The sequence below is a fragment of the Felis catus genome, chromosome F2 (assembly GCF_018350175.1).
Source record: "Felis catus isolate Fca126 chromosome F2, F.catus_Fca126_mat1.0, whole genome shotgun sequence".
NCBI lineage: Eukaryota > Metazoa > Chordata > Mammalia > Carnivora > Felidae > Felis > Felis catus.
Window position 1 is genome coordinate 60,438,852 of NC_058385.1, and position 144,179 is coordinate 60,583,030.

Here is a 144,179-nt window from a genome sequence, read left to right on the forward strand (position 1 = left end):
GATACAACTTTCACTACAAAGTTCACCTGATCTTAATCCCACTCTATTTTCCGATTAGAGAATTGATTATATTCAGATTACTTTCCTTTAATTCATGTTTCTTTTTCACTGTCTGAGATCCATGCTAGCTCAAGAGCTAAAATATTAAAGCAAAGAATTTGAGATCTTTCTGTATCCACTTATTTAAAGATAAATTGTTAGCATAGGAGAACTCACCGCCTGAATTTCTATAGTTCTAGCTTACATTTTCTGTTTCAATTTATGATTAGCAAAGCAAAATGAGAGCATAAAATGCTCAACACTTTCTGACCCATCCTAGTCAGTACTCTGCAAATACTTCATTCCAGGGTATGGAAGAATCTCCTAGGGATCCAGTTAAAAATTCAGCTTTCTGGTCCCACCCACAGAGATCCTGCTACGATGGGTTTAGAGTCAGGCCTAGGGATTTACATTTTAGTAGGCATTCCCCAGCCAACGCAGGCAGTCCCTACACCGCCCCTTAAAAGATAACAAATATACGTGGAATTTAAGAAACAAAACAAAGGAGCATAGGGAAAAACAGAGAGAGAGGCAAACAAAGAAACAGACCCTTAATTATAGAGAACAAACTGAGGGGAAGTTACTCGAGAAGGGGGTGGGGGAGGGAATAGGTGATGGGGATTAAGGACGGCACTTGTCATGATGAGCACCAAGTGTTGTCTGTAACTGATGAATCACTGAATTGTACACGTGAAACTAATATTACACTGAACGTTAACTAACTGAAATTTAAATAAAAACTTAATAAAATATATATCTAGGGGCTCCTGGGTGGTTCAGTTGGTTGAGCATCCGACTCTTGATTTTGGCTCATGACATGATCTCAAGATCTTGAGATCAAGCCCTGCATCAGGCTCTGTGCCGAGTGTGGAGCCTGCTTAAGATTCTGCCACTCCTCTCCCCAACTCACATTCTACTCCTCAACTCACACTCTCTAAAAAAAAACAAAAACAAAAACACCCACAAATATAAACTACTTACAGTGGGTTAATAAGCAAAATCTAATCAACTCCCCTTGCTTTTTGTCAGGACTGGAGAAGTTCCTAGAAAATGCAACCCAAAAGTCCTTTCCCAAACAATTTTTGACTTTCTGTATCACACAGCTAACTACTATGTCCCAGTTGCCCAAACCTGAGATTTTGCTGTGCTGCACTCTACTGATTTTTGAACAAGAATATTTTAGACCAGTCTATTTCTGATTATTAACAAATTTTATATTAATTAAAGGCCTCTGAGAGGTTTCTATGATGTTTTCTTTGTAAACATCTTTGAAAAGTTTGTCACTGTCCACAGTTTACCATAGTGGTGGAGGATTCAACAGTTATTCTTTGGAGACAGGCATATGGTGCTTTCATTGTCTTTTGTGGTTTGGTAAAAGCATGTATATATACCTGACAGATTAAGAGAAATGCTAGAAAAACTGAATTTTAGGCACAAGAATGTTACCGAATATGGCTTCACAGGTTTTAATAAAAAAGTCATTATCACATACTACATTATTTCCCTTTTATAAAGTGAAGGTCATTGGACAATTGACTTGGAGACTTAACCTCTGAAAATCATTTATCTGATACTATGGGCAACTAAGTAAGACGCTCTTTGGACTTGCTACTCTCTTTTCTGTTCATTACTGGGGTTAATTAAAGCTTGGACCTTCCTCCCACCTCAAACATAACTGGCTGAAACAATTAATAAGTATACTGTTTTCTTTGATTTTTTAGACTGTCCGTGTTTGGTAAAAGCAGGGTACAGAAGACAAAGAAATCATGCATGAGAACTACCTGTGGGTCTTTCCATCTTGTGCAAGCCTCAAGTAAAGAATTTCTACACACTAAAGACAATGTATCATCACTGAAGGTCAAGTGCTTATTCCAACAAACTGCCCCTTTGGGGACATTCACGCTGCCTCACATTCTAGAGACTTGTCTTTCAGTGTCTTGGCCATCACTAGAAGGAAGGCCTCTCAAGAATGTGGGTTTGGTGTGGTACTGTGTGGGAGCTGGATTTTGGCTGTGTTCCCTCTGATTGCACTAAAAGTGAAAACAATTGAAGGTCCATGCAAAGAAGAATAAACTCCAAACCACGCAACATAAACCCCATTGTTCTTATGATTATGATTAAAAGCCCAGCACGACACAGCTTCACATTCTTGTCAGCAAGTTTAATAATTCCCTATGCAACATTCACTTTAAAACATTAAATTCAAAAAAACAGATTCATGTTTATTTTTGAGAGAAAGAGAGACAGAGTGTGAGCAGGGGAGGGGCAGAGAGCAAGGGAGACATAGAATCCAAAGCAGGCTCCAGGCTCTGAGCTGTCAGCATGGAGCCTGCCGCAGGGCTCAAACCCACAAACCATGAGATCATGACCTGAGCCTAAGTCAGATGCTTAACCAATTGAGCCCCCAGGTGCCCCTCAAAACAAAGATTCAAAAGACACTTCCCTGTATATAATGTTGAGCCTCAATCCCAGATGAAATATACACACACATACACACACAATCTATGAGAATTCTGTACTTTCTGTTCCACTTTTTCATAAAGTTAAAACTTCTCTAAAACTCTACTAAAAACTGCTTTAAAAATCCACTACTGAATTGACATGATACTTACAAATATGCTAAACTGTATCTTGAAATTTTCTTGACTATGAATTACATTATCTCATCTGGATAGAAATGCTGCTCTTGAATCAAAATCTGCCAGGAAAAAGCACTGCAAAAGCCTGTAGTCATTTAAATAAAGTAGGTCTTCGGGGCACCTGCGTGGCTCAGTTGGTTAAGCGGCCAACTTCAGCTCAGGTCATGATCTCGCAGTCCGTGAGTTCGCGCCCCACGTCGGGCTCTGTGCTGACAGCTCAGAGCCTGGAGCCTGTTTCAGATTCTGTGTCTCCCTCTCTCTCTGACCCTCCCCTGTTCATGCTCTGTCTCTCTCTGTCTCAAAAATAAATAAATGTTTAAATAAATAAATAAAGTAGGTCTTCATTGGGTTGACAAGTGCTATAAGAATGAAAGAATGGAAACAAAAAGGGGAAGGGAAATTCTGATTTACTTCATTCCCAAGCACATGGAAGGATACAGAATAAGATAATTGAACATGAGAGCATCATTAAACTAAGAAGTCTGTCAGAAAACCGGCATGTCAAGCATGTGATACAATTTCTCTACAGCTTCTAGAAATTCTGGCCAAAAAAAAAAAAAATCATGAGTGGCGACTTGGAAAAGTTTGAAGTATCTACATAAAGTATAAAGCACAGATAAATACCAGTGGCAGAAAGCCAGGAGTCTATTACTCGTGGAGATACTTTGAGATATTAGTTGAGGAAAAGATAAGCAATACAATGTTGATTTATTCATTCACCTGTCAAATGTTTACTAAGCACCTGTTATTTAAGGCAGTGGTTCTCAAATTTTGCTGTGCATTAGAATCACCTGGGGAGCCTTAAAAAATTCTGATGGACAACTCACATCCCATACTAGCTAAATCAGGATACCTGGGGATGAGAGTCAGGCATTAGCATTTTTTTTTACAGATCATCACGTGATTCCAAAGTGCCTCTAAGGTGGACAGTACTTATCCACCCCAAAAAAGGACGTTGTGCATAGTTCTTTCTCTCAAGGAACTTGAAACCTAGGCAAGGAGATCAGTCATGTGCACAAGCAAATGTAAAGTGAAATGCAACACCATCTCATTTTGAGGTTGGCTCAACATGGTATCATTTCTCTAACCAAGCAGCTCTGTGACTCCACAGAGCCCTGTGGGGAATATATGTGTTATGATGCAGTCATTTCTGGGAGCCTCATTTCCAGAAAGAGGCAGACAAACTGGAAAGGGCTCAAAGAAGAGTAACAAAGTGATTATAGGCCTAGGGGGATGGACTTATGGGGAAAGATGAAAAGAACTAAATATGTAAAACCTGACTAAGTGACAATTAAAGGGGGGTCATGATAACAGTGCGCTAATACCTGAAGGGTGCAAACATCAAGGAAAGAAGTGAATTACTTTGGATAATGCAAAAGGTGTTAGCTAAGAGTAATAGGATGTATTATGAAAGAGAAAATGAAGGCACTGTGTCGGGTAATCTCTGCTGACTGAGCAAGCTACCGGGCCATGGAGCCAGGTTCCGAAAGAGAGGAAGCAGCCACATCACTCGAGTTCCCATAAAACAAGTTTGGACAAAGACTTAGGAAATTGCTCTCAGATTATTAAGAGCAATTTTCTATGACCTGGACAGTGGCAGGAGGTGGGGAAGCATGAAGAGAGGAGAGAGCAGAATTCAAAGCTTTTTCAACTCTAATAACAGAACGACACTATAACAAGCTCAGAAACAAAACAGAAATCAGGAAGAATCTTTTTCTTTAAATGTGATTGCGAATGAGGTTGATCCATTGACTGTTATTAATGCATTCATTATAAACTCAGGAATTGCATTTTGAGACATGCTGTGTATGTTTTATGTGATATTTTATCAGCTTTTTCATTTCATTTTAACACAAATATAATCATTACATGTATCACAGGCTTCTTCAAAGACATTTAAGTATAGAAATTTCTGCTATAGTTTTATAACATTCTTAAACTGGGACATCTTGTTCCCTTAAACCAAGGACATTACACTTCCTTTTATATGCAGTACTCCTAAATGCTACAAAATTGGGGATGATCATAACAGCTACTATTTTCAGAGCATTTTCTATGTGCCAGACACTGTGTTACAATCATTTCCAACATCATCTAATCTAAATTAATGATCACCACAACTCCGGGTAGGCACTAATGTTTTCCCATTATTTATATAAAAAGATAATTTTTAAGGAGGTTAAGAAATATATTCAAGGTCACATACATGGTAATGGTGTCATGGAATGAACACCTAATCCAATGTGGCTTCAGAGCCCACAGACTCTCTCTCCTATTTGTATGGAGTGCTATTAAACAACACAAAACTGAAAACCAAATAAAAATTGTTGTCATCCTACAAATCCCCCCCTCATAAACCTTATCTGTAATACCAGAATAATAATACTGAATACAGAGGGATAATACTTTTTTCGGGTTATTGTGATGAGTAAATAAGATAATTTTTAAAACATAGTTGGCACAGACTGGCACTCAGTAAGTTCTTAAGAAATGATAGCTTAAAAAAATAAAACAAATTAAAACTTAAGATCCACAAATCATTCATTTGGACACCATTTCTCCACGTGCCTTTTATATAAATCTAGACATGATCTTTTTCTCTGCCCCCTTCTCCCTGAGTTTGTTCCATAGTGGTAAGTTAACTTTCACTAGGCTGTCATGTCTTAGGAGTTGTGCCTTGAAGTTGAAAAGAATAATGATCTCATAGAGTAGGATGGTGGTTTCCAGGAGGTGGGAGGTAGGGGAGACGGAGAGATGTTGGTCACAGGGTAGAGACTTCCAGTAGTAAGACGAATGAGTTCTGGGGAGGTGATGTACAGCATGGTGAGTATAGTTACCAGTACTGTATTATATGCTTGAAAGTTGCTAAGAGAGCAAATCTGAAATGTCCTCAGTACACACACACACACACACACACACACACACACATACACGCACACAAATAGCATTATGTGAGGTGATGGGTGTGCTAACTGCCCTTACTGTGGTAATCATTTCACAATATATACCTATATCAAGTCATCATGCTATGTATCTCACATTTACAGTGCTATTTATGCTAATTATATTTCAATAAAGCTGAAAAAAATCAGGTGAAAAGGCATTGTCTAAATAATTCACTCATCTAAAAACTACTTATCAAGCACCTATTATAAGCAAGGAGCTATAATGGTGAGGAGGCAAGTGATGGCCAGACCTCCTGGAGCTTACATTCAAGCAGAGAAGACCCCGTAAACAACAAACTAACAAAGACGAGATAACCAAACATCAGTATAATATTATAAAATAAACAACTTGACGTTATACATGGTATGGAGAGTGGTGAGGAGGAGTTGCAGTTAGAGAGGGTGATCAGAGAAGTGTTCTTTAAAGAAATAATTGTTGAGGCACCTGGGCGTTCCAGTAGGTTAAACGTCTGACTCTTGATTTCAGTTCAGGTCATGATCTCATGGTTCGTGAGATGGAGCCTTGTGTCGGGCTCTGCACTGACAGCGTGGAACCTGCTTGGGATTCTCTCTCTCCCTCTCCCTCTGCCCCTCCCCAACTCATGCAGGCACAGGCTCATGCTCACTCTCTCTCTCTCTCTCTCTCTCTCTCTCTCTCTCTCTGTCTCTCTCTCAAAATAAATAAATAAGCATTGAAAAAATAATTGTTAAGCTGATATGTAAGAAACAAGAAGCCAGAGGCACACAAAGCCTAGGAAACAACTTTCGGATAGAGGTTATCAGCAACTGCCAAGTTCCTGCAGCAGGAAAGAGTTTAGAATGTTCTCGAAACTCAAAAAGGCTATGAAACACAGTGGGTGAGGATGAAGATGGCACAAAATGAAGTCAGAATATGCCAGACTGTGGTCATGTCATGCAGGGTTTTCTAGCTCATGGTAAGGAAGTGGGCTGGATTCTGAGCATGTTTGAAACCTTACAGCCCTAAAGACTTTTAAGTAAGGCAGTGATATGCTCTGCTTAATATTTTTTACAAGTTTACTCTAGCATATGTCAGGATTATAGACCCTGTCCTGTGCTGCAGGGCCGTGATGATGGGGGAATTGAGAAAATGGAAGAAGAGAAGAGTATTTCTAATTTTATAGCTTCTATATTCATTTGTTGACTCTTTTTTTGGTTGTTAAATAATTGTTGGTTTGTCATCTGTTGTGCCTTCCCCACACAGAGAAGACTGGGAGTTGGAACATCAGATAAGAAGTATTGATCTGGACTCACATGTCAGGAGCGGCTAGAAGGAGAGGTGGATAAACGTAAGATCTGCTCTGGAGGAAGTACTGAAAGGAGTGGCAGATGGGCTGAACATAGGAACAAGGAAAAGAAAGGTGCTGCCCAGGTTTCCAGCTTTATTTTTGGAGGTAGTATTTACCGAGATGCGCAAAGGGGGAGGACCAGGTTTGGGGATAGATTGGTGCTTCATTTTAGGCAGGTTAATTCTGAAATGCCCTGAGGCATCTAAGTGATGGTGCCAAGAGCAGCTGGAGAGATGAATATGCATGAGAGGGAGGTCTGGGAAGCAGACACCAATTCGGGGATTCGTGTATTAACTATGTTTTTCTTATTTTCTGTATTCTTGATGCTGTGCCATCTGAAGCCTCAGTGCCCCTCCCAGGGCTCGGGAAATCCTACGGATGGCAAAGTCTCCCTAAGAGCGTGCCTTTCATAGGCAAACCAGCTAATCCAGAGCTCACGCCCCACCCACCTCCTTTATCAGGCTCTCACTATCAAACCAGCACTCCCCTGTCCTAACCAGCCCACTGCCAGGCACCAGACAAGGAAGGGCCATCCCCCCAGCCAGAGCTCACCTCAGCTATTTCCGCTATCCCATCCTAAACCTGCTTCGCTTGCTGACACCGCCTCACCCTCCTTCCTATGAAAACCACAGGAAAGGTTCCTGTGCATGCTTTCCCCTTGCCCTTTCTGCTTCCTGGCAGACCCTGGTGCTTCCCCATGTGGCCCTGTGAAACATGGCAGGCCTTCCTCTTGGGAGCTATGAGTAACAAACCACCGTTCGGTGACATTTGTCTGTTGGCCTCACCGTACCTGAATAAAAACAAAGTCCTATTAGGTACATTTTATAAAGTATTTAAAGCTTTTAGGGTGATGGACATGACTTAAGGACAGAGTGTAAATAAAGAACAGGACACAGAAGGACCTTGGAGGAGCCCAAAGGAATAAATATCCGCACATTTTGATTTCAAGCTGTGTGGCAACGGAGTGGAAGAATTACTTTCAAGCTTTCTCAGCACCTCACAAATCATGCCACACAAGCCACTGCCTACTCTGTAGAAGGGTAAGGCTGATCCTGTTTCAGAATGAGTAATCTTCACTAAGCCCACAAGCATAGCTGAGTTATCTTACCAGAGAAACAACGTGAAGTTAAAAGCCATCTATAGGAAGGCATACCCATTAGGCAGAACTCTTGAGATATAAAGCAACCACCTCAGCATGCCCATAAGAAGGAAAAACACGTAAGGAAAACTCCTACAGTGATAGGCATCTGTGGTCTGTATTGTCAAAATATCAGGCATCCAAACAAATGCTGACCTATGTCCCCAAAGCAGGTCCCGTGTTCAGTCCCAACACAGAGTTCTCACAGGGTCTGGTATGAAATGAACAAGAGATGGCATGTTTTCAGTGAAACAGTGGATTCACTCTTGTAATCTGAGATTATGACCTTTCCTTTTCTGGTATTTATATGGCCTTCCTTTCATGAAATGATGGCAAAAGGAAGTACAGCTTGTTACTTTTTTCAACCTGATAAAAGTAAGGTTGTCAAATTTTTTATTGGACTATGAATTTAAGAACTTGGGGTCTACTAATCTAAAAGATGAAAATATCCAGATGTCTGAAAAATTCCCATCATTTATAACCATCCAGATCACCACTTTCCATTTTCATAGTGACTGGAGTCACAGGGACATAGCTTGAGTGAGATTTCCCAATCCCACCTGTGATACAGAGTTTCCATTCTGACAGGTTGGCCATGAGTGAGGAAACTCTTATCACAGTGTTGGAGAGAATGAGTAGACATTGTGAGCTAAAGTCTATGTTTTTTCAGATACTGACAAGTAAGGACAAAGGTTCAACAGTGACTAATGAACAAAATGTTAAGGTGGAGACAGGACCTAATTGTTTAAAAGCAGTCACTCGAGGCATGTAGCTGCATTCACTTTGAAACCAAATCAAGATACCAATGATATCCCAGTGAAATATTTATTTGTTCATTTAAACAACAACAAAAAGCCCTCAATGCTTAATCAAGGGCCACCACTTACTGCCTCTACTCTAAAGAGCTACTATAAAGAAGTATAGGATCAAATTACAGGATCAAATTTCTGGGCATGTTCTTCAATAAGTAGGTCAAGACTCAAAATGTTTGGATAGAATAGTTTAGGAGAAGCTGGTCCTGAGGAGGTGACTAAGAGGGGGAGGAGGGCGACAGCCAAAGCACAATAAGTGATGAATTATACAATAATTAGGCCATTCCTTCCTCTTCCTATTGGGGTTAAGAGATTAAACTATTCATCTAGCACTGGGCATCTGATCAGATGAACAGCAGTGAGAAAAAAAAAAAAACTTACACTGTTTTCCACAGAGTCAGGGATGCAAGGCTTGAGAAGTTGCTCCAGGATACCCTGCAGTCACTTCCACGGTGACCTACAGGGATTACACTGAACCAAGTCTATCACAGTGGAAGGGAAGACATCTACCCCTGGGCTGTCCACGTCTGACTTTCCTAACATCTTCACAAAGCAGAACAGAGAATGCAGACAGAGCTACCAGAGGGTCTGCACATTCTGTATAAAGAAAGAAAAGTGACCTCACTTCCTGACCCCGTTGGGGCTTTCACTCAATTGTAGCAGCAACAAAACATTGACATCATACCAAAGAAAAAAAGTTAAATATTTTGTTTATGTAAATATAAGCATATTTGTAACGGCATGCATGAATCATGTTTTCGTACGTGTGTGTATACATATTTAGAAAGGGGCCTGGGGAGAAGGGAAAACATAATCTCATTAGAAATTCAGAGTAGGAATTATTCTTTTCTGTTACAAGAAATAAAAGGTTCATGCAAAAAGTGGTCTGTAAAATGAATGTCCTTCAGCCTGAAGACAACAGTTTACCATACAATTATGAAGATACCTTGCTTACCTATCGTAAAATTCAAATGAGAAACATTTAACTTTTAATGCTATGAAAATCAAGTTGTTTGATCCCATCCTATATTTTAAGCAAATTTTCATAGAGAAGAGAAACTCACTAAATGGGGTTTTGCCCCCAGATCTCAATCCTAATTGAATCTTTCTTCAATTCTGAATCATCTCTCTTTCCGGTCAGACTTCCTCTCTCTCTCACTGACCCATACCTTACATAATTTCAAGTGCCACACTGGGGACAGAAAGAAAGAAGTCACAATCGGTTTGCATTATTTCCCAGAGAGTTCTAAAGCTCTGGTCGTGGAATGTGGATCTGCTAAAGAAAAGAAAAAGAAGTTGTCCCAGCCCCTATTTGAGCAGGTGGAAAACACGTAATTAAAGTGCAGAATTCAAATTAAAACTGAAATCTCTATCAGGCACTCTGCTAATTTAGAAGTCCAACAAGCAGAATACCAGCAAATGAAAGAACAAACAAAAGTAACTGCTCTCTCTCCTGGCAAACTGCTGAAAGCCCACAGGATTTATGATGACCAATTAAGGGTGTGGTAGCCTGGGAGAACAGAAGCAATAGTCTTTGTTACATGAAGATGGAAAGGAACATTACAAAAACACCCAATTTTAGAGCTCTCATTCTCTCCCAGCAAAAACAACTTGTGCATGCATTTAAACATGTACCTGTATATCTGAAAGTCTTCAGGTCTCTGATCTTAGAATTAAAACTAAAAATAAAAATGAGAGGGCCTATCAGCATATTGGATGACAAAGCAGGAACTCATTATGATAACATGTAGAAAATAAAAACCTGAATGAAATTGTGGTTCTCAAAGAGATAAATGTTATTCTTCCTCGTTAACTGTGACAAAATAAGTTCTACAGAAGTAATTGAGAAGTCCAAAGAGACCTTAAGAGTTGTTAGTCATTGAAACAAGTTTCAATAGCAAATCACTTAGAGAATGTTCTGCTATGTAGAATCTGTAACAATTAGACTCATCCCATCTCATTCCTCATCTTAAATCTGCCTAAAATATTCTAAACTAGCTAGATCTGATTATTTTAGAAAGTACTGGAGCCCTAAAGACTTCCCCTGTTCTGTATCATCAGGAAATGCATGACTCCATTCTCCCACCTCTTAAAACATGAGGGTACCACTGTGGCACCTGGGTGGCTCAGTCGGTTAAGCGCCTGACTTCGGCTCAGGTCATGATCTCAAGGTTCACAAATTCGAGCCCTGCATGGGGTTCTGTGCTGACAGCTCAGAGCCTGGAGCCTGCTTCATTCTCTCCCTGCTCATTCTCTCCCCTGCTCATTCTCTCTCTCTCTCTCTCTCTCTCTCTCTCTCTCCCCCCCCCCTCAAAAATAATTAAGATTAAAATAATAAACAAAACAAAACATGAGGATACCACCAACATCCCTACTGAAGCACGTACACTTTCTGTCCCATGTACAGGTTTCCCCAAGCAGCTCTGAGGCATGATCAGCTGCTGAAGCTCCATAGGCTGATCAGCTGAAGGGCTCTGCTGCTTAGGAGCAGCCACTCCTAGTTACGGGCGCTGCCTCGCTGAAAAGTGACACGTAGAGAGCAAAGAAGAGAGACTCCTTTATCCACTGAACAAAAATGGAAACTTACAGCAGAGCGGGCTGTCTCCCTCAGAGAGATTGGCAAGCGGACAAAAAAATAAATAACACCCAATTTAAAACAACAAAAACACGTGCACCTAAAGAATAAACCTCTTAACACCTTAATAATAGCAACACTTATCAGCACACTCAACAATGTGCTGGACACCACATGAAGCATTTTGTTGGCATCAACTAATTGAATCCTCTAAACCACCCTACGAAAACCGAAGCTTCAAGTATGACAATGACAAAGGCACTTGAACCTAACATATGTAGATTCCATCCTAGTCAGTCAATTCCAAGTTGTAGGACTCTAAACGAATTACATTTTTTCTCAGTTTTAACTCACTCACACTCAGAAAGGGGCTCTAGCCCTTCGAAAAGACAACCATAGGAGAATTTATTTTACCTCCAAAATACATCCTAAATATCTCCACTTTTCACCATCTGCTCAGCCACAACCCAGGTTGAAGGGCAGAGCCAGGTTTGGTAGAACCTGAGGCTTGTTAAATTTGAGAGGCCATATTTAAAGAGCTACACATACAAAATTAAGTTAAAGAAGAATATTATTTTTTTTAATGAGGAAAAGAAAATCACACACACGTGCGCATTTTTTAAGCTGAAAAATACTACAAAGTTTATTTAAAAACCTGGATAAATGACATACTATCTTTATTAGTTGAGATATTCACACATCACTATAATTTTTCCTACACAAATGGCTGCATACTCTTTGATCACCTCTTCATACGACAACAGTTTCATAAAATAGTTTTTGGTGAAGACCATAGATAATTCAGTCTTTCTTCCAACAAGGTGAGGATAGCTGCTGAGAGCTTAGCAGTTTTATGTCAGCATCACCGCGTGTTATTGTAGCTCTATGTACATGTTTCAGACTTTTGTCAAATTTTTATGGTTTCTTTTGTAGATGAGCTCTAAAAGTTCAGAGCATTTCAAGTTTTCTATATATTTAGTGACTCATCTTAAATACTCTTAGAATCAGCAAAACTCATCATGCAGTTTGTTGATGTTCTCATTGGGAATGGTATAGCATTCGTTTCATGTTCTCTTCCTTTTATCAAAACAGCAAGAAATTTACATCTTTTCCCAATAAGCCCACGTGATTCACTCCTCTTCATTAACTGGGTTATCAAACAATCAGTGAACTATCAATTACTTCTACTCAAAATTTATCTCTTAATGGATTAATGAAATTTGAAAATTTGAGGGTTACACAATTTGCTTCTACATGTCAGAATAATTTCTAGGGATTTTGTGGTTCATCTTTATCACTTTTGTTTCTTATTATTAGTTTTTAATCTGTATTTCTTTGGTTCCCCAATAAACGTAAAGATTATCAAAGAAGCATGCTTCATTTGTAAGATGGGACCATTCCAAAACACCTTTCCAAATTGTAGTTAAAATGACATATGCCCAACTCAACTTCCCCTTGACAAGATCCTAAAAATGCCTATAGCCACTCTAATATCACCCCATCCAAGTGAAAATACGGTGGACAGAAGGTCAGAATGGAAAGAAACAGTTGTCTCAACAGTTAATAGCTAAAATGTCTTATTTTGACTAATATCACCAGACACACGATGTCACGAATACATTGCTCAGGCTCTTCCCCAGCCTAAGAAGTAGCTTTTGAAGCAAGGGGCCCTGAAGATAAAGCTTCGTTAGCTCCAAGGTGAATACACGCAAGCCACCACCACTTCTCATGGAGGCTACTTTAGTAGCTTCCTAACTGGTCTCTATGCATTCACCCTTATCCACCCACAATCCATTTCCATGTGGCAATCTGGGAGATTTTCTAAAATGTAAATTAATTCATGTCACTCTCTTGCTTAAAACCTTTCAGTGGCTTCCCTTTGCATACATAATAAAGGCCAACTCCTCATCACCAAATACTTGCCCTGCAATGTAGATGCTGCATAGCTCACAGACCCAATCCACACCTCCTCCCCGTTACTCACATGATGGCGTTACACTGGCTTTGTTCCCACAGTTAGGTGCCCCACAATCACAGTGAAAACTATGCATGAATGTTTCATAAACTGTGAAGTGCTATATCCATATTAACTGTTATTACTATCAAAGTCAGGAATGGAATGCATGTGCTTAGGATGGTTGAGGAGGAAAGTTTTCAGATTTTGATTCTTGTCAAAGACAGTCCCATTTTTCTCTTTGCTTCTCCTATAAACACTATTCTGAACCTCCACAAATGGAACTGATACAAATACAGGTCCAAGTCTTACAGCCATATAGCAAGTCGCCATATGTGTGCATATGGTGCCCATGTATACATACAATATGTATCAGCAAATGGCAAGGGTATTTAGCTATAGTAGCTTGCCTACATTACAGATATTTTATCAAATTACAGTCTACATTTAGAAACCTAGCTAGTAATTAAAACACAACGTATGGCACAGTGTTGCTTAAATTAAAATACCAATGAAAAGTTTTAAGATTTTAGTCAATGATTTCTAGCAATCCTCCTTTATCAGAATGAGTCAGTGTTTTTCAACATTGTCTAGCAGTAATGTGGCTGCCCTCCCCAGGTCAGAGATGAAAAGACTGAAGAATAAAGAGCTGATTCAGGTCATGTGTAGTCAATAGAGCAGCCAAAAAAAGGTCTTGTTATTCCAGGTCTTGAGAGTGTTTCTTCCCTCACCACACTGGATTTATTTCCTGGATACAGCAACATCAAGCGTTTTTCAGCAACATAAAACAACTCAAAGACACACATGAAAATTTGGTGACCAGATGAATATAAAGAGAATTGATAAAAAGAAGAGGAAAACGCTGCAGAAGACCACACAGTCAGGAGACTGTTATAACAGGTCTGTTATCTGCCTAAAGATGAAGGCCACGGGGCTCACAGGACACCACTGACATGAAGTTTGGAAACATCCATAATAACTCTCATATATTATACATGACAGACTTATCATCTTTCAAATGTGGTTTGTGCAATATTAAAGCACTTTTCATTGTCTATTCTTTTTCCCATTGCTCAAATGTCCACTGATACGCTCCTACCACCTCTTGGTTGATCCATATTCCACTCACCCTCTAACACAACCTCAAATCCTTTTCCTTCATGCTCTGCCCCCATACTTCTATACAATGTCATTATCCAGAAACGTCTATAGGTCTGAAAACATGATTTTGTGTTATAATGTATACATTTCTCATGTGCCTAAGACTTTTTATGCCCACAAGATTGCAGACCCCACTAGAATGGAGACTTAAAATTCTCCATAATATCTATGCTTCAGCTAAGCATATGCAAGGCAGCCATTAGATATTAATTTATTTATCCCCTTAGCAAAATTACTCTCCACCTCTACCTTTTTATTTTCTAATTTTAGACATCATTTGATTCCACTGCAGTGCCTGGAGTCAGATTGCAAGGTTTAGCATCTTAGGCCCATCATTTACTGACTTTGCTACCCTAGACAAGTAACTTTACTTTTGTGGGCTCCAATTTTCTCAACTACAAAAAGAATGATCGTAAGAGTAGTTATGTTACAAGTTTACTTTCAGGATTAAACGTCTGTGCTCAGCATAGGATCTGACACACTAGTTGTCGATACATAACGTCTGCTATTACTAGTATTATGTTTATCATTACTATCTGTTCTTCATTCTAGACATTTATTATCCATGCTCATATGTACTCTACCAGTTAAATGCATCATTCTTACTGTAGTCACACATATTTATCTGCAAATTTGCATATTTTGCCACTTTATTCTTACTAAAATTACTTCTTGTATCTCATATCTCCCTATAGTCTCATGTACTTCCTTCTTGTAGGACATGTTTTAGACATTAGCTCTCAAAAAGTTATGGGGCAGAGATCTCTGTATGTACCTGTGACCCTATCAACGGATCCATGAGGTCAGAAGTATTTCCATAAAAACACTAAAAATTATTTGCCATTTTCACTCTACTCTGTCAGTGGGATCTTCCAGGAGCTACATGGCATGAGAAGAAGATACAAGAATCTGTCTCTTATTAAGCCAGATATTAGAGAGAGATGGAAAAATGTATAATAATGCCATTCTTCTCATTATTTTTTGAAAATATATTATTTTCATAAAAAGTATGTTACATTTACGTTAGCATACAGTAGCTTTTAAACTTATTGTCAAGTGAATTGATAACTACTATTTTTAATTTCTCCTTTTAAATCTTCATACTGTAAATATTGATAGATACAACCCACGTATACAAAAGCTCTTTGGGGATCTCAAAAATTTTCAAGAGAGTAAAAGGGTCCCAAAGACCAAAAAGTGTGGGAAGCATTGTTTTAAAAGTTCCTTAAAGGGGCGCCTGGGTGGCTCAGTCGGTTAAGCGTCTGACTTCAGCTCAGGTCACGATCTCGTGCTCTGTGAGTTCGAGCCCCGCATCGGGCTCTGGGCTGATGGCTCAGAGCCTGGAGCCTGCTTCCAATTCTGTGTGTGTCTCTCTCTCTCTGCCCCTCCCCCGTTCATGCTCTCTGTCTTAGAAAAAAAAATAAATAAACGTTAAAAAAAAAGTTCCTTAAACCAGTGATTTTGGTGAATTTCAGTAGTAAATTTTGTCTTCAGCTTCCATTTTTATGAAAGTGTCTTTACTGCACCCTCATTCTTGAATAATAGTTTTGCTAAGTATACAGATGAACGGTTCTTAAGTTACTTCCTTTCAACTCTTTGGGAACATTACTCCATTATTCCATTATGCGGAACTGCTCCTACTAGAAGCAGCTGAGAAAGACACTGTCACTCCACTTACTGTTTCTGTTTAATTGTTCTTTCTCTCTGGGTGCTTTTAAGGTTTTTTTGTCTTTGATGTTCTGCAACTGCACAACAATGTGTGAATTTCTTTTTGTTTATCCTGTTTAGGCTGCATTACTCTTCCAAAATCTGAGAATTCACATGTTTTTTTCATCAGGTCTGGAAAATTCACATCCAACTATCTCTCTTTACATATCACCTCTTTTCCATTCTCTGTGTCAGACCCTTTCATTCTAACTTTGGTTCTAATATGCTACCTGTAATAGTTGAGTTTTATTTTATCATTCTGTCAACAGTGTTTTACATATTTAGAGTTTTTCCTTTTCCATTTTTCCTTGTTCTTTCTTAATACATTTCTATTGACTGGTAACTTCTGCATCCTTTATGTCTTTAATTATTATATAGTTATTGCATGTAACATTTTATGTGATATTCTACATGTATACTCCGTATCTGAAAAAATTCAAGTATCTCAAGGTTCTAAATCTATTGTCTGTTAGTCCTAGAACTTTAAGTCAAAGTGGCTTCCTCAGACATGCAAGGATTTTTTATTAGGAGCTCATTTCTTAGTCTTATTTGTAGGAGTCCTTTAGTCCTTCATTGAGAACTGGGGAAACTTTTCTGCAGAGAAGATTTGCTCCTGCAGATAGCCAGAGGATGCAACTAAACTGGGTCAGCTTCAGGCCCCCTGAGTATCTCAATTCATTGTGGGAGATCCGCGCTCCCTCACTATTGATTATGATACCTGGAATTTCACCATCAAAACACTATACCTCAGGATTGTGAAGCCATGTATATTTTTAGTAAGTCTGTTAAAATGCAAATACCTCTGGCAGGGATAGTTCCCTTGAGTTATGAGATGCTTTCTATAAAAGGACCAGTTGGCAGGTTAATAAGAACAATGTCCTGTAAGACTGCTTAGAGCTGGTTTTCAGAGGACTTTTCTTATAATAGTAGAAAGATCTTTATACCTCCATAGGATAATGCTAACAAATTAATTTTACCTCATGTGCAACTCCAATCCAGAGACAGTGGTTGTCTGGAGTATTATATTGAGAAGGAGTCTGTTGCCTTCTGGGGCCCAGCAAAAACAAGTGTCATAAAAACTTGGTAATATAACAATAGCACTGCCTATATGTCAGGTGCTGCTCTAATTGCTTTGCATGCATTCATTAACTATATCTACACAACAATCTTATTAGCAGGTGTTGTTGTTTTACACTTACAGTCGAGGAAATGGGCACTAGTTAAATAACTTGCCTGAAGTCACACAGACAGCAAATGATAGAACTAAGTGATAAACACGGAAAGCCTAGCTTCAAGGCATAATCATTAAGCAATAATGCCCTATAAATTGAGCAGATAAAGAGAGGGAAAAGGACAAAGTAACTTTTCTCTTCTCTGTGCCTATGATGGTGCATAGCCAGGACTTTCAAGGGCTTTACCTTCAGATATCATGAGAAATGGATTCAGTTTCTTACCCTATCTGCTGCTCTCTGCTAGTCCAAATCTAGACCAGAAATAAAATGCTCTTCAGATGACAGATGTCAGTTAGGACAGGAAGCCCCCACGGCATGACTCCCAATGGATTCATGAGTGGCTAAAACTGAGGTCAGAGCCCTGAAGCTCGGGTCATTTGCTGGTGCTACCTGCACTTAACATTTAAAAACTTATCACACAGCTAGGAATTGTGTGGTACACAGCAATCTGTATTGGGTGGTTCTTCTTGGGCAAACGTTTTAAGTATCCTTCATCCAGAATCCAAGGTTAAAACAGCATCAGATCTTCAAATAGAACATTAAAAATATATGTATTTGTCACATTTTTGGTTTATAAGTATGCCTATTCCTCCGGACTAAGTCCTCAAGACTGAGTCTATGGCACATTCTTTTCTGTACTCCAGCCTGAAAAGCTGTTGGTTCTCAATTATTGTGCATGAAGTAAATGAATGGGTGGATGGATTATGTTCAGTCTAGAACCAGAGAATAGTGTATATAAATGCACCATTTTGATATTCATCCTAAGCTGCCAGTGGAGTTATCAGCTACTTTCGGTTCTTAAATTACAAAGAGTAAGGAGAGATACACTCACATACATACACCCACACACATACACACACTCAGTTTGATTTGGCTTAACAAAGTTACTAAAATACGTCCCACTGGCTAAGAGGAAGAGGAAACTGCAGGGACAAGATAGCTCTCCTATAAATTTTTCTCCATTTCAGAAGTATTTACATTTCCAATTTATATTTAATATTGGGAAATATAAAACAAACAATTTCTATTTTTAAAAAGTATAAGTAGGTGGAGGGACTTATCTATCTTGTTTTAATTTTGTAAAGAACTTGATAACATCAAGGCACACACACAAGAATTTACAAATGGATAAATACACATCTCTGGTTTCCTAGGACCACAAAAAGCAACCACGTGTTCCTCTGATGTTTCGCATTATGTCTTTAGGGCCATATGTGATGTGTTTCCCACACTTACAGCACCTTTATATGTTTCTTTTAAAGTTACTTATAAGGTATTTTTCTATCTGTAGCATACATATTTATATCTCCTAACACCCACTTATATCATTTATTCATAAATGCACTGAATAATAAATTGGCACGTATTTTGTTTTCCTCATTTTTACAGTGCATATATTCGCCTTTGGCAGAAGTTTGCAATTATGGGTCCTCAAAGGTATAAACTATGGAAAAACTATATGTATATGTATGTATATAGTTTTTTCCATTCTTATGTCACTTGAAGATATACAACAAAATTCAATTATCCAATCACAAGCAAATTAGTGACCTTTATACCAATTGTCCGGACAGCTAATGAAAATTTTAGTTCATTAAAAAATGAAAATATTCTTGAAAGTACTAAGTTATTTTCTGCCTTCTAAAATCAACTCTAGAAAACATAATTAATCCTTTGTTGTTAACTTTAGGATGAAAATTTCTTATTCTCTAATTTTACAGGATACCTATGACTGAATTTACTCACTCAACAAATGTCTAATGGTTATCTATTGTGTTCAATGAGCAAAGTTAGACTCTGTTCTGCAAACATTATAATAAAAAAAGTTATCTTACAATCTGGTGGGGAATAGAGCCTTATCTTCCTGGTTACTTACAATATGAATGCAACAGATCATACATTAAAGAAAAAATTTTTAAAAGAGGTGATATTTCACCATTTCACTTATTTCTCAAGAAATTAAAAAAACATTCCGGTAGGTAGAAAAGAAGGCAGAGACATCCTAGGCGGGGAAAACAGCATATGGCAAGGATAAGTTTGAAGGGATGACAAGAGGGAGAGAAAACAAGGGGAAAGATCATAAAGATGCAATATGAATGCCGGCTAATATCATGAATTTGGAACCAGAACAACCTCATTTATAATCCCAATTATTCCCACTTTCTTAACTTCATCCCTGGGTAGGTTTTACCCTTTCTGAGTCTGTTTATTCATCTGCAGTTGTTGTAAGAATTAAATAAGATAACTAATGTGAAATATATAGCCAAGGTCCTGGAACCCAATAAAGAATACTTGAAGTTAACTGTTACTGATTTATTGTTCCTGTTGCTGTTACTAGAAATGACCCATCTCTGTGTCTCAAGGATAGGTTTCTAATGGCCACAGCCCAAAGGGCATGCTCTGCTTCCTCGGGCAGCATGTTTGCCTCAATGGATCCTTGCCTCATGCCTCAGCTTTTTCCAGCCTTGTCTACCTACTGCCACTACAATAGGCCCCATTAGTAATACTTGAATATTGCTGATTTCTTACCTTGATCAAATATTCTCCTTCTATTTTGTCAGAGCTCTACTTTCCAAGAAAGAGGGCTCAAATTAGGAAAAACCTATCTGTGTTTCAACTGACTCAATGTTCCTACCCTTCTAGAATATTTCTATGCACTTTATAGGTGTTTTTACTGAAATGATGTCTTAGACAAAGAATTGTATGTAATGGTAAGAATTTCAGACACGAAAGCAGGCCTGAGGGAGAAACTGCCACACAGACACTTCCAGACCCTTCTAATGAAGTATGAATAGGTGGTTTCCTCTAGCAACATGAAAAGCCATTTCTGCACAGAGCACTGCAGTTGAGATACAGTTTTGCATTCCATGCATTTCCAGTTACGTGGGTGGAAGATTTCATGGCACCATCCAGTTTATTCTTAGCATGTGTAGGTCATGCGTTATTCAGCATGATGAGACATCTATTTGAATAATAAGGTTAAGATTTTTTTTTAAGGCTATGGCTAACGAAGCTGTAAATATTATTCAAAAGACAGAGCAGATGAAGCCATGAATCTTCATAAGACACAACCAATAAAGTCAAGAAATTTTTATAAGGGAGTTAAGAGGAACCAAACTGGTTCCTCCAATCCGGGAAACTCCAAATCTCACTGTGCCTGAAGGCCTTGGAGGGCCCAGATGTTGCCAACTCATCCTTCCTACAGAACAAGTGGGTGTCTTATCTGGCAACATTTTATTCTTCAGTAGCAATATTTCTAAACAACCTAGGAGTTTTCTAGGATCAGATAAGTGAAGTTACAAGTATCCATAAATAAGAACTTCTTAATTTGATTATGGGTCTTGCTTTGGAGGAAGAAAGAGATGCAGTGGAATGATCCTCAGCCCGGGTTGTTAAAATTATTCAGCTGCAGGTTACTTAATTTAGCAGCTCCTTACCCCCCACAACTTCTCCACAATAAGACTGGGCAGCCAGAGAGTATGGCTGAGTAATAACATGACAGGTGTGGCAGGCTGTCTCTAGGTGCTTTGATAAAAATACGTTTGTGCTAAAGACACTATTCATTATAAGCAACACAAGGGTGTGGTGTTTCAATGTTTCCATGTTTAGCAAGTATAAGCTGAAACTATTAAGTGCTTTGAAACCAAGCCAGAAAGCAGACAGACTGGAAAAAAAAAAAAAAGAGCTAGGCTACACCTCTCTTTACATACATCCTTCTTCTGATCTAGAGTTACAGCAAAATATCTTCAACTACTCTTACCATTGCCACATTATCATCTTAACATGTAAACCCTAAGCAAAAATAAATATTAAATTTGATAACCTCTGCTTCAAAGGGAAAGTGTGATATGAATGTAGAAGAAACAAACTATTAACACAAGTAAAACTAAATCTGTCCAGAAACCTTTATTTTAGAAAGGTTGGTATTCAAATTTTGATTCCTCATGTTGAAACAGATGGGCATAGCAGGAATAATTCTTACTGTATATCACTTAAAAATACACCATTTATATGAAGGATGTATGTTTTTAAAGTCCCAGTAAAATGCCTTTACTCTTCTTTTCCCACATGTCTGTGAACATTTCAACCACTTCTGTGGTCTCAACTATCACCCCAAGGTGAATTACTTCTCTATCCACATTTCCTCTTCCTCTTGCTTTAGTTTAACAAGGTTTCTGCCTCCTGGTTCTGCCAGCTGTGTCTCTCACATTAACCGCAAGCTCAAGCTGGTTGAAATGATTCATCCCCTTATCCAATAATGCAGCAAAACTTCTGGGCTTCTAATTGTTCTGGTTGAAATCTCCATGCCTGTTGTCACAGAGACTCAAAATTGCAAAGTCTCCTTTTTTATTTCTTTTCTCCTGTTTTCTACAGCAGGGTCTCTTTGACCTCTGCACTACTGACACTTTGAGCTTGAAAATTCATTGTTGCAGGAGAGCGAGGCTAGAACTGTTCTGTGCATTGTACAATTTTTGGCAGTATCCCCAGCCTCTCTCCACTAGTTGCCAGTAACAGTGCCCACTCCCCAAGCTGTAACGACCAAAAATGTCTCCAGACTGTGAAATATCCCCTGGGAGAAGGGGAGCAAAATCACTCCCCCTCCACCAGCCAATTAGTTGCCCTGTAGCCAATTAGTTCTATTTGTTCTCTTATAGTTCCACATGTCACTCCTTTCTGTCTCATCCCTGTGCCAAGCCCTCACATGGACAATCAGAGTGTGTGCTGTCTTTTTAGAGTAATTTTTTGAAATTTACTTGACAGTGTAGCAAGCCTTGTCAAAGTCAACAACCAACAACCAATACAGGGGAAATGAAAATTTTATAAAAGAAATCTGAGAAATGTTTCTGGTCATTCCAAAAATGTTGGGGTTTGAGGGGCTTCAATGTTTTGAAAGTCATGTATTAGAGTAGAAAGGACCAGATAAGAAGCTATCATGTAACTATTTAGACAATCTTAAATTGTAGTGTTCTGAACCAGAACATTGGGTTATAGCAAAGAATGTAAGTACGTACAATGAAAAGAAAATACGTTTTGGGTATTAGGTAGACTTGGTGTGAATCTTATCTTTGTTAATTTAATATTGGGACATAAGTATATCTAATTCTGCAGACTTGTTCTGGACTCGAATAATTAATTGTTATTGTTTCTATATTACACCTTTTACTGGAATAGAGTTGAGATCATTACAAATGTGAAATACCTAGCACATAGCAGTTGCTCACTAAATGTAAGCTGATAGTAACATGAATACTTCATACTGACGCTGCTGTAATAGCTGTAAGATGAAATTATGGGTGATACTGTAAAGAATCCCATTAAAATAAAGACGATAGCCCTCATGAAGTATTTAGCACTTTCATGGGAAAAAGAGAGGCAAGAATAGATCTGGAGTCAAATGATAGATGATCCTAGGTGCTTATACCACTATAAAGTAATGTTAATACAGTGACTTTGAAATTGATGATCAAAACTTTATTGGAATCCCATAGATTTTAACTGATATATTAGCTATTATAAAAATAAGATTAAAATATTTATATTAGATCAGTGAGAATCATCCTGAATTACCTTTCTACATGCCACAAAGACACAGCAGGAAGGACTTCTTGAGAGAAGCAGAAGTCACCAACTAGAGTGTGGTGTCACTGAAACCAAGGGAAGAAACACCTCTAATGGAGCAAATAGTCAATAGGATCAAGTGGTGCTGACTGATCGAATAAGCAAAGAATTAAAATTAAAATAAAAAAGTCAGATGGTGATGGTGGACACCAGACTTCAGTGTGCTGAGGAGAGAATGGGAAGCAGTATAAAGATGACAGGTATAGATCAGACTCTAATGAGTTTGGTAGTGAAAGATACAGGGGAGTTGAAAGGTACCGTAGAATTGAGGAAGGTTTTCCTAAAAGGTAAGAAAGAAAGACTAGATCACATTTAAATACTAACGGGAGGAAGTTAGTTGAAGTTACCAGGAGAGGAGGCATGCAGTAGAATACAGTTCCTGAAGAGGTGAAAGGGTGTGTGACAAGGAAGGTAAAAGGGTTAGACTTAGATGGCAGAATGAAGGGGGTAGACTCATCTTCCATAGCAGCAGGTAGGAAGGAGGAAGAGTTGGCTCCCTGGGCACGGAGGCAGTCACAGGAAGTTGAAGATGCATTTCACTCATAAAGAAGTTATTATTTCATCCATCCCTCTGACCCTCTTACAAATTAGATGGTATTTTTTTCTTTTACCTATTTTTCATTTGGAAGAAGAGAGGAACAAAAGTGACCAATGGTTAAATAACTTTGGTTCTTACACTTTGAGGTATTCTTTTGATAACCCATGGTTCTTTTTTAAATCCATGAACACACACACATACACACACACACACACACACACGCGCGCGCGCACACAAACACAGACGAATATGTACGCAGAACAATGTCCAAGCTGTGCTCTGACTCATTAGTGTTGTCTTGAATTGGTTAACATTTCTATGTAAGTTACAAATCAGTGTAGGATCCACTCAACACACGATTGTAGAGTTGAAGTGTTGAGGTAAATGGCTCATGCAAAGATCTGGAACTTCATCACAATGCAGTGTATTGGAGAATCACTTGCTAAAAGCATGGCCATCATTGTACAGTTTTCTGGGCAAAACAAAGGTACCTGATACTGTACCTTGGCGAAGCTGCCTTACCTGCCTTTGTCACTGCCCAGGTGTTTCCCATGCCTGTGGCAGACTCAGGAGGTGGAGGAGCCTGCCAGACCAGTTGCAAAGTGCAGAACATGCCTCAGGGCCTCCATTCACAATCCAATTTGCCTTCAGTGACTGTGCCCAGCCTTAGCACCGCAAGGCTGACCTTTCGACACAGGTAAGTTCAGCAACAATCACTTGGCTGCAGTCATCGATTCTGCCTAGTGCCAGAAATTCTGCAGTCTCTTGGGCGGCAGCCACTTGGCAGCAGTTTTCAGGAGATCTGCTCTGGCACAGAATGTGTGTGTGTGTGTGTGTGTGTGTGTGTGTGTGTGTGTGTGTTCTCCACAGTTCATGTGGGATGCTTGCTGAAAGAAAGAATGAGGAAAGATATAGAGAGTTTGAATAGAAACAGTGCCTCTCTTCTCTCTCTCTCTGCCATTGTCACAGCACCCTACCTATGCTAGACTTCAACAGCAGTTTGTAACCACAGGGAAATGGGAGGAGGGAGAAGAAAAGGCAGAAAGAAGGGACAATGCAAAAACACAGAGGCAAGGAAGGGCAGCAAATGAGAGGCTGAGTTAAAACATCCTCCCGGAATGTGCCTTTGGGTGAAATGCCATTTCACCTCTCCTGCGTCTACTGTTTTCCAATTCAAACTTTGGACTCACTGAGTTGGATACAAAGAGACCTCTATTATTTTTTTGTTTTAATTTTCAAACCTTCCATATGTATGATATTTGCATTCCTATAATAAATTTCTCTATATCGATGCAATAGCAAGCGCTCTTCGTGGCACTTTTTACTCAGATCTACACAACACAAAGATAATTCCTTGGTTACTATTACCAGGGGGACAGATAACTGGATATGAGGGCCAAAAATATTCCCTTGTCAGATGTCCACTTAACACCGAGCTGGGAAAGAAACAAAGAGGCAAATGCTACTAACACTCAAAGGCATCTCCTTTGTAAAGATACTCCTTTCTCGTATAATTTCCAAATTGGTTTTATAGTAAAAAGAAAGTCTACTTAACTGATATGACTTTCTTTGTGAAAGCAAGCTCCTCTGTTCTTCTTCTTCTTCTTCTTCTTCTTATTATTATACTATACCTGGAAATGATTTCAAGGGAGAAGTGAATCAAGGTAACTATCCCAGCCCAACATCAGAGGACCCCTTACTCCAACCTGGACTGGAAAAGAATTCAAAGTAACATCTATTGATATTCTTAGTGCAATACCTGGTACATAGTAAATGCTCACTAAATGTTAGCCATTTTTATCCAATTAGGAAAAAAGGCCAACTGGTATGAAACAAAGCCAAAGGTGTGTGCATATGGAAATATGCAGAGGGAAAAAGGAAAAGCCAATGGCTACTTGTAAGTAAGTAAAGATTTTAAAAAACACTAATGAAGTGATGAAAATGGAATCCAAATTCCAAGGAATTAAAGAGCAGTCAACAACAAATGTAAGGTGAGAAAATGGAGTCAAGTGTAGACTACTTTTGAGTATGCCAGTACAAAGACATTAACAGGTAGCATAATTTGATTACACACTCATATCATCAGGGCATAGAGTCTACACTATGACCAAATGATTACCCTTCAGAATACAACATTTATCCTTAAATCCACTAACCCTTTTACTTCCACAAACACTTCCCTCTATATGCATACATAAAAGTGTTTCTTTATTAATGACATACAGACACATTTGGTAGATAGATGAAAGTTGGAAACTCCAGAACAAGTAACCATCATATGAAGTCTCAAAAAGCACACGCTTTTTGCAACCCCTTGTTTTGTTTACTGCCAACAATATCTCAAAGATAGCTTGCTATTTTTTGGAGACCACTCCTCTTTCAAAGTTATCATGGTGGAATATGAATGTTCCATTCACAAGTGGCCACCACTTCAGCTCAATAGTTTACAACTTGTTTAAAATTTTTTTTTCAATGTTTATTTATTTTTTGGGGGACAGAGAGAGACAGAGCATGAATGGGGGAGGGGCAGAGAGAGAAGGAGACACAGAATCGGAAACAGGCTCCAGGCTCTGAGCCATCAGCCCAGAGCCTGACGCGGGGCTCGAACTCACAGACCGCGAGATCGTGACCTGGCTGAAGTCGGACGCTTAACCGACTGCGCCACCCAGGCGCCCCTACAACTTGTTTAAATAGCCTTCTATCTTCAATTCTTTGAACAGGCTCCTGCTTAGCCAAGTTCCTTTGGGATAACTTCTGGCTCTGACCCAAGTCTTTAGTGTTGATAACCTGCCTTGCTACTCAGCACTCAGCAAAATTCACAGATTAGGCTAGGAGAACTGTTCAAGAAGCTGGATGTGATTCAGGTCATGCATTGTCCCTCATCTCTCCATTTACCATGTGGCTGAATTTTAGTTGCTTTTTTTTTTTTTTACAATTTCCCTATGCAACTGATCTCCAAATTTCACTTGTGAACAGTGAATTTCAAGGCCGTCTAGGTATCTGTTCATATTCGCTTGACCTCCCACAGGAATGTTCCCCTTATGCTTACATATTTCTTTATCCACTACTTTGTTATTAACTTTCAACTTGACCTCCTTTTATTTTCTTCTTCTTCTAGTTCCATAATTTATCTAAATTTCTGTCTATGGGGTGGGGAGTGAAGTTTTGTATGCAGTAGGATTTACTTTTTAGTTATAATTTTTTATCATAAAAACAATTAAAACACATTACAAAAGAAAAATAGAACAATAACCACCAAATACATAATTACATATATTTCCTTCAGGCTTGTTTCCTTGTACATATTTTTTTTTACTTGGTTTCAAATCTTTTTTAAATAAACACACATATAATTAACATATATTTATAATAACAGTATGTACATAGTTTTCTATAAATTTTTCACTTAACATTAGGACATAAGCATTTTTCATGCTGTTAAATAGACCCCATAAGTATGAGTTTAATAGCCATGTAACACACTATAATATAAACTACCTTACTGTTGGACATTTAATTTATTTCCAATTACTTACTAGTATAAATAATGCTGCTATGCATATACTAGTGGACAGAGCTTTTCGTCCTGTATTTTTGACTATGTCCTTAAGATAATATTCCAGCAATAGAATTAGTTAGAAACACATATTTTCAAATTTCCTTTGAGAAGTTGTGTCATCTTGCTACCTTTATGTGAAGATAGCAGTTTTATTATATCCTCACAAGCATAGAATAAATTAGTTTCTTTTTTAATGAATTAATTTCTAATGCTAGTTTAATATATTAATATAGTACTTCAAGGTTGTTTCAGATAAACTTATCAATCTGATGCATTTCAAACTTCTTCCATGTTATTTCTTCACATTACAAACACATTTAGAATGTTTACCTTGAGTAAAGTACTAATTAATGTCAAGGAAAAAAGATAAACCCAAATAAAGTTTTTCTACTTTATTAAAATTTTTTAACATGTAAAGATACCGACTTGCTTATCATCTACCAATAGAACAGGGATCCTGTTATTCATATGTTCTCTTCCACCTGGCTATTATCAAGCATAAAACTCCATTAGGTCACCATTTCACATTTAAATAACCTGACTAATTAAAGCGTTATCAGTTAGAAATGATCGATGTGGTATGTTTAGTATAAAGACACTATAAAATCCAATACCTCTAAGTCTTCCATAATGTTTTATTATATGGAGCACCTCATGAGATGGACCGGATCTCTTAATTTTTCTTCAGGTATTTAAAGGTGATTAAATCACATAAACGTGATCTTTAAAATTGTGGCTATTCATTAACCCTTCCAATGGTTGCTCACATGCTAAGCAAAATGGCCTCAATAGCCTTCATGCTGTATTTGTAACCTCACAACAGTAACTGAATCAATATACGAAACCCATTTCCTGGGTCTTCCTGTATATCTTACCCCTCTTGGAAAGATGGGCTTAGTGGCTTATTGACCTAATAGAAGAATGTTGGGGAGGTTTCCATAAAAGTATCAAAGATGCTATGCAAACTTATCAGGTACATGAACTAACCTGTTGAATTTCCTTAAATTGTGTCACAGATGTTTCAGGAGAGAAGTCAAAGTTCTATTTTGCCTGTAACGTTGACAAATTTATAAGAATATGTTGGTGATGCTTATTGGTTCATTTCAAACTTCTTCCATGTTATTTTTTCGCATTACAAACATATTTGGAACGTTTACCTTAATCGAGTAAAGTACTAGTTAATGTCAAAGAAAAAAGATAAACCCAAATAAAGTTTTGCTGAATTATGAAAGGTACAAATAATTGACAAAGCTATGACTGTAGGTCAAAGGTTGTTTCAGCATGAGATAAAGAGGGTCCAAAAAATGTACACCCCATGTTTTGTGCAAGAGAGACTACAAAATCATTTCTTTTCAGCTTTTCATAGATATTTTTCTTTTTGTAGCTAACATTATACTTCTTACTGCTACTCCATGACCAGCAAATTCAGTCAAACTTTTTTTTTACTGACTGGTCTTTTGTGACAAGATTTTGAACTCTGGCAAAATAATAAATCTATAAATCGTAAACAAGGATAGACTTCTAAGTAATAATTAGCTCCAGAACAGCTATGAAATCTTATCCTTAAATAAATGCACCTGGATCTTATGAGTGCTTTACCCACAAGGTATAACCAGGGGTTCAGCTATGCTTTTTGTGTGGCAATTTCTCCAGAGGACATTTTCATCTTTGTCTATTTTCTGGTCAAATTCCTAAGTACAGTAATAGAGATTCTCTGAAGATGTGTAGAGACAAAGAAAAGACTATCACAAGACTAAAGTGTTTTGTATCTACTCACTATCTGTAGTGTTTCACAGAAATATAAAGGCCCTAGGAAGCTAAAAAACAAAACAAAACAAACTATTAATTCCCTTGCATCTAGACATGATCCTACTTAAATCGTTCCAGAAAGATTTATCCTATTCTCCAGGGGAGTGAATTTCACACTGTATTTTCACAGGACCCTCACATAAGTAACAAGATGGATTTACAAAGACTGCTTGGTGGTTATGAAATCTCTCACATTTCTTAAAGTTGACTCATTCTAGGAAAACAATTTGAATGAATTCATTGACATCACCACTTTGAAGCACCTACACAATTTGAATGACAACTACAGTTTAAAATTCCTGTAGTTTCCAAAAAGAAATAAACACTTTTTTTGAACTCATTCAACCTGATTTGTTTATACATATGTGAGTCCCCAGTTCAGCGAGTGCACTGTTCGCAGTCCCAGTTAAGCATGCTCCGCTTCTCATGAAAGCCTGACGCCATTTTCTTTTTACTCCTTGGGGAGGACAAGATTTCTTGACAACACATACACTTATCCAATGGTTCTCTTGACCACCTGGTCTGATACCAGACACTCTTCCAGACCCTCTCCTCTTTTGCTGGTCGGTGTTAAATAAAGAATGTATACCTCTTTCCTGGTGTTTCGTTCTCTAGAAAAAAGATTTTCTACAGCAATGCATAGATAAACAGAATTCTTATTCTCAATGTAGCTGAAATGAGCATTCTGACCTTGTCATTATCTCTGCCATATTTATGAGTAGTGTGTTTTGTTCTCCAGGAAGTCATTGGTTTTAGACAAGGAATAGGAATAGAAGAGCAAATACAGGAAACATTGTCATAGGCTTTTGTTGGCCAGTTTACTTCTACAGCAAAGCTGTCATCTAATATTTTAAAGTACTCAACACATTTTCACAAATGGACTAGTGCATGAAATGAGAAGAGGTGAAATCACTAACTTTGTGAAGAGTGCCAGGTCAGTTGATAACATTCCTTGGTGGTCAGGAAAGGGAATTCTCTAAAAGAGTTCCTTTTCTTGGTAAAAAGATTTAGTTATTATATGCATATTCATTATATTCTCAAATCTTAGTAACAGAGCCAAGGATATCCCCATTTAACAGCTATAAACTGAAACACAAAAAGATAGTACCTCATATCCCAAAGAAAGCCATCAGAAGGAACACATGGACCATGATTTCTTATTTTGCAACTCACTAGATTATTTTCCTTCCCATATGGCTGGCTTGGTTGCTATCCAAATGATGCAGGATCTTTTACCTAAAAAACAGCATTTTCCAATTAACCAAATACATAATAGAGAGAAGAGATTCTTTTGAGGAGTCAAGGACTGATCTCTCCTGGAGGCAAGCTACTGGATTTGATGGACCAGAGGCCAAATGGGTAATGACAAATTCCAGGTTTTCATGTTTTGCTTCCTTGAGTGTCTGAAAGCATATGGAATGAGATTCTTTTCTGAGACACTGCAGTGATGACAGAGAACAGAAGTGTTCAAACTCACAGGATTTAAGGAATTAAATGTATAGGGAGCTTTGGGGAAGACAATGGTAGAAAAAAAAGAAAGAAATGTAAAATCTGTCAGAAAATATCCTCAACTTCTACTATACAATTTTCTCTATAAGAAAAACAGTCTTCACTCAAAAAAGCTGATTTCATGGAAAAGGGTAACCGGCATGTAGCACCAATAAAGGAAAATTTATAAACAAAGTAAAGAAAAATGGAGGAGTAAATTAAGAGAAATACAAAAACAAGGTGTTCAAAGAAGTTTATGGGTTTCTAAGTAGACAGATATGAGTGTACATCACCTCTTGGTTTTCTGTGTATAAATTTTGGACAAATAAATTAATTTTCATTAGTTTCCTTCTGCCCAATGTGAAAATTAGGTATTTGAGGAGACAATGTGAGGTAAGTGTTGACGATCACTTAGCACAGTGCTTACCACATAGTGCCCAACAAATATTAACCTTTTTAGGATGTGAGTCTAATCTACAAGCTCATTTAATGGAACATAGCTTATATTCTTATTTAATGAAACATAGTTTATATAGCTGAAATATAAAATACACCAAGAAAGATAAGACAAGCAAGTATAATAAGTTGATGCCAGGTTCTAGTTCTTGCACTATAAGCCTCAAAACATAGGCAACATATTTATTTTAAGTAAGAACACATCTTTGGATATAATTCAGGACATCTCACAGGATATTCTTCACTTATATTACTGTAGCTATAGGAATGTACTTCCCTCAAAGATATTCTGTGAAAAGTATTCAGACTAATTCATTCATTTAAAAGCTGAGAGATAACATAAATAAGAGTAGTTAGAATTAGTCAGTTCTCAGTTCAGAACTACACTGCCCAACAGAGTGTGGGTCAACCATCTCTAGATTACTCAATATTTTTTTTCAGGATAAGACAAAAAACCCTTTTTATTACCTAAAATCTATTGAGTTGAGGGTTTTCTTAAAAATGTTTAACATTCCATGCTATGAAATACGCATATCAGTGCACTGAATGCAGTTGATGGGTCACTGCTTTGCAACCTAGGGTATGACATTATTTGAGGAAGGATGAGTTATCTGGTGTTACAGTAAAAATCTAAGCAGCAGCCCTTGAAAGTGAAAGGTCAACACCACAAATTGTTTGGTTACTTTTGAAAGGAAATCTCGGCAATTCAGTTTGCTTAGTAAATCAGTGTTAGTTGATTATGTGAACCCTCTTGTTCCCATGGACCCATCTAAGAACCTATAGTTTGTCTTAATTAGTTACTCTTAAAATTGTTAAACTAATAAACTATAGTTATTCCTCACAAAGAGATACCTGGTGTATTAATAGGAATCATTTATACATATCAGATATTTTAAAAGTATTTTATAATAGGAAATTGATATGAAAAATAGTTAAGTATTCTTACTGCTCTTTCAGTTTTCTATGACTGCTCGAAAAGAATTGCCCAAAGGATATCAGAGCACAGCTCCATTCTGAAGACAAATCCTTCCACCTAGTTTTCCCTAGTAGTGTTTCTATCCATTGATATATTAGTTCTAGGGTAACTCACCAAACATTAACTGGCCAGAAGCCTATTTACCTAAAATCATTGGGTTGAATAAAAAATTTGCTAACTTTTCTGTATCTTTATAATAATTGTTCATCTCTGATAGAGCAAATTTGCTTCTAAAAGGATAAAGTAGGTAAATTTTTTTTCTAATCTTTCCACTAATGCAAATAACAATCATAGAACATTATATATGAAAATAATATAAGAAAACAGTGAAAGAAAAAAGAAAGCAGACTGGCTAGGGACTTTGAAATTACATAGTGGTGAGCTCCCTGAACTTTTTTTTTTTTTTTTTTTTGCTTCATATATTCCAGATTTGGAACTTAAGACAGTGACAATCTAGAAACACCAACAATTTCAGATGGAAGAGAAGAGAAGAGGAGTCCCAACAAAGCCTGTTATATCCGGCCAAAGGACCAGGAAGGGGCAGCCTAGAAAATAACAAAACTTTTAGACTATAATCATTTTACTTTTGCCAAACACCATAGGGGAAAAAAAAAAAAAAAAACAACTATGGCCACAACCCCAACCCAAGCCGGCAAAGCCCTCGCAGAGATTTAGACTTCCATTCCAACTTGAGAGTAAGAAGGCACCCCACCTCTTTTCCACTGGAATGGTGCCAGAGAAGGAGTAAGCAGAATCAGAACTTTCACTACCACCCAGTGGTAATGAGGCCACTGGCACCCCCAGATGTATCAGTGGAAACCATGCAGCAAGCAACAACAAATCACTCTTACCCCTGCCAGACAAGGAGTTAATGGAGGTCTAGCATAGAGCTGGAACTTTCAATTCCTTTTAGTAGTATCTAGAAGACTCTCCCTCCCTGCTCAAGTGTTAATGAATGTCAGTGGGGAACCTGATCTCCACCCTTGCATATCATGAAAGAGGTGGCATCTCCTCTCCCTTCCCCTGCTGGAGGGGTGTGTCAGAATGAGCCAGTTAATATCGAAGGTTTAAATAAGATTCAGTCTCACATAACACAGTATCTGAAACTTGGGTTTCAGCCTAAGATTACAAATCAACAATCAGGAGTCTATCAACTGGAATTTAAAAAAATAATAAAAAAAATAAATAAATAAGACAATCAATAGATGCCAACACTGAGATGACAGGGATGTTAGAATTATCTGAAAAAGTTTTGTAAAGCATCCATTATAAAAATGCTTCAATGCACAAGTATGAATATACACTTGAAACAAATAAAAAACAGAAAGTCTCAGTAAAGACGTAGCTGATTTAAAAGGAACCAAAGAGAAGTTTAAGAATTGAAAAATACAAGAACCAAAATAAAAAAACTGAATAGATAAACTCAAGGGGAGGATGGAAGAGACAAAGGAAATAATCATTGAATTGGAACACAGAACAACAGAAATTACCCAATCTCAAAAAAAAAAAGAGAGAGAGAGAGAAAATAGAATGAAAAAAATTAACAGAGTCTCAAGGAACTGCTTTAACATTCACATCTTCAGAGTCCCAGAAAAAAAGGAGAAAGAAGATGTGGGGCTAAAAAAAGTACTCAAAGAAATAATGACTAAAACTTCCCCAAATTTGGCAAAAGACATAAATCTACAGATTCAAGAAATTAGTAAATATTAACAGGATAAATCCCAACAAATTCACATCAAGGCACATCATAGTCAAATTTATGAAAACTAAAAAAGAATAAATCTTAAATGTGTTGAGAGAGAAATACCTTACTAATAATGTGGGGGGGTGGGGGATTCTAACAATAATATATTTCTCCTCAGAAACCATGGAAATGAAAAGGAAATCACCAAAATTATTTTCAACTGCTGAATTAAAAGAACTGTCATCCCAGAATCCTATATATAGTGAAATATCTACTATAGAAGATACTTTCTTTAAAAAACAAAAACAAAAACCTGTAACTATAACATGACCCAGCAACTATACTCCTTAACATTTATCCTAGAGAAATGAAACGTCCACATAAAAACCTGTACACAAATTTCATAGCAGCTTTATTTGTAATAGCCAAAAATTAGAAACAACCCAGATATTCTTCAATGGGTGAATAGTTAAACTGTAGTAGGTCCGTATCATGGAATACTACACAGCAATAAAAAAGGAATAAAGTATTTATACACACAACAACCTCTATGTATCTCCTGAGAAGTGTACTGAGTGAAACAGGCCAATCTCACAAGGTTACAGACTATATACAATTTATGATTTGAAAACATATATATAGAAACAGACAACAGATTAATGGTTGCCAGGAGTTCAGGAGAGGGTGGGAGTTGGTGGGTAGAGGTGAGTGGATGTGGCTATAAAAGAGCAACATGACAGACCTTTGTGGGGATAAAAATGTTCTTTACCTTGACTGTATCAATATAAATATCAATATCTTGGTTGTGATAATGTACTATAGTTTTGCAAGAAGTTACCATTCAGAGAAACTAGATAAGGTTACATGAGAACTCACTGAATTATTTCTTTTAAATACATGTGGATCATCTAAAAATAGCTTAATATTTAAAAATAAATCTGATTGGACAAGACTCATTCTTCTTCAAATGACTTTTCTTGACCTTTCCTTATACATTTTACAGTAGCAATTCCATTACATTTCATGCAAGGGCTTGGAAGATAGAAGTTGTGGATAAATACTAGTCAGAATGGGGGGGGGGGGGGGGAAGGAGCCAAGTGATAACTACAGTTGACTGGTTTTCTGGTTTTCTGGGGATATATGGGCCAATTCTTTGGGGACTCCCCTAAATAACTGAGAAATGCTCTGATTATGGACTCTCTGGACTAGTAAGGGCTCCTTTGATCATTAAAAGTATTTTTTTTAATGTTTATTTATTTGAGAGAGAGAGAGAGTGAGCGGAGGGGAGAGGCAGAGGGAGAATGAGAGAATCCCAAGCAGGCTCCATGCTCGGCACAAAGCCCAACAAAGGGCTTGATCCCATGACTATGAGATCATGACCTGAGCTGAAATCAAGAGTTGGCCATTTAACCAATGGAGCCACCCAGGAGCCCCAAGTGTGACTGTATTTTAAAACCATAGGCTAGTAAAAATTAAAACATCCATGTTTTAACTATTCCAAGACTCTGACCAGCAGATTCATCTACCTAGCTAAACAAATGAAATTCTTCAAGGAGAATATTTTCCCAGGAAAGGATAATATAAATTCTCCATGGTGCAGATTAACAATTTCATTATTATCCCCACAAGCATTCACCAGTTCTTCTCTGCGTGTGGTATAAAACCAGGTACTGTACAAAAGAAGTAAAGAAAAGGAGTTGCTGCCTTTGAGAATTTACATAGAAAACCAGAAAATATGCACATGAAGAGATACAGGAAAGAAATAATCAGGCCAAAACACTGAACTGTGTTCTCACATGCACAAAGCACTACCAAAGCGACCAATGGCCCATGAAACTGTACTCCCTGCCTCTCCATGTTCAACTTGGTCTTAGTTCCTTCCTTTCCTATATGAGCCAGCCAAGCCTCACACCCATTTCCATAGCATATCTGTAGTGGTAAGGAGTAGTCATTGGTCCACATGACAATGGTTTACTAAGAGCTTACTGTGCATCATAGTCCATGGTAATATTAGGTTTGTAAAGAATAAAACATGGCCATAGCTCTCAAGCCTCAGTGTGGAACAGTCATGTCAACAAATAATGCAAATCAGAGTAATTGGTGCAACAGTACACATCTGGACAGGGTTTAGTAGAGGCATAAAAAGGAGAAAGCACAATTCTGCCACATAAGAAGCGACCAATTTATGGGCACTATCATCTGTACTTATGTCAGCCTCTTTCCTTGAAGTAGTAAAGCAAAATGTCATCATTGGTTTGACACCAGAATATCTGCCTATCTGCCAGGGAGATTATGAAGTCCTAATGTGTAAGCTACAAGGGGGCTAAGATATGCCAATTGCCATATATTTATCTGTAATGTTATGAAAGCCCCATGGCTTTTTTGCCCCTCATTTCCGTCATATGTAAAACAAGAGAATGTACTGGGCTCTAAAACAAAAAAACATCCAACCTGGAATTCTTTGCTTAATCACCATCTAGTATTTGTAAAAGGCAATCAAACCAATCCCAACTTCTCCACTTTTTAGCTATGTGAACTTGGGCAAGTCACTATTTCTCTATGTCTCAGTTTCCTCATCTGTAAAGTGGCCATTATCATAAGACATCTCATAGGATTGTCAAGAAGGTACAATGAGTTCATATATGTAAAGTGCTTAGAAGAGAGCCTAGCACATACTGCTGTATGAATATTACCTATTACTATTATTATTGTTTTTAAATTATTTTAGATTTCCAATGATACTTAAGTATTTCATCTACATGATTGAGATACTTGATTGTAAATATACAACTATTTGCATATTCTATCCAAAAGTCACCCTTAGGAATTCATAAATTAATAAATTAATTAGTCAGATTCTGCCAAAAGCATACTTCTGAAAAATAAAGCATGTTCTGGGGCACCTGGGTGGTTCAGTCAGTAAGCATGTGACTCTTGGTATCTGCTCAGGTCATAATCTCACTGCTCATGGGATGGAGCCCTGTGTAGGGCTCCACGCTGACAGCATGAGCCTGCTTGGGATCCTCTCTCCCTCTTTCCCTCTCTCCCTGCCTCCACCCCACTTGTGCATGCCTGCACATGTGCTCTCTCGCTCTCTCTCTCTCTCTCTCAAAATAAATAAACATTAAAAAAATAAAAAAAGGTTCTTTGGATTTTTTTAACATTTTTATTCATTTTTGAGAGACAGAGGGAGACAGAGCATGAGCGGGGAGGGACAGAGAAAGAGGGAGACATAGAATCCGAAGCAGGCTCCATGCTCTGAGCTGTCAGCACAGAGCCCAGTGCTAGGCTTGAACCCGTGAACCACGAAATCAAGACCTGAGCCAGTTGGACACTTAACCGACTGCGTCCCCCAGATGCCCCTAAAGCAGGTTCTTTGGGAAACCACATAACTTATAGGATGTTACTACGTTATTCAATCATAGATAAAATAATTCCCTCCTGACGACAAAAAAAAGGCATGCATACTTCCAAAGCTCTGTAAACTTCAAAATGACCTGAACACCTAACTTAGAATCTACCAGGTCCTTACTATTCAAGTATCACTGGCAGACCAGAAGCACCGGCACTTGATCCAGTAAGTCTTATTTGGAGCCCAAGATTCCACATTTGTGCAAGTTTCAAATGCTGCCAATCTGGTCCACAAACAATACTTTGAACAGCAAGACACTAAGCTATGGCAATCAGAAACAGACTTCAAAATAACTGAAATGATTGAATTAGTTGTGCCAAAGTCCCTGTAATTGATCAAGTCTGGAAAATGTCTTAATCAACACATCATACAATCACAATTACGTCTATAAAGTATTTCAGAACTTCTGTGGGACTCTTACATGAGTACATGTATAAACACAAGAGGTTCCATATTGGCAGACATGTTGCCTCTAATTTAATTATAAAATAAAATTTTCACAGTTACAGAGATGAGTTGACATAGACTTCGTAAGTGAGCACACATGACAAGAGAAATATCCCCTGATTTTCATCTGTACAACTCTGGGAAGGTCTTTATTTAAAGACATACTACAATCATTCTGAAAATGGGATTTCAATCAAAGTATAATATTAAGTGTGACTGTGGTATAGCTTCTGCTTTTTACGATCCTAGTTGACTCTGTGTTTCCCTAAGAATGGTGTGGATCCAACCCTCATCTCTGTACCTGTGAGAAGAGTGTTAGTTGTACAGTGTCTAAAGATTTACGTTTAAATTATATGTATCTGGTCAAAAAGATTTAGGATCAAAATTACATGTATCTGGTCAAAACAGTGGCCTAATTCCCAGCAGCTTCATCAACATAGTGCTAAGGGGCCCTACTCTTTGGGAGGACTTGAATTAGAATTCAGACCTTTTCTTAAAACAAATGGAAGTAGAATTTTGTTGAAGTGAAGACACAATGTAATGTGTAAAAGGAGGGTTGAGGAAGATGCGGAAAGCAAGCTATGTGATGGCTGCAGCTCTTAACCAGCTTGAGAAGAAAACCGAAGAGTTAGCTGCTTGCTACAAAGATGCAGCAAAGTCCCTGCCCCCCACGCTGCTGAGCATAGGCGATGCTTGAATAAACCCCCCTCTTAACCTTGGAAGATGTATGACTTTGGGATTTCAGAGGTTTCCAAAAATACACGAAATGCAGAAAACACTTCCCTCCTTTGCCAAAACACGTCGGCCCTTTGTTTACGTTACATTTTCCCCTTCTATATGTTGGAATTAGTAAGACCCCTCATAGCATAGATAAGACTGAACATAGGGTAAGGCAAGTGGGAGGCAGCTCAGTCCATTCTGTCTTGAAATCTTCCTTCACACCTCTCTCCGAAATGTAAATATGGCCTCGGTCCAGCTTTCCCAGTCCGAATGACTTTGGCTGAGGGCGGTTGGTATGGAAGTCATTTCCCTTCTAGGTGCAGTAGCTGCTTTCCACAGACTCAACAAAGACACGAAATATCATTAACATCTGATTCTGAAAAGGTTGACAACCACTTCTTTGTTTTACCCGGCAGTCTGGGGAAAGCTGCTGCACATTACTCTATCATGAGCAAAATTATACCTATTAGGCTCTGATATGAGTATTGGAATATTTCTCTCATTTGTGCACAGCACTGAAGCTTGAATATGCCTATTGTTTTCACAGTATCCATTACATATTTTAAATGGCATGGAATGATCATATATGTAAACATTACTTCAGCTGAGGCTGAGTGATGCTTGGCAAGGCAAGAGAGGCTGTCTGATCTCCTTGGGCCTTGGCTTCAAGGCAAAGGGTGCCAAGGGACTTTGGGGGGAGGGCTGATGGTTATGGAAAGGAGTGAGATGGATTGACCAATGGGTGCTGTTACATTAAAGAGGTCTGGATCCCTTCCTTTGACACACACAAAAAGCTGCAGGCCTCCAACTAGCTCCTCTATTTTGTGGCATACAGGAGGAGGATGAAAAGCTTGCCTGAGGGTCTGAAATAGCAAGAAGGAAGAGTAGAAGAAAGGGGAGACGGCTTACTGGTTGCAGCTTCAGGATTCATGAATAAGGAGGGGGGAAAATGCCTCCAAATTTAAAAGCACTTCTAAAATAGCCATTAATAATCACATTCTTCAAGATAAAAGCAAGAATCCTAAACTGTTTTTTTAAGCACTGATGTTTTTCTTTCAGTCTTCAGAATAGGAAATGGAATTAGCCTGAAAACATGAAATCAACTGATTAAGAATTCCTGAAACTTCCCAGGGTCATGAGAGGCACTGGATGGCACTTTCCACACTGTAGTAAACCTTGTGAGCAGAAACATTTCTGCACGCAGGATGTTGATGCTTGTAGCAACCTGTAATCTTAATCATTTACAGAGCTGACTGTGAGACTTCACCCCCAGATCTAAGCCTTGCAACCCTGGACTCAAGTTGGAATGTTTACTGATATTTTTCTAAGAAACACTCTCAAAATCATCCTGGCATTTTACTCACCATTAGTCTACATTTAGAGTACATTTACCCCCCTTTTTAGATTAGACTTGGATTTCCCTGATAACCAGGAACATAAACACAAAGAATAAGGAATATGTCCTTATTTGAAGAATTTGGGCCATATAGAGAGACAAAAAATTTCCTCTAGGCCAAATGTACACCAAAATGTTTATTGTGTTAAATAATTCTATTTCCTTGATAGATGGCTCACACTCACTTTTAGTCTGAAAACCTGGCCTTAGGCAACCTTACAATAACAAAATAATGGCTGTTTACTGCTTCAGAAAAGAGTAAAATTGCTTCTTACTCTACTGAAGTTACTCTATAGTAAATCAAGTCAACAGATACATTTTTTAGCGCCCACCCTATGTTGGCCATGCAACACTAAGAAAAAACAAGACACATAAGAGAATGGTCTTATCTCCAACTAATCTTGAGTTTCTAACCAGCAAAGACAAAGTCAAACTGAAGCAAAAGGTTTAAATGATGAGCAAAAGTCAGATCGAAACAAGACGAGATTCACTGGCAAATGAGTGATACAGACAACAGATGCCACTGGACAGCAGAGGCAAAAGAGATCCCATCATGGGGTCAGGGGAGGCTTTATCAAGGAAATGAGACTTGCCCACCAACGTAATCGTTGGCTACTTATCAGAATTAAAAGATTAGCCAAAGGTAGTAATGTTTTCCAAAACAATACTTTAAATAGTTTTCTTTCAGTCTGTCTGGCTTCTTTCCCTGTTAAGATTTTTTTAAATGCCCATTCTGCTTGTCAGTAAGCTGTCTCTTTTTAAAAACATGAGACATCTTAATGATCGATCAATCCAGTGACATTGAAAAAGATAGGCTATAGCACTAGCCATTTGGGGAAACTCAGCTGTGCTGTCTCCTGCCTAGTATGTTGAAATGAGGAGACAAGCTGTCCTCACTACAACCAAACACACTACCCCATGCACATCGGTACCACCACCCTTCCAGGTTCCAGGCCCTCCAGGCTTTGTTTATCTTGACAGAACTACATGCCTACTCACCCCTATCCACACACACACACACACACACACACACACACACACACACACACTGCATAATCTTGCTCAAGAAATATTCTAGCTAGTGCCCTTAAGTATAAATAGATATGTTTTCTTCTATTAGCAGAAGAGGGGTTCTATTTCTCTTCTTTTTTTAATGCAGACATTACTGAGCGTATACAAGAGTCCAATGGGTAAGCACCATACTTTCCAATGAGGTTATGGTTTTATTAGTCCCAAATAAAGGGCTATTGCACAGTAATGCTACAATTAGCTCACATCACCCAAAGGACAATGGTGGCAGTGTTTCCCAAGAACTGATGAGGATTCCAGGTGTTCTGAACTGGGGTGATTATTCTCCCAACTCTAGCGACTAGTCAAGTTGCTGTTTTAAGTCCCAAGTGCAAAGAATTTGTTGGTAATGTCCAAGGCAGGGCAACATCTAAATTATTTCGATAATGTTTTGCAAAGAAAAGAACTGCAATTTATTAGCTCTTAACAGGTGTGAAACAAAACAGTTCAAAATAACCGATTTGTTATTCAACCCAATGTGCCTTAAACTGGAAGGACTGTATAAAAATCTACTGCAATTCAGAGGAAATAACCCAAGGAGTTTGTAAATCTTCGCGAGCTCTTAAGCAATCTAGTCACATTTAGTAGCTCATAACACTGACTGATCTCTTTTCCATGAAATGAAATCTGAGCTAAATTCCATTAACACCTCTCCCCTAAGTCGACATTTCTCCTGCCCCTTGGCTCTTCTCTCTTCGGACCTCTTTCTCAAACTTCAGGTAGGAGAAGCACGACCTGAGGAGCAGAGATGGTTCAAGATTCAACTTGGAACAGGATTCTTGCCCAACTTTGTCCCAAAAAACAAACTGCTTTCACAAGTCCAGTTAATTCACTTCTTTGTCCCTCTGGATTAAAGGGTCACTTAGATCCCTTGTAACGCTAATATTATGTGTCTCCATACTTCTCTGAAAAGTAATCTTTCTCCTCTCCTCAGCCTTTCCCTCACTCTTCTTGGACTCGCCAGACATCGGAATGGAGCAATCTTACATCTCGTTTCTTGTACCTGGGAAGCCAAACTGGACTCTCTTCAGTGTCCCACCTTAATTAGGTGCTTAAGCCTGAAATAAAATGCATGGATTCAGAAGGCCAAGCAGTACCAAAATTCTAAACTCACCCAGCTTGGCCTGCGCAATTAGTATATAAAAGAGCAATAATTAAAGATAAAGTGTAGCTTGTAATGTTTTAAACTGACTAAAGAGGAAAAGCATGTGAACTTTTGAAGACAAGTTGTAACAAGGGTTTCATATATTACATTAGAATCAAGTAGAGTCTCGTGTATTCAGCAGCCAGTAGTTATACACCAGAAAAGAAGTTAGAACCCAAGCCCTGAAATGCAGAACATGCGTACATGCTTAGTTTATTTTCTCAGATTAAATGTCCAGCCCTAAAGTGATGCAATCATAATTGACATTTTCATAACAATCCAGACACAGTACCTTCTGCACGTTGGATAATATACAGTTATTTGATACCATGGGTAATAAAATTGTATTTTAAATACCATAGATGCCAAGGAAAAAGAAAGCTTCCACTAAAAATAAACCTCAATCAGAAGAAAAAAAAAAACACTAATTTTTTTCCCCAAAAAGCTCTCATGTTTTAAGCCCAGTGAAGGGATGACAAGATACTTTCTTATCTATTTACAATGCAAGTTTCTATTTGCCTTATATTGATTTAGGTACAAACTTTGTAGAATGCTCTGTACATAATCAAAGAAGGCACATACACACATAAAAAGCTACAGATGGTTACCCATCCCACAAGCTATGGAAAAGGAAAAGACAGTGGTCTCATAGACAGAGAAAGAAGAGGAGAAAAAAACCAGCAATAACATCTTTTGCTTCAAATCCTAATACGTATTAAGCACCGTCATTGAATGTTTGTAGAATTCAGATTCAAAGGCAAAGGCATGCAACAATTTATCCCTGCAAGATCATCACAGTTTATGAAATATTCTTCACTTGATGATCAAAGCACTGATGAACAGCAGTCTTCTCCCCACTTAAAAGATGAATGGAGGGCTCAGGTAGCCTAGCAATCCCTCAGGCTTCTATGACTAGTCAATGATGCAGCTACCCTGACCTTCCAACTCCCGGTCCAATGTCCTTTCCACCACACCTTGCTATTCCCATAAAAATGAAAAATGCATTCCAGGATTCCCAGTCTCTGCCATTACAGCAGCTCATTAGAAGATCTTAAAGAGCTGGGCACTTCCCCCTCTATGCCATTTTACTTCTCACCTGTCCAGAGCCTGTCACGGGTCTGCTTTGTAGGAGTAATTGCTCGGTGGCAATTTGGAAGATGGAAAGTATTTTCGGAGCTCTACTCTAGGCAAGTTCAAGTTCCCCTTGAAGCCCATTTCCCAAAATGAGGGTTAAGTAATACATAGCTCTTACTTCTTTTTTGTCTAATAGGATGCCACTGCCACTCTCCAAAAACAAAACAAACTAACAAATCTAAGTCCACATGAGGTGTGGAATTCTGGCTTTCTTTGCTTACTGTTTGTATTTTTCTTCCCTATTATTTGTGCAACCACTAATGACACACAAAAAATTAGCCACTTCTCGAAGAACCCCAAATATCTTCAGGTATAGTCGATTTATGCAAACCAACCTCTAACCTGTTAACTCGTGCCTTGCATCTGCACCCCCATTCCATCACCAAAAAAAAAAAGGCTCCTCTTCTCTTACTACCCACCTACCATCAAATCTACCAAATCAGAAACTTTGGTCACACCTGAGGCCTCCTTCAGCCTCCTTCCCCAACCTCCGCCCCATCTAATCAGCTTCCAGGGTTTTGTTTTGTATAGTTCTTTGACAATTCTCCTTCACAAATTTTATTTATTTAGCCCTTCCTCTCCATCTCTGCACTGATAATGAACCTCCATGAATTTCCCATGTTCACACAATGGGCCTTCTGAGCAAAGAACATGTTTAAATAGCAGACAGCTTAGAAAGCTCGAGACAGTATATCCCTCTGGAGAGATTTAGAGATGCATCTTTTCAGAGACATTTATTTACATCCCAGGGTTATAAACCTAGAGATGGCTTGCCCCTTTCACACAGAAGAGACTGGCTTACATGCCAGGTAATAAATAATCTCTCTCTCTGGAGGAAAGATGGGAAGCTATGCTAGTGATCCTGTAAAAGATCAGAGTGTACTAAAATTTGGGGTCTTCTCCTGGGGTACACCCCATTTACACACATAGGTAACACCCTACCCTTATGGAGTCACCCTGTGAGGACTGGGGCACAGGGACTGACACTGCTTGCTGTTCTAGCTGCTGTTTTTGCTGTAGGTAACAAAGCATCTGTCTCTAACTTCAAGGTTTATGTCTTCTGCCAGGATTTGTATGTTCAACTGTGGCAGACTAACTTGTTAGCTCACAAGTAGGATAAGGTTTAGACTCTTCCAGTTTTCTACATAATACCCTCTGTGAGTGCCTTAGCTTAGCTCAGAACCTACCCCTCACCTGTGTTTCTTTCAATTCTCCTCAGTCGTCTTCCAATTTCATTCTCCTTCCCTTGCTGAAAATGTCTGCCTTTCAGTCATCAGAGTGATTATCTAAAACGTAACTGTAACGCTGACCCTTCCCAGCTTAAAGCCTTTTAGAGGATCACTTGCTTTTGCCAAAGAGATTAAACTTCCTAGCGTGGCCCTGCACAGTGTGAGCCCATCCTGCCATGTCTCCAAATCCTGAGTGTTCTCTGACATGTGCACCAGTGCTATCCCAAACTTCCTTACTCCTCTCTGCCTGGAATACCCTCTACCACCTGCTTCCCCAACCCATCCCCCTTTCTACGTGATGAACACCTACTCACTATTTCAACACCCAACTCAAATACTACCTCCTCTGGGAAGCCTTCCTAAACTCCCCAGGATGTAGGCGTCTCTCTGCTCTCAGCTCATCTAGAACACTGCTATTTGGTTCATGTGACACACTGATTAATATTCTCTGTTCACAGTTTTGTCCGATCCACTGGATTGTTGAAACATTGAATTTCCCCTGTAATACAGAATATACATTCAGTTAACATTTGTTGAACAAATGAATGAACAGAAGAAGAAACGCTGAAATGTTTTCAAAGGTCTTAGTTCTCATCTATTTTTCATCTACATGAGCCCTCCGCCCATTCTTGTGATGATTTCCAACGAAGCCACACATGTTATCTTCGCAGGCTCTGTCGACACATGGAGAAGAATGACAAGCAAGGCTATTGTGCTCTTCATTACAAAGTGCATTTCACATTACATACTTTTGCCACCACTTCAACCACAGGCATCCCTCTAGCCCCAAACCGAAAGTGGCCTCGGAGATTTGGAAAACAGCAAACTGAATAACAGCTAACTTAGATAACTGAGTCATGTTTGAAATAGTTAAGGCTTTCGTTTATTAACATTTTATGTATAAAGACTTAATGACTCCCTCTTCCACTCAGTGGAGGAAATAAAGCTGTTTCACCCAGAAGTTCAGTCCATTCATCCAGCCCTCAGATCTAAAAGGCCAGTGAGTTTGATGAACCTGATTCTCAAGCTGGAAGATCAGCCTGTTTGGCTTTGTTGCTGGCTGCCAAAGGAAGAATAATTTCACTGGAAAAAGGATGAGCGAGGAGGCCACCAATCATGAAGGCAAAAACAGAGCAAAGACTGAAAAACTTAAAATAGGAGAAGGAGAATATCAGGTAACATTTTCATTGGGACTGAAACTTTAATTGGGAGGGTAAGTGTTCATTACAGACTTTGTCCCTGGAATACTTTGGCTAAGAGATTCCAATGAGTGTTAAAATCATTACCAAATGGCCTCAATCTAAACAAACACCCACCTTTTCCATTTCACACTGAGATGAAATTACTTTGCTGTGTACTACTGAAAAAAAAACGGGGTTGTCAGTTTCTCCTCTCCCAGAGGGATTGTGAAAGCTTTCTCTTTTGTCCGTATCCCTCTGCTTTTCAAATTTAGATGTGAGTCTTCTGAAAAAGTTTTCTATCAAGCACTCAGGCTAGTGCCTGACTTAAGTGACACCAGCATTTCTGTCCAGTGCAAAGCTGATTTTCCATATGAGCACACACAGGGCCATACCATCTGAGCAGAGGAGGCTCTGACAAGCACCTAACCTGGGGGAAACGCAAGCCCACAGCTTTTTATAAACAAGACTCATCACGGAGCAGAAGCCAGTTCAGCTGGAGGGAACAAAGCAGCAAGAATTGACAAAAAGGATGATACCCCAAATTCAAGAAAGGAATGGTTTCATTGGGGAAAATGTCTGTCCTCTATTTTCAATTATTCTAGTTGCCTGGCTCATTCCTAATTGACAGATCAGGAAATGCAAAGGCTTTCTCCAGTCAGTCAGTCAAGTTCATTAGCATGCAGGGACCCGAGGCTTTGTGTCTAGAGCAACTTTTTATTACAAAGAAGATAAAAATGATGTATTGTATATTATATTCCATCAGCAGAGATCATGAAGATCATAATACATGAAATACAACCTTGCCTTGCCCCACCTATCAATAGACAGATTATGCCAATGCGGTTCCAGGGCTTCAACTTGTCTTCCTTTTGATTTTTTTTTCAAGAAATGCACATAATGAAACCTGTAAAGCAAATCACTCAAAAGAGTGTTGGAAACAAATTAAAATGAGTAGTGTTTAAATAATTAACACCTGCCAAATGAGGAAAAGAGGCCTTATTGCTGATATTAAATCACATCCTTTAACGTCTGAAACAGATGACAGTAAGTAATTCCAAACAGTCAAGACAGGAAGCTAATTTTTAGTTCTTGGAAAGTTGAATGAGTTTCAATAAAGTTGACCAAAGAAGAAAAAAAAAAGAAGACTCATTTTGGTTTAGTTAATTCTACTGCATAAAACTGGGCTTGCATTAAAACTTTTCTTTGGTTTAATACACTATAAATGAACAGCTTTAAGTCATGGTTTAAAATATATTCATTATTCAGTAAGCTAATGATGTATGTTCCACCTGGTTGCCGTGGAATCTTGTAAGTAAAAATTGAGGGTAGTGTCTTGTTACTGAGAAAAAATATTAGTCTTGCCAAGTTTCCAGTCAATAAATATAACTCACAATAGTGCTGCCAGATAGGCAAATAAGGATGCCCCTTGCCTGCCCACCCACCAGCAGGAGAAAACCCAAAAGAGGAGTATTATCCTAGTCTGGACCAAAACTGAAAATTTTACAAGCACTAAGCAAATAATCCTTAACTCTATTAATGCATGAAGAAGAAAAAGGCAAAATACAGCTGGGTTTAAAGAGTAACTAATGAAAACTCCAGCAGTTCTATGCATTCCTATCTCACTTGGGGTTTTATATACAGTCATTGAAATAGACTTGAGGACAGTCTTCATGGCCAAAGGCTCCTGTCCAACTCGGTCCCCCAGGCTGCAAGAGTTGAGAACTACAGTGAGGTCCTCAGCTCGGAATTCCACCACTTTGTCCCATCCTGTCTACAAACTAAGTAACAGTAGGATTGTCTGTGGTCGTGTTTCATTTCTTATTGTTTTGTGGAGGGTGACAGTTGAGGAAAATAAGAGATGGTGATGACACTAGCTCCCCTTCACATTAATGTTACCATTCATTTTAATTGGACTTAGTGTTGCAACCACCTTCCTATAAATTAACAAGGTTCTCTCATATGCTTCATATTAAAACACATTTGGAAAGTACTCTGAACCTTAAATGGTCCATTTTGGGTATCTCAGCTGTTTAACTGGGCTTTTTTCCCCAAAAAAACTATACAGGGACATTATCTCCAACAAGAACTACCTGCTTCTAAAATACTTTAGCCTTATTAGAATCAGGACAATGACAACCATTATGATATGAGAAGCAATAAACCTGTTCTGCTGAATGTCTTTCAAACACAGCTTCATTATTAGAACATCTTTTGCAAAAAGTTACCATCTGATCTAATAGCATGTTCCCCAGAAAATGAGTTAGCACTGGCTATCATATGATCAGAAGTCATTGGTAATCCAATTACTTGGGGGGGGGGGGGGGGGGATATATGATGTCAGCTCCCTACTGTTTATTTTTTATTTCTTCTTTTGTAAAACTAAAACTCTTCAAATAATTACATTTTAACCATTTAGAGATTGTATCCCTGGTAGGTAGACCATAGAGCCTAAGGAAATGCTTCCAGCCAAAGGCTCCTCATTGACCACAGAGTCTGAAGAGTTTATTTATCTCCTCAAAAAACCCAAGCATGGGGTGCCTGGGTGGCGCAGTCGGTTAAGCGTCCGACTTCAGCCAGGTCACGATCTCGCGGTCCATGAGTTCGAGCCCCGCGTCGGGCTCTGGGCTGATGGCTCAGAGCCTGGAGCCTGTTTCCGATTCTGTGTCTCCCTCTCTCTCTGCCCCTCCTCCGTTCATGCTCTGTCTCTCTCTGTCCCAAAAATAAATAAACGCTGAAAAAAAAAACCCAAGCGTGCCTTTTTTTCCCCTATGAGGACAGGTTCACGAACACTATACAAATTGCTAGTACCACCTACTGGCAAAAAAACAGAACCAACCTAATAACTCTTACTCAAGTGTAGGCAAGAAATGATACCCAAAGACAGGACTTCTCGATGTTTGGTCAAATCCAAGGCCATCTAATCCCACAGAAAACAAGTCTTTAAAATATAATTCTCTCTTTATAAAAGGATTTTACATCCCTGATATAGGAGGATCCATTATTATTCCTATAATATAGATGAAAAGTGATGTGAACTACTCAAGTTAAAATAATAAGTCAGAAAGGGCTTTCAAGCTACCCTTCATATTCATTTACCTTTAATAAATGTATCATTATTCATTATACACTGTAAACCAGTGCCCATGGTTGAACCTGAAATTTTGCTTTGGGATCTGTGGACATATCAAAAAGCACAAGGTAGTTGAAGTTATGAAATGCTTTTTCTTTTCCATTTTCACCCCCAAATTCACAAATTACATAATGTCTGCAATGACTTAGTTTTCTCATGTGTATAGTGGGTATCATTACGTCTTCATAATCCACATAAAAGTTACAAGGTTACAATCACAAACTTGGAAATGGAAAAATAAATCTAAGAAAGAAGGATGAGGAAGAGGGGGAGAGAAGGAAAGGAGGAGGAAGGGGAGGGAAGGAGATGAAAAGGAAAGAAAGCAAACAGAAAGAGAAGGAGGAAGAGAGAAAGGAAGAGGAGGGAGGGTGGAGAGAGGAAAGGAGAAGAGAGGAGAACCCTCCTACCCATCCAAAGCATTACACTGCATTTGAACACTATGCTTCAGCAAATTAGAAATGTTGGTAATTTGGATTAACTGAAACTAATTAAAACTAGCATGAGGGTCATTCTCATATTGATATAATTTCAGTTTCTAACATAATGCTGTAATTTACAAGTTTCATGTTTGTGATTCCAAGGATGACAAGCTCTAGAGTGGACAGTATGAAATGAGATGCCATCCCACTTAATTTATCGTATTGCTGACTAATTATTCCATGAGAGTTAATCTTGCCAGTCTGCTCTTTTAGAGGGCAGAGAACTGGCATTGTTACAGCCTTCTGTTAGCCTCAAGAAAGTCCAAGACAAGTTCAGTCACGGAGTGGAGACCCACTATTTTTGCTTAATTAATAGCTTCAGATGAGTTGCTTCTTTTTTTCTGTTGTTTTTAATTTTTAATTTTTGAGAGAGTGCAAGCAGGGGAGGGGCAGAGCAAGGGAGACAGAGGATCTGAGGTGGGCTCCGTGCTGAGAGCGGCAAGCCCAACGTGGGGCTTGAACTCACGAACCATGAGATCATGACCTGAGCCATTCACTCAACTGAATGAGCCACCCAGGTGCCCCAAATGAGTGGCTTCTTCCACACTGCTGCTTTTCTTATGTTCAACCCTCATAATTCCATCTTTTCCTCGTCATTCCATTCCAGGCTAACTCACAGTGTAACAAATTAGTTAAAGCTTTGGAATTACATAGATTGGATTCAAGTCTCCATGTTGCCTTGTGACTTACAGAAATTCCTTCATCCTTACATTGAACAAATATTTATTATGTACCTACTATGAACAAGCAGTGCTCCAGGAAAATTCAGTGAAAAGAAAGATAAAATGCTGCCCTTGTGGAACTCACATACTAGTATGTCCCATCAACACCAAAAACAAAAATGAGTTTTAAAAGAATGCAATCTGGGTAATTCACTTATCTCAGTGCTTAAAACATAGCAAATGGTCAATCAATGTCAGTTCAAAAATTATGTCACCAAGAATGACAGCTACAACAGAGAAGCTCTGTCTCTTCCCCCATCCCTCTCTGAAAAGCACCAAGAGTTATATAACCATGACCTTCATTGGAAGTGATGGAGTCAGCCATATGACCAAAAGAACCACTGCAGCTGGTCAGTTCAAACAAAAGCCCCAGCCTGGGGCATAATACACCATCAAACCATCAAACGTCAACCACAGGTCTTACCATCAAGCATATAGTCACACAGGTTTTTTTCGGGTAACTATCCACTGAAAAGATATAGTGGGAGAGAATACAGCATAAGGGAATCAGCCAAGTATATTTAGGCTTCATGACCTGAGCCAAATTTTGTACTTTCCTTGAAAGGTGGATTATAAACCTACCAGTTGCATACCATTTTCTGTTTACTTTGCCTAAAATGTTCTCCCCAGATATCTGCTTGCCTTTCTCCTACACTGCTGAAATGTCCGCTCATCTTGGAGAACTTCTCTGCTCAACTATCTCAAATAGCAGTCCCTCATGCCGTCATTCTCTCTCCCCTTATCACCTCTCATTTATCTTCATGGCATGTCATGCCACATGGCATTATAGGTTTGCTTATTCGTTTGCAGCTTGCCTCTCCACTCCAGAATATTAGCAAAGATTCTGCCTTTTTGATTATTACTAAAACCCCTAGCACCTAGAACAGATCTTGATCCAAACAAAGTGCTGCTCTGCTAATAATTGTTTAAAAAGTGAATAAATACATTTAAAATTGCCTACAATTTCACTGGGATCTTGGATCTAGTGAATTCCACCCACTAGATGGTATAGTGGTTAGAAGAGTGCCTTGACCTCAAATTACAGATCTCTGTCTGAATCCCAGCTTTTGGAATGTTTGTCTAACATTCCAAATGGTAGGCAATAAACACTAGTATATCAAATATTGCTCTTGGATTTTTTGTTGTTGTTGTTGAGTTTCTTATACTGGAGAGACCTATAGTCCCCAACACTTTAAGGAAGGAACACTAAAAATGACAAGGAAGCCTGTTTATTCCCATGTTCTCCAAACCAGTGTTTCTCAAACTTTAGTCTGCTTCAAAACCATCTGAAAGGCTTATGAAAATGCAGATGGTTGGGCCCCACCCCCAGAGTCTCCAGGTTCAGCAGTCCAGAGCTAGGGCCACGTCTATGAATTTGCATTTCTAACAAGTTGCCCAATGATGCAGCTGCTGGTCAAGGACTCCTTTTTGAGATGCACAGCTGATTTCACAATGCAAAAAGCGAAGCAAAAAATCTCTGCTATAGCCCTTTACACTTTCATCCTAACTTTGCCTCAGTTGACCCTATAAGAAAAGCAATGATTGCATTTACTCCCTGATTTAACAAACTTGAAAGTTACGTTCTGGGAGTGTGAGCAAGTTTTGTGTTTTAATTCCATAATGAAATCTAGGCTTTAGCATCATTAACCAATCTGCTTCATAATGAAAATTAATTATTATGGTCATTAGACTAAATGGCTTCTGTCATCTGCAAAAACATAATTGGTACAGAAAATTGTTTCACAAGTATGAAATAATCAATCAGCAAAGGCTCGCGGTACCCATGATTTTTTTTTCTCTACTAGTTTCCAATGGGCCGGCCCAGAAGTCACTTAAGAACAGGAAGGGGTTGGGGGGATAACATGGGTTACTCTGACAAGAAGTGGGAGATATGTGCCCTATACATTCTAAGTGCGCTTTTCATAATTCCAGGGGAAAGACAAAACTGTAGGGAGACTAAGGTTGGGCTAGGGAAAAGTACTTTCTCCCTAAGGCACATTCTACAAAATGACACCCTTGAAACAGATTTACAGTAATATGGTAACATGATAGTGGGAAAGATGGTGGTAAAAAAGTAATGGAGGAAGCAATGGGAAATAGGCATAAATGAAATATCAGAAGTGAAACCATGAGATGCTTTGAGGAGAAAGTCACAGGGAAACACCTATTTTATGGACTCACCAGTGTATGTCCCACCTCTACACATGCTGCTAACTTTGCTTCATCTGATGACTACATCTCTCAGGGGAGGTGGTCATCAAGCCTGAGGAACTGCCAGAGGAACCTTGCTTGGCAATCCAAGTCCTTCAAAGGTTCAAACCGCTTTTTCATTTTTATTGGTTTTTACAACTTCACATAGTTGGAACTAGGCTCTCTCTCTAAGGGTATTTCCCTGTCTGTCTGAATACACAAATCTACAAAGTCATCCAGCAAATATTTATTTAATATCTACTTCCTCAGGGTGCAAGGTTTAAAAAGCATCTATTAGTAATTGGCTAGGGGAAAGGAACAAGGTTATGAAAGAAATAGAAACCTTGTTCTCTACTCTTAAGAGTTCAAAATCTGGTTGGAGAGGCAAAAATAAACAAACGGAATTACATGGGAACAATACAAATTAACATATCTCCCAGTAAGAATATAAAAGCAATTTAATTAGAGAGGAAAATTTTCCTTATGGATTAGCATGAAGCGATATCAAATGCAGACTCAGATGCATCTGTGGGTATAGATAAATATTCCTATGAATGAGAGGCTGATTTTGACCCCAGTATATGCACAAAAACAAATGGATGTTGACATGTGCGAAGACGACTGGGATCATTTAAGCTGATAAATAAATTACTAAATTAAGCTGCCTCAATCAAGCATTGTTTGTAGGAATACGATACTACCAAAGTTTATCATGTTTGCTTTGAAGAAAAGTTCTTCATGCAAAAATGCGGCTAATTGTACATTGTTCTAAATAATATCAGATGTAGAAGGTAGCAATTTAGGGAAGATTGCTCCTAAGATAACAATATTGAACAAACATATAATAATAACGGCCTATCATGAATTCAAAAATAAGGTCAGCTATTCTACGTAGGCGCCCATACTCCCCTACCTCCGGGCTAAGCAGGATGTAATGAACCAGGGCAAACTGAGCCATGCGTTTTCCATTTTGAGCCTACTTCTTGCCCTGACTGCAGTGTAAGCATTTGACTGTTTTTATTGCTTCATCAGTACCAACCAGAAAAGGACTTGAACACAGAGAGCCTGTGAACATGCGAAGTCTAACAGTCTTCATTAAAATGAAGGAACTGAGGCGTCCATCTATCTCAGTGGGAGTTAGTTGCTTACATATATCTGAGGGATTTGGCTGAGTACAACATTTTTTTCCAATCCCCATTGTTTATAACAAGTCTTTTATCATCTTGAAGTCTGAATTAACATTTCTGTCTCTACCAGCTTAGTTGTTTTTCCATTTGGCAAACTCTAGGTTTTTCCTGTTGTCTTCCCTTTGGGGCATGAATTAGCATAGTTGTGCAATGTTTATTGTTTGTTATTCCTTTATTTTTTGATGTCATCCTTGAAGATGTCAAATCCTCTTCCCTGAGTTGTACTGGAAAAGCCAAAGATTTCCATGAAGGGGGAGTTTGGGAAGATGGAATATTTGATAGAAGCCTGAGGCTTGATTGGTGAAGCTGTTTTGTTTTAAGCACATGCAGCAAGCTGTTCTCTTAAGGGCTATTTCAGGAGACTCCCCCACAAACCCTGTCCCACCACACACACACACACACACACACACACACACACACACACCATTGTTCTGACTACAGAGTCAGTGCAGCAATTGCAGATAAGGGACTTCCACATTATGGAAGCAGTAAGCCATACAGCTAGAAGTTCCACCTTTGGAGTGAAATTATCTCCTAGTTTTAAATCCCAGCACTGTCCCTTACCAGCTGTAACCTTGGACCTCTTATTCAACCACTCAGAACCTGAGTTTTTGCTTCTATGAAATAAGGGGAAAAATATCACCCAGGAATATTGTGAGGAATAAATAGTATATATAAAATGTTTAGCAGAATACCTGCTAAGCATACCACTAAGATACACAAATGTCAATAATTAGAGCTTGTTTTTTTAATTTTTTTTCAACGTTTATTTATTTTTGGGACAGAGAGAGACAGAGCATGAACGGGGGAGGGGCAGAGAGAGAGGGAGACACAGAATCGGAAACAGGCTCCAGGCTCCGAGCCATCAGCCCAGAGCCTGACGCGGGGCTCGAACTCACGGACTGCGAGATCGTGACCTGGCTGAAGTCGGACGCTTAACCGACTGCGCCACCCAGGCGCCCCTAATTAGAGCTTTTTAATAATTATGATAAAAGCTTAGGAATCAGTAACAATTTTTGATGATCAAGGGGTAAATTATTCTGTCTGTAGATTGTTCAGTAGCCAGATTCCTTATCCCCACAACCCTCATTTCTCTATTCATACAAACCATCTCATTTCTTATTCTGACAACCTCCCCTAGACTGTCAAAGGGACAGGAAGTAAAATCATTTCAGTACTATCTCATAGCTCTAATACAGGTGTATTGGGAAAGCAGTTGAATTAAAAAATGGGACATGAGCTATTAAAGATTCAATTATCTCTATTCTTCCTTCCCCCACTTGAGGAAAGTCAGCAATAAGGGGGAAAAAGGCATTGCACTAAAGTGCTTTAGGAATGTCTTGGGGAAAATAAATATGCAATCTAAATGCAAGGTATCATTATATTATTATCACACTGCATTCATTTAATAAGAGATTAAAGTGTTCCGGTTCACAGCAACTAAACTTGCTTCAAACTTTCCCATGGTTTCTTTGATATTCTTTATATGAAGGAGGCTCCCATTTAGGTCAATTGCTGCAATATGTTGGTTTTTAACTAAGCCCCTTTTGGAGACTGGAAGTACCCTTAATCCAATCATAAAATTAACTGCTCACTTGTTTTCTCAGATTCATTTCTTCCCAAGCTAAAGCAACCTCACCTCATCATATTAGGCTAATAACAACTAGGATATAACTGCAGCCCCTTACTCCACTATATTCTAGGGTACATTCCCTGACCCCTCCCTTCTGGAACTCTAAGAGGAAAGAGAGCTTGGGCAATCCCAGGGATGTTGAAAGTTCTGAAAAATCTGCCTGGCAGCATCTGTGGTATAGGTTGGCTTCTCCAAAAGCAGACAGTAAAGTAGTTTGGAGTGCAGAATTTTTATCAGAGATCACACTTGGGGAGGGAAGGCGACGAAACAGGATGGAGCAAAGGAGGAAATCGAATTATGTGGTAGATCCCACAAAGCCTCAGTCAACCTAGCAGGGAGCTCTCAAGCAGATATTTTGCCATCATAACATCTCCCGCAGCATGAAATGCCTAGATCTTTACATATCTGTCATGCTTAGTCATTCCACGTGACTGAGGACTGAGGCAACAAGTCCTTCCTTAAAGGAGATCTGGGTCCCGCATCCACTTGCTCCTCCCCTCAACACAGCTCTCCTTCCCCCAATGTATAAGATGTAAAAGAAGAGGAATGTACAGATGGATGGCCACGTTTTCATCACGATCCAAGATTGAGTCCTTTCTAGTTAAATATTCTGCCACTAGGAAGAAAAAAAGGACTATATAAGAGTAGAGATAAAGAGGGGCGCCTGGGTGGCGCAGTCGGTTAAGCGTCCCACTTCAGCCAGGTCACGATCTCGCGGTCCGTTGAGTTCGAGCCCCGCGTCCGACTCTGGGCTGATGGCTCAGAGCCTGGAGCCTGTTTCTGATTCTGTGTCTCCCTCTCTCTCTGCCCCTCCCCCGTTCATGCTCTCTCTCTGTCCCAAAAATAAATAAATGTTGAAAAAAAAAATTTAAGAGTAGAGATAAAGAAACAATGCTATTCTTGGCATCATCATTATCCACCTTCCTTCTAAACTTATTCCTTTTCCATTAATACTTACATTACTGAACAGATACCACCTTCTACCCAGTAGTCCAAGGTGGAAATACAGGGGACATCCTTGACCCTTTCCTTCTCCATCTCCCCACATTCCATCAGTTGGAATTCCACAGAATCTATCTTCTCCTACCCTCATTCTGTCATCTCTTCATCTGCTAACACAATCTAAGATCAGGTCTTATTGCCTCTCATTACACCTATACATCCTTCAAAATTCAGCAAGGGCTTCCCCCTTCTGGGAAGATGTCCCTAATTTCAACCTGTGCAGGTCTCTAGAAGCTCTTGCCATTTCTTATACAATTGTTGATTTATTTGCCCACCTCTTTACTGGACTTTAGCTCATGGAGAATAGAGACAACATCTTATTTGAATTTGTATCCCAGCATCTAACATGGCGACTCATACTCAAAAAGATCCTAAATATTTGTGTGCGATGTATCTACTGCCATCTGTTTTATGAGAAGCACTGTGCTACCTCAGGATGTGGGGCCACAAAGAAACAGCCTCTGCCCTCCAGGAGATTAAATTCAATCATACCAAAGGGGAGAAGGTAAGGAAAGCAAGCATCAAGGCACTAGACAGGATATCAAAATAGAACAAGACCAACAACAAAAATACATTTGAAAATGAGGCAACTGGGAGAGAAATATATTAGAGCGGAGTAAAGAGGATATAGAAGGGAAAGAAATGCTATAAAGACTTACTTCCCAAACTACTGACTGAGTGATGGAAAACAAATGTGGAAGAAAGCCAGAGGAAGGAATGGCCTACGCTAGCCATATTTAAAGTGACCAGAGACCAGAGTAAGTGAGGGAGCAAATGACCAGAAAGCATGAATCAATCCTTTGCAAATTTTGACATCACCCCTTATTTTGGCTTCTACTAAGTATGGCAGGCTTGGAAAATAAGTATCTACTATTTAAAATTTAGCAAAAACCTAGTCACACAGTTCAATTTCATGTTTCATGAGATAAGATCATAAGGTATAAGATAAGATTTTATTATACAGAAGCAACAACAGAAGAAGGCCCCAGCCCTGCAAACGCTGACAGTCTTATGTTTAACAAAATGAAAATCATACAACTCGTTAAGAAGAAAATGAAATGGGCTCTGTCTCCTTGCTGATATGAGACACACACAAAATGGGCCAGGAAATGCAGTATCATATTTTACTCCAGGTTGCAATGTCTTACATCTTGTTCATCTCCATAACCCCACATCAACTCAGAGGCAGGCACAGAATAGTGAAACCAAGTGATGAAAGCCTCTTAGGAGAGACAAACCCTAAGGTGACATATAAAAATGGAAAACACAAGGAGAGGAAATCTGTTTCATTCCTAGGAGATACGTAGGATATGAATTATCATTATCAATAGTATTGAAGCTATATAAGGGATGCAAAAATAGCTTGAAATATTTAAACAAAAAAGAACTTATTAGGATATTCTATTCCTTCTTCATATTCCTTATTTCTTCTCCATTTCCTCTAGTATATTTTCCCTTCTCAATTCCTAATTGTTAGACCTTACTAAGTTCTCAGTCCTTAGCGCTCTTGTCTCTCGTGACAACCTTAAATTACTTTAAAAATAATCCTAAAACTCTTCAGTTTGCTGCAGTGTAGCTTTTCCAAAAACCTCAGAATTTCAGATTGAGTCTATTCATTTGAAAGTTACATCTAGTGATTATCTTTTAAACTCATTTCTCCCTTTTTGTTTCCACTACCACGATCGAATTCAGACTGATCTCCCCTCTTCCATGTATTACTACAATAGCTACCCAAGTCTGGGCCGTGCTACAAGCTGCAGCTCCATCCCTGTGCTCAAGCGCTCCCTTTTTAGGATGCCCCCTGCTCAAATGCTCTTGTTCTTCACCCTAGACTCCAAACTTGGACCCCAGACTCCCAGCTCCTCACAGGTAATCAAGAGCTTCCATTATCTGGCTCTATCTACTACCCCACATTGTTAGTTGCTCCTGAAACAAAGCCTTCATCACAACTAGCTCACCAGGTCTCCGTCCATCTAGTGGCTTCGAAGTACACAGAGCATACTATGAGTGCTGTGAATAGTACTACTGAAGCTTAAATATGTTGGGTACTTCGATCAAGGACATGTTGTGGGAAGGAAAAAGGGGAGATTCAAACTCAAGCTTTTCTCACTCCAAAGCTGCCCTCATTGGTTCTTGAGTTTCTGTGCACCAAGAAGCTGGTGCTCTTAACCACTCTACCCTTTTTAATCAACTAAAAAAGTATAAATTGCGAACAGAAACAAAGAAGTCTAGCTCCATTAATAACCACATTAGCCAAGACTTACACATGGTACAATTTTCAAAGACAAGTACATATTTAAAGATTGATGTCTCACTTAAATATATATGCTAAAAATAGATGAAAGTATATTTAACTCATCTTAGCTCCTTGATATAAAACAAAAAAAAAAATGTATGAATCAAAGGCTTCTGTGAAATCAGAAAATATTTCTATGAGCTAATTAGACTTTGAAAAAGTAGCTCCTACGAGAAAAAACTAAATAGGTATATAATTCCACATTTGTCTTCCTCGCAAAGACAATGAGCTAGAGTTGGGTCTCTCTTTCATGCAAATATATGTACTTATGAGTTTCTGTCAGTTTCATTCTCTCCTTCTACTAAAATCAAAGCATATGTACAGCAGTTTCTCCTTTCTTGGTAGTGTTGAAGTCCCCGGAGCAGGGATCTATCCAAAGCCTGTAATACTCTGTTTGTCAGAGGTTGCAAAGTGGTGGCCCGAAGAGTCAATCTGGCCTGCACGTGTGCAGTCCTTTCCTTTAACTGAATTAGTCTCCAACATTGAAAATTCAAGATATTTCACACGAAAATCCAAATTTCTAGACTTGCAAAACACAGAGATCTGGGAACACTGGGCACACATCCCTCCTAAATCACTAGCCACTCCCTCTAGATGGCGGGTGGGCTACAGAACTCGACAGTCCCATTCAGCTGGTCCTTTACTCAGGGCTCCTGTCTTGTCTTGTAGGCATTTCATTCCACATCCTCGGGCTTTAAAAGTGACGAGAGTCTGGGGGCTCCTGGGTGACTCAGTCGGTTAAGTGTCCGACTCTTGGTTTTGGCTCAGGTCATGATCTCATGGTTGGTGAGTTTGAGCCCCACCTCCAGCTCTGCACTGACAGCGTGAAGCCCGCTTGGGATTCTCTCTCTCCCTCAATCTCTCTGCCTCTCCCTCATTATCGCTGTCTCTCAAAATAAATAAATAAGCTTAAAAAAAAAAGGCAACCAGAGTCTGGAAAAGCATTTGCAGAGAGGGAGAGCACAATGAAGAATGTAGGAAGAACAGAAATAGAAAACCAGAACATAATTCCAGGGTTTCTTGTTTTGTCTTTTGTTGTGTTTGAAATTATTCACTAGAATGCTTTTTTGTAAAGATGAAAAGTGCATCGCAGTTCCTCCTGCACTTCCTGCTCCCTTTTGTGTCTCATCTACTACTCATAAAATACACTTAAAAAGAAGAAGAAAACTAAAGAGATAAGACAACCCTTTCTAATACCTTTTTCTCACAATTCCTACCCCTGCTGCCCTCGCCCAATCCTCAGTTTGAGACACAATTATAGTTATAAGGTGATCAAATCATAGGATATTTAGAAAAGTCTGATATTTTAATAGTAACTTACAGAAATAAAAGAAAATGACACAATAATTTGAGGAAAAAACTAGATTATAGGCATGAAAAGTGACAATGACAAAATGGTAACCAAACAGAATGCTGAGGATTGAGGCAGGGAATATTCTTAAAACTAAATCAAGCAACAGAGAAGATCTTTAGTTTTAATGATATCTTTGGGAAAGATATTTTATTCTATATGTATACTTTTAAAAAAGCAGGCTCAGCAATTTTCAGGGGTTATTATGTCATTCCTTTCTATGTTGCTGAATAAAAGTAACCTGGGATTAAGTAGCAATTCATGATTTAAGGAACAGATAGAATTCATTGAACATTTTATAAGAGCATTTCTAGTGGCTTCTCACCTCTGAGGAGCTAGTTTCGATTTATACACTGTAATTAATCAGATAGCCAGAGCCAGAGAGAATTCATCAAAGCAAATGGAAACTTATTTTTGGGTAATTAGCTACTCCAGTGATTGATCAGTTAGTTACTTCTTTATTTTTTTCCGTTCACTGCCATTCCAACTATATATTTTTATCTTATTATCTAAGAATCTCCAAGTGGAAAATGCCTAATAATTTCTCAAGCCCTGCTTCGGTGTCACTGAAGAAGATAATAGGAAAAAAGCTCTTTGCAACATTGGTTTTCCAAACTTTGTATGTGGACTCCTTTTGAAATACTGGAATTCTATCCTGAATTTCCCATGGAAGTGGCTCTGTCTGAAAATATAAGGATAGAACAGCAGAAAAAGTAATGAATCACAGACTTATGAGATAATCAGGATATTAAAGAGAAAAGTGGGCTTTCTGGCTTGAGGTTAGGACAATCCATTCAAAATCTTCTGGAGAAGAACAAAGAAGAAACTTACTAATTTGAAAATTATTGCCATTCTTTTTTTTTTTTCCAGAGCTACCACCAATTCATTAATGTGCCTTTTGAAAATCTCTTAAATTTTTCATTTGGCAAACAGATTTTCTTTATTGCTTCATACTGATGGGGGGTAAGGGGGAGTGATGTCTTCTTGTGTATAAAGTAAACCATATGAATGTGTAAATTTAGACAAATGGGAAAATAAACGGATGGTTATTATGCAAATAGCAAAAGCCAAATGGATATGTGAAATGTCCTAGACCACAGTGGCGCCTTCTCAAAGAAATGTTCTCTTTGCTCTTGCCTTTGAGCTCCTCAACCCGTAAGAACCAAAATCAACTCAAGAGATCTAGCATTCAACCTTTAGCTTATATTTATTTCCCCCTTCTTCTTAGTCTTAAGTAGACTGGACAGTCTTCCCATATATGGGCATATATAGGGAAGATAAAAGAATTAAGAAACAGAATTTTGCCATAAAATGAATGAACTGAGTTTGTGTGGTTCTTTCAAGTGCACCAAACAAACATAAAACCAGTAGTAGAAAAGTACTTGCACCTTTTGATAATGTTTATGCTCAGCCCTTCCTGGCATGCAAAATACTTATCAGCTATGGAATCATGTTCTTTGAAAAGAAGAGGTTCTTAAAAGGTAGGATGGAGAGGCCCCTGGGTGGCTCAGTAGGTTAAGTGTCCGACTTCGGCTCAGGTCATGATCTCATGGCTGGTGAGTTCGAGTCCCGGGTCGGGCTCTGTGCTGACAGCTCAGAGCCTGGAGTCTGCTTCGGATTCTGTGTCTCCTTCTCTCTCTGCTCCTCCCCCACTTATGTACTCGCGTGCTCTCTCTCTCTCTCTCTCTCTCTCTCAAAAATAAACAAACATTGGGGCGCCTGGGTGGCACAGTTGGTTAAGCGTCCGACTTCAGCCAGGTCACGATCTCGCGGTCCGGGAGTTCGAGCCCCTCGTCAGGCTCTGGGCTGATGGCTCAGAGCCTGGAGCCTGTTTCCGATTCTGTGTCTCCCTCTCTCTCTGCCCCTCCCCCGTTCATGCTCTGTCTCTCTCTGTCCCAAAAATAAATAAACGTTGAAAAAAATAAAAATGAATTAAAAAAAATAAACAAACATTTAAAAAAGTTAAAAAAAGAAAAAAGGTAAGTTGGAGTAATACTTTTCAACAGACATATTTTGCAGTGAGCAGATTCTCCAGGGATGGTAACCACTAAGTTTAAATTCTAAAAATTTGAAAGTTTCCAAAACACTCATGCCCTTTTTAAATTATAAATTAACCTGCCCTCTCCTTTCATGACCACCTTGTCAAGTGAGAGCTGCTCAGGCTGTTGGCATGTACATTCCAATGAGACCCCTTCAAGCCTGTGGGCCTAGGAACCTGCATTTCTTCCTCTTTCTCCTTAAACCATACAAGTCTTGCTTCTTAGCCTTGAGCCCACTGAAACTGTGCTACTGATGACCATTAGTGACCTTTTAATAACCAAATCCAGAAGACTTTCCCCAGTTATCATTATTGTATGTCAAGTATCTCCGCTCCAAACCATTGGTCTCACCTATCTTTCAGCCCCTCTGGTAAGATCTGAGGTTTCAATATAACAATACATATTACAGTATATTACAACATATGTTATTATTTGGAATCAATCCCCCTCCACCCCGACCATTAGATTAACTTTTTCCAATCTCAACTACCTGTCACTTAAACAATAAATGGTTTTTGTAACTAATGGGTACTTTTGACAATCCTCTACACCAAGATAGGTGAAGTCTGAACCTCAGGCTCAAGAGACTCCCAAGGTCTTCTTTGTTTTCCCTCTTCTGTCCCCTATGCCCAAGCTTTAGAAGTTTCACATCTCTTCTCCCAAGCACATCAATAAAAGGGAAATCAGAGGCTAAGACCTACGCTGACATTTGGATCTGTGGTCTCTGACCCAAACCATTCAACCAACTTCTTGTGTGAGTTAACTTTGGGGCTTTTGTGGAGCTAAAAGACACCACAAATGTCCCCTGAACCCTCACATACCCATCAGAACATGTGACAAAATTATACGTCCAAATGCTTGGCAACCAGCCAAAGAAATGGGCATAATCAGCTATCATCTGCCGTTACTGCTTTCGGCTGTGGGCAATCAGGAGTTAGGATGAAATGTATCATCCAGGGAATAGGAGGAGAGACAAAGACTAAAACTCTTAAAAATGCCTATGCCACTCTTCAAGGTATCTTGTTTGACCCTTCAGATTTACTCCTGTTTTCTCCAGCCTGTTCTGTGCTAAAAGGCTGACCAGCATGGATCACACAAATGGGGCTCCAGTGTTCCCGTTTTCTGGCTAGCTTTGATTAAGGGGACCCTTTCCAGGAAATCAGGAAAGGGAAAAAAAGTAAAGTTGGCCCATTATTCTTCCAGCTCCCTCCCTACAAAGTTGCTTGGATGGATGCCTCCCTCAACACCACAGAAATTTAGGTAGACTTCAGCAATTGTCTCCTTCTCGATTCTAGTGACCCTTGCCTTCCATACCCTTCAGGCCTGGTGTTGACAGAGCTTCCGCTGCTAACCCGGAGTTCCTGCATTTCCCTTATGGCTCTCCTATACTGCACCCACATCTTTCTAATTAGTTCTCACAGAAATAAAACTCTAAGTTATCCTAATTTTAGCATGCCTTCTATTTTCATTTGGAAACCTGACGTTGCCAAAAAAATAATCTACAGAGTTTTTGAAAAATACATATTCTAGGCCTCAGCTGAATCAGAACCTTTAGAGATGAAGCGTGGGAAACCATTTCAACAAGTTCTTTAGTTGATTTTTAGAGTGTTTGTGAAGCCTTGGTTTAAAGCAGAGACGGGCAAACAATGCCCCACAGTCCAAATCCAACTTGCCCCTGTTTTGACACTGCCTGCGAGCTAATAATCATTTTTACATTTTTTAAATAGTTTTTAAAAATCTAAATAATTTGATGATGTGAAAATTGTATGAAATTCTGTCCATAAATAAAGTTTCATTGGAACACAGCCATGTTCATTTGTTTACATTTGGCTGTGGCTACTTTGGTACTGGAAAGGCAGAGTTAGGTAGTCGCAACAGAGATCATGCGGCCCACAAAGCCTAAAATACTTACTGTCTGGCTCTTTGCAGAAAATGTTTATAGACTCCTGGAAGGATATATTCTCATTCTTGATCTCCTCCTAAAACAACTCCCTATTATCTGTCTGGACTAAAGAGCAAGATAATTTCCCAAGTCATATAGGGCACTGATTATGCAAAGTAATGCTGTCCTATGCATTTGGAATGACAATTCCAGCCTTTATGTGGTTGTGGATGTATTTATTCCTAGTTACATGAGTATACATGGTATTTTAAGTATCTGAACCAGAGCTAACAAACACTACAATTTTTTACTTCTAAGCATCCAGATTTAGAATCTCAGCTCTGTTACTTATTTGTTGTGGAACTTTGGGAAGCTATTGTTTTTACATTTATATAATTTAAGACCTGCCCCCTACATAGTTTTGAGAAATAAAAGAGAACATTTTACGAAAAAGGTATTAGATAACCCATAGCTATTATTAGATAATCCATAGCTACTCATTCCTTTCCTCTACCTTCATCCTACCTTGTGGGGAATAAGTTTAGGAATTCCCTGAGCTTGCACCAATGGGTTAATAAGGCTTAAGACGAAAGCACCCAAGAATAGGTAAACAGGGCAAAAGCACCCCCAGCGAAAGCAGTGAAAGGAGAAAGTTGCTTCCACAGGACGAAAGCATCCAAGAACAGGTAAACAGGATGACAGACCACCGCAGCAGCAGCAGCAGCAGCGGGGTGAAATTGCCCAGAGCTAATTAACAAAAGAAAGGTGCCTTATTGACCCTGAGGTAGCATGCTCTATCTGTCTTATCCCCTAGGCAAGTTAAGATAAAAAGACACGGCACCTGGTGCCTACCATAAACAGCCATCTGCTGGGGGCACCGGGATTCTGTTTTGTATTGATTCAAACCCCTAACACCACGTATCTTCGAAATCCCCCTTTCTATCACACATGAGTTAATGATCACTGCTTCACTGTCTCTTTCTGCACATCTATCACGTTTGTAAGCCTTCTGATCCTAATAAATGCAAAGCAAGGACCCTTACTTGGGGCTCTTGTCTCCTCCTGGACATTAGCCTCTCTTGTATTTAATTATGGGCCCACTCTCTTGCTGGACAAGACAGAACTCCAGACTTAAAGTCTATGACACTACCTCACTAATACTTTTGTACCTTTACGCACGAAAAAGTCACGGGACAAGAACATACCCTTCACTGAGGACATTCCCCAATGAACTGAAAGCTTCCAGCTTATTTGGGAAGGCAAAACAGGCCTTAGAAATGCACTGAAGAGAAAATGAGCATCACAGAGGTTTTTATCTTGTCTAACACAATAGCCCACACCCTGTGGGCACTCCATAAACAGTAACTGAATTGGATTTTATTATGCTGTTAGACCACATCCAATTCCTTTGCTGCCTCCATCATCAGAAAAGCTGGCTTAAAGTCTATGGAAATAAACAATTTACCCATTGGTCCATGCTTTGAAAGTAAAACTCGCATGTAGCAGTTGAGACATTATACTCTGATAGATTCTACCCTTGGGCTCTGCTTTAAAAGTGTAACTTTAGTTTCTCTTTTATCAGTATACAAAAGTTTTCCAAGAAACATGAAGACTTTAAAGACTTGCCACACAGCATACATCATGTTATAGAATCACCACAGTACTATCAATTGAAATTGGCTTAAAGACAAACGAAGCCTTGCCACAACCTAAGAACGGAAGATTGGAAACAAGAGGCAAATCTATCACTTAATTCTACTTTTCCACATATGTTAAAAAATAAGAACCTGTATATGTAGTTCCAGAATTGTAAAATACCTTGGAGAGGACTTCTTCAAAGGGTTTTCACACTGGAGCCCTGGGGGTCTTTGACAATAACTTAGGAGACAGGGAGAGCCAAATTGGATGGATCCCTTCAATCCCAGCTACTTCTTCCACCATAGAAACTTTGTTTTTGTCTGTTTTGTATATTGGAGTTCTGCATAAGATTTACTTTAAAAAGTTAGTCTCGCCAGTTAAAAAACAAATGTTTGAAATCTAGTGACTTATCTCTCTTACACTATAGATCAGAGATCCATAACTTCTTTTCTGCAAAGAGCCAGATAGTAAATATCGTAGGCTTTGCTTGCCATACAGTCTCTGTCACAGCTACTCAACTTGACCATTATAGGTGACAGCAACCATAAACAGTATATAAACATAGGAGGGTAGCCATGTTCCAATAAAACTTTATTTACAAAAGCAAGTGGCAGGCTAGATCTGGCCTGTAGGCCATAGTTTGTTTACTCCATTGCAGATGATAAAAATAAGTTCTGAGTAAATCAAAATGATGAACCCAAATCACTAACCAGGTAGTGACAGCTAGGAGATCAGGATTCTTTCCACTACATTGTTTGTAGATCAGGAAAAACGAAAATGTCTAAGATCTCTTTTGAAAAGTAATGGAACCTATCAAGAAAGGTCCTATTCAATAAATATTTCACAAATGCCAAGCCTGTGGCTAGTACCGCACCCTGCCATAATCCAAATCAATACTTTTCTTATAATTTGCCTATCACTATACCCAAAAAATAATGCCTCAAGGTGAAAAAGAAAATGTGTAATGTTCATACAATCTGAGTCATTTAGTTTTGCCAATGTTGTTTGGTAAAAGGATGTATCGCTTAATTAACGATGGGTTTGATCTGCCTACCTACAGCATCTAATATGTTGTAAATAAAAATTTATTTAATGTCTGCAACTCAGTGAATAGATCATGACATGGTCATTCAAGCATGAAGCACTCCCTAAATGGGGATGAGTTGCTCTCTGTCTTTCTCTCCATCTTAGTACACATCTGGCTGTGAGGTCAATGTAACAGACCCTGACTACTAGCATTAAGGTACTTCTGCTAACAAAAGAGAGGCTCCTCATCCAGTTATCGAAGTCCCATTCATGAAGTCTCAATGCAGGAGATTTAGCTGCTGCTCTTGAGACCCTTGTCTCAAGGGTCTCAAGACCCTAGACCCTTGTCCCTTTAGCTGTTATCTAAACACAGGGAAAGAGAAGACTCAGAGAGCAACAGCAATTAATGCAATTCTGTCATCGATGCATTCTGACACTCCTTCTTTATCCCTAAATCCAGTAGCATTTTCACCTTTTCCACATCATGAGATTCAGTTTCTTGTTACATCCTTCTCTTTCACAGGTTAGTAAAAACCTAACTAGAAGGAGCAGTAAATTCAATCAGAGCATATGGGAAATACCATATACCCTGGTAATTCACAGAACATACGAGGCAATGAGGAACAGAAGAAACTAAAATTGCTATTATGTACATCTATTCTTATGACAGTTGTAATGAAAATGGAAAATAGTTTTAGCATAGCATTAGAGTTAAATCTCAAGATGGTTGTGTTGTGGTTTTCCCTAGCTGATCTGCCTACAGACAATAGATACCGGAGACTTCTTTAGAAAATAATTATGGTGATTCACAACTCCGCATGTCCATGAAACATACATCAGAGTTTTCAAACAATTTAAAGGGACAGTTCTTTTTTAAAAAACTTTTTTTAATGTTTATTTCTGAAGGAGAGAGAGAGAGACAGAGTGTGACTGGGGGGAGGGGCAGAGAGCGGGGGAGACACAGAGTCCGAAGCAGGCGCCAGACTCCGAACTGTCAGCACAGAGCCCGATGCAGGGCTCAATCCCAAGAAACGTGAGATCACGATCTGTGCCAAAGTCAGCCACTTAACTGACTGAGACACTCAGGCGCCCCTAACGGGACAGCTCTTATAAGAGGATTCACCTCACCTTAAGCCATGAAAACTAGGATTACTTCCTATCTCTCTAGCCAAAAACCACAGAAAAATATTTCCAAAAGAAAATTGAGCATTTGGTCACTTGCATTCTGCTTACTCTTTAGAAAGACGGGATCTTAAAGCTAGAAAGGATCTGAAAAGTTTCCCACTCAAATACCTTGATCTTATTCCTAAGGAAATGAGATTCAGGAAGATTAGTAAGTATTTTCCAAGATCTCATTGGTTGGCAGCAAATTCAGGTCTGGTACCCAGGTTCTAATCCCCTTTTGGAAGTTCTACCTGCTACACCATTTGGCCTTTTTCCATTCCAATCATATTTAAACGGTTATAGTCTTAGAATCTTTTTTTAAAAGTGTCTTTTGCTTTTAAAACAAAGCAATCCATAAATACATCTCAGCTACTTTCACAGATAAAAGATTGGCAAACAAAAACCTGGTGAAAATCGTTCAAGATTATTCAAGGAGTTTACAGTATAGACAGAAAAGGCAGTTTTCGTTTGTTTCCGTTTTCATTTTTTCCTTGTTTTTAATTTTCCATCTACATCTTGGGCCAAGCTATCACCTATCCTCAAGGAAGTGGTTGCTGGTTTCCATGAAGTTGTTTATGATTAGCTCACGACTACGAACATAGGTAAATCACCAGTACTTTCCCTCGCTAGCCTTTCCAACCCACTCCAGCAGATTGGTGTTAACTCTCGTACATTCAAAGCTCTGCTGCTTTTAATGTCCTTTTTAGTGCAGGCCTTCTTAAAAATTCTGCTTCCCATGAAACCTAATTAGACGCTCTTCATTATCACATTTCCACATTCTCTCCTCTTTGCTATAGCCCTTTGTTAGCACCTAGTTGGTGCCTCATTACTTATCTCTGCCCACCCTCCCCCTCACTGCAGTTAGTTGGCTTCAGGAAAAAAAAAAGTACCATACACAAACACTCGTGGAAACACTGAATGGTCTAATCAGGCAACCAGAGAAAAGCATGGCTAGAGGGAGAGTGAGTTAAAGCAGGGTCCCATTTCAACTGAACAAATATAGAAGATTTCTTTACTCCCTAGAAATTGAAGACCCTAAATTATTAATCCCCATCCTCCTGCCTATTGTGTTTGGTTTTTGAGTTTTGTTTTAATGAGGCATAAAACCTGTGTGGCCTCTTCCACTGCCAAACCCAATATTTTGTTTTTAATGAAAAGGTGCTCTGGCTTCCAGAGAGAAATTGAGTCACACTCAGAAGTTAGTTAACTCATGAGACAGGTTGTTGAGATAGTGGTCATAGCAAGAGCAATGGAATGAGTGTAAGCACTACTGAGTGAAACTACTTTAAAAACATTCAGTGCTTATTATGTGAAAAGTACTCTCTTCATACCCAATGCTGGTGAGGATGTGGAGTAACTAAATTCTCATATCCTGCTGGTAGGAGGGAAAGTGGTAAAGCCACTATGGAATATGGTTTAGCAGTTTCCCATACAGTTAAACATAACACTTACCATATGAACCAGGAATATCATTCCTAGTTATTTACACAAGTGAAATAGAAACTTGTAATCATACACAAACTTGTACACAAATGTTTATAGGAACTTTATTCTTAGTTTCCAAAAACTAGAAACAACCCAATGTCCTTCAGCAGGAAAATGGAGAAGCAAACCATGCTACATCCACACAGTGGAATACTACTCACCAATCAAAAGGAACAAACTAGCAACACATGCAATAACATAGGTGAATCCCAGATGAATTATGCTAAGTAAAAGAAACCAGACTCAAAAGGCTATATACCAAATGATTCTGTTTACATGACATTCCGAAAAAGGCAAAATTAAAGGGACACAGAATGGATCAGTGATTACCAGTGGCCAGAGGCTGGATGTTGGAGAAGAGGCTGACTATAAAGGACCACAGAAGAATAGTCGGGGGAGGGGTTAGAAGCATTCTATTTCTTGATGTGGTGGTGATTAAACGCCACATATGTGTCCAAACTCATAAAACTACATGCCAAAAAGGGTAAATTTTACTGTAAAGTATACCTTAAAAAACAAAAAGCTCTGTCTTTGACACTAACAAAAAGCACTATCTCGGTCCTCATATGTTAAAAAATTCATTTGGATGGGAGCCTGGTAGGCTCTGTCAGTGGACCATGCGACTCTTGATCTCAGAGTTGTGAGTTAGAGCTCCATGTTGGGTGTGGAGATTACTTAAAAATAAAACCTTAAAAAAGATCCATTTGGAAAGACAGAAAATTTTCCAAAAAAGATAGATAAGGATGTTTTGAAAACTATCCAAATTCCCAAATCAACAGCAGACCTAATTTTAACATCATTTAGGACTTGTGTTAAAAGTTGTCCTTTCAGTACAAGAACATAGTGAAAATACACGTGCATATACTGAGCAGCCACCAGGTTTGGGTTTGGAGCCACAGGTGGTCACCAGTGCATAGACAGAGGTGCAGAGGAGTTCAGAAGCAAAACAGGCCAAATAATAGTAGTTAATATTCAGCAAGCCCCTGCTATCTGCCAGGTAGGTGCTTTACATTTCTTACCTCATATAATCCTCTCTTCAATGCTGTGAGTAGGTATTATTCACCTTCATAGTGTAGATAAGGAAGAGAGGCCCAAAGAGGTCAGTCCCCTAGATCACATGGTAAATGATGAAACTAGGATCACTGTGGATTGTGAGTTGGGATGTTTGAAAAAAGGGGAAATTCAGTCCTTCAAAGGTACCTTCAAAGGTGTGACTAAGGTTCACAGGTATGTCCATATGTGGAATAAGAGGGAAAATAAGTAAACCAGCTCAACTGGAACAGGAGGTTTTCCTTAAGAAAATAATAGAAGATACCATCAGGAACTTAGGGAAAGAGTAACTTAACAGAGGACACTAAATGGAAGACTGATAAACTTGAAATTTGTTCTGTGGTTCCTTGACCTCATACCATTGGAGATGTCTGAAGAAACAGCAGCCAGTCTGGACAGCTAACTTGAAGACTGGAGTGAAATAATCTTTGCAGAAGATAAGCCAGACAAAGATAAGTGTCAAAGACAGAAGATAAGCCAGACAATGGTATCAGGGATGCCACCTGGGCTCCCTGGTGGCAGAGAGAAACTTCTATGCCATAGGTGTGGTAATAGGTGCTTTCCATGTATCATCTCACTTCGAGTCCACCTCAGCCCCTGGGGTAGGATCTATTATTCCCATTTACCAGTGGGACGATAGAGGCTGAAAGAGGGTCAATGATTTGCATTAAAGTTCACTGCTGGGCAGAGGCTGATCTGAGACTGAAGCTTAAGTGGACACGACACATATTCACAAGGCCAAGAGCTCTTGGAGGTGAGCAAACCCATCAGGGACATTCATAGTAGTTCGGGGCACTTAAGTAATGTTTCCTAAAATGGAAGGAAGGATCTTAATAGATAATGTGACAGAGGAACTGGCAGTATTTCCTAACTAGTTGGATATGATGGACAGGAAAAATCCAACGTATCCAAAAGGCCTGGGATATTTGAGGTCTTAATAACAGAAATATGCACTGGAATGCCATATAAATATCCCTTAACAGAACCTGAAACTCATGAATAAATCATTTAAGTACCAAATTTCTACTGATTTTATAAATGTGGAATAGCCTCACCTCTGTACCCATAGTTTCCATTTACTTCTCTTCCCCATCCCTAGCGCCTCTTGACTCCCTAAACAAGAATGCTAAGAAAAAGCAAATCCCCTTTAGACAAATAAGCTTTTCCATCTGCAGACTAGTGTGCAGAGAGAAGGAATGTACAAGGCCAAGTCAGCTGCCCAAGTCCTCAGATGCAAAATCATTAGACTAGAAAAGGTTGACTTTTATGATTTTTTCTAGAGTCTCTAGTTTCCCCCTGACTTCAGGAAATTAGAGTCTGCTGTTAATAAGCTTAATAAAGAAATACCCTTGGAAGTCATTCAAATACCAAAGAAATGAAAAAATTCAGAAATAATTATGTGTTTGGTTTTTTTTTTTCAACTTTGGTCACACATTTGTTCAACAGCAATTTACTGAACATTTACTATGGACCAGGCAATCTGCTTGTGTTAGGAATACAAAATAGTTTACCAATCTAGCCATCACAGAGCATAGAGTTTGGTTATCAAGAAGATTGCTAACAAAACCTTTGAAAAACCAAAATCTAAGTCTTCTAGAATCCTAGCATATCCTTTATATTAGAGGTCAGTTTGTTAATGATGATGCCTAAGCTTTCAATTTTACTTCTGGCACTCCAGCATTTTGCTAACAGTATTTGCTATTGTTTTCATGTGCTCTTTACTCTCAAGGAAGTGGAAAACGAATGTGGTACCATGACATATACGTGGTAGTCAGGAAAGCATGCCACTCAGGTCCCCTGTTGTGGGGAATGTAATTGACTGACCTGTCCCAGCTGTTAGGCTCTGAAAGCAGCCACCACATTCATGCTGAGACCATGCTTCCCACAGGCTACTCCACAGGCTGAGCCCTTTAGGTCTGCTAACACAGACCCCATCCTGTGAGGTAGAGGACCCCTCTACAGGAGAGTCTGGCTCAAGGGCTTCCCCTCATCCTCAATGCAAACCTTCTTATAACTGGGCTGCAGTCTGAGACTCTTCCTACCCACCTTTCTCTCTGCCTTCCCTCCCTCCTTCCCAGGGGGCAGACCTGCATGGTGCCCTGAAGGTCCTCCCACCTCCTCCAGCTCCTCGCCTGCCCTTTTCCCCTCGCACCCTTTTCTCCAGTCTCCTGTCTGTCTAATCCTGTCTTGGTGTCTGCTTCTCAGAGGACTCAAACAAAACACGCATAAGCAATAATTTTCAAACTTGCCTTCCACAGTAAACTCTTCTCATTAACACTCCTTAAAGGTATGCCCTTAAAATTCTAAGTACCTATTGACAGCATCTTGCTATTTTATTGCTTTCTAAGTATTTTTGAGGTAGTTTCAAGAGTAAATGCTTTGTTTTGGTGCAATGCAATATAAAAAAGAAGAAAGAGGAAAGAAAGAAAGAAAGAAAGAAAGAAAGAAAGAAAGAAAGAAAGAAAGAAAGAAAGAAAGAAAGAAAGAAAGAAAGAGAAAGAAAGAAAGAAAGAAAGAAAGAAAGAAAGAAAGAAAGAAAGAAAGAAAGAAAGAAAGAAAAGAAAAGAAAAGAAAAGAAAAGAAAAGAAAAGAAAAAAGAAAAAAGGAAAAAGAAAAAAGAAAACAACCTTATTTTAGTTCATTCAGAGAAAATCTTATTCCTTGGGTTCTGGTCCAAAACAAAGTTGAGGGGCACAGTGGTTAGTGGGCGGTTATGGGCCATGACCTCACGCTCTCCTATCCTGCTTCTTCTTCTTACTAATCATGACAGACAAACCACTTAACCCCTCTGAGACTGTTTCCTCTCTAATGTGGAGATAATAATATCCTCCTTGCTGACTTCAAAAGACTGTTTTAAGGATCAAATGATTTAATCATGTGAAAGTGCCTTGCAAACTAGAGCACTATACAAAACCAAGATATTATAATTATTGTCTTCTAATATTAATGCCAACCAACTTTCTTCATATTTCCTGAGGGACAAACACTGGATGCAAAACATACACATGTTAACAGCAGAGTGGGAAAAGTTAGGACATGGTGAGAGCACTGCATGTGGAGTTATGTGAGCCAATCTCATAGCATTAAATTAGGCTACAAAGCTATAAACCAAAAGCTCTCCTAAAATTACCTTAACTCCTATTGATGAAAGTGAATATAAGATGCCAGTTTAAGTGGAAAAAATGAAAAAAAATTCAAGTTTAAGATGATTTCCAAACCACTGTGATTTGGATGAACCTAGGAACCAAATATAACCCTTCCAACCTACTTGACTTTGGATAGTAATAATAAATCTCACCACACCAGTGACTTGAGGTTTTCCTTGGTTTGGTTATAAATCACTTTCTATAGTAATAAAGAAGAAAATTATTCTCAAGAGTCCATGGGTGTATGTGAATATATGTCTGTTTTCACCCCCAATACTGTGGTTGAATTCAGGTGTTTCCTGCAATGAGGAAGTTGGCATAAAAAAGGAAAAAGCAAAAACAAAAAAATAAAAAAATAAAAACAGGAAAAAGCACAAACCTACAGGGATATAGGTTGATATTTTGTGTGAGTATAAACCATTATAAACATTATAGAATGAAAACCTATGAGAAATTTCTTTATAATGCTCTTAATCCTGAAAGCAGTAGCTTGCATTTAAATTACAAATCTTCAGTCAAAACCAAACTTCAGAAAAATTCCCCTTTTCCTGGTTAACTGAAATATAAACAGATATCCTACAGGAGAAGGAGGCTGACTTTTTTGTTGACTGCCTTGAAATGAAGGCAAGAGGTGCTTGAGACTGTGCTAAAGTAACCATTTCCTTCCCTCGGTGTTTACTCTGGGTTTCCTGTTTCATTACCTATCCCAAGCAAGTCTCTCTACATAAGAAATGTACAAGGTGTACTCTCATCCATTAAATAGAAACACCATGCAACATCATCGGATATGAGAAACAAATTGATTTCTCCTTGTTTTCTTTTCTTTTCTAAATCTTCTACCAACAAAGGGGCACCTGTAACACAACAATCTAAGGTGGGCTTCCTCACTCTGGATGGAGGCAAAATGGAACCTCTTGCTCCATCCACCACATTTATGACATTTTTGAGAAAATCATAAAAAAAATTAGCCCAGTCCCTTGAGACAGCATGATATTACCTTGATGGATTGATTGATTGATTGATCGGTGATAGCTGAAGCTGACGTAAAGGAGTGATAGTTATTCCTCAACTGTTTGAAATCTAGACAAGTCAGTCCTTGGAAACTCTGCTCGAATATACCCTCCCAACCACCAACCAACTCCCTTTAAACATACTCTACCTAAACACCAGAACACTCATCAAACACCAAAGGCATATATGATCAGTCTATAAAATCAACATAAAAGAACCGAAGAGGTCTAGGAGTTTCTACTCATAGAATGTTCTGGAACAAGAATAAAAAGAGGACCAAAGGTCATTAAAGGTCACATTTTTTTTTATCCAAAATGCATTCTTCAAGGGAGAGCCAGTTTTCATCAGCTTTTTCAGGCTTCCATATCCTAGATCACCCCCATGTGCCCATCCAAACAAAGCTTTTAAATAAATACAAACAAATGCATTCTTAGCGGGGTTGCACTTCTAAATTAAACACTATGACTTGCTTATGTGCATGCAAATAAAATGTCATGCTCATCAGGGGAGCATACTTTGGCATCAAGTAGAATATGGTAAATGGCACATAATCTGATTGAGAGAAAACATCTCTATGCCTGAGGAGAGTCAATTTGGCTGGAATTGCTTGTGATAGAATCAACGTGTCAGACACCACAGGCAGAGAAAACCTTTCACATGCGATGACACACAGAACCTTCTCTACTACCAAAGTCAGACCTGCCCATGTTTTCATCCATTCGTTCATCCATCAAGTATATTCTGAGCACCTACTACAAACCAGGCACTTATATTAAAGATACAACATCAACATAATAAAACACTGTTCCTGCCTTCTGGGAGTTAAAAGTCTGGTCAGAACTTCACAATCTATGTAAAGAAGCAACTAAAAGCAAAAATATTCACAATGCATGGGAATGTACATAGCACAAAGCCTACCAAATAGTAGGTGCTCAATAGATGATAAGTGAATAAGGTCTTGAATAATTATTAAAAGAGGAACATGAATCTCCTGAGATATACAAAGCTTAGAATCATTCCTAGTACATAATAGATACCTAATAAATATTTATTGATTGAGTAAATAAAATAATAAATGCTATGAACACATTAGAAGAAAAATGACCTAACCTAAGCAATGACTTCCCTATGAAAGTGACATTTAAGCTAGATGAACAAAGTGTGAAGAAAATTCTAGGCAGGGAGAATAATAGTAGCTAGCCAGTTAGACAATGTATTGATTCACATGAGCTGAAGTATTAACTTCTGAAACTGGTTGCGCTTACTTCATGCCACTGATTTATGACTGCCTGATGCTCTGAATCATGGCCATTTAGCTAGTTTCATTGAAGCCAAGAAGAGGATCCAAGACTGCACCTTGAAGTATGGTGATAATCAATAAGCCTGTGACACCTTCCTTACAGTAAAGATCCATTTGTAAATGGTGAAATTCAGGGTATATCAAAGGGAATAGGACTGTGAATTTTCTAGAAAAAAGCCCACTAACTCACCAAAGAGGAAGAAGGTGGAATACATGGACAATAAAAGGTAGGAAAGAACTGAAGAAAGATACCTATTTTGAGTGGTTCTGTGAACAGTATAGAAAACCAGAAAAAAAATTGAGTCACCAATATTAAACCAAAACATTTAACAGCATAAAATCATTTTACAGCACTTCAAATACTTCAATTCAAGAATATGCTGTCAAGAAAGCTCTTCAAAAAGAAAATTGGTTTCATAAAAATGAATGCTCAGATTTTCCAAGGGCATATTTAACTTGGAATAGAAACAAGGCCGTAGAACCAGATATTTCTTGGGATTCTACGGGATAGATGTTGTAAGAGAGGGATATGCAATATATGGCCAGGGAAGGCTTCTCTGCAAGCAAAGTTTTAGTCTATTACATGTGACTACTATATTTGCTGAGAATTTATCTCTGGGGATTTTTATTATATATAAATATATAATGGAACCAAATGGAAAAGTTCAATTCAATTTTCCAAAATTTGCTTTACAGACAACCATTCAAGTAAGCATTTATTACTCCCCAATATTAAATTTGCTCTGTTTCTCTTCTCAAAGGAGTAGCAATTCTCAGTAGATGTTTCAGCTACGTGATGTTTTGACATGTTAAATTAGTTCCTAGGTCACACAACTGTCCATCCCTCAGTGACATACTTTCCTCACAATGACCAAGTCTCTGACAGATTAACTAATGAAATAGGGACTGTACACTCTGCTTGCCTTAATTCAAAAGAAACAGTGCTCACTTAGACATATTTTTCTTATACTTCCTGTTTACCAAGCAATTTGAAGAGGATATTGGTCTTTATGGTATCAGCTCATGTATGTTAATGGAATCTGTTTCCTTTTGTGCTGCCTCACCATGACTATTCCACTTCACAAGCATTAACTCCATAGACAAAAGAGAAAACATAACAAAAACAATCTCAAAACCACTATCGATAGTAGAAAGTAGTTTTCCTAGTTTCCATACTATTAAAAAATAATAAAATGATGGAAAGACAATAATCTTTTACATTTATTTTCTGCTTTACAGTTTAAAACAATTTCTCCATCACTATCTCTTTCAACCCTCATTAAATACCCCCAAGCAGGTGCTGCAGGTTAAAATAAAAATAATAAAAATACTGTTTAATTTCTGTTTCCAAGAAGATGGATATACTTTTAGTACTTCTCCCACTAAGAAGAGTTAAAAGCCCTGGGCATTATATATATATATAATATATATAATATATATATACACAAGGAAGTGGTGAATTCCTTGGGTTTTTTATTATATATATTATATATATTATATATATTATATATTATATATTATATATTATATATTATATATTATTATATATATAATATATATATAATATATAATATATAATATATAATATATAATATATAATATATAATATATAATATATAATATATAATATATAATATATAATATTATATATATATGTGTATATATAATATATATATACACAAGGAAGTGGTGAATTCCTTGCGTTTTTATTTTTCCTCATATACCCAAGACTTAGAGCTGAAGAGGTTTTCAATGTGGAAATAACAAAATATTCAGAAAAAAAAATCAAAAACTTGTTCCCTCTAGACAAAGGGAAATTCCAGTAAGACAGAAAACTTTTATTTATTTTTTTTAATGTTATAATTTTTATAAATATATGCAAGTACAGATTCTAACAGTTTTGGTAGCTTTATAAAAACTTTTCATGTGTTTTTATTTATTTATTTTTTTATTTGTTTTTCTTTTTTTTTATATATATATATATGAAACTTATTGACAAATTGGTTTCCATACAACACCCAGTGCTCATCCCAAAAGGTGCCCTCCTCAATACCCATCACCCACCCTCTCCTCCCTCCCACCCCCCATCAACCCTCAGTTTGTTCTCAGTTTTTACAGTCTCTTATGCTTTGGCTCTCTCCCACTCTAACCTCTTTTTTTTTTTCCTTCCCCTCCCCCATGGGTTCCTGTTAAGTTTCTCAGGATCCACATAAGAGTGAAACCATATGGTATCTGTCTTTCTCTGTATGGCTTATTTCACTTAGCATCACACTCTCCAGTTCCATCCACGTTGCTACAAAAGGCCATATTTCATTTTTTCTCATTGTCACGTAGTATTCCATTGTGTATATAAACCACAATTTCTTTATCCATTCATCAGTGGATGGACATTTAGGCTCTTTCCATAATTTGGCTATTGTTGAGAGTGCAGCTATGAACATTGGGGTACAAGTGGCCCTATGAATCAGCACTCCTGTATCCCTTGGATAAATTCCTAGCAGTGCTATTGCTGGGTCATAGGGTAGGTCTATTTTTAATTTTCTCAGGAACCTCCACTCCACACTGCTTTCCAGAGTGGCTGCACCAATTTGCATTCCCACCAACAGTACAAGAGGGTTCCCATTTCTCCACATCCTCTCCAGCATCTATAGTCACCTGATTTGTTCATTTTGGCCACTCTGGCTGGCGTGAGGTGATACCTGAGTGTGGTTTTGATTTGTATTTCCCTGATAAGGAGCGACGCTGAACATCTTTTCATGTGCCTGTTGGTCATCCGGATGTCTTCTTTAGAGAAGTGTCTAGTCATGTTTTCTGCCCATTTCTTCACTGGGTTATTTGTTTTTCGGGTGTGGAGTTTGGTGAGCTCTTTATAGATTTTGGATACTAGCCCTTTGTCCGATATGTCATTTGCGAATATCTTTTCCCATTCCGTTGGTTGCCTTTTAGTTTTGTTGGTTGTTTCCTTTGCTGTGCAGAAGCTTTTTATCTTCATAAGGTCCCAGTAATTCACTTTTGCTTTAAATTCCCTTGCCTTTGGGGATGTGTCGAGTAAGAGATTGCTACGGCTGAGGTCAGAGAGGTCTTTTCCTGCTTTCTCCTCTAAGGTTTTGATGGTTTCCTGTCTCACATTCAGGTCCTTTATCCATTTTGAGTTTATTTTTGTGAATAGTGTGAGAAAGTGGTCTAGTTTCAACCTTCTGCATGTTGCTGTCCAGTTCTCCCAGCACCATTTGTTAAAGAGACTGTCTTTTTTCCATTGGATGTTCTTTCCTGCTTTGTCAAAGATGAGTTGGCCATACGTTTGTGGGTCTAGTTCTGGGGTTTCTATTCTATTCCATTGGTCTATGTGTCTGTTTTGGTGCCAATACCATGCTGTCTTGATGATGACAGCTTTGTAGTAGAGGCTAAAGTCTGGGATTGTGATGCCTTCTGCTTTGGTCTTCTTCTTCCAAATTCCTTTGGCTATTCGGGGCCTTTTGTGGTTCCATATGAATTTTAGGATTGCTTGTTCTAGTTTCGAGAAGAATGCTGGTGCAATTTTGATTGGGATTGCATTGAATGTGTAGATAGCTTTGGGTAGTATTGACATTTTGACAATATTTATTTTTCCAATCCATGAGCAGGGAATGTCTTTCCATTTCTTTAAATCTTCTTCAATTTCCTTCATAAGTTTTCTATAGTTTTCAGCATACAGATCCTTTACATCTTTGGTTAGATTTATTCCTAGGTATTTTATGCTTCTTGGTGCAATTGTGAATGGGATCAGTTTCTTTATTTGTCTTTCTGTTGCTTCATTGTTAGTGTATAAGAATGCAACTGATTTCTGTACATTGATTTTGTATCCTGCAATTTTGCTGAATTCCTGTATCAGTTCTAGCAGACTTTTGGTGGAGTCTATCGGATTTTCCATGTATAGTATCATGTCATCTGCAAAAAGCGAAAGCTTGACTTCATCTTTGCCAATTTTGATGCCTTTGATTTCCTTTTGTTGTCTGATTGCTGATGCTAGAACTTCCAGCACTATGTTAAACAGCAGCGGTGAGAGTGGGCATCCTTGTCGTGTTCCTGATCTCAGGGAAAAAGCTCTCAGTTTTTCCCCGTTGAGGATGATGTTAGCTGTGGGCTTTTCATAAATGGCTTTTATGATGTTTAAGTATGTTCCTTCTATCCCGACTTTCTCAAGGGTTTTTATTAAGAAAGGGTGCTGGATTTTGTCAAAGGCCTTTTCTGCATCGATTGACAGGATCATATGGTTCTTCTCTTTTTTTTGTTAATGTGATGTATCACGTTGATTGATTTGCGAATGTTGAACCAGCCCTGCATCCCAGGAATGAATCCCACTTGATCATGGTGAATAATTCTTTTTATATGCCGTTGAATTCAATTTGCTAGTATCTTATTGAGAATTTTTGCATCCATATTCATCAGGGATATTGGCCTGTAGTTCTCTTTTTTTACTGGGTCTCTGTCTGGTTTAGGAATCAAAGTAATACTGGCTTCATAGAATGAGTCTGGAAGTTTTCCTTCCCTTTCTATTTCCTGGAATAGCTTGAGAAGGATAGGTATTATCTCTGCTTTAAATGTCTGGTAGAATTCCCCTGGGAAGCCATCTGGTCCTGGACTCTTATTTGTTGGGAGATTTTTGATAACCGATTCAATTTCTTCGCTGGTTATGGGTCTGTTCAAGCTTTCTCTTTCCTCCTGATTGAGTTTTGGAAGAGTGTGGGTGTTCAGGAATTTGTCCATTTCTTCCAGGTTGTCCAATTTGTTGGCATATAATTTTTCATAGTATTCCCTGATAATTGTTTGTATCTCTGAGGGATTGGTTGTAATCATTCCATTTTCATTCATGATTTTATCTATTTGGGTCATCTTCCTTTTCTTTTTGAGAAGCCTGGCTAGAGGTTTGTCAATTTTGTTTATTTTTTCAAAAAACCAACTCTTGGTTTCGTTGATCTGCTCTACAGTTTTTTTAGATTCTATATTGTTTATTTCTGCTCTGATCTTTATGATTTCTCTTCTTCTGCTGGGTTTAGGCTGTCTTTGCTGTTCTGCTTCTAGTTCCTTTAGGTGTGCTGTTAGATTTTGTATTTGGGATTTTTCTTGTTTCTTGAGATAGGCCTGGATTGCAATGTATTTTCCTCTCAGGACTGCCTTCGCTGCGTCCCAAAGCGTTTGGATTGTTGTATTTTCATTTTCGTTTGTTTCCATATATTTTTTAATTTCTTCTCTAATTGCCTGGTTGACCCACTCATTCGTTAGTAGGGTGTTCTTTAACCTCCATGCTTTTGGAGGTTTTCCAGACTTTTTTCTGTGGTTGATTTCAAGCTTCATAGCATTGTGGTCTGAAAGTATGCATGGTATAATTTCAATTCTTGTATACTTATGAAGGGCTGTTTTGTGACCAGTATATGATCTATCTTGGAGAATGTTCCATGTGCACTCGAGAAGAAAGTATATTCTGTTGCTTTGGGATGTAGAGTTCTAAATATATCTGTCAAGTCCATCTGATCCAATGTCTCATTCAGGGCCCTTGTTTCTTTATTGACCGTGTGTCTAGATGATCTATCCATTTCTGTAAGTGGGGTGTTAAAGTCCCCTGCAATTACCACATTCTTATCAATAAGGTTGCTTATGTTTATGAGTAATTGTTTTATATATTTGGGGGCTCCGGTATTCGGCGCATAGACATTTATAATTGTTAGCTCTTCCTGATGGATAGACCCTGTAACTATTATATAATGTCCTTCTTCATCTCTTGTTACATTCTTTAATTTAAAGTCTAGTTTGTCTGATATAAGTATGGCTACTCCAGCTTTCTTTTGGCTTCCAGTCGCATGATAAATAGTTCTCCATCCCCTCACTCTCAATCTAAAGGTGTCCTCAGGTCTAAAATGAGTCTCTTGTAGACAGCAAATAGATGGGTCTTGTTTTTTTATCCATTCTGATACCCTATGTCTTTTGGTTGGCGCATTTAATCCATTTACATTCAGTGTTATTATAGAAAGATACGGGTTTAAAGTCATTGTGATGTCTGTATGTTTTATGCTTGTAGTGATGTCTCTGGGACTTTGTCTCACAGGGTCCCCCTTAGGATCTCTTGTAGGGATGGTTTAGTGGTGACAAATTCCTTCAGTTTTTGTTTGTTTGGGAAGACCTTTATCTCTCCTTCTATTCTAAGTGACAGACTTGCTGGATAAAGGATTCTCGGCTGCATATTTTTTCTGTCTAGCACCCTGAAAATCTCGTGCCAATTCTTTCTGGCCTGCCAAGTTTCAAAAGAGAGATCAGTCACGAGTCTTATAGGTCTCCCTTTATATGTGAGGGCACGTTTACCCCTTGCTGCTTTCAGAATTTTCTCTTTATCCTTGTATTTTGCCAGTTTCACTATGATATGTCGTGCAGAAGATCGATTCAAGTTACGTCTGAAGGGAGTTCTCTGTGCCTCTTGGATTTCAATGCCTTTTTCCTTCCCCAGTTCAGGGAAGTTCTCAGCTATGATTTCTTCAAGGACCCCTTCAGCACCTTTCCCTCTCTCTTCCTCCTCTGGGATACCAATTATGCGTATATTATTTCTTTTTAGTGTATCACTTAGTTCTCTAATTTTCCCCTCATACTCCTGGATTTTTTTCTCTCTCTTTTTCTCAGCTTCCTCTTTTTCCATAACTTTATCTTCTAGTTCACCTATTCTCTCCTCTGCCTCTTCAAGCCGAGCTGTGGTGGTTTCCATTTTGTTATGCATTTCGTTTAAAGCGTTTTTCAGCTCCTCGTGACTGTTCCTTAGTCCCTTGATCTCTGTAGCAAGAGATTCTCTGCTGTCCTGTATACTGTTTTCAAGCCCAGTGATTAATTTTATGACTATTATTCTAAATTCACTTTCTGTTATATTATTTAAATCCTTTTTGATCAGCTCATTAGCTGTTGTTATTTCTTGGAGATTCTTCTGAGGGGAATTCTTCCGCTTGGTCATTTTGGATAGTCCCTGGCGTGGTGAGGACCTGCAGGGCACTTCCCCTGTGCTGTGGTGTATAACTGGAGTTGGTGGGCGGGGCCGCAGTCAGACCTGATGTCTGCCCCCAGCCCACCGCTGGGGCCACAGTCAGACTGGTGTGTGCCTTCTCTTCCCCTCTCCTAGGGGCGGGATTCACTGTGGGGTGGTGTGGCCCGTCTGGGCTACTTGCACACTGCCAGGCTTGTGATGCTGGGGATCTGGCGTATTAGCTGGGGTGGGTAGGCAAGGTGCACGGGGGCAGGAGGGGCAGGCTTAGATCGCTTCTCCTTAGGTGATCCACTTCAGGAGGGGCCCTGTGGCAGTGGGAGGGAGTCAGATCCGCTGCCGGAGGTTTGGCTCCGCAGAAGCACAGAGTTGGGTGTTTGCACGGAGCAAGCAAGTTCCCTGGCAGGAACTGGTTCTCTTTGGGATTTTGGCTGGGGGATGGGCGGGGGAGATGGCGCTGGCGAGCGCCTTTGTTCCCCACCAAGCTGAGCTCTGTCGTCAGGGGGCTCAGCAGCTCTCCCTCCCTTTGTCCTCCAGCCTTCCCGCTTTCCGAGCAGAGCTGTTAACTTATGACCTCCCAGACGCTAAGTCGCGCTTGTTGTCGGAACACAGTCCGTCAGGCCCCTCCGCTTTTGCCAGCCAGACTCGGGGGCTCTGCTTGGCCGGCGAGCCGCCCCTCCGCCCCGGCTCCCTCCCGCCAGTCCGTGGAGCGCGCACCGCCTCGCCGCCCTTCCTACCCTCTTCCGTGGGCCTCTCGTCTGCGTTTGGCTCCGGCGACTCCGTTCTGCTAATCCTCTGGCGGTTTTCTGGGTTATTTAGGCAGGTGTAGGTGGAATCTAAGTGATCAGCAGGACGTGCGGTGATCCCAGCGTCCTCCTAAGCCGCCATCTTCGACAGAAAACTTTTAGACAATAACCTTTCTATTCTACCCAAACACTTCAAAAAAAAAAAAAAAAGTGGTCCCACCTCCACCCATGGCAACAAAGGTCAAGGAGGAAGCATAGATTTCTACCCTCACATGGCTGTAACAAGGCACCCCATTGCTCACAACCACCCTCTTGCCAAGGTGTATGACAGAGGGCAGAATAGGGGGCTAGGGATTTCATCCCCATTAGATCCCTGTCAAAGTGTCAATAAAAACCAAGTGGAGAGTTTGGACTTCCAACCTCCCTAGGGAGCAATGACAGATTGAGAGAGAGAGAGAGAGAGAGAGAGAGAACGAAAATTAGCAATCTCAAGAATGAAAAAAAAGGCACTAACTGCAAAATCTGCATACAACAAAAGGATAATAAGGGAATACTATAAATTCTACACACCTAAATGTGACAACTTAGATAAAATTGACCAACTCTTTGAAAAACACAAATGACCACACCTCATCCATATGAAATAATATAAAATCACCCTATACCTACCAAGGAAATTAAATTCATAATTTAAAGTTTCCAAAAAAGAAATCATTTCCAGAAGCTTTCACTGAAATATATGCCAAACATTAAAGCGGACTTAAAACACAATGAAATCCCTTCCAGAAAACAGAATAGAACACTTCTCAATTCATTTTGCAAAGCTAATATTATCCTGATATCAAAATCAGTAAAAGATAATAAAAATATTCCTAATGAAAACAGATGCAAAAATTCAGAACAAAGTATTAGCAAATGGAGAACTTAGCAACATATAAAAAGAGTTATATACCATGACCAAGTACAATTTATTCCAAGATACAAGGCTATTTCAATATTTGAAAAACAATCAATACCATCCACTATATTTTGGCTAAAGGGGAAAAATTACATGATCATATCAATTGATGCAGAAAAGGCCTTTGATAAAATTCAACATTGGATCATGACAAAAACTCTCAGAAAAATAAGACTGGGGAGCAATTCCTCAATCTGATAAAGTGCATCTACAAAAATGCTTACAGCTAACATCATACTTAACAGTAGCATTCTGAATGTCTCCCCCTAAGATAAAGAACAAGCCAAGAATGGCTGCTTTCACTGCTTTTATTCAATATATTGCTGTTGGTTCTAACCAATATAATAAGAAAAGAAAATGCAGAGTTATCAGAAGAGAAAAATAAACCTGACCCTACTTGCAAATCGCATCATTATCTACATAGAAAACCACAATAAATCTACCTAAAAAAACCTCATATAAACTAATAAGTAACTTCAGCAAGGTAGCAAGATACAAGATAAACATAAAAACATTCATTTTATATGTATACACTAGCAACAAAGACATGAAAACTGAAAATAAGAATATACTTATAATCACTTAAAAATTAAATTCTTAGTTATAAATCTAACAAAGCATGTATAAAACTTATATGCTAAAAGTGATAAAATGCTAATGAAATAAACTAAGGAAGATCTAAATAAATGAAGATACAACAATATGAATGCATTAGAAGACAACACAGTAAAGATGTAATTCTCCCTAAAAGACAATATAGGTTTGATAAAATTCCTCCTAATATCTCAGCAAGATATTTTGTAGATATGGGCAAGATTATTCTAAAATTATGTGGAAAAGCAAAGAAAACAGAATTGTTAAATTAAAAAAATAAATAAATAAAAACATAGTGTGATGTAACCATCTACCCAGTATCAAAACCAATTATAAAGAAAGAATAATCGAATCGAGCCTGTGATACTATCAATGGGATACATAGTTCAGTGGAACAGAATATGTAACTCAAAAATAGACCCATACAAATATGCCCAAGTGATTTCTGACAAAGGTGTAAAAGCAACTTACTAAGGAAAAACCTTTTCAGCAAATGGCATCAGAACAGTTAAATATCCATAGCCAAAAAAAAAAAAAAAAAAGGAAAAGAAACTCAAAGTAAATCTAACACTTTATAAATTAATTCAGAATGGATAACAAATATAAAATGTAAAACTATGAAACTTTTAGAAAAAAAATACAGGAGAAAATCTTCAGGATCTGAGGCTAGGGAAAAACGTTCTTAGACTCGACAATAAAAGCATAAATCATGAAAGGAAACATTCATATAAACTAGGTTTTATCAAAATTTAAACTTTTGCTCTTTGAAAGACCCCATGAAGAAAATGAAAAGATAAGCCACAAACTGAGAAAGGACCAAAATGGAGACTAGAAAAAGAACTCCCAAAACTCAAAGTAAATAAACAATCCAATTAGAAAATGGGCAAAAGATATGAAGAGATATGTTACTAAAGAAAATACACAGATGTCATATAGCACATAAAATGACACCTGACATCATGGCACATTAGGGAAGCGATAATTAAAACAACAAAGAAATATCACTACATACTTATTAGAATGGTTAAAATAAAAAATAGTGAGAACACCAGATGCTGGGAAGTATGAGGAGAGACTAGATCATTTATATGTTGCTGGCATGGATATAAAATGATACAGCCACTTTGGAAAATAATTTGGCAGTTTCTTAAATACTAAACGTGCCACTATCATATGACAGCAGTAACACTCTTGAGCATCTGTCCCGAAGAAAAGATGATTTATATTCACTCAAAATTCTACACACTAATGTTTATATCAATTCCTTTCACAATAGCTCCAAACTGGAAACAATCCATATGCCCTTCAATGGACAAACAGCTAAACTCTAGTATATTCATATTGTGGAATACCAGTCAGGAATAAAAAACAATAAAGTATTTACACACATAGGAATCTGGACAAACCTCCAGAGGATTATACTCAATGAAAAAAGCCAACGCCAAAAGCTTATATTCGCTATGATTCCATTTATATATCATTCTTGAAATGGCACATTATAGAAATGAACAGATTTATGGTCACAAGGAAGTAAAGAAGAAAGTAGGGTGGGAGGGATGTGGTTGTTGCTATAAAAGGGCAACATGAGGGATCTTTGTGGTGATGGAAATGTTTTCCTCTTGGCTGCTGCTGTCAATATCCTGGTTGTAATTTGGTACTACAGTGTTGTGAGATATTACCTTTGAGGGAACTGTGTAAACAACACATGGGATTTTATCTTATTTCTTATAAGATGTGAATTTATAATTATCTCAAAATTTTAAAGTTTAATTAGAAAATGACCCACACATCTCTCAAGCAGAGGTAACAGAAGTACAAATAAACATACCATAAATATGTACAATCATTGACACAGAGATGAAATTCCTTGCACAGAACGGTAGCACTATGGGAGTCACCAGGTTTTTCCAAAGGAGCTGAAATCTGGACTGAATTTTGAAAGATGGGAGTGGTTTATCAGCTTTCCTTTAATCCTTGCAATCTTATGGGACAGATGTTATTACATCTCCTTACGAGAGGTTCAGAAATGTTCTATCAATAGCTCAATGTAACACAGTTAGTTTCCAATTGCAAGTTTATTCTCTGTCCATTTTTACCATAAGGTTCAATTTTCAAAATACAACATAATAGGACCAAAATGCCAGAGAAGTAATAAATTACAAAATATATTTTTTAGGAGCGCCTGGGTGGCTCAGTCAGTTGAGCGTCCGACTTCGGCTCAGGTCATGATCTCATGATTCGTGGGTTCGAGCCCCGCGTCAGGCTCTGTGCTGACAGAATGCACAGAGACTGGAGCCTGCTTTGGATTCTGTGTCTCCTCTCTCTGCCCCTCCCCCAATCGCGCTCTATCTCACTCTGTCTCAAAAATAAATAAATGTAATAAAATATTAATATATATATATATATATATATATATTTTTTTTTTTTTTTTTTTAAACAATCGGGACCCCTGGGTGGCTCAGTTGGTTAAGCCTGACTCTTGATTTTGGTTCAGGTCATGATCTCACGGTTCATGGGACTGTACTGACAGCACAAACCTGCTTGGGATTCTGTCTCCCTCTCTCTCTCTGCCTCTCAAAAATAAATAAACTCCCCCCCCCACCAAAGAAGGGCATTCATCTATTCAAGCAGTTAGTTAGGTACTGAAAATATTCCTGATATAGGTTAGGCTTGTAGATATGTGCTAATGATGAGATATAAATCATATGCCTCAGAAAGGAAAAAGGGAACCATTCAACATCCACTGTGTCTTAATTTTTTTAATGTTTATTTTGAGAGAGACACAGAGAGAGAGAGAGAGAGAGAGAGAGAGAGAGGGCACGAGGAGGGGAGGAGCAGAGAGAGAGGGAGACAAAGAATCCAAAACAGGCTCCAGGATCTGAGCTGTCAGACCAAACCAACAAACACGGCTCAAACCAACAAATGCAAGATCGTGACCTGAGCCAGTCAGACGCTCAACAGACTGAGCCACCCAGGCACTCCAGCATCCACTGTGTTTTATAGCCAGTGGTTCTCAAACTACTTCTTGGCTGCATGCTATTTCTTACACAAGAAACTCCCATTTGTAATATCTCTTAATGTGTGCAGTGATTTTAGGGGTGGTGAGAAATAGACAAGAAGACAAATTCAGGATCATGTAAGAAAAGTAGAAGCACATGTGTAGTTTATAGAAATTTTTCCAAATAATTTAAAGAGTCCTTTCAACAGGGAATTTTGACCTTTCCCACAGAATATAAAGCACTATGCAGACCATTTCACATTCTTCATAACAATTTTATTAGTCTATTAAAGGATTTCTCAACATCAGCCTTTTTGATACTTTGGGCCAAATAACTCCTTGTAATGGGGCCTGTCCTGCACATTATATTTAGCAGCATCCTTGGCCTCTACCCACTAGATGTGAGTAGTATCCCCACCTTGAGTTGGGATAACCAAAATATCTTCAGGCATTACCAAATGTCCCTTGGGGGTTGCAAAATTGCTCCCCTGTGAGAACCACTGATCTAGTAGTGTTACTGCCATTTTGTAAATGAGAACTGATGTTTAGAGAAGTTCAACAGGCTGCTGAAATTATACAATGATTAATCGGTGGAACCAAGAACAGAACCTAGATCTCCTTGATTCTAAAGGAATCTGATTTTCTTCCACTACACCTAGCTTCCATAAAGAGCTCACTTCCTTATAAAGAGTTCATGGAAAGACACAGCCATAATCCAGCATTACAAAATTAGGTGACTGGGGCTCTCATTAAGGAGAGACCAGAAGCCTATAAGAACCTAAAGGACGAAACAACTACTTCTGCCTGGAGTAGAAAAAGAAGACTAAGTATGGTCATTTTCTAGTGTTGCAGAACAAAATTAGCAGCTAAAAACACAAATTTATTATCACACATATTCTTAGGTCAGCAGTCCAGGTACAGATTAGCCAGGTGCTGAGGGTCTCACCAGGCTGAAATCAAGGTGTTTTCCAAAGTTATGGTTTCATGTGTGAATTGGGATCCTCCTCCAAGCTCACTGCTACTGGCAAAATTCATTTCATTGCGACTGTGTAACCAAGGTCCTTATTTTCTTGCTGGCTGTCAGACAGGGACCACTCTTAACTCCTAAAGGCCACTCTCAGTTTCTTGTCATATGGACCGCTCATCTCAAAAGGCAATGACCTATTTCTTCAAGAACTGTTGGAGATTCTACTGCTGCTTTTTGTCTCTTATAAATAGGGCTCACCTGGTTAGGTCAGTCCCACCCAGGATATTTTCCCTTCTGATCTACTCATAGTCAACTGATTAGTTGACCTTAATTATGTCTGTTAAATCCTTTCCCCATATATCACCACATAATTATGAAAAAGAAATTCTATCATATTTGCAAGTCACATCAACACTCAAGAGGAGGGGATACAAGGGCATGGATCAATGGGAGGTTATCTTAGAATCCTGCATAAACATGTTTCCTTCCTGGCCAGCCATGGTAGTGCCTGATTTGGCATATGCCTGATTGCCCCCACAAACACCTCCCAGTCCTTTTATGTGATGGCCCCATCCTGCTTATATTATTTGCACATAATGTTACCTCCCAGATCCTGGGCAAAACTATTGCATACTTGAATCTTCCTTTAAAAACTTGGCTCTTCTCAGGCACTTGGGTGGATCAGTCAAGCATCTGACTCTCGATTTTGGCTCACGGTCCATAAGTTTGAGCCCCACATTGGGCTCTGTGCTGACAGTACAGAGCCTGCTTGGGATTCTCTCTCTGCCTGTCCTCTGCTTGCTCGCTCTTGCTCTCTCTCCCCCCCTAAAACTTGCCTTTTCTCTAAATTTTTCCTCTACCCTTATGCATGTAATAATTCCTGTGTATTCTGAGCCCTGACATTTAAACAAATAGTTATAATGTTAGGCAATTTTGCATGAGTCATCTTAATTCACATGTGATCTTATGTAATGATAACCTCATAAAATATGTCTTATCCCCACTTTTTTAAATAAGAAAAATTAGTATCAGAGTGACTAAGCAGCTTTCTCAATGTCCCACAGCTCTGTTCAAGGATATGACAGAGACAACCTCACGTGTCTCCAATTTCACACTCTTTCTGGTGTGAACTTTCACTTTATGGAGGCCAATGGAAGAGAAGTGACTGAGAATTTATACTTCTTTTGCCCTGCATCTATTCAGCACTTCTCACCTCAATTATCATCACTATCTAAATAACTCCCGTTTTGGCTCTTTTTCTAATTGATACTTTTATTCAAAATCTCATCTTCTCAATCTTCCCAAATCTTTTAGAGCAGGAACCATGCTCCTGTGTGGTCTCACGGGTGCCTGCTCAGCCTTGCCCAAATGACAGCCCTTGAAAATTACTTGCATACATGACAAATGAATTTTCTTATCACCCAACTAAATACCATCATTCAGAAAAGATCTATAAACTGAAGAGAGGAAAGAAATGTGTGCACAAAACATTCTTTCCACTGTGCCTGCTTTCCCCATACTTCTTTCCCTGGCTTGTACCCTACAAGAAGCTGTACATCAGTTCTGCTCCACTTCCACTACCTGCAGACGAGAGATGGAACTTCATGCTCCAATATCTCTTAATAATATTTCATTAAATCACAATAATCTAGGTTTCCAATGGCATTTCTATACAAGAACCTTTCCTATGCCCAACACAGACTCAGATGTATAGATAAACCTATATCAAGATCTAGTGTTGAATTGTAGGGAAAGGGAGGAGCAGATTTAAAATCATGTATTGATTTAACAGATATTCTTTAAACAGTGATTATGTGCCACTCTGCTAGGTACTGGAATTATTCCCTGCTCTGAGAGTTTACAGTCAGCAGGTGATGTCAACAAGAAAATAGAAATTGGAATTCACACGAGAAATCCTTTGCAGAAACTGGTGCAGAAAAGAAAGTAGCTTAAAGATTTCATCATGGCAGGGCGCCTGAGTGGCTCAGTCAGCTGAACAACCGACTCTTGATTTCAGCTCAGGTCATGATGCCAGGATCATGGGTTTGAGCCCCACATGTGCCTCCATGCTGAGCATGGAGCATGCTTAAGATTCTCTCTCTCTCTCTCTCTCTCTCTCTCTCTCTCTCTCTCTCTCATTCTCTCTCTCTCTGCCTCCCTCCCTCCCTCTCTCCCCCTCTTCCCCATTAGCACTCTCTCACTCTTTCTAACATAAAAAAAATAAAAATAATAAAAATGATTTCATCATGGCCACAGAATGGAGGGTTGGAGTGGGGTGAGCCTATGTCAGGAAGGAAATCAGGAAACTGTAGTGATTATCAAGTAAGAGAAGAGGAAAAAGCAGTGCTAGACACATGTGAGCAACTTTAGGATTCAGCAGTCATGGTCATCATTAGATACAGAAATGAAGATGAGGGAAGGAAATGGATTAAGAATGACACGAGGGCTCTGGCACAGTCACCTGAGTAGACATTGATGCCATTAACTGAGTTGGGAAAACCAAGAGAAAAGGCAGATTTTGGAGCTCAGAAGTTTAATGTTCAACATGTTGCATTTCAAGAGCTGATTCTGAGTTACTGCTGGCATGTAACCCAAGATGATGGTGACAACAGCACACGACTCTTTCTTTTTCCTTGTTAGGTGTTTCAGGACAGACTTTATAACCAGGATGCTATCTCCCCAACTAACAAGGCCCATTTGCCTAGCTGTTTAATATGACTTAACTTTAAATGTACTTGGGTTCAGAGGCGCCTGGGTGGCTCAGTTGGTTGAGCGTCCAACTTCGGCTCAGGTCATGATCTCGTGGTCTGTGAGTTCAAGCCCCGCATTGGGCTCTATGCTGACAGTTCAGAGCCTGGAGCTGCTTCGGATTCTGTGTCTCCCTCTCTCTCTGCCCCTCCCCGACGCATGCTCTGTCTCTCTCTGTCTCACAAATAAATAAACATTAAAAAAATTGTTTTAAATGTACTTGGGTTCAAAAGACCTTACCTCTCAACCAAAATGTGAAATCAAAGCACTGCATAAGTTAACTGTGTCTGTCTGCACAGATGTTGCACCCACCACATCAAAGGCATTTTGCACTTGCCATAAGGGATGGCTTCGTGACCTTGGAAATAAATTTGAAGTGTATGGGCTCCCTGAAACCAGAGAGTTGACAGAATATGACTTGAATTATGATAATGCATTATAGTCACCATGGGAGAAAGCCAGTGCAAATTGTTGAATTTGACTGTTTTTAACAAAAGAAATGAGACCTATAACCAAAATTATTAGATGACCATTTTCAAATCTTCAAATAACAAACAACAGATAGATGGATAGGTAGGTAGGTAGGTAGATAGACAGATAGATAGATAAACAGAGGTAGTAAACATATAGATATATATAGATAAACAGGTCTACAAAAATGTTCACTCAGACCATAACATTTTTACTAGCTTTCCTTACATTTATCAATATCAGCTTCACTTCTTTATCATATCCACACTTTCTTGCTGGAATAATGGTTGTGAAAAATGCTTAGAACACTGTAATGCACTGAATCAAACGAAGTTTACTTATAACATTAACACAAGACCACATCTACTTGTTGGTAGCCAAAATAACATATTTTTTAAAAGAGCCTTTCTTCTTCCAAATATAATATTAAGTTAACCATGTACAATGTTCAATTTTGCTTTTCTTTCTGCAAGAGTTTTGGGGAGCTAAGAAATGCATTCAAACAGCAAGTGAATAACCCCATTCAGTCATGAAAATGACCAAAAAGATCCCATTGTCTACACAGAAATTAGATCCATTCTTCTAACCATCTTGTAAGAACTATTTGGAAATTTACATGACGTCTTGGTATGGAATAACCCTGTGAATATTTCTTCACTCTGATCAAATTATAGTTTTAAACCCTAGATAACTTTTTAATAACAGACAATATTTATGTAGATTGTACCATTTGATAGGTACCATGCCAAACATTTATATGCATTACCTTGTTTAATCCCTAAAATTCTATAATAGATATTAATTTCATTTCCTAGATGGGGCACATAGAAGCTGAGTCTAAGGTCACACAGCTAGCAAAAAAAAAAAGCCACAAATTTAGCCCAGGTTTGCCTAACTCCAAAGGCTTGTTCTCAACCACATTATTGCCACCTTGGTTTGTTGTTGTCTGGAATAGATATGCAATTAATCAAAATACATAAATTTGCTTACTGTGTGTATGCTTATGTGTGTGAATGTGTATACCTAATTTGTGGTAACTCTGAATATAACATTTAATAAATGATATTTATATATTTTGTATTTCAATATCTAATGTTTAATAAATGATATTCTAATAAAGATGAAATATATCTATACTTTCCATCAGATTGAGAGGATTCTACAATTTAATTGGTTAAAAACTTTAAAAAGTGTAACTTTAGAAAGATTCGTTGACTCACTATACACAGAACCCACTATCAGAGTCAATACAAACATGTACTAAAGTCAAAAATGTAAACAAAACACTGAAGCCACTATATTTGCTTTCACAGTAATATCAGCTGTTCTTTAGAGAGTGTTTAGATATATGAAGATTGATATTTACTAAAACTTTCCCCATATTGTCATTTCTAATGAGTCCCTAATAAAGAAGGTATTATTATCCCCATCTATCTATCTATAGATAAGCAAAGTTAGGCTGAGTACAATTAGGTAGGTTGCATAATGTCATTCAGCCAATAAGAAATGGCCCTAGCACTTAAAGGTAGAGATTTCTGATTCCATGGGCTTGTGCCCATGAAACCTGATGCCACAGTATGACCCCCAAAAACATTTTATAAAGCTCAGGTACTTCCCCAAGATGTTGTTGAAAAGCCTAGGTAGCTGAAAGTCCATTTTATGCCTTCCATGTGTTAGCAACACTATAAAAGTTAAATTCATCGACATCTGTAATATAAGAACTAATGGGATCAGTATTCTTTGAAAATTATGCTTTTTTTCCAAATGTCACCTTATGTTCCACACATATTTTCAAAAATGAATGCTCAGGTTTTAAAGAGGGACTAAACAAAATTGACAATGTAATTTTATACAGGTACCAAAAAACACATTCTCTTACCTTATGGGTTACTCTACCAGTCAGGCCGTGATAATAATTTACTATTCTGGAATACAGTTATTCTTCCAATTTTGACATAACTGCCATGTTATTTCACTCACATATTCCTCTGTCTATCCCAGTAGCCAGGGGCCATTTTTCATGCCGTTCATTTGCATCAGAAATTATAGGTTTTGATACCACTGCCACAGCCTGTGTTTTAACTTTGAAATATATTGTAGCTAAACCTCTAATGTGGCTAATCTAGTTCATGATTCAATATGACTGCAGTTATGGTTCCCTGAAAGGGCTGCTGCTGACAAAAATACCGCCCTGTGCTTGTGCTGAGGAACTCCACAGGCTCAGCTCCCTCAGCTCAGGTTGAAAGATTTCCCTTAGTAAATAGTCGTCTGAGGCTCTTCCTATCCCAATCACCAATTTATTGTATGACCTTGGCACTGTTGAGCCTCCTCTCCAGGCGCTCTACCTCTCTCTCTCACCATAAATTAGAAAGGCACAAACATGGTTTTCTTAATTTCTTTCTCCCTTCTACCATTCAGACTCCCACAGACGTGAAGAGATCTTTCCCTGGAGCCATCTCACCAGCTCCAGCTCAGGACCAGGGTTTTCCTCTGGTACTCACAGAGCACATCTCAGTCATCCAAGAGGACAGGGTATAAGTGGAAACTGCCCACAGTGGGAGGAGTCATATGCTGGAAAGTTGGAAGGACCTTGAAATCATTGGTCTACTGCTCATTTTTCAGAGGCACCAAGACTCATCTGAGCTGCTCAAGGTCACCCAATGTGTCCCCAACTAGTCAATTCATGAATTCCTTCATTCACCAAACATCTAAGCACCCGGTATGTCCTAGACCCTACATAGGATGCTGGGAGTCTAGAGATGAGTGAGACACGGTCGGCCCTGGAGAGAACACAATCTGGTAGGGAAGTTAGGTGAACAAAGAAGTGCAATCAAGAGGAAGTATAGCCATACAACCTGGTTGGTCCAGAAAAGTCCCAATTTATCCCTGTTCTAGTTTAATTGTCAGCAGCAGCCCTTTCACTCTCAAAAGTGTCTCTGGATGATTGGATGATAAATTAAACCAGCACTTCAGTTGTTGGTGATTAAGAGAGAAGGACATGAAGTGAAGTCACAAAGAAGAAGATACTGCTTTGGTTCATTCGCTAATAAACCTTACTAATGTTGTTCCATGGAGGCAAATGATCCAGTCTCTGCAAGGTAATACTATAGTGCCACTTTACAAATGAAAAAAACAGACAATCTCGGAACTATATGACTTGCCATGCAAGCAGTGAATGGCAGAGTCAGAACTAAAACCCAGGTCTGCCTTGCCTCAAAATGTCACCTTTTCCACTACAGGTCACCGCTTACCCTGTTTTATTCCACTCCTCAAGGGGAAAAAAATTTGTTAAAAACTCCTGAAGAACAATCATAATAGGGCTCAATAGGTACTAGTAATGAATTAAGGCATTTGTGGAGAAACAGAAGCATGAGACACAGACCTGCTCCCAAGAGTTGTAAGCTCTTTGGGCAAATAAAGCATGCACACACACACACACACACACACACACACACATGCATGAACACACACACAAATGTACTAACCACATGGAACAGAAAGTGTGAGTACAACATAGCAGACTCCAAGTGCCACAGGACTCCAAGGCAGAGGAGACCAATATGGTGGTCAGGGAAGGTCATCATAGAGGCAGGTTTTAAATCACAAATGAGGGGCGCCTGGGTGGCACAGTCGGTTAAGCGTCCGACTTCAGCCAGGTCACGATCTCGCGGTCTGGGAGTTCGAGCCCCGCGTCGGGCTCTGGGCTGATGGCTCAGAGCCTGGAGCCTGCTTCCGATTCTGTGTCTCCCTCTCTCTCTGCCCCTCACCCGTTCATGCTCTCTCTCTGTCTCAAAAATAAATAAACGTTAAAAAAAAAAATTATAAATCACAAATGAAAAGGAGGAGGGTTCCACGTAGCCAAACTCTGGGGTAGAATACTCCTTAAAAGGCCCTGCCACAGTCAAATCCAGGAAGGAATAATTAGATATGCAGAGCGAATGGAATGGAGATGATGTAGTTAAAGTGTCACAGAATGATGGTCAGGAGAAGTGGGGGTAGCAAATCACTTACCCCTTGGATCTTAAGTTCCTCATCGGGAAAATGGGAAATGGGAATAAATTTGCCTACCTTACTAGGTGGTCAGAAGAACTGAAGGAGCTGAGGTATCAGAATCACTTTAGCATAGGAGATGCTCATGGATTCATTTGATAAATTGTAGCTCTTATTATTACCTTATGATGTTGGCAGCCATCTCACCAACTTCCAGTGCCTTGTTGATGCTGTAGGTAAAATGAAAATAGCCTCAAAGGGTACACTTTAGTCAAGAAATATCCAGCAACTCACAATTAACATGATTCATCACATCAGTAAAAGAAAGGACAAGAACTCTATGATCCTCTCAATAGATGCAGAGAACACATTTGACAAAATACAGCATCCTTTCTTGATACAAAACCTCAGAAAAGTAGGGATAGAAGGATCATACCTGGAGATCATAAAAGCCATATATGAATGACCCAACACTATGATCCTCAATGGGGAAAAACTGAGAGCTTTCCTCCTAAGGTCAGGAACACTCTTGCCACTGTTATTAAACATAGTATTGGAAGTCTTAGCTTCTGCAATCAGACAACACAAAAAAATAAAAGGCATCCAAATTGGCCAGGAGGAGGTCAAACTTTCACTCTTCACAGACGACATGATACTCTATACGGAAAACCCAAAAGATTCCACAAAAAACTGCTAGAACTGATTCATGAATTCAGCAAAGTTGCAGGATATAAAATCAATGCACAGAAATCGGTTGCACTCCTATTCACCAACAATGAAGCAACAGAAAGAGAAATCAAGGAATTGATCCCATTTATAATTACACCAAAACCCATAAAATGCCTAGGAATAAATCTAACCAAAGAGGTGAAAAATCTATACACTGAAAACTATAAAAAGCTTATGAAAGAAATTGAAGACACAAAAAAAAATGGAAAAAGATTCCCTGCTCCTGAATAGGAAGAATGTATATTGTTAAAATGTCAATACTACCCAAAGCAATCTACATATTCAATGCAATCCCTATCAAAATAACACCAGCATTCTTCACAGAGCTAGAACAAACAATCCTAAAATTTGTATGGAACCAGGAAAGACCCTAAATAGCCAAAGCAATCTTGAAAAAGAAAAACCAAAGCAGGAGGCATCACAATCCCGGACTTCAAGACATATTACAAAGTTATAATCATCAAGACAATATGGTACTGGCACAAGAACAGACAATGGCAGAACTCAGATCAATGGCACAGAATAGAGAACCCAGAAATGGACCCACAAACATATGGCCAACTAATCTTTGACAAAGCAGGAAAGAATACCCAATGGAATAAAGACAGTCTCTTCAGCAAGTGGTGCTGGGAAAACTGGACAGCGACATGCAGAAGAATGAGCCTGGACCACTTTCTTACACGATACACAAAAATAAACTCAAAATGGATGAAAGACCTCAATTTAAGACAGGAAGCCATCAAAATCCTCGAGGAGAAAGCAGGCAAAAACGTCTTTGATCTTGGCCACAGCAACTTCTTACTCAACACATCTCCAGAGGCAAGGGAAACAAAAGCAAAAATGAACTACTGGGACCTCATCAAAATAAAAAGCTTCTGCACAGCAAAGGAAACAATCAGCAAAACTAAAGGGCAACCGACGGAATGGGAGAAGATATTTGCAAATGACATATCAGATAAAGGGTTAATATCCAAAATCTATAAAGAACTAATCAAACTCTACACCCAAAAAAACAAATAATCCAGTGAAGAAATGGGCAAAAGACATGAATAGCCACTTCTCCAAAGAAGACATCCAGATGACCAACCAACATATGAAAAAATGCTCAACATCACTCATCATCAGGGAAATACAAATACAAATCAAAACCACAATGAGATACCACCTCACACCTGTCAGAATGGCTAACATTAACAACTCAGGCAACAACAGATGTTGGCGAGGATGAAGAGAAAGAGGATCTCTTTTGCATTGTTGGTGGGAATGCAAGCTAGTGCAGCCACTCTGGAAAACAATATGGAGGTTCCTCAAAAAACTAAAAATGGAACTACCCTAGGACCCAGCAATTGCACTACTAGATATTTATCCAAAGGATACAGGTGTGCTGTTTGAAAGGGACATAAGCACCCCAATGTTTATAGCAGCACTTTCAACAATAGCCAAAGTATGGAAAGAGCCCAAATGTCCATCAATGGATGAACAGATAAAGAAGATGTGGTGTATATATACAATGGAGTATTACTCAACAATCAAAAAGAATAAAATCTTTCCATTTGCAACTACATGGATGGAACTGGAGGGTATTATGCTAAGTGAAATTAGTCAAAGACAAATATCATATGACTTCACTCATATGAGGACTTTAAGAGACAAAACAGATGAACATAAGGGAAGGGAAACAAAAAAAATATAAAAACAGGGAGGGGGACAAAACATAAGAGACTCTTAAATATGGAGAACAAACAGAGGGTTACTGGAGGGGTTGTGGAGAGGGAGGATGGGCTAAATGGGTAAGGGGCACTAAGGAATCTATTCCTGAAATCATTGTTGCACTATATGCTAACTAACTTGGATGTAAATTTAAAAAATAAAAATTAAAAAAAAAAAAGAAATATCCAGCAACTCTTGCAAACTCTGCAGTCTTCCGGGGACAAAAAGTCACAGCCTTTTCCCACCAGATGTCAACACCTCAGAACTCGGGGTAACTGGGCTGCAGCCTCTGGTATTTACTCCAGTGTGCAAATCAAACATCATTTTCTCAGTGTACCATTATATAAAAAGGTTCGAGAAGCACTGCATGAAAGACCAAAGCAAGGCAACACAGCTTTATGCAAGACTGGTAGGTGCTTATTTGCACACGTAGGTCTCTATTAGGTATCTGCATTTTAAAGGAAGGAAATAAGGATTTATTAAGCACTTACTTCTTCTCAGACACACTTAATTTTATCTTTTTTTCCACTCCTCAGAGTGTTCACAGAAATACTGTAAGCAGCATCTCATGGATTTGCTTCTATCTGAAATCCCGAAGATACATTTCCATTTTGATTTGAGAAAATTACAGCCAATAACTACCCTCCCTTTACATTTTCTGTTTCTTCCTCTCCCTATTCTGTAGAGCAGAAGTTATTAACTTTGGCTACACATTAAAATTATCTGGATGGCTTTCTAAAAATTCTGGCATCAGGGTGCCACTCCAAAATTTTTATTGTAACCTTTGGGATTTTCGTGTAGGCATCAGTGTTTTCCAAAAGTCTGACCTACCTCCCAGATGGTTCCAGTGTACAGCCAGGGTTAGAATCTCTGAAAGAGGATTCTACAACCTTCTAGAGTGTGCACAATCAATTCCTCCAATTTAAAACCACGTTCAAAGGCTGATTATTTGAGACTGGTCAATACCTGTTTCACAACTGAAGGAACACTTGAACAGAGATGCCACTTCACAACATAAGGAGATATAGCAGCTACCATTTAAATCCCCTGGGAATTTTTTAATCTATATCTATTCCTCCCCCACCCCCAACACACACACCATTACAAATGCAGGAGTATGCAGTATGGCCACAGCTCACATGCCTCTAAGTAATAATGTCTTGATTTATAGTTTGTACAAATTGCAATAAATGGCATTTTCTGTTATGTGGGAGGGTAATAGATTGTTCTGGAGTGAATACAAGTCCATAATTCATTCAAGGGCTATGCTGATGCTATAAACTAAAGCTCACAATTTCAGCAGTTAATCCATGGTAGTTTAATGCTGAGAATGAGTTTTGGGGTGGTATTCAATTTGGTGACCATCTATTATTTTAGGTGAAGCATAATTAACTTGACAAATAGAAGAAGAAGCAAGAGAAATGTTTTCAGGGACTTCTCTCCCTTGTCCTATCTTCTTAACCTCTTGCTGCATCTCCATGTTGCTCTCCAGGATGGTCATATCCTGCTTCAGTGCAGACTAGGAATAAGGAGTGGTTGTTTCAGGGACGACTGGCACCGTGTGGTTTCCATTACTGAGCCATGGGTTAGGGAGAACAGGCTAGAAACTTGTATTTGCTACATTCCATCAGATCATCGGCCTAGCAGAAGTGCAGTAGAACTGAGTGACCAAAACTTAAAGCTGCTAGGGAAAGGAAAGACTCTTTCTTAGGCTGTGGTTTCCCTCACTCCCACAATATCTTTTTTCTCTCCGCTCATCTTTTTTGGCCTTCTGTGTCACAGGTAGATATCCTCTCTCTTCCAGAAACTGTACCAGTCTTCTCACCAGCAGGGTTGAAGGACAACCAAAGCAGATGAAGCCCTTGGACAAGGATCCTGGAAGCTAACTTCATTCACTTGGAATCCATTAACTAAAATTAAGTCTTTTAAAAACAGACAATTCCCACCACACTTTTAGAGAAAATGTAGCTACTCATGGGCCCCAGCAAATGTCTGTGACTTCACTGGACTAAAAGTTTCTCAGTGACCAGCTCTTCTAACTTTTCTGTTTAAGATATAGTCAAACAGGTGATATTGGTTCAACTAACATTCAGAGTCCAGACCTTTACAAAGCAGCTTTGCAGAAAGAACACAGGGGCAGTTGGGTGGCTCAGTTGGTTAAGTGTTCAACTCTTGATTTTGGCTCAAGTCATGATCTCACAGTTCATGGGGTTGAGTGTTATATTACTGTCAGCTCAGAGCCTGCTTGGGATTCTTTCTCTCCCTCCCTCTTGGTCCCTCCCCAGCTCATGCTCTCCCAAAATAAAATAAAAAATTTTTTTTCAATTTTTTTTATGTCTATTTACTTTCGAGACAGGGAGAGACAAAGCATGAGCAGAGGAGGGTAGAGACAGAGACACACACACACAGAATCCGAAGAAGGCTCCGGCTCTGAGCTGTCAGCACAGAGCCCGATGCGGGGCTTGAACTCACAAGCTGTGAGATCATGACCTGAGCTGAAGTCGGACACCCAACCAACTGAGCCACCCAGGTGCCCCTAAAATTTTTTTTAATTAAAAAATAATAAATAAGGGTGCCTGGGTGGCTCAGTAGCTTAAGTGTTCGACTTCAGCTCAAGTCATGATTTCACAGTTCATGGATTCAACCCCGATGTCGGGCTCTGAGCTGACAGCTTAGAGCCTGGAGCCTGTTTCAGACTCTCTCTCTCTCTCTCTCTCTCTCTCTCTCTCTCTGCCTCCCTCTCTCCCTCTCTCTCTCTCTGCTCCTCTCCTGCTTATGTGCTCTGTCACTCTCTCTCTCTCAAAAATAAATAAATAAACATTTCTACATAAATAAATAAATAAATAAATAGGCATGATATAATCAGGACTAAGTCTACATTCAAAAATCCATAATGCCCTAGACATATTTTTCTCAGATTACATACACCAATTAAAAAATTAAATTAAACTATGCAATTGAAGAGACATTACATAATGATAAAAGTGTTAATTCACCAAAAAGATGTAATAATTCTAAATGTGTATGCATATAACAACAAAACTTCAAAATACATGAAGCAAAAACTGACAGAACTCAAAGGAGAAATAGACAAGTCCCAGGTATACCTGGAGACTTAAACACTGCTCTCTCTGTAGTAAGCAAAACTAGAAGGAAGAAAATCAGCATGGATAGCAACTGAATTACACCATTAATCAAGTAGATCTAGTTATATACAGAGCTCCACCTAAAAGCAGCAGATAATCTATCCAAAAACATCTTGAAAAAACAGACATTTTTTCCAAGTTCACATGGAACATTTACGAAGACAGAAAACACTCTGGGCCAAAAACAAACCTTAACAAACTTAAATGAATTGGAGCCATACAAAGTATGTCCTCAGATCATAACTGAATTAAACTAGAAATTAATTATAGAACTACAAGAAAGTCACCATACACTTGGAAATAAAAACTAAATTTCTAAGCAACCCATGGGTCAAAAAAGGAGACTAAAGGAAAATTAGAAAAATATTAGGAAATATTTTGAACTGAGCAAAAATGCAAATACAACATATCATAATTTGTGTGATGTAGCTAAAGCAGTGCTTAGAAATGTGTAGCATTAAGATCTTATGTTACAAAAGAATAAAGATCATAAGTAAAAAATCCAAGCTTCCACCTTAAAACAACTGAAAGCAAAGAATAAGGGAATTAATGAAAGTAACAGCATGTCAATGGAACTGAAAACAGAAAGCCAATTGAGAAAATAAATGAAACTAAGAACTGGCCATTTAAAAGATCAATAAGATTGGTAAATCTCTACCAAGACTGACAAAGAAAAAGAGAGAGGTCACAAGTCACCAATATCAGGAAGAAACTAAAGAACTACAGTTATGTTGGTGTCTCCCACCAAGCCCGAACTCCATAAGCCACTGAGCTTTCCAACTACACGTTAGCCATCAGATTTGGCTACAGGGAAGAGTAGCTGTGTGGTAAGTAGACTTTGTTTTTTGGTGGAAAGCCCCGAGATGTCTAAATGTGGAGTGGCCAGGCCTTACCTTACAGACCTAGATAAGGAGAGGTTGTGAAGATGCCGGTGCTGTCAAGAAATTAGACCAAATATCCTCTTTTAAAAAATAATTGCAAAGCTCTAAAGGACATAATCACAAACTTCCAATAGTAAGTCATGACTAGGTCCGAATCAGCTTATGATGTATTTCTTTGGGGAAAATTGAAGAACGAGAGTTAAAAAATGGGAAAGAAGAGAGAAAACTCATTTTGAAGCACTAGTACAGTTTCTGGAAAGCAGAGCTGAATGGAATTCTATAGTCAAAATAATCAAGACTGACAGATAACCCAACTGGGAGGGGGAAAAATGGGCAGAAGACTTGAACAAACACTTCACAAAAAATTCAAATGGTGAATAAATACAGGAAGGAGCATTCAACCTCATTACTCATCAGGGAAAAGCAAATTAAAACCACAAAGAGATACCACTACACACCCCCAGAATTTCTAAAATGAGGAAAGCAAATTTCAAATGTCAACAAAGATGTAAAGTAACCAAAACTCTCATCACTCTAGTGCAGAGTATACATAAGTATAACCACTTTGGAGACATATTTGATATTATCAACTAAAGCTGACACATGCATATCCTGTGATTCAGCAATCTCCTCCCCAGGGATATATATTCTAAAGCAATATGTTTGTATGTTCACCGAAATACAGGTACTAGAATGCTCCTAGCGGCTCTACCCATAATAGCCCTGTATTAGTTTACTATTGCTGCTGTAACAAATTACCACAAACCTCATGGGTTACACCCCAACACGCTATCTTACCATCCTGCAGGTCAGGATTCCACATGTGTCCTAGGGCTAAAATCAAGATGTCAGCATAGCTACATTCCCTCTGGAGGAGCTAAGTGTGAATCTGTCCCTTTGCCTTTTCCAGCTCCTAGAGGCCACCTGCCATCCTTACGTTGTAGCTTCAAAATGCATCCCTCCAACCTTTGTTTCCATCATAACATCTCCTCTCTGACTTTGACTGTCCTGCCTCTCTCTTATAAGGAGTCTTTCAATTACATTGGACCCACCTGGATAATACCTCTTGCCATGTCAGGTTACCATGTAAGGTAACACATTCATAAGGATTAGGATGTGGACATCTTGGCAACCATTATTCTGTCTACCAAAAACACCTATTCAACTTTCTAGCTACTAAAGAATGGATAATTGTGGTTTATTCATATACTGGAACACTATATGTCAGTAAGAATGAAATTTCCTCAATGACTTGCAGTATTATAAATGAATCTCATGAACATAATATTGAGTGAAAGAAGGCAGAAACAGATGACATGAGTCTAGGTGTAATAAATTCAGAAAGAGGCAAAATTAGTGTATGACAGAAGTCAGGATAGTGGTTACTCAGGAGGTGGGAGTCTGTGACTGGACAGGAATATGAGAAACACTTGGGGATGTTGATGATCCTTTGTGTCTTGATCTGGGAGCTAGTTCATGGATATGCCCAGTCTGTGAAATCTCCATCGAACTATACCCCTAAAGTACCTGTGCGTTTTTCTGTTGTATATTTTACTTCAACGAGAAGTGTAACTTTTTTATTGACAAAGAGGAAGGATAGGGTCCTGTGAGCCTAAGTAGCCCCCAAACTTTTACAACTTGATGCAGTAGGAAAAGTTAAATCTTTAGCATTGGATAGGTAAGACCTAGACTCACAACTTTTTTACTAATTCTCTGCTATTCTATAAACTATTTAATCTTTTTTATTCTTCCTCTAGAAAATGGAGATAGTAACACTTCCTGCCTCACTAGATATGTAACATATATAAAGTAAACTATGTGAAAACAAATTGAACATAACAAGAGCTGAATAAATACTTACTCCCCTCAGTTTTGCTCTTAAGTCTATCTTTCAACAGAGCAAATACACCACAGAAAAAAAACAAAAAACCAACCATCTCAATATCTCTATTTTTCTTTTCATTTTCACTGCCATGATTAAAGTTATTTGTCCAGAATTGTATGAGAAGTTACTCCATACCTGTAAAATTGGGAAAGTAGTAGTTTTCTTTATAAAAACTGCCTATTTCCATATAAAACTTATGAAAATTCATTTACAAAATTGAGCTACGTGAGATCATGAAAGCATCAAGCATCACTTCCACTAGCTATAACATCTGTAGGAAAATTTTGAGGGAAAAGGTAGAAATACAGCCACTCCAGACTTCTATCTACAAAGCAAACACAGCCTAGGGCATTACACATCTATCCTTGTGACTAGAAGGAATATCTAGAGAGCAAACCAAACTTACACTTCAATAGGCACCTCTAGTCCTCACTGCCCTGCAGCAAGGCACAAAGTACAAAGATAAAAATAAACACAGGTGAAAAGTGGGTTTCCCTTGAAATATAAGAACATGGCATGTTTGAGATCAGAACTGAGATCTGGAGTCTTAGAGACTGCGTAAAGAGTTTTGGGCACTTGGAATTACTGAGCTTGGTCAAGGTCACTCAGACCCACACACAGTTTGGTTTACAGTCCTCTTCCGAGGGGATTTTAAGTCATGGTTTACATTTCTCATTCCTAGCCAGAGCATTTTATTTGTAGTGCTTGGTTCTCTTTATCTGTATTTTTTTCACCCCCAATTTTATTGCTACGGGTATTATTTCAACATCATTTAATTTTTGATCCAGACTTGACCTACTTTTCCCACCCTATTTTGCACCCCCCACTCTTCTTAGCTCCCCAAATTTCCCGACTCTCTCTCTCCCTGAATGCCTTTCCACTCCTACTCCTCCACGCTGGGCTGAGTCCTCCCGAGGGCTGCTCGGTCAGCACCTCACTGGGATGCTTGCCTGACTCCTTGAGTCTATACCATTTCATCACACCTTCAGGGAAACCTGAACCACTGCATTTATCACACACACTCTTTTTGTTTATCTGTCTCATGCTCTAGACGGTGCTCTCCTTCAGAACAACAGCTGTATTATTCACTCCTGCTTCCAAGTGTCTCGTTTAGAAAGTATTCCAGAAACGTTTGTTGAATGAATGAATGTCTATCTGGTAGTCACCAGCTAGAGGACGCAGCTGAGGCTCTCTTGGGTTTCTCTGTATCTTTAGGTCAGCAGTCTCTTGTTTTAAGTGTCATGAAATTTCATGTTAACATAATGGTGCTTTATTTACCCAAAGAACTATTACCACGAACTGTTATTAGCCCTTTGTTTTTACTTCTCTCTCCCCTCAATCAGAGCACATTCCTTATTCTAGAACAATCTCCATGATATATTTAGACCTCTCCTATCAAATCAGCGACTTTAAACCAAGTATAAAAAAAACTGCTCATAAGCCTTTCAGGTAACTGGTGAAGCAATACTGCTTTATCCTTATCTCAAAGTCGAACAAAAATCACTTCCCCACAGACCTGAGTGATCATTTGGTTCTGTGTGTACAGAGATTTTTAATAGAAAAAGCTGAAGAGCTGTGAATGGTAGCCAGCCATTATGTGTAAATAGATTTTTCAGTTTGTGGTGGTTGTTCTTCTTGTTCTCTTCATTTTACTAGAAGAAAAATCTAAATTCCAAAACTGGAAGTTATTCTACTCAACGGTATACCAGCTCAACTGAATTCCATAGGAAAGACAAGACTTTGTGTCAGACATGAGGTCCAATTGGAAAAATAAAAGCAAATGAGATGTCTCCCCCAGCAGAGCTGATGTAAACTGCAGCAGGGTGTAAATCAGTGCTTGAAAGGACAGTATGAAAGCAGTAATCACTTTTTTTCCAGAGAACAGCAGAGTAGTGATAAGGCCAGTCTTGCTCTCATTGGAACTGAACCCAGGCAGTCTGGTTCCAACGCTTCTGCGGCCTCTCAGGAAAACAAGAGCAGTCCAAATGATCTTTACTAAGAGCCTGTAAGAACAGACACAGACCACTCTTTTCATAAATTTAGCAATCACAGGAAAAGAGAGAGATAGGGAAGTTGCATGAAACGAAGTGGGGCCAAGGAAAAGTCTTTTTAGAGAAGGAGACTTTTGAGCCTGGTTTTCACTTGACAGGAAAGAACTAAGGAAAGATTAAGATACGAGGGAGCGAGTGGCAGGTGGCAGAAAGTCCCTCACCCCCGCCAGAAGGCTATCATGCATGGAATTCAGAAGAGGGATAGACAGACTCCACTTTTCAAGGCTATGAGACTCTGAAACAAGGAAGAGGAATGAGCAGAAAATGGATGAAGATAAAAATAAATTTTGAGTCAGAGAGAAGGGAAGTTGAGAGTTCACCGTATATGGCTTCAAGGATCTCTGTGAATAGGAGGTAATTTCATCTGCTGAGAGGGAGGGAAGTAAAGGGCTGAGGTTTGAACAGTGTAAATAAGGACTCAGAACACCTGATCTGAGGAACAATTTGTGAAGGTAAGAGAGATACGAATGAGGCTTGCTGAAATTCACTCAAGGCCGCAATGCGAGAGCAATCACACTTGTGCTTTGGTGAGCAAGGCCCTGAGAAAAAGGAGTTTGAGGCTTGACCCTTTTTCTTTTCCATAATTGCTGCTTGATACGACAGAGTTTATTAAAGCTCTCTTGCTTCATTTCCCCTATAAAACAAGTTAATAATCCTTGCCCCCTTCCTACCCCATAGGACTTTAACAAGCATTAATTAATATCTTCAAAGTTGTACCAAATGCCTTGGGAAAGCACTACACAAGGACTTTTTTCATCACTTTTATTATTCTTGCAATTGCATTTCCCCACCCTCTGTTTAGAAGTGAGTCAAAATACAATCTCAATAACTTCCTGCACTTGTTTCCAAAATTTGTGTGCTAACCCCACCTGAAATCAGCCATTGAAGCATCAGATGCAAAAAAAGAACAAAATCTAAAATGTTGCCCAGATGCTATGAAACCAAAAAAATAATTACTTGAAGTTAAGCCACATCAAAATTTATAGTCTTTATAGAGCTCATTGAGATCTATTCAATACAATGAATGCAAGCTAAGGATTTCAAACTGGCCCTTCCCTCAAAAAAAAAAAAAAAAAAAAACATAGCCCTAGTGAAAAATACAACATGATAATGAACATCTTAATGCTCAATGTAGCAATGGCTCAATTCTAAGGCATCCATCATTCCACATACTTTTTCTATCTTCTTTTACTGATATAATCCCAATTCTTTCCTTCATTTTGTTATTCAACAAATTTATGCTGATCATTTGTATGTGCAGGCACTGTGTTAGGCCTAAGAATATGCTAGCATCCACCTTGCCACACACACACACATTTCCCCTTTTGGATAATGGTTCTCTCATTCTCTAAAATACTATAGTTCCTTTACTTTCATTTATTTTTGATTAGAGCATAGATAAAATAAAGCTGAAATTCTATACCATCTCCACATTGACTGGGTTGACATTATTTATCGGTATTAAGACATAAAGAGTACAGAGCAGTATCTCTGATATCAATAACTTGCTGACCTTCATCCAAATGACTGCTTTCAAGTGCTAATTAGCCCATGGGTATCATGGGCTATGAAATCACTTGTATGAAACATCAGAACTCCATTTTGGGGTAAAGGTTACTTTTCCAAGTTCATTTCTGATAACAGCAGCTACTTGTTACAGGATGTGGTTTCTATGGTGATGTGGAAGCAGTGAAAATTTTTACTTTACATAAAGTTTTGTCCAAGTTTGCTCCTTTGAACTTGAGACACTATGTGGTCTAGCTGATTCCCATGATACAGGGTTGAGTTTTAAGTCAGTAGAGTTTCTTCAGAATCTATAAAACAAACTTATCTTTTATTCTTTGACATTATCTGACAACCCCCATCGAGGCTATAGTTGGCTGAATGTAGGGACTGGGGTGGGGGAGACAAAAAGGGAGTCCTGGTACAAGGAACAAAAGGAATTTCTCAAAGCTGAAGTCATAGCATTGTCAATACAGTATGTCTAGTCCACAGATTTAACATGGCCTATGAATTAGGTTTTGTAGGGTAGGGCCTGCCTTGAACCCCCAAAACAATGTGGAGAGAACTCAAAATTCTTGTGGCCATTCCATAACTGGAAACATCTAGAAGCCTGCATGTGTGGCTATGTGGCATGCTCACAATTCCTTTGACAATTCCCCAAATTTGTATCATCTAAAACTATCAAAAACCCAGTATTTTCTGTGTCTTACATTTGAATCATTGTGTTGCTATGTTTAGAACAATTCTACAATCACTTTAACCCTGATGGAAATCAAGTTCAGATTTTTTCCCAAAAGGTCCCACAAGATAAAATTATCACCAGTGTCCAGCAATTTTGCCCCAATAAATGATAGTAAAAGTGAGGCCAAAGCAAGAGGTCAGAAACGTGCAAATATGAGAACAAATCCAAGAAACCCAGGAAGCAAAGCCAATTATATACCCAACACAGTTTATATATGGAGAAGGCAAGGACTTCCCATGTCCAAATTGTGGCAGACTATTTTCCTATGGCAATAACAGTATGCTTTCCAATCTCCCGTTCCACATGCTTTCTTAGAACTTTGCCATTCTCCTATCAACAGGTGAAGTCTATGCCCCATCCCCTTGAGCCCAGGCAGGTCCTTGTGACCACCTTGACCAATACAGTATATCAGAAATGACACTGTATGACTTCTGAGACTAGGTTATACAAATGTCATACACATCCACCTTGTGTTCTCAGTATGCTCATTCCTAGAACCCAGACACCACATTCTAAGGAAGGCTAAGCAGATCCACATTGGGAAGAACTGAGTTGCTCGCCCATATCCTTAGTTGCCTCCCATATATTTTATATATTACATTCCCCATTCCATTCTAATGACCTATTGGTCTCTTTGCTTTAATTATCATTGCTTTATAAAATGTTTTAAAACCTGTAAAGGCAAGTGCCACACAAGCTTTCTTGTCAAATTATATTAGCTAGTTTTAGCACTTCAGTGTCCAGATCAACTGTCGAAAATATTATAATTATATACATGCATATATGCAGGTAAATATATACAGTGTTAGTTTCCCAGAGCTGTTGAACCAAAATTTTATCTTTTTGGAGAACACAAGTCAATCCAGAACATGTATATGTACACACACACACACACGCTTTCTAGAAATGTTGCTACCTAAGCGATGAGAATCTCAACTTTTTTTCTAAATGATTAATCAACTTTCCCCAAACAATAAAATAATTAAGTAACTTCTCTCCCTCTCATTATGGTTATCTGCTTTACCACATATTAAGTTTTCATATATTCTATAGTTTGGATTTGAATACTACATTACAATCTATTTTTCTATCTACCTGTCCAAATACCAGATTGCTTTACTTATTACACTTTTATAATGTTTTATTAACTTTCAGAATAAATATCCTCATTACCCTTGTTTTTCAAAATCACATTAGCTATACTTACCTGTTTATTATTCCAGGTAATTTCAGAGACATTTTCTTAAGTTTCACCAAAAATTAGGACTATATTAAAATTGCACTAAATGAATAACCTAGGGAAGGTATAAATTCTCATTTAACATGAAAAATAACTGTCTAGACAGGTAAAGCTGAGCAGATAGGCCTGAGATTTTAATTCCCTTTAGACACTGGAAACCTACCTCCCATCTCCTGCCCCAGACTCTTGTTGGATTAACTGGTGGCACTGACCGCTCCTGTCTGCAGTTCATTCAGGTTCCAGGGAGCCTACCGGGCAAGTACTTTATCCTTCACCTTTGTGAGTCCCATCCACAGTGTACCAAAGTTCCCTTTTCTCTACAACCTCGCCAGCATTTTGTTATCTGTTATTTTTTTAATAATAGCCATCTTAACAGGTATAAGATGATAGCTCACTGTGGTTTTTACTGATGCTTCCTTGTTGACTCGTGATGTTGAGCACCTTTTCAAATACCTGTTAGCCATTTGTAGGTCTTCTTTGGAGAAATGTTTATTCAGGTCCTTTGACAGGTGAGTTGTAGGAGTCCTTCATATATTTTGGATATTAACCCCTTATCAGATATATGGTTTGCAAATATTTCATCCCATTCTGTAGGTTAAATTCCCATTGTGTTGTTTCCTTTGCTTTTGTCTGATGTAATCCCACTTGTTCATTTTTACTTTTGTTGCCTGTGCTTTTAGTGTCATACCTGAAAAATTATTTCCAAGACCAATGTCAAGGAGCTTTTTCCCTAAAGTTTTACAGTTTCAGGTCTCGCCTTCAAGTCTTTAATCCATTTTCAGTTGATTTTTGTTCAATGTGAAACAAGAGTCCAATTTTATTATTTTGCATATGGATAATTCCATCTTCCCGACATCATTAATTGAAGAGACTGTCCTTTCCTCCTTGTGTATTCTTGCTGCCCTCATTGAAAATTAGTTGATAGTATATATGTGGGTTTATTTCTGGGTTCTCTAGTCTGTTCCATTGATATGTCTGTTTTTATGTTAATACCATACTGTTTTGATTACTATAGCTTTGTAATATGGTTTGAAAGCAGGAATTGTGACACCTCCAGCTTTGATCTTCTTGCTAAAGATTGCTTCAGCAATTTGGAATCTTTTGTGACTCCATGTGAATTTTAGGATTTTTACAATGCTTTTCCATTTCTGTGAAATATCCATGGCATCCTTTCTTAACCATATGATGACACAGGATTGCTGTTAAAAAGGCCAAGCACTTGTCACTTCTCCCTTCCTGCCACTGCTAAAAAAAAAAAAAAAAAAAAAAAAGTTTAAAAAGAAATCAGTATCCTATCAGCTTCCAGACCATTCCACCCCCTCTTTCAGTTTCCTTATCACAGAAATGGACCTAATGAGTTTTTTGTTTTCTCTCCTGCCTACACACTGAACTGGACAACTGATCACCCCAGACAAGACATTTTTCTTTTCCATCTCTTTCTTCTGCCTTCCTCTTCTCCTTTGTTCTTTTGATTTAGAGCTCTATGATGCTTAATGAACAATACACTTCCCAGCAGCCATAAAGCAAGAAAAATTCAGTTAGGATTATAATCACAACTTCAATTATTTACACATGTTAGAAAATATTGCCATTGGGTTCTCAGAGTTATTTACTTTGGTGTTTTCTTCTATTTCGAAGTGCTAAAATATTAGCTCTATTCATTACCAACTGATTGTTTTTAACATGATTCTTCCCCTCCCCTCACCCTGTCTGAAATCCAATTTACAGCCTGCTAAAGGCCTCATAAGTTTTTTATGGATTATTTCCTGGGGTCACATTAATCTGGCTCCTTGTTACTTCACACTAATTTCACTTTGCCACAGTAAAGTAACGAGATTCGATCTCTTAGGAATTAATCCATAGAGACCTCTTAATGAGGCAAAGCCAAAACGGAGCGCATCTACTGTATTTAATTCCCCCAAGCACAGTGGAGAAGAAGGAAGAGTCGTCCTGCCCTTCTGTGCAGTGTAACCTGGGCCCCCAGTCTGAAAAGAGATCAGGGCAGGGGCAGAAGCAAGCGGAGAAGACACATAGGGAGAGCAGCCGGAAGCTGGGTATGGTGCCAGGCTCAGTGCTTCCCCTGCCTCCGGTTTCCTAGAACCAGGACCATGTGCTCGCTTGGGCAGCACATATACTAGAACCAGGACCACTGTGGGTGGGGATGCAGGAAGAGCAAAAAGAAACATCAAAGGAGCTAGATGGGAGGGGAACAATTTTTCTTTGTGTTTACCAAGCATATGTTGACACACAGGACATCTCTCCTCCAGCCTGCTTGCTCCCTGAATGCACTGTTTGCTCCCTTTATTGGCGCTTGTTTTCAGAGAATGTCCTAGTGTTGAGAAGACTTAAAGATCCGTCCCCCTTTTCTCTTGTGCAGGATAACTAGGGTCGTTAAGATGTCCTTTCCCAAGAAGCAAAAACAACAGATTCTTGCGAAGTTTTGCAAAGAGTTGAAGTGAAAAACTTAACATGTATTTGAGAGGAAAACAAACAATTCTCTCAAGTTGTAAACTCAGGATAAGAATAACCTGGATACAGTTCTAATTTTTATGGAGAGTTGATACAGAAAATAGAGTAAGCATTTAAAGAGAATATGTGTTAAGAAAATATGGAGAAAATACATGTAAAGCCCCTAGCACAGTGGCCTGATATGAAAAGGAATACATAAAGGGTGGCTGTTATTACTTACATTACTATTATAATCTCTAAGCAAATTTTTGTCGTTTAGCAACAATTGGCCACTGGAAACACACTTAGGAATGTGCTTCATAAAGCACATTCATTTGTATTACTTTATTGAATTTTTACACCCAGCAGGTAAAAAGAGCAGGTAGTATTGTCCTTGTTTCTCAGATAAGGAAACAGGCTATTGAGGTTAAGTAACCCATGGTAATCAGTAGCCCAGAGATAGGACTAGCATGCTTCTCTGAGATCCTTCCTATCTCTTCTCTCCCTAAGTACCTTCCTGAGCAAATGTAAGGGGTTTCCATCTGGGAAAACCTGCATTTTTCCTGCTGTGTCAGAGACAGAAGGGGCAGTGGATGTAAAGTCTGTCTATTCAGGGTTGAAGTATCAGCAAATTCCCTTGGCCAAAAAAATAAATGTCACATGCTCCAACTTGTTTATCAGTGATAGCACTGACACAATTCATTGATGTTTGTCTATCTTATGCCTGGATCCAACTTTATAACTGGAAGAGCAAAAAAGGTGGGTTATGTACTGAAACCCTTTTCTCCCCCTCAAAAAAGCACCAACCTATAAAATATCAGTGAAAACAAGGCATCACTTGGGAAGCAGACTCTGTTAGATGGTGGAGAAAACTGCAAATTGCCGAATCTTGACATTAACATGAAGCCAGCATTCAAGCTAGGAAGACTGCGTTACTCCAACTGTTATCTCAGAAGATAATTTCATTTTGTGGAGACATTAAAAGGGGAAGATATAATTTTGAGGGTTTATGAAAGAGATTGTTAAATTGTGGGCTATGGATATGATCAAAATCTATCAGGAATTCAAATCATTGTGTAAGAAAAAAGTTAGAGACTGACTAATATGATAGCAAATTTAAAAGTCATTATCATGATGATGGTGTTCATATGTAGTATAATCAAGGGCAGCTTTGAGTAATGATAATCCAATGACTTGTTCTACACCAATAAATCCACTCACATCACTCAGATAAAATTTAGGCCAAGCCTGAATTGTAAAACTACAATCTGTAAAGTTCCCAGTTCTCCTCAATTCACTCATCAGTTCTCCCCAAAAGATTTTAATAGCAAATCATTCATTAATCACTCTTTAAAATGTTGGATGCATTACATGATATACTTTCATCTCTCTTTCATTTAGACATAGTTGCCAATTTACCTTTGGAACTAAAATTAATTTAAAGACTCAAATTCAGTGATTGGGAATTGTTCCTGGCATTTGAATTTGTGTGGTAAAGTGATGGGGGAAAAAAAGTGATGGGAAAAAAATCAGTAATTGATATGTTTTCCTAGCATTGAATATTTCAAACTAAAACAAACAACTCTCCAAGAAGATTTCAATGCAAAAAATTCCTTCATCTGAAAGGAGTTCCCCATTTGTTAGAGAGAGAGAAAGCATTGGAATTTTGGCATGACCAATTGTCCCACAAATTTATCCAAACTACAGTAGGAGCTAGTTTTCAATGTGGAGTCTCTGGGACAGAGAAAAGCAATCAAAAATTGAAAATGGATAGTGTCTACTCATGGGAAAAGGAATGTAAATAGTATAAGTTTGGAAAAAAATTCAGCCTCATTAGTCATCAAAGAATAAAAATCAAAATAAGTTCTTATTTCCAACTATCAAATTATTTCGCATTTTTAAAAAATGGATAATTGTCCGGATTCCATTCACAGCAAAGGGTTCAAGGCTTACTAAAGAAATCAGAATGAAGATCCAGGATCTAGAACAATGACGTGGACCCTCAACTGAACTGACTGGAAATAAAGGGTCAGAAAGGTAAGCCAAATTAGAATCTGGGGAGAAAAATCTAAATTCAAATACCAAGAAAAAGATGGTGAAGAGAGCAGTAGATCTTGGCAGGGCCAGAGGTAGGGATCAGAGTTAGAGCACAGAGCCAGGAGTTTGTGAAAACACAGTTCTGATACAAATAGACCTCAAAATCAGTGAACAAAGTTCTATTCCTGGGCAAGAAGGAGTAACAAGAACTGAATTTAACCTCTCACCTTAAACAATTAAAATTCCAATAAAATATGTGAAATAATAGTTTTGGACAACTGGCATTATAGGACAGTAATGTCTGGGAGAAGGGAAATCAATACCTACAAGTGCTTAACACCCGGGTAGCACTTCTTGACCACAGCATAGAGATTGAGGACCCAAACAGAGCTTAACTGTCTCCCTGAAATGAGTAGATAGAGTTCTAGATTCAAAGAGCCCAAGGTGGATAAAATTTTGGAGCAGAGTACTAGAGAGGAGAAATCTTTACTGGAAAAGCCCTGGATATATTCAGAGGGTTACTGTGGAATCTTTAGGTAACTACTGATTAGCACAAACATGTGAGAAAACTACAAAGGACAAAGAAAGAACCGTCGGAAAGAAGCAGGCAAAACAATCCTCAGGGAAAATACAGGGTGAAGAGGAGTTGCTACCCTCACCAAACAGGGTACAAAGAACTCCCATCACACAAGGTATTGAACAGGGTCCTCAGAAGAATATTGCCTCAGGAGTAGGACCAAATTAACCCTAGACTAAAGGCTGTTACAGATTTCCCTTAACAAAACTGCCAATAAGTAACTGTGTCCCAGAAAAAAAGTCCAAAATTATTTAAATAAATAAAAAACCTAACAACTACACAATATAAAATTGACAATATCTATAATGAATCAAAAATTATCACACATGCAAAGAGAGGAAAATATGGCTCATAATGAGGATAAATGTCAATCAGTAGCAACAGACCCAGAAATGACACAAATGATAGAATTAGTAAAAGGAAACTAATCAGCCATAGTAAATATACTTCATATATTAAAAAAAAGTAGAGAAAAGTCTATTTAAGATGAGATGATGTGGAAAGTATGAAAAGATACAAATCAGACTTGTAGGAATGAAAACATAGTGTCTAAATGAAAAATAACCCTGGGTAGGATTACCAACAGATTAGACACAGCAGAAGTAGTAGATGCAAGACAGAGCAACAGAACTCTACAAAATGAAACACAGAAAGGATACCATGGCAAAAAAGGAATAAACAGAGAATTGGTGAGCTGTGAGACAACATCAAATGAACTAATGTGTTCATAATTGAAGTCTCGGAAGAAGGAGGAGACAACAAAAATATCTGAAGAAATAATAGCTCAACTTGATGAAACTGTAAACACAAAGATTGAAGAACCTGAGTAAACTCAAACAAAAGAAACGCAAAAAGAACTGTGTCAACACAAATGATAACTGAATCTCTGAAAACTGTTATCAAAGAGAAAACCATAAATGCATAAAGTTACATAAAAAGGAAGAAAACCAAAAATAACAAGACTTCTCATGACAAACAATGCAACCCAGAAAACAATGCGGATGTGTCTTTAAAATATTGGGGGGGGGGGGACTGCCAACCTAGAATTATATAATCAGTGAAACTATCTTTTAAAATGAAAGAGAAATAAAGAGGGAAAAAGGAAAGAGAGAAAGAGACTAGACACAAACAAACATGTCCTCTGTCATAAGAAGGAGAGACAAAGGGATAGATAAATGAAAATGCAAGGAAAAGGCGCCCAATCATATAAATGGTTCAGGAAAAGACCTCCCTGAAGAGGTGACATTCAAAAAGTCCTGAGGGCGGCAGTCATGAGAATATCTGAGTGAAAAGAAATTCAGGCAGAGAGAACAGCAAGTGCAAAAGCCCTAGGCAGAAGTGTGCTTGGTGTGTTCAAAGAAAAAAAAAAAGGATGCCAGTGTGGTTATATCAGAGGGAAGGGGAGAATAAATAACAAAAGGTGAAAGTGGTAGAACAAGGGTGCGCAAAGCATTTACGAAGCAGTTGCCACTGTGCAGTGGAGAAATGATGGGCTTAAAAAGCAGGTCAGTAGATGTGGTAGGTAGAATAACAGCCACCCCAAAATATCACATCCCAATCCCAGGAACTTGTAGTATGTGACATGTCACCTTACCTGACAAAAGTGGTGACCTGCAAATGTGATTAAGTTAAAGACCTTGAGGTGGAAAGATTATCCTGGATTATCTACATGGATCCAGTCTAACCACATGGGTCCTTAAAAACAGAGACCCTTTCCCAGCTGTGGGCAGAGGAAGGTGGCACTGTGGAAGCACAGTCACAGAGATGCAAAATTGCTCCTCTGAAGACGAAGAAGGATTACGAGCTACAGAACACAGACAGCCTCCAAAAGCTGCAAAGACCAAGGGAGAGGTTTCTCCCTAAGAGCTTCCAGAAAGGAACACAGCCCTGCCAAACAGCCTGATTTTAGCCCACTGAGACCCATGGCAGACTTGTGACCTAGTAAATTTGTGTTGGTGTAAGCCACCAAGTCTATGGTAACTAGTTATGGGAGCAATAGAAAATTAAGTTAGTAGGGAGGAAGATAGAAATGTCACTCTGGCTGCAGTGGAAAAGAACTGACTAGGAACCAGAAGGGGGAAACCGAAGGCAGAAAAGCAGCAACAATCAACGTCATGTTTTCTGTGTCAAGAGTTCAGCTCTCGCATTTGGCCCTTATTTAAAAAGAGTTATATTAATGTGCCAGTCATAAAAAGAAATTTTCACCATCCTTTTACATTTAGAAGAATAAAACATGCTTATCAAAAGGTGGTATGTGTTGAAAGTCCAGCCAGAAAAGAGACCAACCAGACAGGCTGACTGAAGAAAAGTGATTATAGGAATAACCACTGTATTTAGGATCCCATCAAAATAACTTTAATAACACCAAACAAAAGTCACTAGAGATGATTTCTGCTTAGGCAGAAATCTCAAATCACTCCCCATTGAAGCATCTCCAGTGGTTTTTGCCGCGCGCCCATCTGGGGGTAGCACGAGGCAAGTCATGTGAAGTAGGCATCCATCACTAGGGCGGGCTGTCATCTACAGATACTCTTTTTGCTCAATTGGGAGGATTGTCAAGACCACCCCTTGAGTCCCAGCCTCCATGTTTCCAGAACCCTGAAGTCACTCCTAATAATCTTAGTGAGATCAGTCAATATTCTTTATGCCCACATGGATGAAAGTCATGGCATAACAGTCACTTCATTGAGCCTAACGTGTCTCTACAGATTTTCAGCATCTGGCCTGCATCTGGGCCCCCTCAGGAGGGTGTCGCTGATCACTAGAATTCTTTTCTTCTTGGAGCCGCCTTCACTAGCCCATAAACTTCCAATGTCTCCAGTTCTTGTTCTTCTTTTGTGGAAACAGATTTATTTTTCTGTGGAAGCAAGATACTGAGAGGATTTAGGAAAAGGTTCCTCCTCATTTACAAATAGGACATATAGGACATAACCAAAGCAGCAGAGGACATGGGTTTATGCCATAAATAATCAATCAGTGCCTCCTTTTAGAGAAAGCAGGGTCACAGACAACAATAACTGATGCCAAATTTTGAGCACTACTATGCACCAAGCACTGTGTGTAGCACTCTACATATGGTAGAGGATTTAATCCCAACAATCCCACTTTGAAGAAGGTATCATTATCTCCACTTTAAAGACGAAGAAACCGACCTGAAAAGCTTAGACAACTTGCCAGAGTTCTCATAGCTAATATATAGCAAAGTGAGGATTCAAACCCAGGTCTGTCTGACTCCACTAGGCTGAAGCACTCTGGCAGTTACTGAAGAGAACTCCAGGATCCCCTGACATCTCTGTGTCATGTTCAAGCACTGGAATGCCAGGTTGAAACACGTACAGCCTATAATGGAACTCAGATGCCTTATGTAACAACTGCTGCCTCCAACAGTCTCATCGAGAAAAATATCAACACATTTTTGTACCTGGAGCTATGGGTTACAATGAGACCAAATTATCTAGAAATAAAGAAGAACCCAAATTTTCTTGGAGAGTTTCATTTTCAACTGCACTGGCACATTTGTATTTCTATAAACCTGGCTGTTTCCTCTCATATAGCCACACCTCCTATGAAACCAACCTTTTGGTCCGTGCAGCCAGTGATCCTTACCCTTTGAGTCACTTCTAGTGATGTAAAAATCCACCCAGATCACTATCAGTAACTTAAGCACTAATCCTACCAGTAGAAAATATAAGTCAAGAATGAGTGATTTGGTGGAGGACAAACTTGGGTTCAAATCCCAGCTGTGTCACTAACAAGCCCTACACCCGTGGGTAAGTCACAGCTTTCCACACCTCAGTTTTCCCATTTGTAAAACAAGGATAGCAAAATTTCAGAGTTGTAATAAGGATAATGAGGTAATGTGAATAAATCTCTTAGCACAGTGGCACATAGTAAGCAGTCAACAAATGTTAGCTATTAGTCCTATTGCCACATAGCTCAGGACACAAGTGGCAATTGAAACCAAGGACAAACAATGCAGACCAAAGCAATGAGCCCTTCACTCGCTGTGACTCCAGAGAGATCTTAGCAGCGTGTGTGCCTCAGAACTGAGCTGAAGCTGGGCAACACAAAGAGGAAGGCACAACGTCAGCACATCTAACATGTGTCCATACATCCCCAGGTGTTGTACTCCATCCAACTAGTCATGGCCTGTCACACTAGGCTCCTCTCCTGCCCCTGTTCCCCTACTCCATTTCAGTGGTCCCTCCGGTGGGAGCATAAGGAGATGGTCCATGAAGATGATTCATTGAGGTGAGAAAAGAAAATATTAGGATTTCCATTTATTATTTCATGGTCAGTTAAATTTATATTTAATATATTTTAAAATACAGTAATCTACATGAATATTTGTATTGAATCTAAAAATATACAGACAAAATATTTGGGATACATGCTCAAGTTTTCTTTTCACTAACAGGGAGTGAAATCTGAAAAAACTTGAAAATTAAGAGTTCTGTCCAGTTCTTAAAGGGATACAAAGTTATAAGCACAAGTGCCTTATAGGTAGGCTATGCAGGTAGCCTGTGCCTACCTGCAGGCCGTGCAGATAGGTGAAATCCAGGGGCTAAAGGGTGCAGTAAAGAAAGTACAAAAGTAGACAGCTCCCGTCCTGCCTTCTTCACACCAGTTTGAACATCTGTAATTACTTTTTTAAATAATATCTGCTGAGCAAGACAAGATGGCAGGCATCATTTGGCCCAAAAGGTCCAGGTGGGAAAGCTCTACCTCACTGCTAGCAGCTGAGCACTCGATGGTCCCTACTGAGGTGTTCCTTCTACAAGTCAGCTCAGAGCCCTAACCCAGGTCCTCAAGGTAGCTTGGACTGGGACTGGGACTCAAAATTCCTGGATTCAAATCCTAGCTCTGCTCTTTACTCATGTGACACGTCACTGGGTAAGTCATTTAACCTGAGATTCAGTTTCTTCATCTCTTTGTGGAATAATAATACATATCTCAAAGGGTCACTGTGAACTCTAAGTGAGGTGATACATGCCCAAGGGCTTCAATGATTTCAATCACAATTGAATCTAAACCATTCATCTCTGTGGCAGCTTAGTTGAGAACAGTGATGCTTTATGGATTAACACTAGTCAATTGTCTGCTATGTGGAAGAGGAAGCAGAAGTGCTTCATATCATCCTGGATGGGAAAATCCAATAAAAGGAAGAATTTATGGAACAGAACTAAAATCTGCACTGCCTTTTCAAATCATGGATTCACCATCACAGACATTGTTTAAGATGAGGCTGTATGTCTAGAGATTTTGTAAACCAGACTCATTTTGAGTGAGAAGTCTATAGTATACAACTTTCACCTTACCTTCACACACCAAAACTTTATCATTCTCACCCAAATAAAATGAGAATCAGTAAAAGAGCAATGCAATGGCCAGTAATTTTAGGCCCTCTGGCAGGTCAAGAGGAAGAATACAGATACTTGCATACAGAGGTACCTTTCGATATCCTGCAAATTATACAGCTCCCTAATTCATCCACATGAGACCTGAACCGCCTCCTAAAGTTCCCTCAAATTCCTGCCATGCAGAGTTAGTTGTTCAACAGTTCACTTAGCTTGCTGTCCAAGACCACTGGACTCATCCCTACTTACAGAGATGTCATTCTGGAAAGACACTGAAGAGGAATAGATCGTATTAGTATCAAAACTATAAGCAATTCATTCACAAATATTTTCTCTCCAGCCCAAACCTTGCCTTTGAGGGTCAGACCCAAGAGTCCACCTATAATTGAACATCTAACGCCAATACTTCCTAAAATAAACTTACCATCCTCCCCTCTTCCCCACCTTCTAGCATTCCATCTCTGTGAATGGCACCACTATTCAGTTATTTTCCCATTCAGAAGCCTGGAGTCATCTTTGTTCCCACGTCTTCCCTTCCTCCCCATATCCTGTCATTTTTACATTCTGAGAACCTCTTGAATATATCTACTCCATTTTCCTCTCTTCTACCACCCAGTATATTAGACCAAGCACCTATTGTCTGTTGCCAGGACTATTACAGTATTCCCCAATGGTCTTCTTCACCCACTCTTGCCTCTCCCGTTGTTTACTATATGGACTTCCCATTACCCCAAAAACAAAACTTCAAAATGAGCTACGAGGTGCTGCAGAGTCTGATTCTAACTCACTGATCAGCCCATCTTCGTCCTGCTCCTTCTTTCCCTTCATTCCAACCAGACTAACTCTTTCAGTTTCTCACACTTTCATGCTTCTATCCATCACAGGGTCTTCTCCCATGCCCTTCCCTCTGCCAGAAAGACTCTTCCCTCCTTGATATGTCTTGTTGGGTTTTACTCGCCCTTCAGATCACTGCTTAGGCATTCTTTCCTCAAGGAAATCTTCTGTTACCTCTATGACCAACTCAAATTGGCCTATGTTGGGCTCTTAAGGCATCATGTAGCGCTTGTCAGATATGAAGTTGTATATTTGTGTATGACTATTTTCATTGTTGTGTCTTTCCCTAGTAAACTATAAAATACACAAAGGCAGAAACTGGCATTTTTTTTCACCACCAGGTTCCAGAATGTTCAAGAGTGGCCTGGAATATAATAGGTCCTTGAGATAAATAGATAGATAGACCGACCAATAATGATGAGTGAAACTAGTAATAAATGCCATATATTCTTGTGCAAGTGACTTCATCTCTCCAGTTCTGATTTTAACTCTGTTAAAATTTGGGATTAACAGGGGGAGCCAATGAGAAATGAACACAAAAAGGAATTAGAACTGCCTGGAACTGCCAACTACTCAAATTCTGTAGTTCCAAAATGCAAAAACTAATAATAATAATAATAATAATAATAATAATAATAATAAACATTTAACTTTAGAGAGAGAGTGGGGAGGGAGGGGAGAGGGGCAGAAGCAGAGAGAGACAGAATCCTAGGCAGACTCCACGCTCAGCACGGAGCCTGACATGGTGCTTGATCCTACCACCCTGGGATCATGATCAAGCCAAAATCAAGAGTCAGATGCTCCACTGACTGAGCCACCCAAGTACCCACAAAATACAAAAAAACTTTTAATTCTAATGAAATAAAATATCCACAAAGAAAGCTGTGCTCATGCTGAGCTCACAAATACATGCTTTCTTCCCCCATAAATAGAACCAACAGATGCTATCTGCAAGGCCCACAGCACATCTGTGCGGATAAAGCAGCAGCACTTGAAGTGTCCTGGGAGACAAGTGATTTACATGTTTGCTCTCTGACGTGCACACCCTCACACGTTGTTTCCAGAGAGCCCTGAAATGGTCACATTCAGAGAATCGAGGCTGTGGTTTGGGATGTATTCTTCCAGTTCACCTTCAGTCAATGTGTTTGAGAAATATTCATGTGAAAAACAATTTTAAAGAAAGAATTGCTGGCTGGAGGGCTTCTTCCCTCCCCGACACCCTCCCTTTCTCAAGCTTTCACATTTAAGTGTTGTCAAGTTATCATGCACTAACTAATCAAAACAAAGGGAATATGAGAAATGTCTAAAAGTTTTATGCCAAGTATGAAAACTGCCTGAAGGATGTGGTGGCACCAGCCATTCAAAAGACTCAACTTCTTACTGACAAAATAAGACTTTGATGTGCTTACAGTGTTTTCTTCTGAGGATATCGAAATCTTTTTCTTTTTTTAGGTATTTAAAAAGGTTACCTGGTAAGGAGTTCTCTTAAGTAAGGTGGACAAACAGGCATATAATAGGCATATAATGTACTTTTTTAAAACAAGACAGTAGCTGACACAAATTGAAAGTGATTTCTTTATTCCCACAAGAGACAATGCTAAGAGGTGGGAATGGGAATTATTTGCTCTGGGAGCCCTGGCCACAGAACAGTTTAATCTAATTTGCATATGAGACTGGGAGTTCCTGGAATTGCATTCCCTTGTGGCCCTTACACTCCCACCCCTATTTCCACCAATGACTACGTGCTGCTTTTTATGGTAACTTAGCTTAGAAAAAGCAGCAAAGTTCAGCTAATCACATAGAAAACCCACCAAATATACCATAAAATGGTGCCATCTTCAAGAACCTTCGGAAGTTACTGAAATAAACACGGAATACTGTATCTACTGACAGCTAAGCCAAAAAAGAAAAAAGTTAATGTTTCCTACTCAATATATTTTCTCCTTTCAAAATTCAGACAACTTCGCCCTGCCACACCCAATGACTTGTGACTGGTTCCAAACAGTGACACCAGCTGATGAAAGATGACATTCTTGCAACTCTTTCCCTCAAAGGACTCATGGTGAGATGGCCCTTCTCCAGTAGACTATATGCTTCATCATCTGTGTCCATCTTTCTGTCCCTGGAGAGGCAAGTTCCAAAGGGAAATCATCTTTCCGAGGCAGTTCTGGATCAAACCTTGGGAATTAAAACCAGGATGTGCAGATCAGCCTGGACTGCTGGCTACCCCCTCGGAAGCTGAGTCACTGACCTGGCGGTTCATTTAATCGCTTGGAAAGTGGTTACACTGAACAGGACATGTAGTGATTAGTAATTCAGACTGGTCTCAGAGCTTCGTGTTTTTCACTGTGAGACGCCAACTGCAGCCTCTCTCTTGGAGTCAACAGGAAGTAAGAATGGCAAGCCAAATTTGACACCACTTGACGTAACCGGGGATAGACTTCAGCCCTTCTTTCTCAACCCAATAACACAGAGATTTTGAAAGTGAGTCCTTCTAGCTAAACATATCAACCAAGTACCCGGGCAGAATAAAGAATTAAGAATTGAAGAAAATCCATTCTGATAACTCAGATTTAACCCTTTACTCTTACCTGGCTTCCATTTATTTAAAAAAGTGAATTTTAAAAAATTATTTAATTCTCAGATACAGGGCTGAAGATGGTATGAATGAAAAGAAATAATATTTATTAAATAAGCTATTCCTTACACCAATCAGAAAAAGACTGTGACGAGGCAAACACAAACTCTATTTTCCTGATTGTTTTTTTCATCATGCTGCATCATGGAATATCCTAAACCAGGCACGGTAAGACATGGCCACTAGTCAAAGTGAAACAAACAGATTTTTATGAAACATTTCCTATTTCTGGTTACAACTCCTGGTGCAATGATTGGTTCATGTTCAGCTATTTCCAACTTGTGGTACTAGCAAGGAGACATAAAATTTGATCATTTCACATGGTATATTTGGTAAAGGAAACTAATGTGGTTGTCTTTAAACTCACCCCTATTTTTGCTCTATTTTCTGTCTTTCCTCTCCAATTCATCCTATACCTGGTCCCCAGAGTACTATTCCTGAAATGTAGCTTCTGTGCATTTATTCATTTGAAATTGCTTGGACCCTGACTGCATGTCAATGGTCACTTAGCTGAGTGCAGAAAAGAGAAGACAAACATGATGCTCTTGTACTTGCAGAGTTTATGGCCAGTGATATGTCTCTAGTCAAAAGTCTTCTGGTTCTCTCTGGGAGTGTGAGATCCAGTTTGAACTTTAACTTGATATTCTTAAACTCCTAAATTTAGCCTTCACCAGAAGTATCTTCTCTTAAAGTGCCCACTGTCAAGCTCACACTTTTGATTCTCCATCTCTTAGCCTCAAGGGTCCCTTCCTTTGCATACCCAAATTACCCTAAAACCCAACTCACTTACTTTAACAAAACCATTTCTTTCCCCCTTCTTACGTTCCAATAGCCCATTTTATCTTTACCAATTTTTCAGCTTGACACTATCCCACATAGCCTGTCCCACAAAAAATTCAGCTGTAAATGCATAAATACAATACATAGATACAAACATACGTACATACATACCTACGTGTTAAGGAAAAGGGAGCTGGATTTGGGACATTCATTCTATACTGAAATGTGGGCCAAGTGCTCCATTGGTGTCATGAAACCAGGATTTTTATTTCACAAGAAAAAGGTCGGGGGGGGGGGGCAGGGGCTGTGTCCCAAGCCATTTTATTAGAAGGAAAATAAATTTCTCATGTAATCCGGATAGTATGATCTTTAGAACAAAATTAATTCTTAGCATAGGAAGCTTTGCTTATATCAAATTCTTCATGAGAAAACAGTAACTCCCTGAAATAGAAGCCCTGGCTCTTTCCCCACATCCCTCTGCAAGGTCCCAGAGTTTCTCCTTCCTGCTCCTCCACCCTAAGCCTCCACTACTCACACCTCGACATCACCCCAAGGAGACATCAGACATAGCACCTCCCCCTTTCTTAGAGTCAAAAAAGGTTGAGTGGAAGGAAAGTCTACCAAGGGCTTCCTTTTTGGTAAGGACAGTGGAGTATCCTCAGGAAGGAGGACATCAAAATGTGGAAGAATCAAACAGGAAAAGTCTCCTGGTGCAAAGGAAAGTGGGAGTAGGAGTGTCCATGTGGAAAACCCTTGAAAAACCTAGGCAATATGGCCCCATCAATTCATGTGGAACAAAGAATTAAGCTGTCTAGGGACCCGGTTCCTGATTCTCCCATCTCTTCCTCATAATCTAGGACACTGAGGAAGTTAGTTACCCAAACTTTTCAGTAAAAAAGAAAAAAGACCAACAGTCACAAGTGTGGATTAAACCACCAAGGGCTATCCCTGTACATCGCTGCTCATTATAAATCACTGGAAAAGACATCCCTGACGGTGACTAGGAGTCTAGGAAATTGCAAAGCTGAATGCCACCCTGCTCCCCAGCCCCACTCCCGACTTCCACCATCTCCAGCAGATATCCTGAAGGCTGAGGTACACATACGCAGGTTCCAACAGTGGAGGAGCAAAGACTTCCTTTGATTGTGGAAAACTAGGATATTTAAAAAGAAGCCTTCCTTTGACTATTTCTGTGTCTCTCCACTTGACCACTGATGTTTCAATCACAATGTAAACAGTTCCATCTGATGAATAATCTTCAGTCTTATGAATTACTGTGTCAAAATAGTTTCTTAAAATATGTCCTGAATACATGTCACTTTGGAAGAAGTACTCAGGAGCAGCTACTCTATCCAAGCTATATTTCTTTTTTTTTTTTAATTTTTTAATATTTATTTATTTTTGAGAGAGAGAGAGCACAAGCAGGGGAAGGGCAAAGAGAGAGGGAGACACAGACTCTAAAGCAGACTCCAGGCTCTGAGCTGTCAGCACAGAGCCCAACACAGGGCTCAAACTCATGAACCTGGATCATGACCCGAGCCGAAGTCGGACACCGAACTGACTTAGTCACCCAGGCACCCCCCCCTTCCCTCAGCTATATTTCTACCTATAGATCACAGAGGCCAGCCTGACCTTGCAATAATTTTAATTTCTTCTTTCTAGGATCCCCACAACTTTGAAGCCAAGTGTCATTCAACTTGGTATACAAACCAAACAGTATCAAGCATGTGGTATACCTATAGTTACAGCCTTTGTCAGGTATGCCTGCCATAGTCATTTAAAATATGTGCCAGGATTCACTAGGTCCTTAATCATTTTCTTTATCTGTAAAACAAATAATAATACATACCCACAACCATACCATTCTAAGGATAAAATGAGCTAGTATGACCGTATGTATTTAGACCAGGCATTAGAAATTTTTCTGTTAAAAAAACAATGTATTTTAAGCTTTACAGGTCATACAGTCTCTGTCTGTATTCACCTCTGTCACTGTTGAGCAAAATTAGGCACAGACCAATGACTGTGGCTGTGTTCCAATAAAACTTTATTTACAAAAGAGGTGGTAAGCTGGGTATGGCCCACAGACAGTAGTTTGATGGCCCCAGACTTAAAGGATAAGCGTTCAATACATTTATTATTCTCACACGTGTTATCCCAATCAATAATGACAGTTCTGCATTTTCTCACTTTGCTTATCTTTTCTAGTAATATCTATAACTGAATTCCAAATACCTCGACTTACCTATTATCACTGTGGCCACTGATGAAGACAGGAAAGTAGGAGGATTTTTATCTTGCTTATACATGCATATCATCTAGTGGTAGAAAAGTGTCATTGCAAGATTTTTCTTTTTTCAAACGTCCCTGACCTTGTTCTAGCACATCCCTGGTAAGAAGGCAGCTTCCACAGTCTGCCCACAGTGGGCATCTGCAACTAAACTACCAAGACCAGTTTGATCCACCTGGTTTCAAGGACCTTTCTAATGGTCCTTTGATGGGGGTTCTTATAACTCAAGGTTTTATGGAGACAACACAAAGTGTTCACTGAGGTGGGGGGGTGGGGAGTGAACCTATTTAAGAAATAAACTATTATTTATTAACCAATTAACTATGTTACATGTTGTGTGTTTAATGATACTAACAAATACTTCAGAAAAACAATACAGTATACGTATGTTTTCATCTTAAAATTAGCCTTCACTAAAGTATGAATGAACCCTTAGCTTGAAGTAGAGGCAACTCTTTGAATCCAGGTCAGACTTTACTCTTACATCCTTGGTCTATAGAATCTAGTGATCACCTTCTATGCCTCACACTTGTCTACATGCCATGCTGACCCATACCACTCTTGCTCCTGCCACTTATCACTGTCAATAGTACTAACCATTGAGAATTCTCAGTCTCTCTTTCTACAACCATGCAGAGGCTAGAACTTGAATAGATAACGTTTTCACAAAAGCCAGCATGCTAGAAATCTGGCTCTTCGTTTTAAATATTTTCTGCAGAGATTTTTTTCAATTTTTTAATGTTTATTTATTTTTGAGAGAAACAGAGTACGAGCAGGGGAGGGGCAGAGAGAGTGGAAGACACAGAATCTGAAGCAGGTTCCAGGCTCTGAGCTGTCAGCACAGAGCCCGAGGCAGGGCTCGAACCCACAAACTGTGAAATCATGATCTGAGCCGAAGTTGGACACTTAACCAACTGAGCCACCCAGGCATGCCTAAATGCCATTTTTAATAGAAAAAAAAAAATTGTCCAGCTCTATATTTCCTTGATGTGTCTCCCTCATTAAACAAAAGTCTTTTATGGACATTTTGGGGGGGTTACTTTATAAAAAGAAGTCTGACCTGTAATAATCTGATTTTTTTTTTCTTCCCATGGAATCAATAAGAAATCATTGGGTTTATATCCCATTAGCAAGTTCATATCCCAGCAGTGGGCATGGCTGAGGGATGAAGTTGGGATGCTTTGTCAGTATTGTCATAGAGACAGCCTCTTGCTTCTGCAACCCACCTCACCTCCAGACGGCTGTCTATTCCTCTTCTTCCTGAGAGTCTTAAGTATGGTTTCTCAAACCTTCTCTTACCACCAGCACCACCACCACAACCAAAGCAGCTGGCTAGCCTTTGGACTTGCTTCCCTATCTTTCTTCTGATACTCTCACTTCCTGAACATCTGAGCTCTTTTCCCTTCATTCCTATTGCCTTGACTTAGAAGGATCTCCCTCCTCTGCTTTTGAGGAAATTCTCAACTCCATTCTACATTTCCAAACAAAAATCCCAGTTTTGTTTCTCCCAGATCTTGAAGCTGACCAAAAAAACTGGATTGAATTGGCCACTGAGCTATTTGGACTCTCTTTGTGATTTTTGGCTACTTGCTCTTCCTGGTAGTTTACACTGACATGTCATATTTTCCACAGTGGTCATGTAACATGCCCATTCCTCCTTACTCCTACCTTGGGGCTCACCCAGCTAAGTTTTAGGATGCTTTTGGGATTTATGTATAAACAGAGGTTTGGGCATTAAAATAACCCAGACAAAACTCTTACAAGGCCATAATTCTGCCTCTGGCTACGATAGAAATTGGCTAGGAGATCACTGGACATCTATTTGCTCATAAAATATTAGGAGGTTGGGCTCAATGAGCAATCAAGTCCCTCTCAGCTGAAATAACCTATCATTCTAGATGTACATTACATTATTTTGAAAGAAGCCACCAGGGTTCTAATTACAACCCACTCATCCTCATTTAAGGTAAAGTTGGGAAATAGGACTTTGCAATGTCTGGTTCTGTCAACCTTCTACCCTCTGTTACCAATATCTTGAAACTATAAAGTTCTTACTCTCATTATTTGGGTTGGAATAAATTCTTCACTTTTGGCATTGTTTACCATTTCTTTCATACATATCCTTAGCATTGAAAGATCATCCAACATGGATTTGAAATTGTCCAGTTATAAATCCTGGACCTGATTCTGGTTGGGGTCTTCCCTCCCACATCAAACTCCTCAGGGCCCACACCCAGGGGGTGCCTGGATTTAGCATGGACTTCATTGCCCTCCATATTACAAAGGATCTGGGGGTCCTTCTGATGCTATATAGCTTTCCTTCAATTTCAGAATTTCTGTTTCCAAGTTCTACAAGAAAGAGATATTTTTGAATATTTATTTGTGGCATATATCCTGCTTATGCCAGCAGATGCGTCAAAGATACCGCAACTAAAATAGGATTTTTATAGAAAAACAGAATTTAGGGCCTTAATTAATTGCTGACATCATATGTACTCCCTTAGAAAACTAGCTATTCAAAAATGACTCTGCTCCCTTCTAGCATAATTTACCCCCTACCCCTTCATTCTTATTAAGGACATATGTACAGAAACAGGATCTGTGCCTGGTCAGACTTCTTCCATGCCAGCCGCTCATTCCCCAACTGATGTTCCAGCCCTCCCTTTTTCACACCACAATTGGGTATTGTTCATGAGTACACTCTTCCAGGAACAGATTGTGACTTTAGGTGGTGCAAGAACAAGGCATCAGAAGCAAATGAACTCTTAGTTAGACAAGATTGGGACCTTACCACAAATGTCCTCAATAAGACACAAGGGAAAAAATAAACACAAACAGAAATAAAAATAACAGAATAAAAGGAGAGGGAAAATGATTTTAAAGAAAATTTGGAGCCAAGTGTTTTTCAAAGACATGTCAGCTATATTATAGGATGTACACAAATTTTCCAAATTTTCATTCTCAATACAGAATCTACAAGGGAGACCCTTATAGATTCAGCCTAAATTTTTAGGTTTATTCCTCTATGTTTCCTATACATGCAACCTGTGTTCCAATAAAACAACTATTTTACTACTTTTTATTCCTAAATATATTTGTATACCATTACTTGTATTAATCTCACCACCTGAACGCCTATTCTCAGCCATAAAGAAAATCCATGCATTCTTCAAGGCCTTTCTCAAATATCACCCTCCTCACCAAGTCTTATGATACAAAGTAAGGATAATGAGCAAGCCATGGAGAGATCAGATTAGATGTTGCAGATGGACTCTGCCTAGTAATTTTTTTGGTGGTTTTAATTTTGGAAGCAGAGACAAAGAGGACTTCAGAATTAACCCATAGAGACAAAGCCTATCAGAGAACTTTCTAGAACTGTATTGTTCCTTGATGGTGATCTAGTTAACTACTTCCTAAAAATCATTTTATATTGTATGCCCCAAATCATGCACTTCTCATGATTGTCAGTATGATGGTCTTAGAGTATGTATCAGGAAGAATGCCAGGTACAATGGCAAACACAAATACATGCAAATAAAAACTAAAGGAAACTACAAAGAGAAAATAAAGTATCTCAACTGGGAGGGCTACATTTTATTCACACTTCCCATGTTCAGGCAGTCTGTTAAGCACTTTACATAATACCTAATACAATGAGCCTTCACTAAAAACAAAAACAAATTAAAAAAAGAAAAAAGCCCTATGAGGCTTACATAACCTACGGAATATCTTCACTTCTAACAGTTAGGGAAAGGGGTTCTGGAACTTGCTCAAGGTTCCACAGTTAGTGTGTGAAATCCTAGGTCAATCCAATTCTAGATCCTAAATTCTTAGCTCCTCCTCCTCATTGGCTTCTCCATCACATCCCAGAAGCAGGCCAGCTATTGTCTCATCCCACCCAGCATGTTCTCTCAATCTTTGTACACCCAGAGTTAGCTGCAAATTCATGAATTTGGGTCAGCCATGAGTCAAGAGTGCTTTAGAAACACTGGTCCAACAGATAAAGCTCTAAAGACAGTTGGGAGCCTTCAAGTTCCTTCCCCGTTCCCACTCCCACCATGTTCCCTCATTTCAGCCAAACATTTACTTCTCACCTACATAAACTACACGTGCTCCTCTCATTGCCTGAAAAGCTTCGTGGAGAACAGCTACTCCTGTATATTTCCTCTGCAAGCCTTTCTGTCTTGCCAGGCACAATTTCTTCTTCTGAATATATCTGAAACATCCTTTTATACAAGCCCCTTTTAGCTTTACCAGTTCACAGAACTTTAATTTTTTGTTCACATTTCATGTCTCCCACTACCCTGGGAACTCTTCAAAACCTAAGCACTCTGTCTTATGTATCCCAGCTCATCAATGCTTAATAACATGCACTGGATAAATGAACACATTAAAAGATGGATGTTTTACATATATACCAACATATATCTATTCAGAACTCTGAGTGTCAGAAAAAAGCTTGATGTGTCAATTCAATGCATAATTTTTAGAAATTTGTTATCTGCATTTATTTAACAGGTTTTTTTAAAATACATTTCTCAAAAAAATGAGATAAAGTCAAGTATCTCTGCTCTCCTATTTGAGAAACATGGCTCTCATCACTCTCATGGGAGACACAATCAGAAATGAAAAGTGGAGAAGCAGTTGAATAAACATGTATTGAATTGAACTGTATGTAATTGAACTGAATTACACTGAAAGGCAGTCTTAGCTTCCACCCATGGAGATCAGAGAGCTATTGGGGTGGAAAGTCTACCCAGAGAAAAGAGAAGGGCTGCCTGTGGGATCAAGAGCTCTGGGTCAGGACTTCTGGACCCTGGCTGCACATTACCATCACCTGGGGAGCTCTAAGAAAATTTGGATACATGGTTTCCACCCTTAGGGCATCTAATTTAATAGGACTGAAGTGGGGGCTTGGCATCAGTATTTTTTAAAGCTCCCTAGATGTTTTTAATGTGCAACCAGCCCTGAGATGACTCCTTGGAAGCAAAGTGGTATAATTTCTGTGTCTCGCTGGAGGGGGAGAGGAGGAATAGAAATTTGGTGTCTGGTCCTGGGTCCACTTGCATCTCATTTCAGACTCTGTGAGGCAAGATTCTACACCTTCCAACAATCAGCGCAGCCGGAAAGCTTGCCTGCATCCGTGACCTCCAGAACTTGTGTGATGAGAGGGAAGGAGGAAGGGTCCCTTACAAGCATATCAGATCCACCCTGTGGTACAATAAGTCAGCATTTTGATGGTGATTTGGCTCCTATCAAGCAGCTCTTTTCTGCTTTTGTTGTACACGGTTGACGCCAGGTAAAAAGATCCCCAAAGAAAACACTTGGGAAATGCTGTGATACAGCCACAGCTGTGCCTCCATAGGAAAAAAACTGCCTGAGGCTTCCCCCTTTTCTGTAAGGCTTCTTCAGCACTTTGTTTTCCTGTTTGGAAACAAATGAAACTGAAAAGTTTCAAGATGCTTTGCTACAATTACACAATCTTTTCCCCTTCTCTCTCATCCACAGCCTGCAAAACAGCAGCCCCTAATCTTCCCGCCAGAGCCACTGGACCTTTCCCAGAAGGTCATTCTCTCCCTAAAGCTGCCGCTTCACAGCAAACTCAAAAACCACTTGGCTTCCCTGCTTAAGTGTTGTGTTTTTCTGCTGTGTTTCCAAAAGGCTCTTGGAGATTTCATGTTTGTATTTTCCCTTTTCCTGGCTTCATGTTCTCCTATGTAAATGAAGAAAGCTCTTCCAGTAGGGAAGAACAACACAGTTGGAGAGTTTGCTGATTTCATACACATTTGCTCTCATTTAAAGTAACTTTGCATATAGCAGCATTCTGTACTGCTTAACGGAAATCCAGAACAATTTAAGAAAAAGCCTTTTAAAAATCAATTCCAATAAAAGACAAAGCAAATTAAAATGGAGCCATACAAATTCATCTGAGAAATAAATACTGTAGCCATATTGCTGAATGTTATTAAATTTTATTTATTTCAGCCTTTTGTTTTTCAGTCATTAAATATGCAACATTTCCCCTGCTAAATCTTTTTTCATATAGACACTTCAGATTTGACAACTGCTTCCTTTTTTTATGATTATGTTTATACATTTACCTTTCAGTACTACCTGCAGCCCATACCACCTCCCCTCAAATTAGAAAAGGAAAAACAAAATCAAATGGTGAATATCATCTCATAGCCAGAGATTTCCTATTGGTTCTGTCTTTTCCAGGGCCAAGACTAGGTGAAGAGAGTGAAGCAGTAAAGGTGCCCCTGTAAATTTTGTGCCCAAGTCTAGTTTTGGTCCTCCCTGAAAGACTAGGAACCAGTCATAGAAATTGACACAGCAAAGCGCTCCAGGAGTAGATGTAATCAGACTCTTTACATTGGGGAATTGAGAGCTCTGAGTCTGGGTATTCCTGTGTATTGGCAATGGAACTAGGCCAAACAAAAAGGTTAGTATGATTAACTTCTCAGGGATCTTGGAGGCCCTTGAAAACTCCATTTGAGTCTGCAGATTGTGTCTAGAAGAAAAGCAAGGTCATGTGACTTAGGAGGTGTCGTCTGAACAAAACCAGAACTCAGCCCAGAACGCTGCACTACCCTGCCTGCCTTAGGAATCAAACTCATTCAGTTCAATTCAACAAGATATTTGCTGATTCCCTCCCAGGGTCTAACATTGTGCTTAGTGCTATGGCACAACTACGAATAAGACAGCCTTAACCCTGTTCCTACAGACTGCCCTGCCTGGTGAAAAAGGTCAAAACAGGTTAAAAAAAATTAAAAAGCAATGATAAGAGCGCTGCAATAAGAGTAGTAAAAGACGAGCCTCAGCACAGAGGGAAGGGCTCCTGATCCTGAGAAGACCCTCCGCCAAGTGATGCCACAGAAAAGGAGGAATTGGTATATGCAGGACCCCACTTTCATGCATAAACTAAGATTCTAAAAGTCTGACAATGTGTGTGTGGCTAAGGCCTCCTGCAAAGCACAACTTGAAAACATACCTCAGACCGTCTGCATTGTGCAAATACTGCCTGCCATCTCCACACCCCTGTCAGTAGGACATGTGCTTTGAGTTGTTTTAACAGTAGTAATTATGGCTCACACTCAGCTATCTACACCCTCTAGTCTGGTTCCATTGGTGACCAGGGACGAACATTTGTTAAACAGCTGGACAAAGGCAAGGGTGCCAAGTCTTATAACAAAACAATTTACCTCTATTGAAAGCTAAAGCCTACTGAAATTGAACCTTTATTCTTAATTTCATTATCAACGGTATGGCAGCTAATTCCATCCCATCAGTTACTTCAGTATGAAGACTCTGAAGCAATTTATTTAAGATTCACTGTTGGGGTCATGAACTGTGTAAGTAGTTGGGGAAGGACGGTTGAGGGAAGATCTTTTACTCAATTCCTACCTTTGTCCATGAATACTAAGTTCCCAGGACTCTGTGGATTTAGAAGAGAAGACTAAGCTCACTGATATGAACCAGTTGAACCTACAAGTAAAATGTCTCCAAAATGTTTGACTCTCTTCCCACAAATTATATCTTCAAAGAACGAAACCTGGGCCACTCGTTTCCTGAACTCTATAGACACTGAAGTAGACAGACCTGTTGGGGGAACACTCATTCCCACTCCTGATGTCTGCTTTCAGCCGGAGGGTGATCAATGGCACTATTCTCCTGGAACCTCTCTACCCCCTCACTCCCTTCCCTCTTCCTTGACTGGCAGTGGAGTTGAGCTCTGTCACGTCCTCTTGAGAGCAAGCTGTCAGAAGGGAACGCATGTCCTCTGCTCCTGGAGAATGAGGCCAGGGCCCCAGGCCAGTTGGAAGCATCAACCTGGCCACTGCAGGGGTTCTCTGTGAGGAAGCCATAGACACAGGCCCCCGTTTTCACTTTCAGTTTCATTTGCCATAAGAGTGACATTCTGGTCCCTCAATTGGTTCAGACCTTGAGCAGAGAAGAGTTTGCTATTTACAGTCCTCTGCCCTGTGACCCAACAATTCTCCTTTCGTGTCTAATTGTTTAGCCTGAGTCAACCAGATAACCAATCTAGCAACATCACAATGAAATGCTAGAGCTGGAAACAATTTCCAGAAGCCTTTGAAACCAATTTTTTGCCTTTCAACACAATAGGGTAACATACAATAGAACTAACTGAGCACTTAACATGCCTTATCTCTTGTACACCTTTCAACAGCCAATAAATAAGTACTACCATTAGCCCATTTTACAGATGAGGGAAGTTTTCAAAATTTGCCCAGTTTACTAGTATGGAATCAGATTTTAAAGTCAGATCTCTTTAAATGCAGAGGCCTCTGGATTAACCTAGATGATAATACTTACCATCCCTACAAACGGATGGCCACGTTCTACTTAAAGATCAAACAAAGCAGTTGATTCAAGGAACATTAGAAAGTAAAGTTCACAACAACATATTTGAAGATACAGAGTGTCTTGCCTAGCGTATGCATGACACCAGAACCCTGAGACTTGTCAGCACAAAGCATTGTTCCAGCCATTAGTGCAGAAAAAAACACAAGCTCTGCTGGGCAGATTGGCTAGGAAAATGTGGTGCTTCTATCAGAAGTTTGTAGTTTTAAGATTCCCTTGTGTTTTAGTGGCACCAACACACAAAGGGAATTAAGCCATTTTGATCTCCAATAATGAGAAACATGGCTGACGTTCAGACCTGAAACTATTTAACGCAAGTTAATCCTTGAAACAAATCTGGAATGAAATGAGGGAGAAAAAAAATCTTATTATGGTAGACATCAACTAATGGGTTGCATTTCTTTCTTCTCAATTAGAAATGGCAGAGGGGTTTTAATTATTTTTCCTTAGCAAGCACATCAAAACATATCTACACAAAAACACAGCAAATATGTTATAAACTTATTTAAGCCAAAGAGCTCGTCAACACTGTTTGCAATTATGAAATCATTTGGGGATATGGTATTTTTTTGGAAAGAATTGTTTTTCTCTTAGATGCAAACCACATCACAGTCCATCAGGCATAAATCTATTATTGTATCTTCAAGAGCAAAAATGGAAATTGAGCAACAAAGGCACCACTGATAAATGCAACTAGCCCCCCAGAATCATTGAGATGATCTCATTAGGTAGGAGAGATAACAGGGAATGTCAGGGTTTCAAAATGCTCTCTTGGGGGGAAAATATCCAAAATTCCAAAGAGGAATTTGGGGTAACTTTAGTCCCCCATATCCTAAGTTATCATACATTAAAGGAAAAGGAGGCTTTTTCTTTGGTGAGCAGTGGAGGGCACAGTAGAGATGGAACCCAGAAATGAAACGCACTTGATGAAAGCACAGCTCCAGGAGTCAGGCAGCCTGCATCTCCGTTCTGGGCTCTGCCACTTACTACCTGTATAACTCTAACCTATTTGTGGCTTAGTTTCTGTATTTAAAACAGGGGATAAGAATAGGACCTGTTCTTATTTATATGTTTGCTGTTTGCTGTAAGGATTAAATGACATAATAAATGTAAAGTGTATAAAATGTGCTCTGTAGACATTTATTAATATTATTATCACCTTAATTATCATTCTGTCAGTTATCAGTGGAAATACATGATAGAATATTAGACTTCCATCATAATCTAGAAGTGGTGCAGAGTCAGGCCAAAGGGTCAGAATTGGGAGTTTATGGATTCAAAATCCAGAGTCAAGAAACCCAAAACAAGGACAAAATGAGTTAGGAACCCAAAAGGCAGTATGAGTAATGAAGAAAAATCCAAGGATGACAATTTTAGGGATGGTGCCAATAGCTGAATTACTTTGTTTCCAGATTAACTTTGTTACAGCAGAGACACCCTAGCAAAATCAGACATTCTTCCTCTGTCATCTTCATCTAATCAATCCCCGCCCTTACCTTATTCTGGGTCCAGAAGCCACTATCTTAAATAAGTACAGAGAACATGGACCCAGTCATAACGGATTGGGATTCAGCACCAAGTCCCCAGTTTTTGAGAGGTGTGGGATGGAGTGGTTATTAGACAAGGTCCAACACTGGGGCAAAAGGCAAATATTTTCTCCCAAAGAAATAAATTCCCAGTCTTAATCCAAGACGGTAGCCGTTGCCGAACCAACAGTAAGTTTACTTTTATGTTGATAACTTGAGGATTCTTAAATGTTCCCTACTTGCATACTTCTCCAAATGATGATCTTATCTGGGGATTATCATTTTAAAAAGTCAATTCTAAGGCTCCATATGAATCAGAATCCTTGGGAGATGAGGTCTAGGACTGTAAAATGCTCCCCAGGAGATCCTTATGTACACTGAACTTTGAGGATAACTAGACTAAAGGCTCAGCCAGCCTAGGGCACTGGACCCAACTGGAACAACAAGAGATATAAAACAACAGGGAGTCAGTCACATCTCGTTTGCATGATCTGATCCTCCAAACTCCCCCAGTGCAACCTTTATTGAATATAAAAGTTGCAACCATTCACCATCCAGCGAAGGTTATCAAAAACTGTGGGAACCAAAAAATAACTAAATGACATAATTTTGCTTCCCTCATTGAAGAACAAAAATCTCAATGTGGTGGTGTATTAGAATCGATTGGGGTGACTGTCAAACTCTGAAGGCGTGTCCTCCACCATTATCTAAGGGCTACAGGACAAGACAAAAGAACTGGAAGATGCAATCCCAACCTTGGGGTAGTTGCCGCAGAGTTAGAAAATTGATACAAACAGTAAGCACTCAGTGGGTATTTGCTGAAGTGAATTGACTAGGAGCTGTCTGTAAGAACTTGAAAGGTTTGCAAGTGGAATAAGAAGTAAAAGGAATTAGCATTTATTGAGTACTCACATACCAAACTAGGTGTGAATACCAGACAAGATTCTTTTTACTCTCTTATTGCCATGTCTGCAGCCCTCTTCTGAAGGCAACAGCCACACATGCAGTTTCTAATGAGGTACACCTATGGCATATTCTTAAAATATGACATTCTACCATGTAATTCTTGGCCCTTGGGCACAACAGGGCACCTGAGAAAAGGACAGACAAGCTACCTCCTGCCCAATGGCCTATGAGGTCACTGCTTCAAACATTCTACCCTTAAAGTAGCAATTAACCAATCTACTCACATTGCCTTGGAAATGCATACTAGCACCGTGAGCTTCTCCTGTAAACTTTATTTTGACCCCACATTATTAGACATTCTCTTCCCCATTTTAATCATGAGCAAAAGTAGAACTAAGCAAGAATAAATGATATTCCACGTTAGATCTCTGTGATGTCAAAGCTTACACTTGTACAGACAATTGACCTAGAAACTCTAAAATGAACATTACAAAAAAAGAAAATCAATAAAAAGGAAAAATTCTCTCACAACTGAAGCTGTCAAAGTAAGCCATTGCAGGATCAGGGGAATTTCTACCCAAAGGTTGAATAACCTCTGTTTGAGGAGGCCAATCTGGGAAGAAAAAGCTGGACAAGATGGATTCTACAATCTCTTCCAACCTAAGATATAATAATTTATTGGCAAACAGCTGGGCACCACATTAAGTTAATTCCTTTTTTGTCTTGGCAAAAGTAAAATGTATTCTTGCAGAAACTTCTATTGGCAGTGTGGTTGCCTTGTAAAAGTAGAAAAGAAACTGGGAAAACTATTTTTTTTCCTTCTCAGGATTTTCAGACATGGCTTATGGTAGAATAGGATTAAAGGGATATGCAAAGTATAGCACAGTGGTTAAAAACACTAGTAAAAGTGGGTTTGAATCCTGGCTCTGCTCTTATGAGTTGTGTGAGTTGGGACATGTTGTTTAACCTTTCAGAAATGCATTTTCCTCGTTCAAAACAACTCACCTCATTAGGTTATTGAGAGAATAAAATAATGCATGTAAAGTGCTTACCACAGACCATATGTCAAACTGTCAATAAATGGTAACCATTAAACAACATAGAGTACAGTTGGTTGATGGAACATTCATGTGTTTTTGAGCTGCTGTGTTACCCTGGTACTTGACTTGGAAGCTTCTGAAAATTCCTAGCAGGAGGAGGAATGCATGAAATAATGTCCAATATGTGAGGAAGAGAAAACTTGTTTTTTATAGGACACAGAGACAGGGCTTTGGATTCCCACAGACCTGGTTTTTCTTCCCTGCTCAATATCAGAAAGATCCTGAATAAATGATTTGGACCCCCTATACTTCAATGACCTAACAGGAATATATAATTAGGATGCTTTTGGCTGCAAGTAACTGAATGCCTGAGTACAACTGACTCAAACAATTGTGGCTTATTTTGCTAATACACCATGTGGTCCAGAGATAGTTCCAGAGTTGATTCTGTAGCTCAACTATTCAGATACTAAGTTGGTTTCTCTGCAATTGTCTTGGTTCCCCACTCATGATCTCAAGATGGCTACAATGGTTCCAGGAATTATATTCTCACATAAAAATGCCCAAAGCTGGAAGGAGCTGAGAAGCACTTCCTCTTGTGCTACAACTTTGCCTTTTCACCAAGAGGAAAATCTTACCAAGAAGCCCCCAGCAGATGTCTCCTCAGGTCCTACTGGCCAGAACTGGGTCACATGTCCACCTCTAAACCAAGAGGTATCATGACACTGGTAGGACATGATACTATGATTGAATCACTCATCGCCCATGGCCACCCCACATCTGAACAAACCAGAGTTTTGTTAGTAAGGAGTACTGCAGAGGGAAGATAGGCAAACAGTAGTGACTGCTCCTTTTATCTTCCAAGCATGTTGTAAAGCTCAAACAATACTATAATGTATCTAGCACGTGGTAAGTGCTCAATACATATTTGTTCCTCCTTAGTAATTAAAAGATCTAAAATCCATAATACTCTCAGGTTAAACTGTCCCCAAACTGGAAGTATTGACTTGTATAGATATATTAGGAATAACTATTTAATATACAAAAAATGTCTTTTCTTTAAAAAGATTCAATATCATATTCACGGAAATGTTAGGTCTCCACTGCATTTAAGTTGTATCTTAGTAAATGCTAAGTAAACAAAATATACATAATCAATATTTTGACACATCTCTACAGCTTCCAATACACTGCATTAATGTATCATCATAGTCTTCATCATTTACTGAGGGTTTATTGATATCTACAGAAATCATGTTTGTGGGATAGGAAAGTGATGTCATACAAAATCATTCAGTTCAAAAGTTTATAGGACTAAAATGGAGTGTGGACATTCATGTGTAGCAACAGGTATGAATATCAGATTGGCCAAAGCAGGGCTTTGAGACACCCCTTACTGTACTTTTCTTTGCTGATGACGCTTTACATGGTGTTTAATACTCTGATTTCTCTTCAGATTGCATAAACCTTTCGCCTTTTACAAAGCGTTTAAATACTGCAAAGCTTTCCATGCGTCCATACCTTGTATAGTTCCCTCTACCCTTTATAAAGCTTGTTCCCATCTTGTGAAATCCAACTCCATTCTCTTCTTCCCTGCAAAGACTTTCTGGGCTTCCCCACTCCAGGGGCAATTACTTCCTCATATGGTCTCTCAAAGCTACACCTCTTTTGTCCCACTTGACACTGTAATGATTTACTCATTACAGTGTTCTTGGGGGTGAAGAACTGGGCTATGTTCACACTGATAGTCCCAATGCCTAGTGCATTATTCAGCATATATCAAAATAGCACAGGCGCCTGGGTGGCTCAGTCGGTTGGGCATCCGACTTCAGCTCTGGTCATGATCTCACAGCTCATGAGCTCGAGCCCCACATCGGGCTCTGTGCTGACAGCTCGGAGCCTGGAGCCTGCTTCGGATTCTGTGTCTCCCTCTCTCTCTGCCCCTAACCCACTCACATTCTGTCTCCATCTCTCTCAAAAATAAACATTTAGAAAATAAATAAAACAAAATAAAATAGCACAGGCAACAAATCTTTACTGAATGAGTGCTTTCAATGTTTTGTGCACCTACTACGTGTCAGGCACTTGTAAGAGAAGCTTTAGATATATTTTGAGTCTGCTGACAATCTAACGAATGAAGAGAATGAATCTCAGGGAGATTAAGTGATTTACTCAAACTGAAGCAGTTTACTGAGGCACAATCTCCATTTGAAACTATTTCTGTCCTTCTCCAAAGCCTGGATATTCTCCAATATGTTACGAAGGCTTCATGGAAGCTTCATGGCTGGAGCAATGTCAACATTAGCCAAAAGTACCATTTATATGTTTACTTTGACTTCTCTTGTTTTTTTTTTTTTTACAATATACAACTAGAAGTCATACCCTTCATTTATTAGAAAGAAAAAAATAACCAAAGCAAACATATTATTATTTTCATTTCCTTCTTCTGGACAAACTCAGTCCTACAGTGCTATAATGAAAAGCTTAAGTAAATGTGTGATTATTCTATAAATAAACTATCTCAAGCTGGTATTAATGCAGAGTAAAGCTTGGTCACCTACTGCTGGGGTTTTAGAGTGATAATCACATCTCTTTTCCCACAAGTGAAGAGTAGATATATGAGTCAAATGAAAGATAAAAATATTTGTTTCCGTGAAAACTAAATTTGAAAACAGAACTTGGCACCACACCAGACGCCCTTTAGGGCTCAGTGCACACACCCTCAGCTGCCGTGTGTGTTGACTGCTGAACATCTCATAGACGACCGCCCAAGAGTTGTCCTCAGCTGATGGGACCACTTCACCTGAGAAGTTACACGTCCATCACTCCCTCTCTCCACCCCACCCCAACCCTCTTGTCTCAAGGAGAAGCAACTTTGCTGTGGTTTCTATGTGCTGGGCCCTCTCCCTGTGATACAGGTGAACCTGACCTGAGGCCACATCTTGCCTTGCTCAGCTCCTTCCCTTTCCCTATTCTGCTTCTCTCCTCCCTTACGTGTTTTCCTGAACACTCTCTCAATAAACCACATTTACTTAAATCCCTGCCTCCAGCTCTTCTGCTAGTGAACCCCACCAAAGACACTTTGCTTAGATTTGAGGCCACAATTAGGCTTTCTAATTCCACCACCCATACAGACACCCTGAATTTAACTTTATCACCACCACCCCGGTCACAGGAACAGCTGGATACCAGCAAGGATGCACTGAAATGGCTTCTACAGAGAAAAGGAGGCCAGAAAGAGACCCAAAATGCTTTTCCTGTACTTTTCCCTCCCAGGAAAGCAAAGTAAAAGTTCTCTTCTAACTAGCACTAACCTATACAGAGCCTTTGTATGACACTGGAGAAGGCACATTTCAGTTGGTAGAGTCCACACCAGTGTAGACATGGCTCGGTCAACTGAGAACAGCTCAATTTCAGTTGCTCTCAGCCTCTTGTCCTGGCTTCTTTGTATAGGACCAACCCGCACAGTGGCGATGAAGGCCTTACCCTATAGAAACATGACTGGGAAAAAGATCCCCTCCTCACCACCCATACTGAAGGGACTAACAGCAACCAATGGACAAATATCTAACCCTGGGGTTCAATCCTGGATGGCCTGTGTATTATCATGACCTTGGGCAAACTGCTTCCCCTCTCTTTGGCTTCATTTTTCTCATCTTTAATGTAGGGATAATAAAAGCACACTCCTCATATGGTTGTGGTGAAGATGACTTAAGTTAATGCATGCAAGGTATCTAGAGTAACTTCTGATACATGAAAAGCTCTAAATATACGTGAGATAGATGGCATTACTTGTCATAACTGCACATGAGAAACTATAAAGAGTGCACCCCATTTGATTTGGGGACAAAAATCAGAAAAAAATGCCACCCTCTGGAATTAAGCAAGTGAAAGAACTTATGGTAAAAGACACTGCCTATCAGAAAAATAGCCCTATCTTAAGGAGATGTTTTGGAAGCTGTCTGCAAATGAGAAAAGGCAGATTCTCAAACCTCTACCTAGGAAATCCAATCACCAACCATGGCAAAACACCTAAGGAATGTGCTCAGAAGAGCATAATTGGGACCTAATAATTATTCAAGTTATGATCATCTCGATGATGCTGTGATGTACCTAGCAAGTAGCACAACTCAATAATATTGTCTTGTGGTTGATGTAGAAAGGGTATTGGTTAATAACAGTTTATGTTTTTCAAGTATTGTCTGGGGTGAAAAATAATTACATTGGGTGGACACAAGTATCCTCATCACTGGGAAATTATATTCTATGACAAAGGTGAAATAATTCACAAAGCTGTAATACAACTTAAGCAGTACATTACTACTCTAGAACAGTAGTCCTTAAAGTGGACCTCCAGACCACAGCATCAGCATCTCCTGGAAATCTGTTAGAAATGCAAATTCTCAGGGCACCTGGGTAGCTCAGTTGGTTAAACATCTGACTTTATCTCAGGGCAGATCTCACAGCTCATGAGTTTAAGCCCTGCATCAGGCTCTGTGCTGACAGCTCAGAGCCTGAACCCTGCTTCTGATTCTGTGTCTCCCTCTCTCTGTCCCTCCCCGGTTTGCCCATGCGCACTCTCTCTCTCTCTCCCTCTCTCTCTCTCAAAAACAAACGTTAAAAAAAATGTTTTAAAGAAAAAAAATGCAAATTATTGGGCTCCTCTCCTGACCTACTAAATCAGAAACTCTGGGGATAAGACCCAGAGACATACGTTTTATAAGCCTGCTAGGTGATTCTAAGACACACTAAAGTTTAAGAACCATAGTGTAGACCGTGCATTCCTCTGTGCTCTCATTCAGGGCTCATAAGCAACCTGGAGATGATGGATTGATTTGACAGGCTAGTGTTTAAGAGGAATCTACTTACTATATGTAGTTGCTTAAATAATTGGCATTCTGGCACACCATAATTTCTTGAAATTTTTATTACTGTGCAACAAATTCCAAGAGCCTGACAACCATAAATGTACTGACAAGCTTCCTTCTCAACCTACTAAATCTCCTGATGGCATCTTTCTCTATTCAGACCCTTAGCCATGGTGATCCTCTCTGTTGAAATAAAAATTAAAAAATCAACTAAGGGAACACACATGAAGACAAAAAGGTGTACATCTCACTGCCATTTCCACCATCCACACATACATATCCATCCCTCAGAAGAAATTTTATAAGGCTCTGACCGAGAAGAACCAAAACTAAGCATCCCTTATGCCTGAGTTCCAAACTCACAGGACACAATAAATTCAACGGGAAAGGATTCAGCTTGACTAAAAACATGCCCATGATCCAACACTGAAACTACGCTTAAACTGGACATAAATTAGTCTTCCCTAAATTAGAATGAGATCTATACAGTGCTTCTCTTCCAAGTGAAAGTCTAAAGCATGCACGTGTATGTGCATGTGTGTGTAACAAGATACAATTTCAGGGAAGCAATATCCTTTCCTAATATACCAGTTAAGAACAAACAGTCTCTGGATCATCACAATAACAAATAAATAAATAACTTCTAATGATTCCAATAAATAAATCAGTAGCTTCTTTGTATGCCATTTTTACTGATGAGAAGGAAATGGGGGAGAGTGGCAGAGGATGTCGAAAAAGCACTATTTTAACTAACTCTGTTGCATCACATGGGCTTACTTCCCTTTGAACTGTGTTTTAATCAAAGCAGGTTGATTTCCACTTCGTGGAAATGTTTCATTTCAAGCCACTGGAGTTTTATGAGTTTTTCTACCACATTTTACTGGAGCCTTGTAAATCTTATGAAATTCTGGAATGTCTAGACCATAAAAACCTGTCATTTGAACATGTTTTCTATAGAGATGTTTCTCCTCTATGCAGACTCACATGGAAGAAAAAAAAAAAAAACTTTAAGATATGTCCCATAGTACCTGAGTTAA

General features: G+C 39.0%; 1 long non-coding RNA gene across 1 annotated transcript; it reads right to left on the reverse strand.

Moving 5' to 3' along the window:
* Nucleotides 1–26,964: 26,964 nt before the first annotated feature.
* Nucleotides 26,965–110,102, reverse strand: LOC123383099. Its single transcript, XR_006592464.1, has 3 exons — nt 109,620–110,102; nt 30,143–30,270; nt 26,965–28,275 (listed from the first exon to the last, which is right to left on the reverse strand). It is a non-coding gene; the product is annotated as an uncharacterized LOC123383099 (long non-coding RNA).
* Between the last annotated feature and the right edge of the window lie 34,077 nt (nt 110,103–144,179).